This window comes from Artibeus jamaicensis, unplaced genomic scaffold (assembly GCF_021234435.1).
Source record: "Artibeus jamaicensis isolate MK-2021 breed Jamaican fruit bat unplaced genomic scaffold, CSHL_Jam_final scaffold_537, whole genome shotgun sequence".
NCBI lineage: Eukaryota > Metazoa > Chordata > Mammalia > Chiroptera > Phyllostomidae > Artibeus > Artibeus jamaicensis.
In genome coordinates, this window is record NW_026522047.1 from 42532084 (window position 1) to 42673653 (window position 141570).

The window sequence follows — 141570 nt, forward strand, 5'->3', positions numbered from 1 at the left end:
TGTGTGACCATGGGGTGGGGGATCTTTCACCCCATCCCACCTGTGGCTCCTTCAGGTAGAGACAGGAAATGGCTCGCCCTCCACCCGCCAGGGTCTGACTCTGGCTTTGAGCAGGGGTCCACCCCCCGGGTGGGAACAGTGCCCCTAACCCAATGCTTCATCCAGTAAACTCAGCACCCTCGCTGGCCCTTCCCAAGAGGGTGGCATGGCTGAGACTGACCAGGGTGTGAATCCCGGCTCCATTCCAAAGTGTGCGTGACTTTGGGTTAGTTCTGGCCCCTCTCTGAGCCTCAGTTTCCTCCTCTGTAAATCGGGTTGATGATGTCCACCTCAGAGAGCTGGCTCCTGGTAGATGCTCAATGGTGGTCTCAGTGTAATCAACAATAATAACTATTATCAATGAGGCAGCCCCTGTAAGACCAGAACTTACGTTCAAATCCCAGCAGGGCCCTTGGACACTGAGTGCCCTTGGACCAGCAGCACCACCTCTCTGGGCCCCCCATCACCACCAGACTGTTACAGGACAGATTGAGAGGAGGCGCGCCAGGTCCCTGCCAGCCCAGGACAAGATGGGGATGGGCAGGGGTACGACAGAGATGTCACCAACGACCGGGTTCAGACCATCTTCCTTTAATACAAAGTTGATATATCTACATACACAGAGGTGGGAAACCACCCAGCTGCTTCCGTTTGAATAAACAGTGTCTAGAGCAACGGCAGCTCTGCTCTGGTACAAAGAGAGAAACTCGCCCGCTCGGGGTGGGGGTGCCGTGCTTTCCGCGTTGGCCCCACGGTCCCAGGACGAAGAGCCCCCGACCGGGGCCAGCACCCAGCCGCTCTTCCCCGCAGAGGCGGGCTCTCCCGTGCGGTCCCTTCGCTCGAGCTGCCGGGGAGGCAGGCGCCGCAACCGCTGGTGCCCGCCCGCCACTGCCCCACCCTCGGACCCGCACTTGATATGTCTGAGAATTTAATCATTAAAAAAAGTCTGAGAATTTAATCATTAAAAAAAGAAGAAAAAAAGAGAAAAAAAGAAACCAGGAGCAAAAGGACGTCCTGTTCTTGAGTGAGGCACAGCTTCCGATGGCAGGAAAAGAAAAAGCCGGCCACGGGGACAGCTGTTGGCGCAGACACGGCCACCACGCAAGAACGCGCTGCGGTGAAAAAATAGACTGTGAAGAGAACAGGAATAAGCAACATTTTTCTTTTTAAGTTCGTCGACTGTTAAGTCACTTTTTTTTGTTTCTTCTTTTAAAAAAATTGGAAAAAAATACGCTATTTAAAAAAAAATGAAATGTCACTGGATACAGTTACACAGTTTGAAAAACAAAAAGCTGAATTCTGGCCCCCTCCAGCCTGATGCAGGGCTGGAAACTCCCTGGGGGGGCGGGCGAGGGGCCACGGCCCCACCCGCCTCTGGTTCTGGGGAAAACCCCCATTTGCTCTCCACCCCCACCCCCCACCCCGGACCTGCTCGTTTTGGACTTGGAAGGGAACGAGGAATGTGGCAAGTATTTCAAGGCGGCGGCTGGTGCCGGGGAGGTTGCCGGGGGCCACGTCATCCCAGACCGTGCAGAAACGCCGCCGCTGTCACCGCTGCTGCCGGGGGTCCAGGCATCCAGGGGCCCCCAGCCCGGGCAGAGAGAGGCACCTGGAGCTGGTGGAGTTGGGCCAGGCGACCATGGCTTTAGGTTGCATAGTGGTCGAAGCTCCCCAGGTATTCCAGAGCTGCCTGGTAGCAGAACTGGTACTCGTCCTGCGGGAAGGGCGGGGACGGGGCTGTCGGTGCCTCCACTCTGACACCTCCCAGGGCTCCTAGGTGTGTCCCCTGCCCTCCCTCTGCCTGTACACAAAGACATGGCTGCTCAGTCGTCCCCTTCACACACCCCTCCAGGCCAGGAGTCTGTGGCGCCAGCTCTGTCTCCCCAGAGACAGCAGAGGGAGGGCCCTGTTCGAAGGCCCGACGTGAACGGGACTGAGGGGAAGACCTGCCCCGCCCTGGGCAGCAGCGGGACTTCAGAATCTGGGGCCTGTGTCGGGGTCTTGGCTGAGCCACAGACTTCCTGTGACTTTGGGACTGGAATGGACCCCCTCTGTCTAGTCCAAGGGACACTTCTCAGCTCTGGACTTAATCTCCTCTTGTGTTGAGAGCAGACTGATCTTCCAGCCCAGAGCAGGGGGCCCTGACGACCACCCACTCACAACACAGAGCCCCCGTCACAGAGGGGAGACTGAGGCCCCAGCGCCGCCTCTCCCTGTCCCCTCCTCACCTCTGTCTGCACCATGGCCGGCCTCTGGGTCCGAAGCATCTTCACCGTCTGGAAGATGTCCACCACGCCTTCGTACCGCATCCTCTCCAGCACGATGCTGAGCGTGATGAAGACGCCGGTCCTGCCCACGCCAGCACTGCGGGAGGGAGGTGGCGGATTAGGCCCAGGGCATCCGGAGCCTCCACTCCCCAGGCATGAACAGGCCTGAGGCTGATGGCTATCCTCCTCGGGCCTCAGTTTCCCCAGCCAGGAAACGCCCTGGGGAGCAACTCACCTGCAGTGGACGGAGATGGGGCCGTCCTGGCCGAACTGTTCCTTGGTCTTGTGCACTTGGCCGATGAAGTCGATGAAGCCCTCCCCCGACTTTGGCACGCCCTGTTCCGGCCAGTCCGTGAACTGGAACTGCCGAACAGTCCGGGACTGGCCGTCCTGGAAAGAAGAGCCCAGCCTTGCTCACGAGGTCAGTGGTGGTCATGGCTGCACCCCGTTCCTGACAGCACGCAATCCCATCTTCCAGCCCGGCCAGCGCCACCCTCCTTCACCGCCCTCCGCTGTCACCGCCCAATGACACCGTCTCACACGGCCACTGTGCACCCCCACTGCCCAGCGGTGTTCTCTCCACAGGCCACACCCGACACCCCCATTCTCTGCTGCCCTCCACTGCCCCCCACTCCGCGTCCTTGGGCAGCCTGTGCCGTCTCAGAGCACAGCCCGAACCATCGTCCTGCACCCTTAGCCGCCCAGCGGAGCCACGTGCCGATCCACAGGACTGCCACCCCCCACACCGCTCCAACTCATCACCTGGCCCCACCCACACCGCATCCTCCTCCCTGCACTGCCCGCCCCGGCGACGTGTCGGTTCCTGCCGGTGCCGCCCCCTGCTGCCGACGGCTGTCCCCACCATCAAGTTTCGCTTTCTGTGGTGTCAATACCCGCAGTCAACCACGGTCCGAAATACGAACTGTTTATTTCTAGAATTCTCCATTTGCTAAATTTTAAATGGTGGCATGACGTTCTGAACAACGGGATGAAATCCACACCACCGTGCTCCATCCCGCCCAGTACACACGTCGGCCCTCTGTCCAGCATCTCCACGCCGCAGACGTCCCCCGTTGGTCACCAGCTGCCGCCCTGGTGGCCGCGTCCCAGTGACCCTGGTCTTCCTCCACACTGGCCCCCAAACTGCTCACGGAGCTTCTGCTGCAGCAACTGCTCTGACAGATGCACATGCCCAGGAAAAGGCGGAGGATGCGCAGGGCTACCGGCCACTCGGCCTCCGCTGGGCGGTGGGGACGCCTGCACCCCCCAGCCTCTCTCGCCCAAGGGCACCACCTGCTACCATCAGCTCCTATCTCACCACCACCCCTGCCTGCGCATAATCCTTGACCCTCTGATGACATCGCCGGCCACTGACCGTCTCCAGCCCCCACCTGGGCACCCTCCTCGCCCACCCTTGTCTTCCCACGGCCCAGCTGTGCCGCCGCATCAGACTCTCCACCACCTTCCATTCTTCACGACCCTTCACTAGTAACGCATCCCCCTTAACCCCCAGGACAGCATGGCCCGCTGCCGCCTCTACGGCACGGCGGCGCCACCCAGTGGTGCCCTCCACCACCTCCCTTCTCAGCCTCACCTTCCAGCCTTGTACCAGCTACAGCGCTGTCCACTCTCCTGGACGCTCCCCTTTCCCAAGTTGTTTTCCATCCACTTTCTCCCCCCGCCCCACTGGCTCCTCTCCAAGCTGTCCTTCCCCTGTCTGCCGCCGACAAACACCGCACTCACCAGCCGCAGGACCGGCCTGTCACCCACGCGGCCCCTTCTCCGACCCGGCCAACACCCAGTCTTCTGCTGATCCTCGGCCCCACATCCCAGCGATCCAATGGCGGCATCTCACACCCCGATGCTCGGGCCCTGATGACGTTCGTCCCCCAGCCACTGGCAACATGACAGCCTTCTCCCACCCTCTTCTTCCACCAGCTTAGATCCTCTGTCTCCCAACAGGGCCACCTTCCAGGGTCAGTCTGGTCAGTCCCCATCAATAGCTACCCCCGCCGCCGCCGCCACCCACGCTGTTCTCCTCTCTCCCCGCCCATGGCGCCCATTCCCACCACCCGACCCCACTGCATGGCACCCTCTCCACTCCCCGGCTCCAGCCTCCACCACCACCAACACTACCCCCCTGCAGCCCACTGCCCTCCAAAGGCTGCGGCTTCCAGGGGACACCCTGCTCACTCCCTTGTACAGGAGCCCTTGGGCCATGCGTCCTAGTGGGTGGGTCACAGATGCTCCAGTGGGAACACCGAGGGGTCAGCACAGGGACACGGGACTCTCTTCCACCCACTGGTAGTAACAGTGATAGGTCAGCCCACTCTCTTCCCTCCCAACCCCCCATGCTTATTCCTGCCCCAGGGCCTTTGCTTCTGCCCCCAGCTAGCAAAGCCTCCTTCTGGTCACCAGGGAAACACGGAGACCCGGCTGGGTCCCAGCCCTGCTGCCGCTCTGTCCCCACACTCACCCGGGCGTCTGTGACCTTGAATTCACGCAGGATATACTGAGGCATGTTATATTCTGCCATCGGGTCCACGACAAAGTACTGGTAGCGGGCAGATCGCTCAGCTGGCCAGTACTGGTGACATTTTTCCTGTCAAGGGCACAGGTCTGAGGTCAGTCCTGCCTGCCCCCCGCCCCCGGGCCTGGCCCAGTCCTGCTCCGTGTGGGTCCCGCGTACCCGGCCCAGCTCCCGCAGCTTGGTCAGCATCACCACGATGGTCGAGTTGTTCTCCCACAGCATGCGCCAGAAGTCCTCTGTGGTCTCCGCCAGCGGCCCCTGCGTGGCGATGTAGGCCTTCTGCTGCCTGCCGGGTTCGGTGAGTGAGTGCAGGGCTCGGGGGAGGCTGGGGCCTGGGCCCGGAGTGGGCTCCACACTGCCCGAAGGTCAGCCGCGCCTGCCGCACCTCCCCCCAGGCAGCGCCGGGGAAGCCGTCAGCCCCAGGACGTGTTCCAGCACCTGCCCTCGGACTCCCTCCAGTGCCAGTGAACCACTCTCAGTAGTTGGCTCAGGTGGCACCTTGGCCAGGACGCCCCCGGCCGTGGTTTCTCAACATCGGCATTGCTGGCACCGCACCCACCCTGCCCAGTAGGAGCCACTGCGCGACACGCTGAAATCACGGCAATCAAACACATCCCCAGACACTGCCAAACGCCCCCCAGGGCGGGACGGCTCCGACCGACAGCCGCAGACACGCAGGGAAGGCAGAGCCCGCTGCGCAGGGCGGCCTCGGAGAAGACCGCACGGGGCGGGCAGAGGCTGTGCAGCTTCGTCTCCCCAGTAAGAACGAAGCCGCCTGGAGACAAGCCGGGACCGTCCGGGGCCCCAGTCCCGCCAGGCGGAGGCGAGGTACCTGTAGCCGTCGATGGAGCTGGCGTTGATGTAGTCGGAGCCCTCCACGCCCCGGATGGGCTGCAGGCAGACCCGAGTGCTCTCGTACGGCATGATGTTCACCAGGCGGTTCTTGAACTTGTTACAAGGCAGATTGGCGCTGATGAAGCGGGACGTGTGGGCTTTGGAGTTGGCCAGCCGCTGTGGGGACGAGGAGCAGGGGCTGCCATCCAAACAGCCTCCAGCCAGAGTGCGCGCAGTGGGACAGCGGGCAGGGGACCGCTGCCCCCCACTCCTGGGGCCCAGCGTCGGAGGCACCCTCGGCCCCGCCCCCACAGCAGCCTCCACACCCTTTCCCACCTTGAACTCGAGCTCCATGCCCGTGACGTGCTCGCCGGGCTCCACCTGGGCCAGCTTCTGGATGTAGGCGTACAGGCTGCGGGCGGGCACCTCGGTGTTGCCGCAGCCCACGGCCTCCAGCAGCGCCTCGTGGATGAAGCTGTACTGGTCCTCCGTCTGCACCATGTAGTTGCGCTGGGACCGCATGAGCGTCACGTGGCCGTACACGTCCACCGTCTTCTCCGGTTTGATGCGCTCCAGCATGGCGTCGATGACGATGAAGCAGCCGGTGCGGCCCACGCCAGCACTGTGGGGACAGGCGAGGCGATCAGGCGCCCGCCCCTCGGGGGAGGGGCCTGGAGGGCGGGAGCCAGGGCCCGGGGCCGGCGTACCTGCAGTGGACCACGACGGGGCCGGCGTCGGGGGGGTTGCAGGTCTTGACTCTCCGCAGGAACGCGAGGAACGGGGTCGGGTACTCGGGCACCCCATGGTCCGGCCATGCCGTGAACTGGAACTGGCGGACCTCACGCTTCTCACTGGAGCCGTTCTGAGGGAGTCACAGGGAGACCGCCTGGCACCACAGCCCGTGCGGGGGACGCCCTGCGCCCACCCGGGACCGCCGCACCCCTGAGCGTCTGATGTGGGTGTCCTCCTGCCCCCTGGACGCGGAGGGGTCTGCACACGAAGGTGTCACATCTGTCTCACACCAAGTGGCCAGTGTCATGCCCCAGCTCCCTTCCCCGCTCCGCTCCCCCCACCTCACTGACGGTTGCTCTTGACCGTCACCCTGGACTCGACTCCTACACGTCCAACACACCAGCCGACACTACGATGGCCTTCAAAGTCTGTCCCAGCCCGGACCAGACAGCTCAGTTGGTTAGAGCGTCATCTCAATACACCGAGGTTGCAGAGTTCAATTCCCAGTCAGGGGGCATGTTACAATTATCAACCAGTAAACGTATAAATAAAATAAGAGACAACAAATTGATGTCTCTCTCACCCTTCCTCTCGTTCTTGAAACTCAATAAAAAAAAAAAAACCAACCAACCTCAAACAAATTAAAAACCCCAAAGTCAATCTCAAACCTGCCCACTTCTTGTTCTCACCCTCCTCACGGTGGTCACCATGATCCGAGCCATTGTCGCCCTGGGACATGAGCGTCACTGCTGCCGTGGTCCTTCCAGTCCACTGGTGCTCCCCCCAGCGCTATCCTCCCCTCCCACAGCGACCAGAGAGTGCCGGTGAGCAGGCATCAGGTCCCACACCTCCTGTGCCTACGTGGCTACAGCCCCCCAGGGCTCCCACCTCCCTCCACATAAAAGCTCAAGTCCCCCCAGCGGCCCACAAGCCCCGCACAATCAGCCCCACCCCCTCCCTGCCCTCAGCTGCTCCTTCTCCCCGCAGTGTTCACTCAGCCCTGGCCACGTGGGCCTTCCCTCTGCCCCAGGGCCTTTGCACGTGCTGTGCCCCCTGCCTGGAATGCTCTTTCCCGTGTCTCCTCACGGCCCCTTCCTCTCTCTCCTTCTTATCACTTTTGGACCCTGGTCTCAGAGAAGTTTTTGTGAACTCCACCTCCTTCCTCAAAGGCAAAAAATAAATAAATGGGACAGCATCAACCTAAAAAGCCTCCACACGGCAAAAAACCATCAACAAAACCAAAAAGGCAACCCACTGAATGAGAAGAGACCTGCAAGTGGCAACTCCAGTAAAGGGCTACTACCCAAAACACATGAAGAGCTCCCACGACTCGTCAGCAGCAAAACACCTGGTTACAAAGGAGCAGAGGACCCGAACCACTTTCCAAACACACAGACGGCCACAGCTACACCAAAGGGCGCTGGGTTTCACCAGCTACAAGGGAACCGCAAGTCACAACCACAACCAGGTGCCGCCCACACCTGTGGGAATGGCTGTTCCCGCCAGACAGAAGCCACAGGTGCTGGAGAGGCGGCGGAGGGAAGGGGCCCTCCCACACGGCCGCTGGGGACGCGGACGGCGGCAGCTGCTGTGGGAAAGCGTGTGGGTCCCGCAAACAGTTAAGAATGAGCTGCCACACGACCCAGCCAGCCCTCTCCGGGTGTCTGTCTCCCTGAAAACATTAACACTCGGGCACGCAAAGATACACGGGCCCACGTTCACTGCCACGTTGTTATTCACTGGGGCCGAGACACGGCCACCGTCCGTGTCCTCAGAAGGACGACTGGGTAGACAGGACGTGGTTTGTGGCACGCCACTCAGCCACGAGAAGAGGCGCAAAACTGCCACTTGTGGCCACACAAGTGGGTCTGGAGAACACTGTGCTGAGTGCACTAGGTCAGGCAGAGAAGAACACGAACTGTGTGAAGCAGCAGACAGACAACCCCCCAGCACAGACAACAGACAGAGGGGCGGTTACAAGCGGAGGGGTGGGGGGAGGAGTGAGGGGACTGGGCTGCAGGCGGTGCCCCTGATGGAACACGGCGAGATCAGGTCACAAACGTGTGCACCTGAAACTTACACAACGTTACCACGGACCGATGCAGCCCTAACGAGTTTATCGGCAGGGGACTGGCTGTTTTCACATCTTTGCCTGTGTCTTGCCCCCTGTGCCTGGGTCATGGCCGGACACACGCGTGTGCTGGGTCCGTGTGAATGACCCACGGACTGCACCCCCCCCCCCATGCAGTGACCGGGGTTCTGGCGCTGGGCCTGGTGCAAGCTGGATGCTGAGCCCGGGGAGAGTCCTGCCACTGGCAGCACTGTCCCTCCCCATCACGACAGTAAATACCCCCTGGGTCGCACACGGCTGCACCCACGGGCCACTGGGTGGAAGGTGGACGGAGCCCACAACAGGTAAGACGCCGCTGCCTGAGGCCAGCAGGGTCTCTCCAGCCCTGTGTCCCCACGGTGCATGAGGCTCCTGCAGGGCGGGGCTCAGATGGCCAGCACCCGGGCGGAGGACGAGAGGACAGGTGACACCTGGGAGGTGACTGGTGACAGAGGACAAGAGATGCATTGCTAGGTTGGGCTCTGCTGGTTTTGTCTTCCTGCTGTGGCTGGAGACAAGAGGTGCCCTGCCCCGAGCCTCGGTTTCCCCACCACAAAGTGGGCTTCACGTGAATGCAGTCGGCCTGGGCCAGTGCGCTGTTTTCTGTGTCTGATGGGGAGCTCCCAGGGCAGCAGGGGGCCCCGACGACCCCCACAGCCCCTGGCCCGGCCTGGGCCCCACCTTGTGCAGGGAGAGTGTCCGCACGCAGAACGTGGCCAGCTCGATGGTGTCCAGCAGTGTCACCTGGATGAAGCCGTAGGTCTCTGTGCCCCTGTTGGGCCAGTACTGGTCACACTTGACCTGTGAGAGCGAAAGGACGGAGGTGAGCGTGAACAGGGCGGAGCGGGGGCTCGAGGGCGGCGGGCTCCGGGCTCACCCGCGACTTCTCCTCCAGCCGCGTCATCATGACGATGGTGGCTGAGCGCTGTTCCCACACCATGCGCCAGAAGTCGCCGAAGGTCTCGGGCAGCGGCCCCTGCGTGGCGATGTACGCGTTCTGCCGCCGGTAGCCGTCCACGTAGTTGGCGTTGATGTAATCGCTGCCCACAATGCCTGCGTCAGGGAGAGAAACCAGAGGTCGGTGGGGGTGCCCGGGCTGGCTCCCCGCAGCCCACCCGGAAGCCCTCCTGGAGTGCACCCATCTGCCCCTGAGGAACTCATGGGGCGTGGACCTCGGGCACTTCCACCGCGGCAGCACCGCCACCGGGGCCACCGCTCTCCGCGCCGGGCCGTCCTGTGAGCTGCAGGTGTTGGGCGGCCTCCACCCTCTAGATGTCACCAGCGGCCCCTTCCTCCAACTTGTGGCCACACAAATGTCCCCAGACACTGGCAATCGCCCCTGGGTGGCAGAACTGCCCCAACTGAGGACCAGTGACGTACAAGACAAATGAAAATGTGTCATGCACAGTAGCCACCGGTTAAACACACGTCTAAAAATCCCCTGTGGCCTCTGCCTGGTGCTGGACATGGCCTGAGTCAGGCTTCAGTTTCCCACCTGTCCCCCGGCTTGTCCACACCGGCCCTGCCCTGTGGCCGGGAGGCGGCGTGGGGCCTGTGGGCCGTCTGGGGAGTGAGGAAGGGCAGAAGGGAGCCAGGGCCCCATGCACTACCTTCAATGGGCTGGAGTATGACGCGGGAGTGGTCGTAGGCGATGACGTTGGCGTAGCGGTTCTTGGGTTTGTTCACCTCCAGGTTGGAGTGCTCCCACGTGAACTGCTGGCCCGGGTCAATGGACTGCGGGGAGAGGGGGTGTCGGCAGGTGTCGGGGGTGTCAGAGGGCCCAGGAGGATGGAGGCGGGGCTGGCTCACCTCGTACTCCTGGGAGAGCTTGAGGCTGTCGTTGGCCTTGAGGCGCTCCGTGTGCTCCGCCATGTCCGAGATGGGGACGGGCGGGTGGCTGAGCATGCCTGGGGGGAGAGCAGACCCCGCCGGTGCGGGCCGGTCACTGGGGGCCAGCCCGGGGGCCGGGAGGTATGGGGTGCTCTACAGTGTGAGTCTGCAATGGGTGAGCTGCTGTTAGAGGGCGTGGTGAGGGCGGGGACCCCGGGCCTGCGGGTCTGGAAGTGGGGCACCAGAGGCTCAGCTCCTGGCCGAGCCGACGCCCTGCTCACGCCATCCTCCCGCCCCGTCCCCAACCCAGCTGGGGAGGGGGGCTGCCCTGGTGGACAGACTCCAAGCTCCTAGTGCCTCGTGGCAGAAAGCAGGCGGGTGACACAGAAATGAAGCAGCAGAAATGAAGGAACGTTATTCCCCAGGGTGGGGCGTGAACACACTCCTGTCTGCCCCTTTGGGATCACAGGGCCTGCAAAGTCCTGCCAGGGAGACTCGGCGTGTCCCCATCTGTCAGGGCGCCAGCTTGGGGCAGGCGCACTCAGCCCACTTCCCATCTGGCACAGGGAGCGGTGGCAGCCCTGACCTGCAGAACCCCGGGGTGGCTGGGTCTGGCGCTCTCTCCGACGCCCGGGTTTGCCCGACCCCCGTCCGCTGCCAGACCGGCGCCGCACGTGCCCGTGTCCACACACGGCAGCCCCGTGCCACCACGGAGCACAGCTTAGGCGGCGTCAGCACCGCCAGGCCAGCTGGTACACGGCTGCTGTTCTGAGTGGGGCCCCCAGGCGACCCCCAGGAGTCCGCCTCGACGGGGTCTGAGGCTGGTGTCCATCTGCCCGGTGGCTCTCCCTGTCCATCGCAGAGGTGGACGCCTGTGCTTACGTACGTATGCCTGTGTCTCACCTATGTCCCTGTCCCCACCCCCAACACAGTCACAACCAGCCCCCTAAGGGTACAGTGGACCTGACCCCCCCACCCCCCACAGAAGCCAGCGCAGGACAGGTGGGCAGAGAGGTGGCGGGATGGAGAAACCAAAGATGAAAACAAACGAGGGGTGGGGGGGAGGGAGCCGAGAACAGAAAGACACAGGAACTAACTTTCAAAGTGAAACCCCGGCTCCCTGAGGGGGCTGCTGAGGCCTGAATCTGCAGAAACAGCAAACAATAAAGAAATGAAAACACGCGGGTGGCCCGTCTCCCCCACCCCTGCTGGGTGCACACGCATCATCCGGGCGACAGACTCGAAGGGCAGAGCGACTTCCACAGTGGGGGGCGCACGGCTGCTCCTCCCGACCCAGGGCCTAGGGCAGCTGCTGTGTCTCCTCTGCCTGGTGTTCGGCCGTGACTTCTAGGCTCTTCTGTCCACATGTCACCCCACGCCAGCTTGGCCTTGGGTCCCCTGTCAGGGTCACTGGGGGGTGTGGAGGAGGGTGCAGGATGGTGGGGGAGAAACCTGAGGGCAGGGGAGGGGCGTAGGGACCAGCGCCCTGAACTCGAGGGAGGGAAGCAGCCGTCGTGAAAACATGTGCTTAATCCTCATTTGGGTGGAAGAGCGGACATGCGGGGGGACGAGAAGGGCGCACATCGAAGGTGCCATGGGAGCCCTTCGGGACCTGACAGAGGGCTGCGGCCGCCAGGTAAACCCAAACGCTCCAAACCCGCGTTTGGGTGAGAACAGAACTGACACGAGACAGCCCAGCAGCCGCACCGAGGAAGGCGTCCGCGGGGCGTGGCAGGAGAGCCTGCGGTTAATCACAAATGTCGAGAGCCCCCATGGGGTCGAAGAGGTAACACGGCCGGTTCAGACACAGGGTGGAGACCAGCGTGCAGGTGGAGGGGCAGCGCAACCAGGCTGAGCTCACCAGGGGAAGAGTGGCCACCGGCTACATAAAGCTCGTTTGGTTAGAAGCAGCCGGCACCAGCCCATTAAGAGGGAGGAGCGGGGAGGATGTGTTCACGCACAGGAAGACAATGGAGGACAAGGCCCTGCCTCAGTGTCCTACCGGTGACTTCGGCTGCAGCCCATCTATCGACGGGGCGCTGTTTAGAGGCAGGAGGAGTGTGGGCATCTGTGGCCGCGGAGGACGAGACAGGGCGTGTGGGAGGCACGATTTCCCTGCCTTGCTGGGAGCACACCCCAGGGGGCGGGGGAAGCCCAGTGGCTTGAAGACGGGCGGGCGGTGTGAGCAGAAGCACAGCTCTCCCTGCCAGCAGGAGCGGGTGGGGGCGGGGGCCACTTCCTCCCAGGAGACGGCAGCCACCAGTTAGACGCGGCTTTCCAAGTCTCTTTTGGTCGTGAGCAGACCAGCCCCAGAGAGGCCCCGGCCGGGACCCACACAGCAGCGTGGGAGTCAGCACTTGAACCGCACGGAGCACGGCCTGACGGACGGATGAGGGTCGCCAGGACGCAGCTCCCTGGTCCCTGCCAGTGTCGTCCCTGGCACCCGGGATAAGCACACACCTGGCGTCTGGAAGTTGATGCGTCTCATTTCCACGGGGTCCTTGGGGTGGTGGGGGGCGAGGTCCGCGTTGTTCAGTAGGCATTTGGTGCGGGGCTCCGAGTCCTTGCGTTTGCTTCGTTGGGAGAGGAGGAAGAATCCATGAGCAAACACACTCCAGGCACCAAGAATGTCTAACCCAGCCGGTGGGAAAGGGATCCTTTGTGTGCCCAACTGGGGTTCCCAGGACCACGCGTGCACACGTGTGCAGTCTCCAGGGGTAGCCAGGCCCCCCCCCTCCCAAAGGCTCAGCACCACCCCATTCTCCCTCCTGCCTCAGGCCTCTCCAGGGCAGGGCCGGCTCTCACCTGTCAGGTTTGCTGCTCCCAAGCACAGACACAGTGAGGAGGAAAGAGAAGACAGGTGAGGGGGCGCTGGCCACAAGGGGCCTGCTCTGTGATGGTGGGTGGCTCTCGGAACCTCTCTGAGCCTGGTCTCATCCAGAAAGTAGGGCCGATCCTTTCTGCCCGGGCCACCCCCTCCCTCTCCAAGCTGGGGCAGGCCCCACGTGGCCACTATGCCCACCTCCTGCAGTAAACTGGGCAGAGACACCCTCTACCCGGTCTTCTTGCTGAGGAGTGTGGGGCTCAGGAGGAGTCACACCGCTGGCCTGGTGTGAATCCCAGTCCTGCCACTTCCCAGGCCGGGGGACCGGGCTCACCCTCTGGGCCTCGGTTCCCCTCTCTCTACTGTGGAGGGCTTCCCCGTCAATCTTCGGAGATGACACCCCCCTAGGCCTTTCCGCAGCGCCCCCCTTTCCGGGAAACCCTCTCCTCTCAGGCAGGGGAGGGCCGGGGACTCACTTCTTGTAGAGCAAGATGGCAATAACGATGCAGATGATGAAGACCACAGCCAGCACGGGCCCGATCACCCAGATGAGGCCTTCCTCGCCGTCCACGATGGGCTGCGGGTCTGGGTTGTCCAGCTGGAAGGGGTCTGAGAAGGGGCTGGCAGCGAACGTCTGTGCAGGTGGGGTGGGGAGCCGCTCCGTCAGCGCCCGCCCTCCCCTGCGGGGCCACGCGGCCACGTCCCTCCCCTACTCGGGGCGCTCTGTGGCTCCCAAGAAAACGGACCCTGGGGGTGGCCTGCATGGAGCGGCCCCGGCCAGTGGGGCATTCTCCCTGTTCCCCCTCTGCTTCAGCCGCTCCGCCACCCCTCCTGTTCCTCTTGGGCCTCCAAGCCTTTGTATGTGCAAATCCTGGGGTGCTGTTTTCGGTTGAACTCCTGCGCATCCAGCCACAGCCCCAGTTCCCGAGCCCCTGCCTCTACAACGCCTTCCCTGTGCGATTCCCCCAGCTTCTGTCTGCCCAGGAAGCGAGATCTGTGTCTGGTTCTCAGGTCAGGGCCCTGGGGGCCGAGGCCATTCCAGGGCCGGCCTCACCCACAGGGTAGGGCTGGGTGTGGGCAGACGTCACACAGGACTTACGGGCTCGCTCTTCTGCAGCACCGCAAGCACAAAGAGAACATATCGGTGGCCTGGCTCCAGGCCTCTGTTGTCAAAGCCACCGTACTGCTTCTGGTCACCAGGCTGGAAGGTGGGCGGCAACACAGAGAAGCGGGCTGCGATGTAGGGCCGGGGCACCTCGAGCTGGCGCGAATGCCGCAGGCTGCGCCGCTGCAGCCGGGAGATGTCCTGGATGAGCTGTGGGGACAGAAGTGTGGGCCGCTCAGAGCCCAGCTGGGAGCAAATGGGCCCATGACGGCCGGGGCATGTCTGCCCCTCGCAGGTTGGGCCCTGGCCCTCACCTCCTCCAGGTCCATGTCCTCTGGGCTGCCCAGCGGGGTCAGGAACTGGCCCCCACGAGACTTGCGCAGCGGCACCATCACAATGAAGTAGCTCCTGTCACAAGACGAAGAGCCACAGGGGTTGTCTACAGGCGGGACCAGAGCCTGGGTGCTTGGGGGCCCCCCTTTCCAAACCTCCCCTTCCACCCATGCTGCGGGTCCCTTCCCCGTAGCCCCAGCCACGCTCCAACCTCCAGGCCTCTGATCGCACTGTGCCTTCTGCCCAGAAAGCCTGTCCCATGCAATTACACTTCTTGAATTCCTACAAACCCTCAGAGCCCCGGCTTCCACGCCCACACGTTTTCATAGCCCTTAATTCTTCTCTGCCTCTCGCTGCTACACCAAGGGGCTGACAGCCTGCTCGGCTGTCTCCCCACCAACCTGGGAGCCCAAACCAGTAGAAGGGCAGGCCCCCAGGGTGCCAGAAAACGTTGGGGAAGCGGACACACGGCCACATGTGGCAACTATTTTCACGGGAAGCACAGGAACCGCCCAAGACGGGTCTGACATAGCCCCCATTTTATGGCCAGGGGGAGGAAACTGAGGCACAGGAAGGTCAGGGGCTGGCCTTTCACACGTCAGCTGGCTACAGGGTGTGTGCGGGATCCTGGGGGTTGGGGGTGCCGAGCGTACTGGACGGGCACGGGGCTCTGGCCGTCAGGCAGGTGCACCACGATGAAGCCGTCGTTGTTGGGCCTGGTGGCCACGCTGGGCTTGCCGTTGAGCAGATTGAAGGCGGTCCAGGCAGTGACTGTCTGCTGGAGGCCGCCTAGGCTGCTGCCGCGGTTGGTCAGCACGAAGTTGTAGAAGGTGTTGGGCTTGAGGTGTGTGATGAGCCTTTTGGTGGTGCGGCCATCCACGTCCAGAGTGAGGCCATTGTACTGGATCTGCAGGCCGGGGCCGGCTCAGTGTGGCTCTGGGCCGACCACCGACCCGGACTGGATCCCAGACGCAGCCTCAATCCCAGCTGAGCTCTGACCCCAGGCTGAACCCCAACTCTGAGTCCCAACTCTGAGCCCTGACCCCAGAGTGAACCCCAACCCCAGACTGATTCTTAATCCCAATTGAGCCCCAACTCTGACTTAGCCCTAACCGTAAAACGCATCCCCAACCCTACACAGCGCTTCAATCCCTGCTCAGCCCCAATGTTGAGCCCTAATTCCAAGCTAGGCCCTGGCCCCAGGCTACCTGAGCCCCAGCTCTGAGTCGCGCAATCCTGCCTGAGCCCTAATCCCAACAAAGCCGCAGCCCAGACTGAGCCTCAGTCTCCGGGAAGCCCAGTTCTCCTCAGCCCCGAGCCCATCTGAACCCCGGCACCACCCCAACAAGCCTCGACTCCAGACCAAGCCCCCAATCCTGGCCCCGCCCACTGGCCTGCCAGGGGGTCACACCTTGTAGGGTGTCGGGGAGTTGTAGTTGTCGGGGAACTCCCAGCTGAGCAGGACCGACGTCTTCATGATCATCTTCACCTTAAAGTTCTTGGGCGAGACTGCCGGGCAGCAGCCGAGCGGGAGAGAGAGAAGAGAAGCCCGTGAGAGCCAGGGGTGGGCGGGGAGGCGGCGGGCGGGGCGGGGCGGCCCAGACGTTCCCTGTCCTCGCTGTGCCCATGCTTCCTGCCTGGCCCTGTCCCAAGACCCTGCTGGGGGAGACGGCGCGGCTGCAGAGAGAAGGCGGAGGAGGAAGGGGTGGGGGGATGGTGGTGCCACCGAGGCACGTCCCACCTTTGCCAACGCCAGAGCCTCAGGGTCCAGACTCGCCTCGAGCATCCACGAGGAAGCAGAAAAGTGACCACTTACCTGGGTGGGGGAGAGGGAGGGGCTGGGGCAGGGGCGGGCACAAGGCCCAGTCCGGCTCTGGTGCGGGGGTTGCCGCGCCTACCTTGGTCCCGCAGGAATGTCCGGTAGCGGACAGGGGGGCTGTAGGGGCCGGGGCCCCGGCGCGTGTGGGCCCGCACTTGGAGGTCATAGGCTGTGTCGGGCTTGAGGCCCTGCAGTGTGAGCATGTTCTCAGCGCCGGGCTCAGCCGCTGCTGGCAGCTCAGTCTCTCGGGCAGGGCCCAGGGCACCGGCCTCCCGGACTGCCACCGTGTACTTGACAATGGCCCCGTTGCGCTCGGCGGGCACCGGTGGCAGCCAGCGCAGCAGGACAGTGCCGGCCGAGGCGTTGCCAGCCGCCTCGAGGATCTGCGGGTGGCCGCGGGGTGTGTCCTCTGGGATGCTCAGAACCGCCACCGCCTCCTCGCCCAGGCCACCTCGGCTCCGGGCTGCCAGCCGGAACACATATGTGGCCCCCTTATGCACTCCTGATGCCGTGTAGTGGTCCTCAGTGGGCGGGAACTCGAGCGTGGCCAGGGGCGACGAGTCCTCGCGGCCGAACTGCAGGCGGTAGCCCAGGACCTGGTCCTCAGTGGTGCTGGCTGGGGGCTCCCAGCGTGCCAGCAGGCTGCCCTCGGGGGACTGCTGCACCGACAGGGTGGGGTGGCCCAGCACTGTGGGGACACAGGGCGGTGTCAGTGACTGCCTCCTGGTCTGGGGGCACGGGATAGCGTTGGTGTTTTTAAAAGTGGGCCTCTAGACCTCCCTGAGAAGCAGGGACCTGAAGGAGGTGAGGGAGGAGGCTGCAGGGAGGTCTAGGAAGGACAGATTTCCAGGCAGCGGGAATGGCCAGTGCAAAGGCCCTGAGGTAGGACTGTGCTGGGTGAGTTGAAAGAACAAGGAAGGGGGCGGCCATGGACTCAGGGACCCCAGTGAGGGAAAACATCCCCCGATTTCAGAGCAGGCCTTGCCGGTCTCTTCCTTTGGTCAGGAAGCCACGCCCTTCTTGCATTGTTCATTTGCCCATCGCTGGCACCTGATTAATATCCACGGACACAAGAGCGTTCCGATCCTGCCCATGCCCTAAGGTTCTCACAGTCTGAGTAGTAATCAATGTGCCAAAAGCAGTTTTGGGGTCTGGTAAAGAAGGGGGAAGGCAAGCTTCTCCACTGTAGGTCTCCCCAGGCCCTTGGATGGCGGCGCAGTGAGTGGTCACCGCACGCGCAGTGGGCTGCACTTGGCAAGCACAGCCCTACTGCCACGTCCCGCAGAGAGGGGAGGGGGTGGCAGGGGCACTGGGCACTGCAGGACACACGGCCTGGCCGGGCTCAGGAAACACACGGGCACGGCGGGCGGCTGCGTCGAGCCTGAGTGTCAGGCTGTGTGGTCAGAGGGGTGGCACCGAGGGTCCCAGAGGGAGCAGTAAGTGTGGGAAGTGGGACGGAGGCCTCTGCGTGGTTTCTTGGACACACTAAGCCTGTTCCCCTCTCTGAGCCTTTGCCTGGCTGTGCCCTCTGCTTGGAGCACCCTCCCCTTACGTCTGCACAGTTGTCCCTTCCCCCTTCCCCCTTCCCCCCTCTCCAAGACTTGGTGGCTGGGGAGAAAGCAGACCCTTGGCACTAACGGGAAGAGCCAGAAAGGGAAAGTGAGGAAGGGCTGCCGGGAGGTGGGGCTTGAGGTGTGGCTGGGAAGTCAGGCACGGCTCCCCGCGTGACGACCCACCCAGGCCGTGGTCAGGCCGAAAGACAACGACAGGCTGCTGGGGGCGCCCAGAAGGGGCGTCAGACCAAGACTGTGGCGTGGCCGGGGGCGGGGAAGCCTCCCCCGACGAGGGAGAAACAAAGTGAAGACCTAAATAGCACAGGGAGGAGACAGCAGGCCAGAGAGGCCAGGCAGCTGGGCAAAGCCAGGAGGACGAGGGGTTAGAGTCGGCCCTGAGCTATCTGCATCTGGCCAGAGCCAAGTGGCTACTCAGGACGAGAGTGAGGAGGATGAGATGGGGTTGGACCTGGCTGGGCCCCAGATGCCCCCCCTCAGCAGCACCCACCCCTTTGCGTCTCATACCTGCTCCCTTGGTCACTACCACCTTGGGTTTGCTGCGAGCGCCATCGCCTTTCATTGTGTAGGCGGCTACAGTGATGGAGTAGGTAGTCTCGGGCTTCAGGTTTGTGATGATCATCTCCTGAAGGCAGGGGTAGGGTCAGCAGCAATGCAATTGAAGCTGAGACCAGCCCCATCCACCCTCTTTCCAGGGCTGGGTGCAAACAGATGGGTGTGGGACCTGGTCCCCAGGCAGAGACGTGCACCAGACCGCATGCACAGACCCCGACAGGTGCAGGTCCATGCTGATACGGGCGCACACAGCCTGACTGCATAGAGTAGGGCAGTTGCCTTTGCCCCAGTAATCTTGCTCCCACCCCCTTCCCCAGAGTCCGTCCTTGCAGCAGCCACCAGAGGGTGCCTGTGCCGGTCCACTGCCCACAGACCTCCAGGGCTCCCACCTCCCTCAGGGTAAAAGGCCAAGTCTTCCTCATGGCTTACAAGGCCCTGCAACACGCACCAGGTCCCCTCCCTGCTCTCATCTCCTCCTCTTCCCCTCACTCATTCTGCTCCACCTACAAGGACCACCTCACTGTTCCTCCAACATGCCAGGCATGGTCCTGCCCCAGGACCTTTGCACAGCCTGTTCCCTCTGCCTCCATTATGTCCATTGGTGTGCTAGAATTTCCTATACCAGCTCACGACAGCCAACAGTTGAGTTTTTTGGAATTTTGCGAGCCAGTTATTAAAGCCATTATTAAAAAATAAATTATATAAACTTATAATTAAGTAAAAATAAAGTAACTCAAAGATACTATATATGCAACCTCCCTATTTATTCTACTACCTTTACCACCGTCTATGCTATCAAGGTTATCTTGTCTCTCGTACCTTGTGGTGCAAAATTACAGCCAGTAGCTGGAAACGGACATGGTGGGAGCACTCACACCACTGGCAAAGGCTACATGCAGACCAGGGCTGCCCCCCCCCCCCCCCCCCCCCCGCCGGAAAGCTGACATTTACACCACTGTCCAGACCCTGCCTCCCTAAGAGCTGTAACTAGACACAAATCTGTGTCTCTTTCCCATCAACGCCCCTCTCCCACACTGAACTGCGACCCCAGGAAGGGTCGGCGCAGGGCTCTGTCTTGGTCACTGTCACTTCCGCAGCCCCTTGCACAGGCTGTAGCCTGCAGTAGGTGCTCAGGAAATGAATGCTCGCTCACAGAACGCCACACACCCCCATGTGCACCACCACGCGCGTGCCCGTTCTCCACACATGCACATTGCAAACAAGGCCCAGCATGCCCGGGGCTGAGGGGTGTCCCCAGGTCAAGAGCATGAGGAGGGGAGAACGGGATGCATGAACAGAGGGTCTCCTGCCCCTGAGCCTCATGTTTCCTCCCTCTCAGGGGCTGGGTGGCTGGGAGGGGCTGAAACTTCCCTATGGGAGGGGTAGGGCCGGTGTCACTTTAACATCAGACCTGGGACTCTCAGAAGATCCTGTGGCCTCCATACTGAAGGCAGAGAGGCAGCCCAGTGGGGCAGTGACTTGCCCAAAGTTGCACAGCAACCCTGACTCTGGTTCAGAGCCTCTGGGGGAAGTTTGAAAGGATGTGGTACCACATCCTTCCTTTCCCACCTGGGGTCCACTGACCCCTCTCATTACGCAAGGGCCCAGATCAAGTGGACACTTTGGATAGAGAGAATTTCTAAGTCAGGGAGGGCTGAGGCAGGTGGTGAAACAGTCAGGCTGGGCTGGAGAGTGGCCCAGCTCTGGCCTGGGCACGGCAGGGGACATAGTGGGGTGGGGGAGAGGCTCACCCCTGCAGGGAAGGCATTCCAGGAACAGCCTGAGCAAAGGTATGGCGGTGAAGACCACAAGTGAGGCAGGGGCTTGTGTAGCTGGGAGCCTAGGGGCCATCCAGGTAAGAAGGACATGGATGGCCTCTGCCTTGTGTCCAGGGCTTCTTTCTAGGGTCCCCAGCAGGTGCCTCCTGGGGCTGCTATGCCCATTTGCCTGATGTGAAGACCAAGACTACAAGCTCCAAGAAGTAAGGGGATGTACATCTGGGACCCAGGGGAGGAGACCCTTTGACACAGGGCGTGCGGGAGTGGGGGTGTCACAGCACGTCAAGGCATGGCCGGAACACAGCACGCCAGCGGCCGGAGAGCACTACTTACATATTCAGCCGTGTCATCCATCTCCCACTGAGCGTGGGAGGAGGCGGCAGGGGAGAGAGGAGGAGATGAGCAGGGTGGCCAGAGAGAGAAGCAGCAAGAGGGCAGGAGCACAAGGTGGGGCGCATCCCTGCCCACCTGGAACCCCGCCCACCCAGGCCCCTCCCCAAGCCCCGCCCACCTGGGCATCAGCCAGCATGATGTCCTTTATGCGCGGCGGCCCCCGGGCCTCAGCACCCTCCATGCGCACGTAGTGGACCTGGTAGCCGCGAATCTGGCCGTGCTGTCGGCCTGGCGCCGGTGAGCGCCACAGCACACGGATGGCCGTGGCGTTGAGCGCCTCCGCCTCCACCTTCCGCGGAGGCGCGCTGGGCACTGGCGGGAGGAGGGGAGGGGAGCAGGGAGCGGAGGGGGAGGGTGGGAGGCACCGTTACTGGGGCGTCCAGTCCTGCCCCGGGCGGCTGCCCGATGCCAGAGTGCCAAGTGGCTGCTCATTAACAGGGCGCCTGCTCTAAATACGCACCACAGCCAGGAGGGCGTGCCTCCGCCACGCCTCCCCCAGCCCAGCGAGGGGCCCTGAGGGTGTGCCCTGCACACAGATAGGGCAACTGAGCGGACCTGAGCCTGTGGCCACCACCCAGGGCCACATAACTTTAGGCGTGCTGCCACCTCCCTCACAGCAGGCCTTCCAGATGGGGGCTCTTTGTCCCATTTACAGAGAGGAAAACTGAGGCCCAGGGTGTAATCACTGGGTTAGAAAGAGGCACAGCAGGGGACAGAACCTGGGCAGCATCTGCCTGTTCCTATGGCCCCTGGTATGCAGCTGGCCCACCGGAGTCCTTCTCAGCCAGCCCCCAGACCAGAGGCCTCTCCACCCGCCTGCCCGCCCCCCCAAAAAAGCTGCTTCATTTCCTCCCCAAGCTAAGGACACAACATGGGGCTGCCAATCGAACCTTCCAGCTCAGTGGCTCAAAAAGCAAACCAGGTTCAAAGGGGTTTGGTTTTACTGAGGAAGCTGTTCACTTCAATTCAACCCAGGCCCTCAGCTTTCCCAAGGTGAGTGCCCACATCACTTTGCATCTTAAACTTTCTATCTTGCAATTGGCTAGGGCAGGAATATTGACACCACAGAAACTGACTAGTGGTACAAATCCACCTCCGTCTCCCAGAGAGCTGGTGGTTTAATATTATTGGCCCACAGTCGACCTGCTTTTAGGTAGGATGGTTTATACCCAGAAAGCTGCGGATGCTGGTTCATCCTAGAATAAATCTAAAAGCTAGGTTTCTGGGGTTAGAGACCATAAATTTTTTGCAAATGCTACTTGCTGCTCCTTACACTTTGCTTCCATGGTTTCCACCACTGGACCAAACTATAGGGCTGCCCGCTCAACTTTCCAGGCACAAGGCTCAGGGAGCCAACAGCGCCCAGAAGTCTAGAGCAGAGAATTCCAAGTCAAGGAGCCCGGGATTTCTTGGGCAGAGTGCTTGCTTCTTGTCTCCCTCTCATGACAGTGGTTTCTACCTTTTGGCCACCAGCCAGCCCAGTTTTCCAGATAGGAGGCTCCAAGGCGGGATGGATGGGCTGGGGCCTGCGGGGGGTCCCCAGGCCAGGGTGGTGCTCACCGTCCTCGTCGGTGCGGATGACCACGGGCGAGCTCTCGGGCCCTGGTCCCACCTCTGTGTGAGCGACAGTCGTGATGCGGTACTCCGTCCACTTGTCCAGTGACTCCAGCAGGATCTGAGTGGTGGTCGGGGGGATGCCGTTCACCTCCTTGGGTTGCGGGTCCTCCGAGCCCAGCGGTCGGTAGCGGACGCTATAGCTCACCAGGGCCCCGTTGTGCGTTTCCGGCGGCGGCGGGCGCCAACTTACCAAAATGGCCGTGGAGCGTGTGCTGACACACTTAACATCTTGAGGGGGGGCAGACGGTTCTATTGGAGGGGGGAGAACGTGGGAGTGGGGAAGGGAGGCAGGATGGGCAGGAGGGGGTGGGGAAACAAAAGATGGGAAAGAGAAAATAAAAAAGAAGATGATAACAAACAAAACAGGACCAAAGCAAAGAGAAGTCGAACCCAAAAGAAGCGGGTGTCAACTGAAGGTGAGATGGGTGGGTGGGGGGCGTGGCTGGGAAGGCTGGCCAAGAACACGGCACTCACTCATGTGGCTGCACCCACCCGACACACAGTAGGTCGCAGGCAGTGGGCAGCCACAGCCACAGCCTTTGTGGAGCACACAGTGTGTGCCAGGCATTGTGGTGAGGAACAGCAATAAAAGACCCATTCACTGGGCAACCACTATGTGCCAGGCACCACACCGAGTAGAACAGCAATAAAAGCCCTGTTTACTAGGCACCTACTATGCACCAGGCATGGTGCCAAGGACTTCAGAGAATAACAGCAAAAGCGTCTATTTGGTATATAGATGGTAACTGGTAACTCCCACTACATGTTAAGCACTATGCCAAGTGCTTCATAGAATAGTACATGTACTTACTGAACATCCAACTATGTGCTAAACCTTCTGCCAGAAGATAGCAATAAAAGCCCCACTTATGGGGCACCTACTATGTGCCAGACACCATGCCAAAGTGGAAAAGCAATAAAGCCCCATTTATTAGGTAACTACTATGTGCCAGGCACTGTGCCAGAAAAAAGGTCCATTTACTGGGCACCTACTGTGTGCCAGGGATGGGTAACAGTAAACACATTAATTTACTGAACATCTAATGTATGCTAGAGGAATAGCAATAAAAGCTCCATTTATTAGGCACCAAGAGCTTCACAAAGTGACAGTAAAATATTTATTTATTGAACACCTACTGTGTGCCAGGGATTATGCTAGGTAACAGCAGTAAAAGCCACATTTATTGGGCATCCACTGTGTGCTAGGCATTGTGCGAGAGCTGACCAGGGTAGCAATAAATGCATTTACTTACTGATCACCTACTGTGTGCCAGGGGAATAAAACGTTAGGGAACAACAGTAAAAGTCCCTACTGTGTGCTTTGGCATGGTGCTAAAAACTTCCTAAGTTAACAGTAAAAGCACCTATTTCCTGAATGCCTCCTCTACAAGAGACCCCAGAGGCTACCCCATGGCTTACATCAACCAGGACCCAGTCTAGGCCTCACTGAAACCGATGCTGATGTCTTAAGCACCTACTATGTACCAGTTAGCATGCCAGAGGCTGTACAGAGTAATACCTCAAGTGCCTGCTTACTGCATACCTACTGTGTTGGTCCTAGGCTCAGAGCTTTATAGACAGCACACCCCATATTTAGTACCCCATATTTAGTACCTACTGTGTGCCAAGGTCTGGATAGATCAGAGTTGTTTTGAGCCCCTACTTTGTACCTGGCACCACACTAAGCATTAAAGATCAACAGCAAGTCTTATTTATTGAGCACCTACTATGCTGGGCATCATAATGGCCCTCTGAAGATAAAAACAACAGTTGCCTTTTATGCAGCCCCTGCATGTGCCACCAGGCACTGTGCCGAGGACCTTACCAGATAACAGTAATAGTCTCCACATTCGAAAAAGCATGCACTGTGTGCTAGGCACTGTACTAGGGAGTTAACTGAAAAACAGTAACAGTTCCCACATATAAAGCGCCTAGTATGTGTTAGGCACTGTACTAAGGGCCTTGTAGAACATTAATAGTTCTCACTTCTTAAGCATCTACTATATGCCAAGAACTGTATTACTGGATAACAGTGGTAGTCCCCATACATTACGTACCTACTGTATGGCAGGCATTATACTAAGGGCTTTATTGGATAACAGTAATAGTTCCCTGTATTAAGCACCTACTGTGTGCCAGACACTATGCTAAGGGCCTTATATACAAATGGTACTAGTTCTTATTGAGCACCAGTTACTTGCATGCATGGTGCCAGGGCTTTGCAGATAATAAGCTCCATATTCTGAGCAAAAACCGAGTCCTGGCACCATGTCAGGCCCTTTCAGGCTGACAGCAGCTACCGCCCGCACACCTACTTCGCACCCAGCACCAGGCTAACTTCTTTAAAGTAAGCACCACTTGTTGTATGCCAGGCATTTGTACCAAGGACTTTGCAGACCAATGGTAGTAACCCTCGTGTTTTAGGAACCTACTGTGTGACTGGAATGAGGTTAACTTCATGACAAACTGCTAACAGCTTCGATTCATTGAGTGTCAATGATACGCTCAAGTCACAATGATAAGCACTGTGACCATCTGTGTTTAGATTTAAAACAGCAGTTGCATATCTGGAGCACCTACTGTGTGCTAGGCAACATTCTAACAGTGATAGTTCCCACATATTGAGCATCTACCGTGTGTGTTGAAGGCTTTATGAAATAGTCTCCATGTGTTGAGCACCCACGAAGGACCAGGCCCTGTGTTAAGGGCATTAGAGATAATAAACCTCAAGTTCTATGCACCTCTTATACACCCAGCACCCTAAGCACTTTACAGACTCAAAATGCATCCCACTGATCATGCCTCATTTAATATTCACGGCCACCCTAGGGAGCCCTCCAGTCCTGTCCCATGTTACAGGTGGGGAATCAGGTTAAAAAACCCACCTGCCTGGGTTTCCTGTTATCACTGATTGAGTACCTACTGGGTGCTCTTCATATAGCACCACCCATTTTATACATGAGGAAACTGAGGCCAGGAAATGGCAAGCTGCCAGCCCAAGGGCATGTGGTGAGAGGCAGGATGGGAACTTGGCTCGGCTGCTCTCCGAGGGCAGCCTTGGCATGTGGCTGGGAATTCTGATCTCAGCCCGTACCATCTGTGAGCTCCGGGCAGTGAGGATGCCTGGGACCGCACTGCCCCTGCTGCCCAGGACGAGAGTCCGCCTTGCCTAGAGGACGGCCCAGAAAAGTCACTGGCCTTGCTGGATGTCAAAGCACAGAAAACTCTCCCCATCGTACCAGCCCCATTTGTTCTCTGAACACGTGTTTGCAGGGTGCTCACTACGTGCCCACCCTGAGCCAAACCCTGGGCTCCAGAGAGGATCAGAAGCCTCTGTCTCCAAACCCATCAGGCTACAAGAGACCCCAGAGGCTAGCCCGCCGACCCACTTCGACTGGAGCGACCCTGCAGCCTTGCTCGAGGTAAAATACCGGAGTGCCCCCTCCCGCATTTCTTGACCAGCCGCCCCAATCAAAAGTGCCCAGGGGAACCAGGCAGGAGCAAAAAAAAAAACCAACCAAGGAATGTGCCAGAAGAAATGAATTTGCTGAGAAAGGGGGAGGAAAAATAAAACCAAAACCATAATAAAATATGAAACAACAGTGATGGTGATGATGATGAGGAAAACCATAATAAAAGAAAGACGCCTTCCAGGAAACTCCCAGTCTGGTTACCTACCTTCTGCTCTTCAACTGCTAACTTATATGACTTTCTTACGAGGGAGGGAATGGCGAATGCTGAGCTACAAGGCCAGACCAAGCTCTGGGTGGGTCTCCAGACGCAAGCAGGCCTACAGCCCTGCTCCGGGCACGCTGGGGCAGTGTGGCCACGCTGTGGTTCCAGACTGGTGCCGATGAGGCGGGGAGGTGGGATGGTGTCAGGGGAGACCCATGGCTGAGTGGTCTGGCCTCCACCTACCCTTGGGTTCAGCCTAAGAAGCCCGCAGCCCTGGGGGAGACACGCCTGGCCCTGAGTCTTGGCTGCCAGTTTTCTCAGACCCCACCCGTCTCGGGGTGAGAAGTGAAGAGTCCCTTCTCGCCCGGTCCCTGTCCTGGGCCGCCCCGAGGTCCGCATGGCTGGGCCAAAGCCACTTTCTTGACGGCCCTGGAGGCCGCGTCCTTCACAATCCGGCCCAACCTGCATGGTATCTCAGGAGGGGGCAGTTCTGGACGGAAATCAGGCAGGTGTGTGCAGCATCGTGTGACTCCAGACTCCCCATGTCTGGGCAGGCCAGCCTCTTGGCGGTGGGGCAGAGAATTTGGGCTCTGGACTGTCCGTGCAGCCCAGAGCTGCGGGGGCTGGTAAGGGGCATGCAGGGTGGGCCGTCTTTGTGAACCTGCTTGAGACCAGCGCGTACTCACCTGGGTGGCACCTGTGCCAGTCTCTCACGTGGCTGCCCAAGCCACAGGACACCCTCACTGATCGCCTCACGCACAAGAACGCCCAGACGCCTGTGACCTGCAGAGCGCTGGGCTCGGCACAGAGAAGCGTGGAGGAAGGAAGGGGCTGGGAGTGGCAGGGTGCTGTGTCTCTGAGGCCCCTGACCCCAGCAGTGCAGACACCCTGACCTGAGTTGCTGTCATTCTCGACTGACCAGTAATGACCCATCAGGTGCACATACCCGGTGGGGCGTAGGGGAGGGGCGGCTCAAATGTTTGCACACTGAGGCTGCTTCCGGTACAAGGCCTGGGTGGCTATGCGTGACTGACTGAGAAGTGGGAGGGGAGAAGGGTCACAACGACGAAGGCCACAGCAGTGAAGACCACAGCGGTGGAGGCCACAGCAGTGGCCACGCTGGGCTAGGCTGAGCAGAGAGGAGAGAGCAGAGGGAGGAGAGGGAGGCACAGAGGGAGGAGGGGTCTTCACGCGCTCTCTGAGCTCGGAGCAGGCAGGGAGGGCGGTGGCGGGGGCCACAGTGTGGCCCAGAGCCAGCTCCCAGCTGCAGTGTCCTGGCCAAAAGGTAGCTTGTTTATGACAGGGAGGCCGGGCGGGCACAGCACAGAATTCTAGGAATCTGAGAGCCCTGTACTGGGCCCTGCAGTACCCCTAAAACCCAGTGTCAGCTCTGGCCCCACCACCCCTGCCCATGGCCATGGGGACCCTGTGGTGGGGGGAGGAAGGGCCGAGAGGGGAGCTGAGATGGTCTCCGCACCCCTTTCTCTCCCTGGGGTACAAGATGTGGTAGCCTTGTGTACCCTTCTAATCAGCCCCAAACCAGGGAGAGGAAGAGAGAGGTGCAGTTAGCAACTCCTCCCAAACTAAGGGCAAAACCGCAAAAGCAGAGCCCACAGAACCCCGCTGCCCTGGTGGATGGGCCCGAGGTCCGGGAGTGAGCAGGGGCGGCCAGAAGCGCCCCCACCCCCTACGGCAGGCTCAGCCTAGGTCCCTGCGCACAGAGGACATCTGCATGGCCAAGGGTCCCCCCCCAAAGATGAGGGCGGGGTCTGCGAGACACCTACTGGACTGCAGCGTGCGCTGCCGAACCACCGAGGTGAAGGCGCCCAGGCCTTGGGGAGAGTGTGCCGCCAGGCGGAAGGCGTACTCTGTGTTGGGCTTGAGGTCGTCCACCACGAACATCGAGGCCGGGTCGAAGGTCCTCCTCACCTGGGAGCGGGGACGGGGTGGCGAGAGGGACAGAGACAGAGGAACAGAAATTCAGAGACGACGACCAAGACAGAAACGGACACAGACAGAGGGAGATGCAAACGGGCACAAACGGAGAGGTCGCGGAAGAGACAGACACAAAAAGACCCAGAGAGAGAAAAGACATGGAAAGACAGAGAGACAGAGACGCCGATGAGTCGGACACAGGGAGAGAGGGCGAGACACAGGAGAACAGAGGGGGACAGACACGGAGAGATGGAGGAACAGTGAGGAGGGGCGGGAAAGTCAGCAACACGCGGGGCAGAGAGAGAAGGGGGGAGGTGTCGGGCGGGGCCGGCCGGGCGGCGGCAGCAGCCCCTCGGAGCGGGCAGGGGAGGCCTGCAAGCGCCTCCCCGCCCCGCCCCCGCCCCGCCCCGCCCCCGCCCGGCCCCCCAGGTACCTCTCTGCCATGCTCGCCTTCCCGGAACAGGAGCTCATACATGACGATGCTCTCTTGCCTTGGGGGGCTCCACGAGAGTCCGATGCTCGTCTCTGACTTGGCCTCGGCCCGGAAATTCATGGGCTGGCCAGGCACTGGGGTGGGGGACAGAGAACAAAATGGGGAGAGGACAGAGAGGGGTCCACTCCTGGCACGCTGAACCTGCCCGGTGTCTGCATTCGCCTCAAAAAAAGCCCCATGGAGCTCAGGCTGTTTGTCTCCAGATACTTCCAGAATGTTTTACTTCTTATTACGCTTTGCTTTCCAGGGGGACTCCCTGGTGTCAGCTGTCCACCTCAATCCCCCCATTCTCTCTGCTTCCAAATCCCCTCACCAAATCACCGGACCGCTTCCCCCCACCCCCACCCATCCAAGTTCAGTGACAGAGAAAGTGGTGGGGACCATGTTTGGAGATGAGGATCTCCATCCTCTCCGCTCTGTGGAGGCAGAGTCCCAACCCTCTAGTCCCTTTGCTTGGGCTGCCTGAGTCTTCCTGGATTTGAGGTTCAGGAAGCCTGCACCCACGAGGAAAGGACCAGAAACCTGCAGAGAGCTGGGGTTCCGCACACCAAGATGCCCCCCACACGATGACCCTGGTCCTTCAGCCTGAGTGCTGCCTCTGGTCACGCGTGTTCCATTTGTTACTTCAAAATGGGCAGTGTGAATCTCTCCCACCAAGAGCAGCCGACAGGGGCGCTCAACCCAGACGCCAGCGGGCCGGGCGGCTGATGGGAAAACGGCGGCAACGAGAAACGGCACGCCTTCATTCAGATGCAGCCAAGGGGACCTATCTGGATGCCTGGTTACAGCCCTGTGAGCTTGCCAAATCAGAGTCCCCAAGGGAAGCCAGAAATCTGGGTTTTCTGGGACAACTTCCTGCTTTGAAACACTACTGTGAAAATGTTTTAAAGTGGGACAAATAAACCACTTTGTAACTTCCGGGCAGGATCAGCCAGTCGCCTGAGCGGAGCAGGCACATCACGGTGCCTGCGCCTCCCCCTCCGCTGGGCCGCCCCAGTCGCCAAGCCCCCCGCGGGCACCTCACCTCCAGGCTGTGTCTTGACCTGGATGGGGTCCGAGAGGGGCCCGTCGCCCACGGAGGTGAAGGCCAGCACACGCACAGTGTAGGTCTCGTCCTCCAGCAGGCTGCCCACGGTGGTCAGCAGGCTGTCGTCTACGTTGTGCTTCTGCCAGTTGCCCACGGGGTGCTCGGGCTCCATGGTGTAGTAGACCCTGTAGCCCCGGATCAGGCCGTTGGGCTCCACAGGCTCCTCCCACTGGATGATCATGGTGGTGGCGCTCAGCATGCGGGCCTGCACGTTCCGCGGGGCACTGGCCGGGGCCTGCTCGCCCGTGCGGGTCACCACGGACTCGCTGGGGGGGCCCTGGCCGATAGAGTTGACTGCTGACACCCAGATTTCATACTCCGAGTTGGGGCTCAGGCCGCCGATGCTGTACCGTGTGGTGGTGATGTCCTCTTTGATCTGGTACGGCCCGTCCTGGCTCTTGGACTTATACTCGATGACGTAGTAGGACACAGGGTCTGGGTTACCTGAGTCCCAGGTGATGGTGATGCTCGTGGCTGTATTCTCTGTCACCACGGGCGTCCCGGGCGCTTTGGGAAGAGCTGTTGGGGGAGGGGTGTCGGCATGATCACATGGTGGCCTGTGCGCCCTGAAAGCTGTGTGACTTTCAGCTACACAACTGCCCTCTCTGAGCCTTGATTTCCCTGGCAGTGACCAATGACTCCCATCCCATCACCTATAGCAGGGGTCAGCAAACTACGGTCCAAAGTCTGGCACCTGTTTTTGTGAATCAAGTTTTATTGGAATACATCAGCACTTATTTATTTATTGCTGGTGGCTTACTGCCCCGGCACGGCAGAGAGGAGGTGGCCCGGAGAGCTGAAAACATTTACTTAAAAATTCTTACGCTTGAGGGAAACACTGGCCCGCAGCTCTCTCTGCGGCTTACCCTGCTTGGCCAGAGGACCCTTCTGTGTTCCCACTTCACGCTCGCTGTTCCGATGCCTCAGATGCTCCGACAGCTACGGGACCAGCTCCGGCCGAGACCGTTCCTCAGGGCCTCACTCACCGCTGAGGCCAGAGGTCCCTCGGCCCAGTTCTCATCGCTGCCTACAGTTCCCTCATTTTCACATTCTCCCCAGCAGCAAGGCCCAAGTTTTGTTTATAGCTGTGTCCCAGCACCTGGAAAATTGTGATTTTCTTTCCTGCCTGCCCCCAAAACCTCACCCAGGCCTCTGGAAGCACACGTCAGGAGTTCAACCCCTCAGCAAAATGGCCAGCGCAGCAGCTGACACTGACAGCTCCATAGCCCTAGGGCGGGGCTCCTTACACTTTTCCTGGCAAAGCCCAGACACTAAATACTTGCAGCTTTCCAGGCCTCTGGTGAGACTACTTAGCTCTGCCTTTGTAGCCAGAAAGCTTCCACTGATGAGCCATGAACAAATAAATGTGTGCCAATAAAACTTTATTTATAAAAACAAGTTGGAGGCCAGATTCAGCCTGAGGGCTGTAGTTTGCTGCCTGCTGTTTTAAAGCTGGAAATAACCTTTGTGGGCACCTCCCTCTGAATCTCACGACGAACTTGAGACATAGGGAGACTCTGCAGTCCCCACGCCTACCCTCCCAATCTCTCTGAGTCCTGGCACTGGCTATTCTTTTTTCTTAGAACTGTGTCCCATCTTCTTCAGCTTGAATTCCCTCTCGACTTTTAGTCTTTCCCTGACCTCACTTTCCCGGGGGAATGTGAATGGTGCTGCCTGGCCCCCTTCGAGGCCCTAATTGGCCTGTGTCACAGCCCCCGGGCTACACAAGTGCCTCTCACTTTGGACTGTGAGATCCACCGAGCAAGACTGTGTCTCATTCCGAGGGGCCCAGAATAATTTACAGCCAATAAACATAGATCCACAGAATGGTGCCCCTTCAAAGCCACAAATGTCCACAGCCAAAACTCAGAGGTTTTGCACCTGTACCTCCGCACCCGCACCTGGGGTCAGGGACCACCTGCCTCCCCTGCGCCCCCTGCTTACATTTCACGGTGATCTGGGCCACAGCCTCGATGACGCCCAGGCTGGACATGGCTACACACGTGTAGTTGGCAGAGTCTTTGACGTCCGTGAGTTCCAGCACGTTCCGACCCACGGGCATGTCGTCTTCAGGGGTCAGGTCCTCGGCACCCTGCATCCACTTGACGTATGGCATGGGCGAGCCCACGGCTACACAGGTGATGTTCACGTTGCCGCCTGGCATGATCTCATGGCTCATTGGCAAGATGGAGAATCGAGGAGCCACGCGGCGGACTGGGGGCACGAGGGAGAAGCACGAGGGTGGGAGTGGGAGTCGGGGGAGACAGGATGCAGACGCAGGAAGAAAGAAAGCAGGAAGGAAGAAAAGAAAGACAGAAAGAAAAAAGAAGGGGGAAAAAGTGGAAAATAATTTAAATATAAACAAGGCTGTTTCCTTCCCCCAGTTGAATTTTTTTTATTCCAAATGAAAAGAAAACAAAGAAACCAAATTAAAAAAAAAAAAAACAAATTCCAACACAAAGAAACCAAAACTTCAAAGGAAGATACTTCACAAACAATAGAGATATATCGATATATAATCAGAGACATGAAGCATTATTTCATAGCAACAGGGTTTCAGAGACCAGAGGGGCTGGTCACAGCACAGTTACGAACACAAAAATTTATCAGCTGTTTCTCATCTTTGATGACAGACGTGGCTTCAGGGAGCAGACCCTCCAGCCGCTCTCCCAAGTGGGGAGCTTTGGAAGATCCTGGCTGCGTGTGGGGGGCTCTGGGAGGGACAGAACGGAGCACGGAGCTCAGGGGAAGAGCTGGAACCAGGAGGCGGGGGGCCGGGAATCTCGGCCCTCCGCTCCAGCCCCCTCTGGTGACTCAGGGACCCCGCCCACTTCCCCAGGGGCCCTCCAGGAAAAGATGAGAAACTCTAATGAAATTTTTGTGGTTTTTGGGTATAGAAACCCTTCTAAAAGCTTCTGTCGGATCTCACAAGTTTCCATTGATAAATGCAGCTCTCAGAGTCACAAACAGCATGCAAGAGAGACTGGTGGAGAGAGAGAGAGAGAGAGAGAGAAAGAGAGAGAGAGAGAGAACACAGAGAGAGCGCCAATGCATTGAAGAGGCCTGGATCTCAGGGGCCTTGGTGCATACTCATGGGGGTAGGAGAGAGGAGAGGTAGGAGAGGCGAGAGAGAGAGAACACAGAGAGAGGGACAGAGACAGAGAGAGGAGGAGGAGGGAGGGGGCCCACTTCAATGCTGCATATTAACTCTAGCGGATGTGACCCAATGTGACACACCACATTGTCACATCCTAGCCCTGGCAGGATACAACAATAATAGTCAGTCATAGTCGTAGTAGTAGTAGTAATAATAATAATAGTAGTAGTAGTAATAAACGGGGCAAATGAACTTGAACGCTGGGAAAACAGGGACGTGTTCTGTGCATTTCTTAGCAGGGAAGCGGATGCAGCCTTCTGTCCCCCGCTTGCAGACCGTGAAGGCAGCAGGACACATTTCGGGGGCTCCATTTTCGGAAGTTGGACAGGTTTCTTGGGCTAGGGGTGAAAGGGGCTGATGCTCACGGGCACCTGAACTTCCACATGGCACCGTGGCCCCACTAAAAGCGGTTTAACCGCCGTGGGAAGGGCAGGGGACAGCCTAGTGACGCCTTCTGGCCAGAAAGAGCTCATCGCTGGCTAAGATCTCAGGGCTCCGGGAAGCCACGTGGGCAGGTCCCCAGCTTTAGGCGGGTCAAGGAGTCTTGTCTCTAATGTAGACAGGACAGAGTGGAGTCTCAGAAGGCAAACCAGGGACACAGTGTGACGTTCGGCATTCCAACCTGCCTCTCATTTCCGCATGGTATTGGGGGTGCAGCTGTACCCCTAAGAGGGTGTTTACAGGGGTGTGGCCTGCCCTACAGAGGAGGGGCTACAGAGGATAAAGGGAGGCAGCCTGGGCTCCCAGCTGGAAAGCCCGGTCTCTGCTCTCTGAATCCCCGAAGGGAAGCAAAGAGAAGGGGGAAGCCCCGTGGGGGTGGGAGGAGGGTCAAGAAGTCGGCACCCTTCAGAAAAGGGAGCCCCACGAAGTCCAGAGTCCCGTTGGAGACAGGATGGAGGAAGTGGAAGGTGTCCCCTGAGGGGTGGGGTGGGCAGCAGGGGGGAGGGGAGGAGCCATGCAGACAGTCGTGGGATGATGGGCGGGCGGGCGGGGGGCCTGAGATGGGGGGGCGGCTCTCTGGCAGGGCGGGGGGCGGGGGGCAGGGGGAGTCAGGAAGAGAATGGGATCTGCCCAGCCAGTGAACGTGGTCCAGGCCAGCCGCCGCCACCGGCATCCACAGCGAGGCACATGAGTGGGATGCCCAACGCTGCGTTGTCATGGAAACGGAACACAATGGGGGATGCGCGTGGGGAGCTAATTAATCAAGGACAGAAAACAGCATCAACGTCCAAAACAAAACCAGGAGAAACAAATGAAGAAACAAAGCGGAAAAAAGAAAAATCCAAAACACGAACCAAACAAGAAACCTTCCAAAAGCAGGAACAACAACAAAAAAGATGGAATGGCTGTGGGGCTGAAAATCGGGGTCTGAAAGGAGAAGGGCCGTGGCTTCCCCGGGCAGTACCCCCCACCCCTGGCAGAACACAGGGTCTGACCCCCTACCCGGCACCCCAAGAGCCTTGGCAGCTGCTGCGGTGACATCCTCACAGTGCACGAGCCTTCGGGGCAAACCAGCCCAGCCCTGCGGGAGCCCCTCTCTTAAAGCCCCTCTGAGGCTTGCTTCTCAGTGACACCCTGCCTGTTGCTTAGGGCAAGACAGGCAGAGGCCCGATGCTAACTGCACGGACAGGCCAACTCCTCAAGGCCTCAGACGCCTGCCTCTCTGGGACTGAACGAGCCCTGTGGCCTTGGGAAGAGCCCTCATCCGCCTGGAGCCTCAGTTTCCTCATCTGTAAAATGGAGGCAATTGGTGACATGCTGAGGCCATTAAGCTGCCTGGGGCAGGGCCCAGGACAGAGACGTTGCTCGGCCTGGCATGGGGCTGGCGAAGTTTCCTTCTGGACTTCCAGGGCGCTGGGAAGAAAGGTCAACTACATCCTCTACCTTAGGAGAGTCTGGGAAAGAATTAGAATTAAATTAAAAAAAAAAAAAGAAACAGTAAGAATTTCTACTGAATCCCCACGTGGCTTTACCCCTCCCAGCTTTGAGAGGCAAATGTTCTCATGCCAGCTTGGCAGGTGAGGGAGCGGAGGCTCGGAGAGGTGGCGGGGCTGCCGGGGGACACGAAGGCAGGTCGAGGGAGGACGTGTGGGGGCCAGAGGGCCAAGCCTGGTGCGCCTGGCCACGCCTCGGAGTGCACCAGCCTTCTCTTCTCTCACCACGGCAAACAGCCAGAATCACAGGTGGGTGTCCCTTTTTGGCATTTGGCTGCTTCACACTCATGAGTCCTTACCCACTGAGGACACCTATGAGGGCAGAAGCACCCATGTCCCGTGCACAGCTGCCAGCCCGGTAACACCTGGTCGCCACCAGTGGCGCACTAACCAGCAGCCATGACAATCAATGCCCAGAAGCCTCCAGTAAAAGGCTTACACCGAAGGGATTGTTGAAACATCAAAGGGAGTGAGAGCTGGCTTTAGAATCGAAAGATTACAAGTGAGCCTGGTTTATCCCTCTGTGAGGTTCAGCGTCGCACCCAAGAGACCCTGTTCGCATCTGATCCTAAAATATCTGCCCCTGGGAAGTGTCACAATTTGGAAGGCACCTTTCGTCAGAAGGAGAGACAAGGCTTCTTGAATATGGAAAAGACTTGCTGTGCAAGGTTGTTAACTGCAAGTCAGTTAAATGTGGGCGGGCAATTCATCAACAACAGCAATTTTAGTGCTTATAATCCCCAACGTGGCCGGCAGCCATCGGCTGAACGGATCTGCCAGGAGCTGCGCAAGCTGGCACCTGGGCCGCTTTGCCCACTTGCTTTCTCACCGCCCGACTCACTGCTGAGGCTGTGGGAAGAGGGCTGGTTTGCCGCGAGTTTGGAGGGGATGGTGCCCACTGGCAATGGTGGCTCAGAGCCCCCTTGGGGGACTCATAAGGCTTCCAGACACCCTCCTAGCTGGCAAGGACGGGCGGCTGACGCTGTGTTCTGCCCAGTTTGGTGCTGGCACCCACCCACATCATCTTTCCACCCCCGGCTGCAAGTTTGAGGTGCGGGTTAGAAAGTAAGGTGGGCGCAGAGCCCATGGGACAGAGTGGCCCCACGGGACCCCCGCCCCCAATTACCGACCTGAATGGAGGGTCCAGGCAGGTTATAAGGGGACCACACCAGCCTTGGTCCTCAGCACGCTCCGGCTGGCTCTCGTTTCCAGCTCTTCTCGTCACCGAGTAGCCGGGGGTCCCAGAGGGGGGACCCGCGTGGGTGAGGGGGTCAGGAAGGTGGGCGGTGGGAGGGTGACGGGTTTGGGATGGGGGTGGGTCGCTTCAAACCCCGATTCACATGGAAAAACAACTCAAAAGCCGTCAAAGCAACCGGGAGACGACCCCTCCCCCAAACAGGAAGAGGCATCAACTCAAAAACCAAAAGTGGGGTTCAGGGGAGAAGGGTGGGGAAGGGTGAGGGGGAACTGAAAAGTGAGGTGATCTGGTTGAAGCACTAGGCAGGGGACTGGACAGTGTCAGACATCTCGATGATTCAGCAAGCCGCAGCTCCGAGGGGTGGGGCGTGGGGCTCTGGGGGCATTTTGGGGTTCAAGAAGCTACTAATGCTCCTCTGGACTCCAAAATGAGGACAGGGTGGAGAGGGCAGGGGAGAGATGCCAAGAAGTTCTGCAGCCTCCACGGGTTTAAGCTTAGATTACACCTGTCGGGAAGGGAGGGGGTCCGAGGCCTAATTTCAAATCCAGTTTCTCAGCCCCTCCATGGAGCCCCAGCCTGTAGCCCAGGGAGGGCGGGCACCACCCCCACTGGCCTGCCTCGAGTATCTCCCTCCACCCAAACGCCTGGCCTCCCTCCTCCCACCACCAGCTCCCTCCGCCATCGGGGTGGCATGCAAGGCCTGGAGGGACCTGGCTGGACCTCTGGCCCACAGGCAGACCAGCGGCCTTGGCAAGTTGGCATTTTGAGCTGGACATTTTGCTTTATTTATGTATTTAAATATCCTCTCTCTCCCCACTTTTAAAAAATGTTTTGTTCTACCAGAAAGCGGGATGACATCTTGCCAATTAACGGACCCCCCCGCCCTTGCCCCCTCTGCTGCCGCTGGAGACGCGGGGCTTCTCAAATGACAAGGTGTAATCTAACGTCCCTTCACCCCCCACCAAACAGCGGAGACAGCAAGGCAAAGAGTGAGAGAAAGGCAGGCAGCAGGCGAGAGGTGTCTGGAGCTCAGTGTTCCTGCAGGGCGCCTCCCTCCCCGCCACCCACTGTGCCTGACAGAGGGGGCCTGCCTCCTCGCCAGGGAGCCCCCTCCCCCCTTGGGGTGAGGGTGGGAGGAGGAGAAAGGCTGGGTCCTGACTGGCCATTACCTGGCCCCAGGGGCAAGTCAGGGGCCTTCGGGGTGGCATGGCTGGGTATGATGAGCAGAAGTGGGGGGGGGGATCCGCCAGCACATCCCTGTGGAAGCCTTCCTAGAGATATAGGAGGTGAGAGGGGTTCTGGGCCCCAATGCCTTCATCTACTCCTGTTTTGGGGGACCAGGAGGTAATGGGAACACTTAGAAGTCATATCCACTAATTATATGGCTTTAGTGCTAAAAATTTAATTTTAAAGATGATTTGTCTCCTAAGATTGCAGGCTATGAACTGCTCTGAAAATACTGGAGAGACAGGCTGCAGATAAAGGGCTATGAAGAGCAACTGGAGACTGGGGCCCCCCATCCGCCTCGCCGGGCACCGAGTCCCGGTTCCTTAATTCGGCGTTTGAGACCAGGCATCAAATTATCCCAGCCCTGCATGGCCTCCTCCAAATCCCTGATGACATCTTAAGGGTAAAGGTGGGAAGTTCTTCTCCACGTCTCCAGCTTGCTCTGGTCCTCCCTGCTCACCATTTAACTGGGTCCTGTGCATCGAGGTTCGATGATGCTATGTTGTTGGACCAAGTGAGCAAGACACCATCTTTAACCACTAACTTGCACCTAAAAGGCTTATAATTTTAAAGAGACGAAAAAAGAACATTAACAGTCAGGGAGCATGTGATCTGATCATCTTCCCACCTCGTCAGAAGCCTGAGCTGCATCTTCCCCAGGGGAGTTCTGGGAGTGCGGCTGCCAGGCGCGCGAAAATGGGCTCGGTTTTGACTTTGCCCTTTTGGGTCTCATTGATAAAGTTCAGGAGCAGAAGGATAAGTCTGAATATTCTGCCCCCTGGAAACCCAGGATCAGCAAAACTGGAGACCATGAGCTGAAGAAGATCCGGGGTGGAAATTCCCTGCAATTAACTCCCAGGACTGGCTGCTGTGGCGACAGTGTAAACGCTTGTAGCTTTCAGGGCAGATGGTGCCAGGCGGGCGGTCGCTCCTGGAGGGCTGGCACTTATCTGCGAGGGTCACCTAGCGCCCCAGCTGGGCCCTTTCTGCTCCCCTCTGACACTGTGGCCACAGGCCTGCTGGGGGGAGTGGCTGGGAGTGAGATGGGAGGCCGGGCTCCAGGGAGGCCGCTGATCTCACAGGGACGGGGTTCGAGCCAGGAAAAAATGAGCCCGCAGCATGGCCTCAGAGAAGCACGGGTGGAAATAAGATCAGAGCAAGTGCGTTAGCCTCTGCCCTCCTCAAAGCCGTTTCCCACAGGCCACACTATTCCAACGGTGGGTCCGTTACATGCGTAACAGGGAAACCGAGGTCCCCAGAGAAGGGAAGTGACCGGTCCGGATCATCTGCCTGAAGTCTTCCCCGTTCTACGACAACCCCGCTAATGATTTTTTTTGGTGCCACGAGCTGGAGGAGCATTAATTAGCCTGATGGAATCCTCCCAACTCCCCGGTAAGCTGCGCATACTAACGATCCTCACTGTTTGTGTGAGGAAACGGTGAGCAGCCCAAAGCCACACAGCCAAGGAGAAGCAGAGGCAGGATTTGAACCCTGGTCTGCTAGAGCACAGTTTTGCTCTCATCACTAGGATACACTGCCCCCCAAGTCCAAGTGGTCTTCAGAGACCCTCAGCTGCCTCTCAGTTCCAATCTACTGGGACCCCGCTTTGGTGGACGGGCTGGGACTTCCCTGAGGGCCAGCCCGACAGCTTGCACACTGATTTAAAAAGGAGATAAGGGAAATTTATCCCCTCTTTTTGCATCTAAACTCCTCTTGCCAACTTGGTCCTAGACTTAATAACAACTGGGTGTTTAGTGAAGGCAGATAACGAAGAAGAGGGGAACAGGTGACCCCCAAAGAGGATGACCTCTGCCCTCAGTGATCATCTGTGTTGGGTAGTGGCTGGCGGCTGGCGATTAGAAATCCAAACAGACTTTACTGGAGGCTGGTTTGGGGGCTGGAATGGAACCCTCAAGGGCTTGCCTTTACTCAAGGAAGGGAGCAAAGGATGGGAGCCTGCATCTCTGAAGGTATGCAGGAGTGAGAGAGACAGAGAGAAAGAAAGCTGAAAGAGAGAGCGAGGCAGAGAGAACCGGGGAGGCAGAGGGAGGAGGAGGGCGAGAGGCTGTGTCCAAAGTTCCCCTGGGTTTTCTCCGGAAGTCCACAGTTCTGATGCTCAGGTACTCAGAAAGTGACCATGCAGTACTGCTGGACAAAAGACACCTATAACTAGACCCAGAGCCTGTGAGGGGGTGGGGGAAATCAGCCAACATCACCTGGGAGGTGAAGGCATAACACTAAAAGGCAGGACAGCCTTCTAAGCATTTCTTCCAAAGTCTGCCCTGCTACCTTTTCTGATGGGCGCTCTGTATTTGTGCCCAGCCAGGACCCACAAAGTCAGCACACCAGCTGCCATTCTGAGTGCTGCCTGTGTGCCAAGCATGCATGATTCTGGGAGGACGGTCCAGTTTAAGGCGGCCATTTCCCACATTTGGACTTGCCACTGTATTGAACGAGAACTCAAAGTGCTGACGGCCCATTCCCAGGGGGTAGGGGCTGTTTGGGAGGGTGGGAGGCGGTCTCATGCTGAGGCAGAAGAACGGGAACGTGCTTCTTAATTAAGTCCCCCTCCAGCACCGTTGCCTGACAGGGCCGGGCAGAAGGGGGCCGCCCTCCCCGCACACCCCACCCCGGCGAAGACCACTCCCCGCCGGCTGTCTACGCCCCCTCCCTCGCACCCTGGAGCCCAGTGGTCACTTTCTGCCCCAGCATCCCAGCTGTGGGACCCCTTCCGCCCTCCCAGATAGTAGTTGGGACAGGAACACTGGCTTTGAAATCACAATGCGTTTGGAGAACAACCACAGAACAGTTCAGCCCAAGAAACCGAAACCAAGTAGCACGGAAACACAAGACAGAACCGAAGACAAAACGCTCCGGAGGAGAAAGGGGCTGGGTGAAGGGAATGGGAGGGGGAAAAAATAACAAACAGATCGGTTTTCCCCCCCTAAAATGAAACGAAACAGAAAAAAAAAACCCCTCGTAATTAAACAAAAGGAATAACGAAAGGAAAATGAAGAAAACCAAAAGAGAAAAACGGAACAGAAGACGAAAAACACTCCAACAGAAGGCGTTGAGAATTCACCAAACCGAACTGACAAGAGTGGCATGCAGAGAAATTTTTACATTCTCCCAGCATGCATCAGGCCCAAGTTACCATGACGACGAGGAGTGCAAAAAACTTAGCAACAACATTACCAACGGATGCAAAGAGGCGACCACAATGCAAGCATCGCATGTGTGCGGCCTGCCCTAGGCCGGGCTGGGCGCGGCTGAGATTTTCGTGTCTTTCTGGGTTTTTGCTCTCGCGTGGCGGTTTTTTGTTTTGTTTTGTTTGCTTTGCGCTTATTGTTTATATTCCATTGTTTTTACTTTTTTTTTAGTTCATTTTTCTATCATTTTCCACGTGCGTGTCTGTGGCTGTCTGTGCGCGTGTCTGTGTGTATTTCGTGTGTGTGCATGTCACTTTCAGAATGTAAAAATGTGGGTAAAGAAAGTAAAAAAGAAAAAAACACACCAACCTTCTCGAAGCTCTGAGGGATGTAAAGGGGGTTTGATGCAGAACACAATGACATGGGGAGAAGAGAAAAAATAGGGGAGATACAGAGAGTAAAAAGAGGACTTCCCAAGGCTAAAAGCTGCAATAGATTGTTTTTTTCTTTAAACCAAAAAAAAAATTAAAATTAAAAAATAGAAAAGAACAGCAATGACCTTTTCCCTTTCCTCCACTCCTTCCTTGACCAACAAGGTCTACATTTGCCTTTCACGATTCTTTTTTTTTTAATTCAATTTTGGAGCATCTGAGACCCAGGCAAAGACTGGGAGGCTGGATCCCCCCCCCCCAGTGGACAGAGGCACATGCCAGGCACCCCCACTCCGGGGGGGCCGAGGACGCAGAGGGCCCCCTCCCTTGCTAGAGGCCCCGCCCCCGCCCCCCCCAACTCCTGCCATCCACACTGCCCTGAACTCTGCCAGACTTATCCAGGCTTATCCATCCCCATCCCAGGTGTGTGCAGGAAAGTCAGCAGGTTAGATGAGACCGGCCGGTCGGAGTCATGGACGCACTGTAACTCACCAGAGGGGCCATGGCTGCAGATCGAATGTGCCCCCTGCCCGCCTGCCCAACCGCATCCCCGTCCCCTCCCTCCATGCAGCTTCCTCCTCAGACACCAGATGCAAAACCCAAGGTGCAGAGCCAAGGAGCTGCGCCAGGGCTGGTGGGGCTGTGCTTGGTGGGGCCGTGGGTAAGGGAGGGGCTGCCCAGCTGGTTATGCCAAATGGGGGAAACTGAGGCCTGGAGAAGGAGCATGATGGAATCAAGTGTACAGAGCCGATGGGAAAGCCCTGGGGCTGGAACGGGGCCATTTCCGGGCAGGCAGAAGCTGTTTCTGCCACAAAGAGGACCAGAAGCACCCATGGGGAGGTAGGAGACAGAGGCACAAAAATAGTGGAGGATGGGGCAGATTAAAATTTCTGAAGGGGCCGAAGAGAACCAATGAGGGTAAGGAGGTCAACAGATGCATCTAGGGGCAGGGGAAGCCCCCAGGACCTTTGAGGGGACACCATGGGACCCAAAAAGAAATGTGTACAGAAGCTCCCTGGGGCTTCCCGGGGGGGACTACAACGCCCGCACCTCTGGGCGGGACAACCCTGGCCACCCGGAGAGAACACCAGGTGCAGGGCTCGCTCTGGCCTTGCGTCTTTTCTGAGGGAGACCAGGAGAGAGCACCGGGCTCTGGGAAAGATGAGGGTGCAGGGCCAGTGGTGGGGGGCACCCTCACGGACCTGTCCCCAGTTCTTAGATGCAGGGTGCTGGAGGGGGGGACAGTGAGGCGAGCTACGAGGCCACGGATTTTGGAGAAGCGAAGCGAGCACATGACAAGGGGAGGCACGCACGACACACCACAGAAGAAGCTGACTCGGGCGGGCGGGCGGGGCGGGGCAGAGGCCTGCAGACTCCCCCGGCCCTGTAGGCTCAAGACTGAAGCCCTCCCCTGGTCCTGCCCTCCTGCCACCACCCCCAAGACCTGTACCCCACTTGGGCGTCCATCACAAGGCACAGGGGTGGGGGCTTAAGCTGCCCCCATTTTGTTGGCAAGGACACTGAGAGTTGGAGAGGGATGCCACCTGGCCCACAGTCCCACCACGACTGGGCAGAGAGGCCCTCCTGCTCAGGTCTGCAGGGAACAGGGGAGCCCGGAGGCTGTGAGCCCGAGGAGGGAGGGGGAGGGGAGGGGGCGGGTCCCTGCCTCCGACCTGGATGCGGCGTTCCCTACCTCGCACGTAGAGGTTGGCAGGGGAGGAGTAGCGCACACCAGCAGCGTTGGTGGCCACACACTCGTATTTGCCCTGGTCGGTCTCCTCGCTGCTCTCGATCTGCAGAGCCCCTGTGGGGAGAAGGGACAAAACGCATCCTGTGAGGGGAGGCCTGGGGGCGGCCGGAGGGGCTCTCCCAGGGGCCCAGCTGGCCCGTCTCCCGTTCCCACTGGGCCAGAGAGGCAGGTGGGAGAGTGGGGTTAGCCCGGAAGCCCCAGCGGGGCCGGCGTCTCCCCGGCCCGTCTTGCCCCACCCAGAGTCTAGCCTTGGACTGTTCCGAACACACTGCGTTCCCCAGAAACCCTGCACTGTCGCTGTGAAAGCAGCTGGTCATGGGCTGCGGCTTCATAAACGGCTGCGGAGGGGAACTACGAGCTGGGAGGAGCGTGGGCCTCGAAGGTGTGTTTGCAAAAGCTCTGAGGGCTACTGCCCAGGCCAAGGGGAAGCACGGGGCTGGCGTTCACACCCGCAGCGGTCTTTCCCGAGACCCTGGGACCTAACAGCCCAGGGGATGCGCCAAGTCAGGGAGCTGGTCGGTGCGCTGATGGTTCCGCCCAGGGCCCACGTGGAAGTGAACACGGGTCTGGCTTCCTCAAGCGTGTTTGGAATCATAGGCCCCAAAGCCCGCAGCACCCGTAAGTCAACCCAGGCAGGGCTGCAGTTCGTCACGGGTGTTTGAACCAAGTTTCAAACAGGACTGGTTGCCCCTGGTGATGGCTACAGCCAAGGACATTGAGACTGACATACATCAAGTCTAAAATTACAAGCCTGGATCAAAGAATCTGTTGGCCATGTATGAATAAAAATTTAAAGAAGAGGCCAATTTTCTCCAGCATATTTAAACGCACCAGCCCAGATCACAGACCTCGGAGCCCGTGAGGTACATTAAAACAGGGCTGATTCCCCCACGGCACGTCCGAAATCACAGGCCCGAAGCAGGCTTCTCCGTGAACACAGAAGAAAGAAGGAAACTTCTCAAAAATCTGGAAGCACCGGCCTTGATCAAGCGCTACAGTGCCCAATGGGTAAATGAAATGAGCCCGAGATTTTCCCAAGAACACCTGAAACCAAACCCTAGGGCAACCCCTCATTTTCACAGTAAATAAAGATGAGTGAACATCTCTAAGTATGTCTGAATCGCAGGCCTGGACTCAAGTGCTGGCTGACCTGTGAATAGAAATGAGTGAGTATCTCCAAGTGTGTTAGAGTCAGGGGCTTAGGCCAGGGTCCCTGGCACTGAGTCTGAAAATCCAGTCGGAGCTCCCAAACAGACCCCTTCTCCTAGCTTTGTTCGCGGTTGCCCCGTGGGAGTTACATGGGACACTTCACTCGGGAGGTGGGTGAGGGTCTGCCTCCATATGACATTACTACTTTTCCCCTGAACTCAAGGCTCTGGGGAACAGGAAGGCAGGTGTTGCTATGGAGGCCCAGAGAGGGCAGACCGGCTGTTCTAAGTCACACAGCATTTCATGGTAATGCCAGGATGAGACACTGACTCTTTCTCGGGTCTCCTATCCAGGTCTACTCTAGTCTGTTCTCCGGGGAAGCGCCCAGAGGCTGAAGTCAGACCTGGCCTCTGAGACTGAGACTGCCTGATCCCCTGCTCCTGCATGCTGGACCCTACCCTGGACCACAGCTCCAGAGCTGGGAGACCCCTTCCACGCACCCATTCTACTGATGGGAAAATTGAGGCTGGAGACGGACGACGAGGGCTGAGTACAGAGCAATGCCCACACCCCAGCTTCTAGCCCTGTGGACGGGCACGGGAGACACTTCCTGAGCAGGAGACAGCCCCTTCCTGCAGCCAGGTGGCCTGAGGCGCCCCTATGGCCAGACTCAGCCCCCAAGCCACAGGCAGCCACACAGACACAGGGAACAGACGAACACTGGGCAGGGTGGCGAGGAGGGGACACATAAAGGGGGGGCCTGAGGCGGGCCCTCATGGAACCTGGGGGGCTGGGCGGGCAGTGAGAGCATGAGTGGGTGGGCAGATAGAGAGCCTCTTACCTTGGATTGGAGTGCTTTCTGTAAGGGAAGCAGAGAGAGTCAGGTGAATGACACAGGCCGTCCTGGGGGGCCGGGGGCCCCGAGGAAGCCAGGCCGGGCCCCGAGTCGGGCCTGTCCACTCTGTTCCCGGTGGAGCCAGGCCAGCCCAGGTCTACGGACCCTGCAGACCTTGCTGAGGAAGAGGAGGCAAGGCTCCCCAGAGCAGGGTGGGCTTGAGCACTTGTCAATCAGGAGGGCTTCCTGCAGGCGAGGCAGGAATCTCCTGGGGACAAAGGGGCATCGCTGTGCCCCAGGAAGTAGTCCATGGCCTGGCCCGGCCCTGTTGGCTGCCTTCCTTCTGGGCTGAGGGAGGAAGGCCTAGGACCTTTCTTCCTTCTTTCCTTCTCAGGAGGGACAGGGAGCCCCAGGGATCTTGGGAATCTTGTTAGAGACAGTGGGAGACCGGTTAGTGACCCAGGGTCGGGCATTAATAAAGCAAGGGGAAGGCGTTACAGATGTGCCAGGTGGGAAGGAAAGACAGGGGAGGGCAGTGAAAGGGGACGGAGGGCAGAGGGAGGGCCCTGCAGCCTCCTTCACTTCTAAAAGGAAAAGAGGAAAAAAGGGTTATCCGTGTGTCCGCCTGGGTAGTGGGGGCAGGGACAACTCAGACAGGAAGAGGAGGTCCCAGACTGGAGTATCACACCCTCGGCTCACCTTCTTAGGGGCCATCTCTCCCCTCCCCCACCCCTGATGACAGCTGATAGCCCTGCCCAGGACAAAGGGACCAAGGCCAGGGAAGAGAAGCCACCAAGGATGGAAACAATGGCTCCTTTCCATGGCCCAGGCCCGTCTTACAGATGGGCGAAGGGAACCGTCACGCTGTGAGTCCAAGGCAAGGGTGGGCCTTGGATCCAGCTCTGCAGCCTACCGGGCGGGGGACCCTCTAGCTTGAACTTTTGGGGTCTCCACATTATCTCTTACAAAATCTTCAACCCGGCAAGGCCACTCTCTCCTCTTTACACAGAGGAGATGGGAATTTGCTAAGGCTGCAACGCGGGGAACTAGAATCCCGGGCAGTTGGGACGCTGGGTCGGCCCCTGCTTGTGGATTATGATGATCGAAGCTAGAGGCTAGAGAACAGGACTCCCTCCCAAGATGGCCAAATAGCCCACAGACACTATACTGAGAGGAAAAGGAAGACAAGGAAAAATCAGGGGTCACTCTCAGTCATTCTCACCTTAGTAAGAATTAATCCAGCAGCTGGTTTCAGGGAATTCAGGTTAGACACTGGGAAAAAAGAATGAGTAGTGCCCAGTACCAGACCTGCTAGAAAATTCCCCTCTTGTTCCAGCCCTGACCCCCAAAGCTTCTGTAACTTCATTGTTTTCCAGCAGGGTCACGACCCAGAACGGGGCAGGTGGACTGTTACATGTGGAGCTCAGGATGCCCCTGATTTCCCTCAGCCTCCATTCTGAGGTCAGAATGACCCGGTGTGGCCTTGCTGTTTCCTCTTTTCCTTTTGGGGTCCTCTCTCTGTAGCTCCTTGGTGCCTGGCTGGGAGACTCAGTGGCCGGCGGGGGTGCTGGCGGAGAGGACTGGGTTAGTAAACATGCCACGTTAGAGTGGGTCACAGTTACTGTCACAGTGGCTGTTAGTCTGGGGGGATGGGGCAGGGGATCGAAGGGGGGACGTTAGTCACTGACATGGTGAAGAAATGACTTACCAAAGGTTTCTGAATGTTTACAAAGGAGGGACAAGAAAGAGAGAACAGGATCATTAATGCACGGTTACGCAGAGGCCTGTGTATACCCACGGGAGCAGGGTGGGGGCGAGTCAGAATAATCTGGTTTATTACGATCAATGAAGCAGCTTCTGTTCACTGAGCCCCCCTCACGTGCCAGGCATTCTGTCCCAGCCCCCACAGTAACGTCAGGGAGCAGGCACTTTTTACAAGGATGCCGAGACCCAGAGGGGACCTGCTCTAGGACACTGGTGACGTCTGGCCTGGGCCGTCCGGCCCTGAGGCCTATGCTCCCAGTGGTTTCACTGTCCTGGGGAGGTGATGGTGGGAGCCAGCAGAACAGCACCTGGGTTCCCAAGGTGCCATCATCCCCCCAGCTGAACCCCCAGAGCTACAAGTATCCCCAGACAGATCAGGAGGGGTCAGGCTCTCGCCCCAGTGCGGAAATTCTGGGCTTAACGTCTGCCCTTTTCCAGAGCTGAGGTCTTCCCCGGGGAGGGGAGCAGAAAGCACAGGATGGGCAGAGAGGCTGCTCCCAGACGCAACTGGGCTGAGAGTCGGACAGAAGGTGAGTGAGGGGCACGGGTGGTCCAAAGCAGAGTCCTCAGAGGAAGGGGAGAAAGCGAAATGCGCTCCAATGAGCGTACTCACGACAGGCCAAAACACACATGAGTGCACGTGGCCACAACCCTACTGTGTGTGTCTGCACAAGCCAAGGACTAGGGGTTGTGGCCTACGGCGTGTGCACGTGGAGAGCCTGCCCAGGGAGGAACGGTGACATGGGTAAACGTGTGGCTGAGATGTGCGGAGAGCAGCTCTGCCCTGGGGCGGGGCAGAGGGCGAACCCTCATGCCGACGGCATGGCCGGCACGTGCTCACAGATGGGACCAGCACAGGGGCCCAGACACACACACACGGACACAGGGTAAAGCAGGGGGAAAATGAACACAATACACACACACAGCACCCCCCGACGCATGGACTCACAGACAGGGCTCGTGGGTGCCATGCTGAGACACAGCTGTGGAACCACCCACCCCTGTGGTGACCAGGTCACCGTGCTCTGTCCCAAGGCCCCCTAGCCCAGCCGGGGCCTAGACAAGCAGGCTAGGCTGCCCGTCTTCGCCCCGTAACTTCCTCAGCGGCTTCAGTCTTAGAGACACTCTACCCCTGCGGCTCTCTGCAGCTCCCCACACCTTATGTGTCTACGGCACACTATCTCCTCCGGAGACATTCGCCACTTGAGCACAGGAGACACTCTCCCTATGCCACCTCCCATGGCTCTCCAATACCTTGACTGTCCCCCGTTATAAACCCAGTGGTGAGGCACTGACGATAGCTCCCCATCACCTCTGGCCGCCTGTCCCCCTTTGTGTCCCCACTGCTGGGACACTGCAGATAGTCACCATCCTCTGTGGCTTTCCATCACCTGGAACTACCCGTGCCTTGCTGGGAACCCACTGCTGGGTGCTAGAGACACTGTGCCCCTGGGGCCTCTACAGCCCCACCACGGTGCACCACTGGGCCCACTGTGTGCCCACCCAGGCATTAAAGAACTCTCCTCCTACCACCGACCACAGCTCCCCTCCACCCCCCCTGGCCAGTGTACACCCCATCACGTCCACATGCCCTCTGGTTCCACTCTGAGGACACTCTCCCCACCAGCAGCGCCTCCACGGCCGCCCATCCTCTCTACCTTTCCATCTCCTGTTAGTGCAGGGGGCTTGGGGCTTGGGGCTTGGAGCTGCCGCCCTCCCCCTGCTGCCCTCTGTGGCTCCCACGTCCTCCTGCCCACTGCGCTCACCTGATCTCAGCTGCTTGATGCGCCCATTGCTTGCACTGGGGTCCACAGGCAGGAAGTCCTTGAACCAGGTGATCTCGGGGTCAGGGTTGCCGCTGGCAGCACACAGCATCGTGGCCGTCCGTGTCCGCTCCACCACCTTCAGCTGGGGGCCCATGTCGATGTTGGGGAAACCGGGGGGCAGCTGGTCCTCTGTGGGCAGAGACAGAGAAATGGGGCAGAGGCCTGGTTATCACACGGCCACTCCCCCAGGGGACAGCTCGGAGACGGGCGCCACGGCAGGCGCCTCGTTTCCCCAGTGGAGAGAGCGGGCTGCGGCTGTGGCCCACGCAGGGCTCGCTGCACAGAGGGCAAGAGGCCCCAGGCCCACGTCCTGAATACTAACTGTACAACAGCCCGTCTTCCTCAGAGAGGGGGCTTACTTCAGAGGGAGAAACTGAGGCTCAGCCAGACACACACCTGCACCAGGTCATACAGCCAGAACACACAAGGCTGGGATTTGCACCCAGGCCGGGCTGCACCAGAAGGCTGGGGTGGGAGCTGCAGAACCCTCGAACTGGGCCTGGACCTCCCAGGGTCTGAGGGGGCAGCAGGACCCTACCTGAGGGGGTTCTCCTTGGTACTGAGGACATCACTAGGGGTTAAGGCCAAAATAACTGGGCCTCCACTCTTGGTGCTCAGGGCTGGCCTGTGCCTGCTGGAGGCCGAGTCTGCCTGCATTCCTCCACGCTCCTGCTTCCTGTGTGCATGCTCCTGCTCCCGTGCACGCACCCACACCCCACGCCTGTCCCCTGTGTATGCGCTTCCCGTGTATGTGCAACTCTGCTGGGGTCCCCATGAGCAAGTGTGGGTGGCACCCAGCCAGGGTGGGAGCAGGCGTGTGGGTGCTGGGGGAGGCCGCGGTTGCCTGATGTTACTGCGAGCTCCTAATTAAACAAAAATGTTCATCGCGTACCACATTGTGCCCTATTCCTCGGAGTTTAATTAAAACAACGGCGTGGGAGGCGTGAGCGGAGTCCACAATCAGATGGCAGGGGAGGGAGGGAGGGAGAGGCAGGGAAAAACTGGGCCCAGAAGCTCAGACCGTCCTCGTTCAGCCAGGGGTGGGGACTGGAGCGCAGGGCCGGAGCTGGGGAGGCTGGGCGTTCCTGGGTCAAACACTCTGGGCGGGGTGCCCGGCCCAAGCACCACGTCCTTCTAGCAGCTGGAGCCCAGACGGACGCCAAGGAGGCCTTGATGGGGGGCGGGAAGCAGACGCGTAGCTTTCTCAGACACCCAGGGCACTTAATAGATTTGCAGCTTGTTCTTTTAACTCTCGGAGCCTCACAGTGGAGGCCGGCGCTGGGCAAGGGAAGGCAGAGTGTTCTCTCTGTGCCTGGGAAAGGTTGGGCACAAGTATCCGCTGGGAAGAGCCAGGCTGCCGACTCCTCCCCGCTGCTCCCTCCACCCCCCGCGGGACGGGCTCCAGGACCCACGGAAAATGAGATGATGGGGCCGCCGGTGAAAACTTCGTTAAGAATTTCTATGGGGCCACAGCAGAGCTTTCTGAGTGAGGGACCCTGGGGAGGCCACACACCGGGGTCTGGGACAAAGTTCCTGGGACCAACGGGAAGGTTCTTCCCAGGGCTCCAAGCTGACCACAGCTTTGCTGCCCTGGAGGACACTGGAAGAACGCCACCACGGGGGGGACACGTGGGAGGGCCGCCTCCCACCCACGTAACTGCGCGGTGGCTCACACTCACAGAACAGGGAGCATGAGGGCGCCCTGCAGTGACAGGGTCAGCCCGCCCACCTGAGAGCTGCAGAATGGTTGGTGGCCATGCTGTCTTGCTCGTGCCAGAATGACAACAATGACGGTAATAATCACATCAGACAGACAGACAGACAGACGTGACCAAGTGCTCATTCCCCGTGGAACACTGCAGGAGTCCCACACTGGCACCGTGCGCGCATCTGGTTCGTGAAACCACCCGTGTGCTGAGCACCGTTATCATCCCGCTCCAGAGGAGAGGGAACTGCAGCTCCGAGTTTCGTTGATTTGTCCAGCGTCACACAGCTTCCGAGTGGCAGTGCTGAGAGTTGAACTTGAGTTGTAGGCACCCTCCGCCCCTGCCCAGGGGTCAAAACCACCTTGCAATACAGAAGGCAGCAGAGAGCAGCTGGGTGGGAATTTGTGGCAGGGCTGTCTGATGCTGCTGTTTTATAACGAAGAAGAAGTTTCCCAGTGCCCCAACCCGCCTTACAGAGGACCACACGGCCCGGCGAAGCCATGTTCCCACGGGACCCATGTGAGTGTACGGGGAAGTGGGGGCAGCTGTTCCGCCCGTCCAGCATCTACTCCCCTCGATTCCTTTGGGGAAACCACACCTTACTGACATTAAGGGCTGACACACCCTGGACTCCAGGGAGAGCTCTGCCAATCTGAATCCTCTGACTGTTCCTCCAGCCACAGTAACTGGCTCAGGCATGGTCAAGCTGGGCCAATGTGGCCCAGTCCTGCATCATGGGGTTCTCCCTTTTGGTTAGTGGCTTGGAAGTCTGGAGGTACTGGGAGTATCTCACTGAGAATGCAGTTAATGTAGAAGAAAACAAGCCTAGAGGCAGAGAGAGTGAGCTCTGAGAACATTGTCAGAGCTCCTGGATCCAGCTGGACCTGAAGCTGATGCTCTGCTTACATTTTAATTCCATGAACCAATGAATTCTCTTTCTTTTTTGAACCAGTTTGGGTTCGGTCAGCCTCTTGTAATCAGAAAAACATGATTCATGTAAAAAAAATGAGGATGACTCTAGTCTTTTAACACTCGTCCTTGCTGCAAAGGCCTGCTAAATCCTATCAGTAGGCTCTGGGCTCAGTGGTGTTAGGGGCTAGAGAAGGCAGACTGAGGTCTCCCAAAGAGAAAATCCAAAGTGAGACTTCCACAGATGCCTCTGGTGTTTGTCCCTAAGGCCAAGAGCCCCATCCTCCCACCCCGCACGGGGAACCTGGTACCTCGGAGGACAGTGAGTTTGGCGTGAACCACGATCTCCCCAACTGAGTTCTGGGCCACACACTCGTACACATTCTCGTCCCGCGGCGTCCGCAGTGGCTGGATCCTCAGCACGGCCCCCGCACTCCCGTCAAACTCGATTGTCTGCCATGGGCAAGGGAGGAAGGTCGAGGTCAAGGCCAGGCAGGGGCCCCAGGGGTCCAGGGAGAGGCAGTGGGGGGCAAGACATACCCTTCCCCGTGGGAATGCACTAGCGGCAGAAAGCTGGACCTGGGCGCGGACCAGTAGAGTAGCATGTGTATGTGGGTGTGTGACCACTGCGGGAGGTCTGTGTGACAGGCATGTGAAGGTGTGTGGGAGGCGGAAAGACGCACATCTGCTCATGCGCACGTGTGCCGGGGCCTTTCCGTGAGCGCTGGTGTTGGGTGTGAGTCTGTTCGAGCATAAGACAAAACTCAGAGGAGCCGGGGCCCTGCTCGGGACCGCGTGGCATGAGGCGGAGCAAGCCGGCCTGGCAGGGCCCTCGCTGAGCAGACTGGGGGTCGCGAGGCAGGCAGTGGGCGGGAGAGGGCCCTGGCTGCCCACGTTACTCCTGGGGGACATTCCTGCAGCATCTTCCGTGACTGAGCTGCTGTGGCCCCGTCTGGGGGCACTGGCCCCAAACTGCCCCCCTCACCCCAACTCACCTCGAAGCGCTGCGAGTTGACCTTCTTTCCCTTCTTGTTCCAGGTCACTCGTGGCTTGGGGTCGCCCGTGGCCTGACACACAAAGGAGGCCACGCCTCCTGACACACCAATCTGGTTTTTGGGTTCTTTGATGAACCTGGGGAGCTCTGGGAATAGAGCAGGAAAAAGAGGGGCTCCAGTGGGCCCAGGTAGGTGGCCAGGACCTCATACACAAATATACACCCCATCCCCTGCCCAGCCATGGAGTTACCATGTGGGCCCAACAGAAGGGCGAAGAGAGGAGAAAGTCGAAGAAATGCTGCCACTGAATGTCCCCCTCTCCCTGCCAAGGCACCTGTGGTTACCCCAGGGTCTACACAGCCCCGCCCCACACCACCACCACTTGGACATAGCAGCCATACACGCTCCTATGTGGACACAACCTCGTGGGCTCACCCACTCAGTGCCACAGGGGATAGTGGAAGGAGAGACCCCCAAGATTCTGAGGTCCCCAAATTCAGCACTTAGAGGCCCCCAGTGGCAACCAGCCAAACTCTGAAGGGTCCTTAGTCCTCAAAAGACTTAGAAGGAGATAACTTGGTCTAATCCCCTGGTGAGACACATGGGGAAACTGAGGCACCAAGCAAGTTGGTAACATTTAAGATCAGTAACAGCCAATCCTTCTGATAGCACTGAGGAGCACGGCCATCAAAACTCCCAGTGCACACACGAGGAAACTGAGGCAGTGGCCAGACAAGGCACCTGCTTCAGACACGCAGCCAGCCAGTGGCTGAGGAGGGACTTGACCCCAGCTGGCTCCTGGGCCCATGCCGATTCTTTGTCTCTCACAATGATCTCACGCAGTCTTTCCAAGAAAGTGTCAAGTGGGAATCACTATGTCTTGAAAGTTTCCAGACAGACAGCCTCAACTCTGCACCTGGCACAGGCTACATACATGTCCAGCCAGGGTTCAATAACATTGTTTCTTTTTTACTGACTTTTCACAGTAACCTTTGAATTGCCCGAAGGGATACTGGAATTCTCTTCACAGCCGTGCTACAATGTAGCCCATAAAATGAATGGTTACTTCTGAGATTTTTACCAGCAGACTTACTGGCTGAAACATACGTACAAAGTCTGGAGGGGAATGATCTACGTATCCAACCCAAAGGGAATGAGTCCTGGGCTGTTAATGAAGTGGAATACTATGCCGCCGTAAAAAGGAACAAGGATGCGTTTCAAATGAACCATTAGGGAAAAAAAGAACAAAACACATCATGAAATGAGTCCTGACTGGTGTCACTCAGTGGATTGAGTGCTGGCTTGAGAATCAAAAGGGTGCTGGTTTGATTACCAGTCAGGGCACCTGCCTGGGTTGTAGGCCAGGTTCCCCAGCTGGGGGTGTGCAAGAGGCAGCCAATTGATTTAACTCCCATATACTTATGTTTTTCTCCTTTCCCCCCCTCTCTAGAAACTTAATAAAACTTAAAAAAAAAAAACATATACCAAATTGAAAAAGCGAGGGGTAAAAAAACTGTAGTAGATGCTATTGTGTGATAACAAAAATGACGAGGAAAAAATGAACTAAACGTGCCGTGTGTGTGTTTAGGAACAGTGGCTGCTGGCCCTGGCCGGGTGGTTAGAACATCAACTCGATGGGCCAAGGTTGTGGGCGCGATCCCCAGTCAGGGCACATACAAAAATCAATTAGTGAATGCATCAATAAGTGGAACAACAAATCAGTGTCTCTCTGCCTCTCTCTCTCTCAAATTCAATCAATCAATCAATCAAAATAAAGAAGCAGTGGCTGACATGTGGCTGAACACAGGTGGAAGGATTCATATCTTGGTACTTTTTTTAGATCTGGAACTATTTAAAGATAAATTAAAAATAATTTTTTAAAGATTTTATTTATTTTTATAGACAGAGGGGAAGGGAAGGAGAAAGAAACATCAATATGTGGTTGTCTCTCATACACCCCCTACTGGGGACCTGGCCTGCAACCCAGGCATGTAGCCCTGACTGGGAATCAAACCAGCAACCCTTTGGTTCCCAGGCCCATGCTTCATCTACTGAGCTACGCCAGCCAGGGCTAAAATATTTTTTTAAAGGACTGAGTAAAAAAGTGAGCTGATTAAAGAAACTACTGAGTAAAAGTCTGGAATCTGAGGAGAGGCAGAAAAGAGGCTGAACAATTTGAAATGTAGCAACACTGGGTCTGAGCCCTGCAAATCAGCGGAGGGTCACGAGGGTTCAGCTGGAAACTTCTGGCTGCTTGGAAGCACCAAGAAGCTCAAGGGAACCTCATGTCCCAAGTCTGGGCGCCCACAGGCCCCAGTTTATCCCACCCATGGCTCAGGATGGGCTGTGAACAAAAGAGGGCGTCCATCTTGGTAATCTAACTGGCCTCACCTCCCTCACTCGAGGCCCTGCTCCCACTGATATGACCGTGTATCCCCACTGGCCGTCTCTCTTAAAAATCAGTAGACCCACTGCATGAGGCCTGTGTGACCTCAGTCAATTCCTGTGTATCCCTCTGAGGCACTGACTGCTGATCCCACTGTACAGACTGGACTGTACAGATTCAGGAAGGTTAACAACCTTGCCCAAGGTCACTGAGCTGGGAAATGACAGCACCCAGATGTGAACCTGGGTCTCTCTGTCCCCAAGACTGTATCGGTGCTCCTAATCACCTCCAGGCCTTCAGCCTGATTTAGATGTTTTGCTCCGCACTGAGCCAGGGCTGGGCCTGCCTCCCTGGCTCTGACTGTCCGCCACTCCTACTCGGAGCCTCAGGAATGGCGACTGGAGCCATATAGGTCCCCAGCCAAGGTCACGGGGAAAGTCACTGCGGCCAGGTCAAGAATCTTACTTCTGGGACAATACTCCCTGAGAGCACCTGGACGGAAGTGCAGAGCAACTGCAGGAGACACAGCTGTTATCAGAGCCGGGAATACGCCCTACACACGCCAGTCCGGGGAAGGAGGCTCACCAAGAGCCCTGCTGTTCCCACCTCCTGGAGTCCTTTCCTCCTCCCTTCATGTGGCAGCTCCAACCTCGGCTGGGCCAGCATCCACCCTGGGAGGCTCCTCAGGTTTCAGCAGGTCGGGTCAGGAGCCACCTCTGTCCCCACCACCGCCTGGATGTCCGCCATCGGGGCCCTGATCCCAACGGGCTGAAATACCTGACTACGTGCCACGCGGCGGAGAGCGTGCAGGCAGCCCCACTCCCTGGGACCCCATCACACCTCCTCTCTGTGTCCAGTGACCCTTGGAAAATGGGGCTCTTGACTTTGATGCCTATTAACACCAGGCCCAGTGAAGCTGCCCACTCACGCCTGGGCTCCCCTCTCTCGGCCTCTCTCTCTCCAGAGGGCTCCAGGATCCCAGCCAGGTCAAGAGAACTCTATCCACTGGCCCCCACTAGAAAATTCCTTGTGAACACTTGGATTCTCTCATTCTTTCCTCTTTTTTCCTGGCAAGGGAGCCCTGGACACCAGAAATATGCACTGGGTATGGCTGTAGTTTGTGCCAGCAAGTGCTGCCTTTGTGCTGGGCCCAGTGGGGCTCGGCGCTGCCCTCACGCCCGTGCCACAGGTGGGCAAAACCTAGGCTCAGAGGGGGTGAGTGACCTGCCTGGGGTCGTCCAGCCTGTGAATGGTGAAGAGCTAGGACTCCAACCGGGTGTTGCCTGGCTCTCAAGTCCTGCGAACAGCGCGCTGAGTCCTGTTCGCAGGGCTTGAGAGCCAGGCTGTGGCAAAAGGGGCCATGGGTCCCCAGATTGAGAGTGCTCGAGGGGTCCCCGCTTCTTAGGTGAAGAGACGGAGCAGCAATGTTAACGGCACAGAGGCTGGGGAAGGCCTGGCTGCAGTTTCTCCATGTCAGATTCTGCAGAGAACAGTCTGGTGCCAGACCCAAGACCCACCCACCTGCCATCCCCCCAGCTCTGCCTGGAGTGGCCCCCCGGGACCAGGACCCATCTCCAGAGCAGCAATCACTCCTCTTGGCACTGGCTGGCACTTCAGCGACTCCCCCAGGCCCTTTGCAGCCTCACAGCCCCACCTGCAATGGCTCCCCAAGGACCTGGACCACTCTCTGAAGCTGGCAGTGCTAATCATGGTGCCCATAGCTCCCTGCTGGGCCCCAGATGACAGAGATCCTGCTAAGCAGACCCACCCACTGGGACCGAGATGCCCCAGCCCTGAAGATGGAGACCTGGGTTTGACTCCAGACTGCTACCAAAACATACAGTAATATAGTCACAACAATTAAGGGACCACAAAGGGAACACGTACTGAGCCAGTTTCCGCTACATGCCAGGTGCTGACATCCTAGGTCACACCCCATCGTTACCCACCTGGTCTCTCAGCTCCTACCGTCCGTCACCCACAATGGTCTGTCCTCCCCAGAGGAGCCACCAGAGGGTGCCAGTGAGTACCTGAGTCAGGTACAGCCCCTCTCTACCCACAGCCCTCCAGGGCTGCCACCTCCCTAGAAGTAAAAACCCAAGTCTTCCCCAAGCTCGCACAGCTCTGTACAACCTGCTCCGTCCCCTGCCCTGCCCTCCCGTCCTCTCTCTGCTCCTGCAGCAAACCAGGCTGGGTCCCTCTGCTTGGGACCCTTCCCCCGGATACCACTGAGTGCACGCCTCGGCTCCCTCAGGTCTGCTCAGATGCCGCTGCTCCTTGTGGTCTCCCCATGGCGTCCCCTCCATCTGGCTGGTCTTGATCTCAGGCCCGTTCCCCACCCAATACTCTCAGTGTCTCTCCCTTAAGAGATCAGCAGCTCCATAAGGGGTGAGATGTTTGTTTTGCCCTTGGGTCTAAACCAGTGCCTGGCACACAGTAGGTGCTTGCATGAATGAGAACGCAGCCCCTCCCATGTTACACGATTGAGCCAGGACTAGAAATCTGTGATCTCTGTCCCTCATCACAACGGCCACTTTGGGGCCTCAGCTTCCCCACCTGAAAACAGGGACGACCTCAGCTCCGCCACAGCCAAGGCCGGAAGGTGAGAGTAGAGCAAGACGTCCGGCAGCAAATACACTATTCGTTCAACTGGGGGTGAGACATTTTTGTCTGGGGACATCCATGGTTATCACTTTGGGGCAGTTCTTGGCACTGAGTGGATGGGGCCAGGGATGCTGCTCAGCCCCCGCCCCCCAGTGCCTAGGACGGCCTCCCCCACAGAGAATGACCAGACCTCAAAGCTAGCAAGTGACCATGGGGAGAAACCTTGTGTCAAATACTAAAGATTCTGCCCTGGCTGGTGTGGTTCAGTGGATTGAGTGCGGACCTGCGAACCAAAAGGCTGCGGGTTCAATTCCCAGTCAGGGCACATGCCTGGGTTGCAGGCCAGGTCCCCTGTACAGGGCACGGGAGACGCAACCACACACTGATGTTTTTCTCCCTTTCTCCTTCCCTCCCCCTCTCCATCAAAATAAATAAAAATCTTAAAACAACAACAAAACCCCAGCTGCATATCACTTAAAAAAATAAACTAAAAATTCTTAGTATCTTTAGTACTAAGTCCGCCATTCCCACCTCGGGGACGGGCACGGAGGGCAGCACCTGCGCAGGTCGCAGCCCAGCCGCACCTGGCCTCGGGCCCGAGGCCATTTCATACCATGGTCAGGAACTCGGGCTCGGGGCCAGGCAGCCCTGGCTCGCATGTGACCATGGCCCCTTCCTGGCTGTGCTGTGACCTGGCCACGCCTCAGTTTCCCCATCAGTATAACAGGGATGACGATAGAAGCGCTCATCTCTTCAGACTGCGGCAGCTGACCCGAACGTGTCCAGGCAGGTGTGTGTGTCTCAGGGGTTCTCACTGAGCAGCAATAGCTGCTGTGCTTGTGGCAACGTGGGACTGTGCACACACCCTGTGCCAGGCAGCGAGCAGAGTCTCGCCACGTGTCCTTGGCACAAGAATGCAGAGAGGGGATCATGTCATGAGTCCCATTCAGTCAAGGCGATAATGGCAGCTGAGCTGCTCGCCCAAGGCCACACGGCAGGTATTCAGCCAAACCGGCCTGCTCGAAGAACCCAGTTTCTTTCCCTTCTGGCCTGACCTTGTGTCCCATGGGGCTCAGCGACGCCTCCTTTAGGCCCCTCACGGTGAGTTGGGTCTTGGTGTCCGGCCCACAACTGACGCTCATCCTCTCCACGTTACTGCCAGAAACGCAGCCCTGCCCATCCCCAAACTCCATGTGCTAACACCTTCGCCGGGAATGCCCTCATCAGCAAACTCCTACACACCCACAATGCCCCACCTCTAATGCCCTCTCTTTCCTAAAAAGCCTCCTCTGGCTCTGCCCAGAAGGTCTGATGCCTGCGTTTCTGCCATCTGGGTGCTGGTTTTCTACCGGCAGTGAAGGGAGTTGAACACCGGCTCACTCAGGAGTGAGGGGCTTCAAGGCAAGTGGCTGCCTATTCTGAGCCTCAGTTCCCCTCCCTGGAAAATGCGGAAGGGAAACAGAACTGGCATGCTGGGCTTTGGGGGCTGGAGGAAGACGAAGCAGGTGAAGTCTGTACTCGGCACTGGGTTTGGTGCAGAGTTGATGCTGGGGAAGCAGATGTCATCATCATCATCATCATCGTCATCGCTTTATTAATTCCATCGTTATTATTTACCCCAGAATCTCTCAGACTCAGTGCATAGTAGGCATTTTACTCAGTAACATTCATGGAGCACAGAGACTCTACTTGGCAAAAGCAGGAGCCCTGGAGAGGCCACGTGTTCTCTCTCTCTCTCTCTCTCTCTCACTCACACACACACACACACACACACACACACACACACACACGTATTCAGACATGCGAGCACCCCGTGCCCGGCTCTTACCTTCTGCTGCGCAGCCTCCAACCAGTAAGACCACAAGGAAGCCCATGGGGCCAATCACAGACGTCACGCCAGGGCCCCAGGCAGGCGCCATGTTTGGCAGTGACCTGCAACCTCCGACCTCCACCCTGGAGGGGGGGATGGCCCCAGTCCCTCACAGAGAGGCCTTGAGCCAAGCGTCAGACGAGGCAGCGTCTGCGGAGATAAGAGAGGGGCCATGAGAATCTGAGGGGCCTTCATGGGGGAGGCAGCAGGAGGATCACAGGGGAGTAGAGAACAATCAAGGGATTGGCAAGATGGGGCAATCGGACACCCAGGGAGGGTCACAGGGTGATGAGGGGGGAGGAAGGAGGGCTGAGCCTCTACTACAGACTGAATGTGTGTGTCACTCCCCCAAACGCATTTTGCAATCCTGACCCCCAGTGGACGGTATTAGGATGTGGGGCCTTTGGGAGGTGATTGGGTCATGAGGGTGGGTTAGTGCCCTGATGACAGAGGCCCCCGAGCGCCCCCTCACCCCTTCTGCAACATGAGGACAGAGCAAGAAGACTCCTATGAACCAGGAGGCACACTTTGACCAGACACTGGATTTGCCAGCACCTTGTTCTTGGACTTCTAACCCCCAGAACCATGTGAAGTGTCTGTTGTTTATGGCGATGTTACAGCAGCCCAAACTGAGACAGCCCAACACCCAGCTGAGCCCCCCAAACTGGACAAAGCCCTTGACCCCAGACGAGCCCCAAATCAGGATTGAACGCCAGCTCCAGAATTTGCTCTGAAAACCCAATTTCTCCCCCTCACAGCCTGGAACTCCAGAACCTGCTGCTCCCTGCCCTGCTCTAACACCTGCTGTGGCTCCCGTAGCCCCAGAGGAAGCCACTCCTGCTGAGAGCCACGCAGCCTGAGCTGTCTCCCCCTGCAAGCCTTTGCCCCTACCGTGTCCTCTGCCAGAAGTATTGTCCCCCTCCACCCCACTACCACATGACAAGTCTCAACTCAGTTGTCACTTTCTCCAGAACACACCTGCCACTCGAAGGTCAGCCCTCCCACCTTATTCCACATCCCACAGCCTAAGAAACAGCCGAGACAACACACGCCCCAGTGTGTAAAGCTGCTCCGTGTCTGTTTCTCCCACAAGAATCTACACCCTTCTAAAGGCAGAAGGGTCCCTTGTTGCATGGGCAGAACCCAGGGCTGGCCCCCTCCCCAGCCTCTGCTTCGGCCCGCGTTAGGGTGGAAGGCTAGGGAGGGGCAGGGAGCGACCCGCGGCTAAGGCCCTCTGGCCAGGTTGGCCCTGCGCCCACCCCAGGGCATGCCCTGGGTGGGTCTGAACCACAACCACAGGAGTGGGTGCTGCATAATGAGGGGGCAGCCCCTGTCATCTGGCTCCCAAAATACCCAGCTGCGGTCACCTCGCCCAGCCATGGAGCAGCCCTAGGGGAAAACTGGGTGGTGGCCAGGTCATGGCCCAGGGTGGAGGGTGGGGAGCTGGGCTGGGGGGCTGGGCTGGGGGGCTCAACCTGCATAGTAACTGACATGCAGCCAGACCAGATCCCGAGAAGGATGCCTGCACAGTCCAATGCCCAGACAGGCACAGACACACAGTCAGACCACAGACAGGTGGGGTGACCGGAAACAGCCAACAGATGTACATGCACAGTCAGACTATAAGCGCAGACAGGCACAAAACCAGACCTCAGACACACGCAGAGTCAGACAAGAGAGAGATACACACAGGGTCACGGTCAGGCAAACAGTCCAGCTGCACGACTGAGCGGCAGACAAATGTAAACATGGAGTCGAGTCAGAGCTCTGTGGTGCACAGCACGTGAACCTAACCCAGGCCCCAGGCCCCGCTGCACGCATGCAGGCCACAGAGACAGGTCTCGCAGGCAGCAAACTCGCAATAAATCCAGACACACAAAGCCAGACCCCTGCATCCACACAGAGGCAGACGGACAGGTGTGCACACAGACTACAGATGCGCACACAGATGCAGCCAGCTGGGGACTGGGCAGTTGGGGAAACTGGAACTTCGAGCACAGCCCCTTGCCTTGCACCCCAGCCATGGGCCCTTTAAGAGTGAAAGTGGTTAACGAGGAGGGTGGAGGCCCAGCTGTGGCCAGGGTGACCACAGCAGCTGGCCCCACCCACAGATGCACATTCACTTGGCCACGTCTGAGAAGGGGGGGCTCTGGCCCAGACTACTTGGGATAGCTGGGTGAGCCCTTGGAGAGCCTCTGGGGAAACCGAGGCAGCAGAGCAAGCCTGCAGCACAGAGCGGCTCCAACCCAGGGCCGCCCAGCCTCCCATGCACTCCCAGGGGAGTAACATCCCTATTCCAGCCTCAGTCTCCTCACCCAGAGCACAGCTGGCAGGGGCAGGGGCCACCTGCACAGAAGGCCTGGGCCACAGCCTCTCCCCCCCACTCTCCATGCCCCATGGGAGCCAGGGCAGTGCCTTCTAAATAAGGCAGCTCCAAATTACCCCTTGGCTCCCACAGCCCCGGCCTTGCTGGGCCCATGCCTTCTTGATGTCTGGGCAGAACCGGGCTGAACCAGGTGCAGGCACAGCCAGGGCATGAGCTCCTGACTCCCCTGAACCCAGCCTGCTGGGGTTGGGGGGGGGGGGGGAGAGGACACAGTGCTGGGGTCTTTTTCAAGGCCTGGATGGCAAAGCTGAAGTGGGGCTGGGAGGCATGGGACAGGCTCAGAGAGGAGAGGGCCAGTCACCACACAGAAGCTAAAAAGTACCAGTCTCTTAGGCCCCATGCACCCTGGAGGAACTTGCTATGACAGCAGTAAGTCCCCAAAAAGCCCAAGACCCTCCCACCAACAACTGCTTTCTAAAAGACCCCCAAGTGCGGGATCTTTTGTAAGGGACCAGAGGAGAATAGTAAAAAGCCCTGTCAGCTTTTGTCCCAATTTCAAAATCTGTCCCCAGTCTGCCCACTTGTTACTTTTTCCTCTTCTGCCTCTACCTGGCCCAGCCCGATCGTCACCTCCCACCCTCACTCCCCAGTCTGTCCTCACCCCGAAGCCAGAGGGCGCCTGTGAGCACCTGAGTCAGGTCTCACCCCTCCTCTACCCACAGCCCTCCTGGGTTCCCCAGGGCCCGTGGGGTAAAAGCCCAGGTGCTCCCCCAGCCCATGTCTTCTTGCACAACCTGCCCCATCCCCTCCCTGCCTTCGGCCCCCTCCAATCAGGCACGGTCCTGCTTCAGGACCTTTGCAATTGGCTGTTCCCTCCTCCTGGATCTCTCTGCCTCCAGATTCAATGTTAACATTACTTGGCTAAAAATTAAGCATGAATGGGAATGGGGAGGTGTCACTCACACAAGGAAACAGCAAGCAAGCAGCACCCAGAGGTCCTGGGAGGGAGAGGGGGAGAGCTTAGGGCAGGGACACAGGACGGCAAGGAGCCCTTGGCAGCTCTGGGCGGGGAGGGACGTGGTCAGGTCGGCACCTGGCCAAGCCTCCTCCCTGTTCCTCTTTCAGGAAAGCGGCCTGGGACGCCAGCCCTGTGCTGCCGAGAAAGAGAAACTGAGGCAGGTGCATTGGGGCTGCATGGTGCTGTGATCCCCGAGTTCCTGGGAGACCTTGTGGCTGTTAAGAAGAGAACAGCCACCCATGGGTGTTGCAGAAAATAACAGGCTACAAATGAGGCTGGGCCGGGGGTGGGAAGGAAGGAAAGGAGCAGCCGTGGGACCTGGAACCCAGGGGCCAGGGAGGGTCCTGCCCAGAGCAGAGAGTTTCCTCTGTGCCAGGTGCTGGGCTGTTCACCATCTGCTCCCAGCGGCCAGCTGGGGTGAGGCCCCTGAGGGTTACTGAGGAGCCCCCGGGGACTTGCCTGAGGCCCCCAGCTAGGTCCTGGCTCCTCTGAACCCTGGTCCAGAGCCCACATTTAATCACATGACCGTGTCGTTCCTTGGCCACTGTGGGGTCTCAGGAAAGTGGATGACCTTCTCAGGGCCTGATACAGCTTTGCTGGGCAACCACCGGGGGCTCCTGGACTGTGCTAATGGGGGACGTGTGGGCATCCATTCCAACCAGGCACTGGGGCGTGGGTCACGCGGTCCCAGAGCTGGCTTTGTGTACCCACGCAGAGCAGGGAATATAAAGGCATGATTATGACCCAGAACTGCACAGCAAACAGGCTGTGTCACCCGCATGAGGCGGGGTCTGTGGGGGCCCTCAGGCTGCTCCCTGCCTAAGGATCATCCTGTCCTGTGGGGTCTGGGGGCTAACTTGCACAAATCTGACCTTCAGGAGATTCCCCCTGACCTCAGGCCACAGGCAGGGAAGGTGGTGGTGCTGGCAGTGGGCCTTCAGGACAACTGGATGGACCACCTCTCTGCCTCACACCCACCCTCCATACTTACCCCTCCCCACCGCCTCGCCTCTGGGCCAGCAGCCTTTCCCTCCAAGCAGAGCCCCTTTTACAGGACTTCAGAGCCTCTCAAGGGCAGGGGCTGGGCTTCCAAGCCTCGCCGGATAACTGTGCTGGGTCCCCAAAGCACCCAGCAGGGTCCAAGCTCTAGCTCCGAGTCATTAGTGGGCTCAACAGGCTCCGGCCAGACCCTTTTCCCTCTTAGGGCCACAGCATACCCTCACAGGCAAACAGACTCAGTGCGGGGCCCGCCCCGCCACCTTCCTGGAACAGGTTGGGACTGGGGCGAGGGCTCTGCCTTTAATTGAGTACCGATTTGTATTAGGTGCTGTCCCCGAACCCAGGAGTGGACAGGCAGGGCAGATAGGGAGGCAGGAGCCAGGCCCAGCCCCAGAGGGAGAAATCAGTAACCTCGGCAGGGTGGCCCAGCATGCCATGTCCTCTTAAATGCTCCTTGAGCTTCTTTATGTTTGCCAGATGAGAAACAGGAAGCTCAGAGAGGGGATGCTGCTTGCCAAGGGCCACACAGCATGGAGAACACTGGGCTGGGACTGGAGGTCAAAGACTGGTTCTCCTTCAAGCCCAGAGTCCACACTCCCTGAGTGCCCAGGCTGCCTGACTCCCCCACGCTGGCTTCATGGGGGAGCCTGAGACACCAAGATCTCACACTCTGCAGGGTGCTCTGCTCAGCGTTCTAGGACCTTCAGGATCTGACTGTAGGCTCACCCTGTGGCCTCCTTCCAAAGGTTACTGTCTTTTCCAGAATGCACTGGTCTGCCTGGGGCCTCTGGACCTTTCTCAACATGGGTCCCCCTAACAGGCAGACCCTTCTCCAGCTGTCTCCATGGCCCACCTGTCTCCATGCATCCTTCGAGCTGAGGCCACATATCCCCCCACCCCAGGACTGTTCCTTAGCTCAGCTCTGACCCACACCCCTGGGCTGGGAGTGGCTGTGTCTGACTCTGTCCCTCCTCTGCACTAAAATCTCCATGGCTCTCATCTACATCCATTAAACTCCTGACTCCCAACAGCCTCCAGAATGCTGACCCCATCACGTCACACCCCCCAGCGCCCTGCTGGAAGCCTACTGCCCAACACTTATCACTAGGTTTCAGCTGAGCTGTCACCTCCTCCGGGTAGGCCCCCTGGATGTCCCAGGCTGGATCAGAAGCCCCTGTGAGCTGCTCTGGCAGCCTGCGTCTCCTATCACAGCTCCGCTCTCATTAAGGGCCTGTCAACCTCTAGGCTAGGGGCCTTCTTCCCACCATGGGAATGTGGCAAGGCCCCTGGCACAACTTGGTGCTTTAACCCACATCATTCCTATGATCACGTCCGCTGCAGAAGGGGGAACAGAAGCCAGAAGGAGACACTGCAGGCACGGAGGCCAACACCAACGCGCTGCCAGCTGCAACATATATCTGCTCTGGCAGTCAGCTTGAGCCTCAACGGGTAGAAGTGAAACTCCAGGAAGGGCAGGCAAGACTTGGGGGGCTGGGCCCCTTACTGGGGAGTCGCAGGAAGTTCTTCGGGAGTGGCCTAGACCTAAAAGGGAATCTTGGGAAGCACAACTCTCGGGCAACAGGGGTTGCCGAGGCATGGGTTTGGTGGGCGGTAATGGGATGTACGGTGGCACGGAGCCTGGGGACAGCAGCGGCCAGTGAGTAGGTGGGCGCTAATATGCCTGGCCTGACTCCCCAGTTTATTAATGCCTCAGTCAGACACAGAGTCAATCCGGGGTCCACAGGCTAGAAGAGCATGGAACGAATGGAGAGTGAGAAACTTCCCCCAAGTTTTAGGGGGTGACTAAGAGGAGAGATCCCAACTACCTATCCCCCACCCCACCCCACCCCACCTCCATGGCTCTGCCGCCTCCTCCACGGACCAGGTCCCGAAGGAAGGATCAGAAGCCCCCGTCTCCCAGCAAAGCGCTCTGGGGCTGGCAGCTAAGGCTGCCCCAGCCTAGCTCCGCCCCCAGGAGGTGGGGGAGGAGAAAAGGCTGGGGGCCAGGCGGGGGAGGGGACCCTACAGAGCATAACGGTCAAGAGTTTTCCAAAGTGAGAGCTACAGGCTTGAACAGGGAAGCGCCAGGCAGTGTTGGGACTAGAGCTGACCCTGGAGCTTGCTTGGCTGGGCCAGGCCCGTGCGGGGAGGGGGTGAGTGGGGGCCCGCGAGAGTACCCCCTCACCGGAGCCTAGAGCAGGGACAAGGAGGGAAACAAAGCCCAGAACAGACTGGCCCTAGATATGGAAGATCCCAGGTGCACTCACCCAGTGGCTCAGAAATTGGGGCCAGGCCCCGTTGCAGCTGGTCCCTCCGTCCCTCGTCCACCCCAAGCGCTACAGCGGCGCACAGGGAGGACTTGGGAGAGGCCCGGGCCCAAAGAGCTCAGCCTGGGGGCGAGGCCGGGGGCGGGGCGACCCGGGGGCGGGGCTCCGGACGGAAGTGGGGCGGGGGACCAGAGGGGGAGCCCCATCAGGGGCTCTGGAAGCCTCCATGGGGTTCCTGTGTGGGGAAAGAATTAAAGGGGGGTACTGTGCCCTCGCACAAGCACAAGCATGAGGGAGCGCCCTGAGGCCCGCCCCTTCAGAAACCTGATGACAGAGGGAACCCCTATCCTTCTCCCCCTCCCTTTCCAGGTGCTGATCGTGACCATGGCAACGGATGAAGGGGCTTGGATGCCAGACTCCGCCGCAGAGGGCTCCCCAAACACACCCAAATACTGGAGGTCGGATAGGGGGCAGGAGTCCCTCCCAGCCAGAGTAGGATGGCAGAAGCCGCGCCCCCTAGACACACAGAAAGACCCAGGAGGTGGGGGAGGGGCGCAGGCACAAAGAGGCTGCCCTCCTACTGGGATCAGGTTGGGGTCTGGGGAAATGAATGGGGGACACGGTGGCAGTGGCCCCCACCCTAGGCACAACCCTAAGGAGGGGGCGGAGAGCGCAGGCCCAGATTGGAAACAGATGGGGCCACCATGCCAGGCCGGAGACACTCGATCCATAGGGGTGGGTGGAAGGGGGGGGAGGGAGGGGGAGAGGGAGGGGCGGCCCCACCCAGGCAGCCAATCCGGGCAGCGCTTCTGCCCCGGTGAGAGTTTGAAAACTCCAGGGTTGAGGCAGGGAACTGGAGGCCCCTTGGGTTCTGGGAGCCTGGGAGGTGTTCAGGGAGGTGTTCAGGGAGGGGCAGAGACCCGGACAGAGAGCCAACGGCCACCGCAGGGAACCGACTCCCCCATCTGCTCCTCTCTCTGGTGAAAAACGCCATTTGAATGAATCCCATAGCTAACATGTATTGAGCTCCTAATGTATACCAAGTGCTGTGCCTGCTGAAGTCACACCTGAATCACCCCATTCTCCAAAGGGGTTATTAGCAGTGGAATAGACAGGTTGCTTTCCCAAGGTCAGGAGGAGCAGAGGCTGGAAGCAAGGTTGGGTCCAGAGGATGAGCCCTTACCCACAATGCTGCAGGAGGCCTGGAGCAGGAAAACGACAAATGGAGAAATTGCTACAAATTTAAAGTATCTAGGGGCAAAGGACAGGGGCTTTGATTCGGACACACAGGCAGCTGTGGGAGCCCAGAGGAGGCCCTGATAAGGGTTCAGGGACAGCTCACTTCCCATGGTGGCCCATCCACACTCTGCTATGGCTTCCGTGGAGGATCCATTCCCCACCTCTCCCTAGCACTATAGGCTTGGTGATCCGCCCCTTCCTGACCTGTGCCTCAGTTTCCCCCTCTGCAAAACAGTATATAATGCCTGGCTGGTGTACCTCAGTGGATTGAGCACAGGCCTGTGAACCAGAAGATGGTAGTTCGATTCCCAGTCAGGGCATATTCCTGGGTTGCAGACCGGTACCCTGCAGGCCAGTTCCCAGCAGGGGATGCACGAAAGGCGACCATACATTGATGTTTCTCTCCCTCTCTCCTTCCCCGCTAAAGATAAATAAATAAATAAAATCTTTAAAAAATAAAAAAAAAAAGAATCATCTATTAAAAAAACAACAACAGTATATAATGCCACCTCCCCTAGCACTGGGGAGAGCTGCACTGGAGTTCTCAAAGCAGCAGGGGTCCGGTAGGTTTTCTGTGAATGCCTGGATGTGGATTCTACAGAGCACACAGTGGATGCTGCTAAACACGAGATACTCCAATATCTCCACTCCCCCACAGCCCCAACTGTGGGAGGCACATAGTAGGTGCTTCAACAGGCACAACACCTGGAACCCCAGCACTATGTGGAACACACAGGTGGTTCTCTGGGTCAGTGAGATCTGGAATCAAGCAGTGTTACCTTCCCCAGCTTAGGAGGGCACACAGTGGGCCCTCAGGAAACGCCACCAGCACAGCGGGTGCTTTGCTTGCATTAATGGGTGGATGGCCAGGTACAGGGCTTACACACACCCAGGAATCAATCCAAGCACACCCCATATGACCTCAAGGAAGAACCTGCACCTCCAGGCCTCAGTTTTCCCATCTGTAATAAAAACCAGGTGCACGACAGTGCTCGAGGAACCCAAGATGTCAGGACATCCAGGGCTATGTGACCTGGGGAGGAAGTGCCTGTCTCTGGGTTGTCTAGGACCCAGGGGAGGCTGGCTGAGGACCTGCCAGGCCCTCCCCAGCTGGCCCTGCCTTCTCAGGGCCTGTTACCCATATCTGCCTGAAGGTGACCTCCTGCCTCCATGCAGTGGCAATGACCACTGTGGGCTGGGAACAAAGCCACCCCCACGGTAGGGGTGGGAGAGATCTGGGCCAGGAATGAGGCCTGCATCTAGTCTACGGCAGCTGGGCGCCCCACCTCCTCACAGCTCTAATCACCCCATACGTTAACTGCCTGGTCACAGGCCTGCCTCTGCCACCAGACTGCCACCTCCAAGGGCTGGGCAGGGTCTCCACCTTGATCAGAGCACACACGGCGTGCCAGGTCCCCAGTACCCAGCAGAAGGAGGTTCTCGGCAAACCTCCACATAAACGGCCAGGCCCCTCCTCACCCAGGACAGCCTTCTCCAACCTTATTCTCCCCTGGGGGCGACAGTGTGCAATGCCCTCATCACAAAGTGGGGGTCTTCATCCACTCTTTTTTAAACAAAAACTTCTGAGCACCTTACGTGCACCTGGACGGGCTGAAGCACACGGTGACTACCAGGCCTGGCAAGGGGACCCGCCCTCACAGAGCTGATGCTCCCTCCGGGAGGGAGGCAGGAGGAAAACAAACAAAATACACCAAGGGTCAGTGAGTAGTAAGTGCTATGAAGATGGACGAAGCAGGGGGTGGGTGGGACCAGTCTGGAAAGGGGAGGCCCGGGAATGAGGGGGTGACATTTGACCTAAGTAGAGAATGTAGGAAGTTAGGATGGGTGTTTGGAGGAAGGGCAATCCTGGCCCTGGGGCAGAATCTTGCTTGGCCTTCGGGAGGAACACGAAGGCACCCGTGTGGCTGGAGCAGGGTGAGCGGGGAGGAGAGAGCGGGAAGGGGATGAGGGCAGGTCATGCAGTGCTTTGTGCCCCCCCCCCCGCCCCCAGGGAAGGACTTGGGCTTTTGTCCCTTGGGAGCTAGGAGCCCCAGAGGGCAGTGGGCAGAAGAGGAGCAGGACCTGACACGGGTGCCCACAGGCACCTCTGGCCACTGCACTCTGGGGAGCAGGGGACAGGGGAAGCAGGAGGGGAGGTGACTGCACATACTCAGGCCAGTGGTGAGAGGGACATTCTGGACAGATTCGAAAGGCAGATCTGACGGAATTCCCCAAAGGACCAGTGGTGGGGCATAAATTAAAGCTCAAGAACGACCTCAGGGTTTTGGGCCTGAGCAACTGGAAGGTTAAGGGCTGCCACCTCTGGGAAGCCCTCCCTGACTGCTTTGCCCACCCAGTGCCCTTGAGGGCTGACCCCAGAAGCCCCCAAACATTCAGCTGGTATGTCCTCTATTTACAGCAGGAGGCAGCAGCCCTTGGGGAGAAGCATTGGGCTAGATCACATCAGCATCTACAGCTGGGACATTTGTGGGTAATTGTTTTTTTTTTTTTTTCCAAAATAACTTTTATTCTAATTATAAAATAGGCACATGCAGCAGAAAATGAGAGAAAATCGGCCGAAAGAAGAAAATAAAAGCTGCCCATAATCTACCCCTTTCCTGGAGAGAAAATGTGAACATGTGGTCATTTTCATTCATTTTTTTCTACAAACATTTTTTGAGTACCTACTATGTGCCACAGTAATGGGGACACAGCAGTGGGCATGACAGAGCCAGCTCTCCCGCTCTCAAGACAAGTGAGGGAGGCAGACACTCACAGGAAAACCGTTACTGTCCAACATGTAATGCTGGACAGTGCTAAAAGATTCCAAAAAGAAAAGAAAATGCACAGTGAGGCTCTGGAAGCCTGGAGGGAGGGTGGCCTGGGGTACTTCTCGGAGGACCTGGAGAAGTCAGCAGATCAGACATACAAACACCTATGAGAACAGTGTTTCAAGCAGGAGAAACAGCAAGTGCAAAGGTCCTGAGGTCAACCGCATCCCGTCTTTCTCCTATGTGTGCAATTTGGTACATTCTGAAATGGAGAGCACCATTATGAGACCATTTGCCTGTGTCCCACCCAGAGTTCAATCAGTTCCCACTTGTTCGACGTTACAAACTGACACACTGAGAGGAGCGTCCACATATGAACCTGTGGCCTGTCACTTTCTGCACTAAAGTTCCAACCAATAGGTGTCTGTCGGGACGTTCTGCAGCCTCTGATACCTGCCCTGATGTGGCAGCCTTGGGTAAAACCACACACACCTGGGTAGGACACCCCCACTCCCATCCCCCTCCCAACCTGTCCCACTGTCCTCACATTTGGGGCCAAAATCTCTCAAAGTTTCACTTACAGACAACCACCAAACTCTACACCCTTGGGATCCAGAGTGAGGGGGACACTGGCTGGGCAGCTCCATGGATCCCCTCCCTCCCACCCAGCACAGTATCCACGACCTGGGGAAGTGAGCGTGTGCCGACCAGCCAGAGCCCAACTCGCCCACACTTCCAGCATGGTCCTAGCACCACGTGTGCCAGCTGGCTACCCCAGAGTGGGCACACTGCCCACTGCAGACATGCCTCAGCTCCTCACCTGCCTTTTTCACCTTCCAGCTCTCCGAAGGCCAGCTACCTTCCTCTCTTTCCAGAGAAACCCAGGATGCCTTCAGGCACAGCTGGGTCCAGATGCACATGCTCTTCCCAGGTTCTCCCCTTCTCGGATAATGGCAGCTCCGTCCTTCCAGAGGCTCAGGCAAGAACCTCGGGCCAGCCCTGACTCTTCTTCCCTCTCCTGAACATATTGCTGGTCTGCAAATACCCTCAAGCGTTGCTCTTAAATTTCACATGCATTTGTCCATCCTTCTCCATGTGCCTTCTTACCCTGTCTAGCTCCCAGTACTGCCCCCCTGGACCAATCGTCTCTGCCCTGGTCCTCCAGTTCTTGCCTTCACTCCGTACAGTCTGTCCTCCCCACAGTAGCCAGAGGGCGCCTGTGAGCACCTGAGTCCCGGGTCCTGTACCTCCTCTGCCCACAGCCCTCCAGGTCTCCCAACTCCCTAGGGCTAAAAGCCCAAGCCCTAGCTGAACCCCACAAGGCCCTAAACAATCTGCCCCCATCCCCCTCCCCCATGCTCACCTCCTCCCTCCTTCCTCCTTGTGCACTCCACTCCAGCCGCATGGCCTCCTCCCTGCTCCTTCAGCCACCAGCCACTGTCCTGCCTCCGGGCCTTTGCACAGGCTATTCTGTCTGCCTAGAATACCCTTCCTCCACATTTTCATGGCTCTTTCCTTCTCACCATTCAGGTCGCCCTCAAACACAACTCAGACACCCGACTGCTCACTCCAGTTCACAGGGCACCCTGTCGTCCTCTACCACACATTCCTCAACTGTTTTTTCTTTTTTGGCACTTTTATCTGAAATTACAGGGTGGAGCCAAAGGTAGGTTCACAGGGCCCTGACCGGTGTGACGCGGGTGGTTGGGTGTCGAACCACAAAGTGAAAGGTCGCCAGTTCCCTTTCAGGTCAGGGTACGTGCTGGGGTTGCAGGTTCCGGGTTGTGTACGAGAGGCAACCTATCGATGTTTCTCTCTCTCCCTTCTCTTCTCCTTAGAAGTAAATAAAGTCTTTTTTAAAAATAGGTTTACACATGTGACTACGTGAAACACAGAGTTTGTTGTTATATTCTTGTATTATTTTTCACACAAACAACTGCACACCTACTTTCGCCGCGCCCTGCGCCCACCTCGTCTTCACTGTCTAAATCAGTCTTGTCCAACAGGAGACCAACAGCCACGTATGACTAGTTGAATAAAATGAAACAAAATCCGAAATCAGTTCCTCAGTCACGATGGCCGAGCGCCTGCACACGAGGCTCACAGCCACAGTAGTGGCACGGCCATGGGAGTGGCGCGGACACAGCGTGTTTCTCCCACCACAGAAAGTCCTGTGGACGGCTCTGCTGGAGGCGGAGCGGGGAGGGTGGGACTGCGTCGGCTTGGTCACTGCTGGGTCGCAGGGCCTGGCACACAGAAGGTGCTCGATAAGTGCTCTCCAAACAAATGAATGAACAAATGAATGAACAAATGAATGATTTGCAAAGCCTGGAGGGGCTGATTTGCAGGACAGGGCAGAGGCCATCAGCCACAAGTCCACGAGCTGGGATTTGCAGCTGGGTCTCCCTAACTTGCCATCCAGGTGCTCTCTGGGGGCAACTCCAGCCCCAAGGACAGAAATTTGTAGAAAGCTCCCCTGGGCCCTGGTTGGTGTTGAGCGTGGGCCTGAGAACCAAAGGATCGTGGTTCGATTCCCAGTCAGGGCACAGGCCTGGGTTGCAGGCCAGTTCCCAGGGTGTAACACACAAGAGGCAACCACACATTGATGTTTCTCTCGCTCTCTCCTTCCCTTCCCCTCTAAAGATAAATAAATAAAATCTTTAAAAAAAAGCTCCCCTGGCCACCGCCAGACTCCGTGCTGCGGCCCGGTGCCAACATGGGAACAGAGCCAGAAGCGGGGGGGGGAGGGGCCCGGTCCCCTGCCAGGCCCGGTCCTCCAGGGTGGGCCCCCCACTGTCCCCCACCCCTGCCTTGTGCCATCGGTGGCTGCTTCCCTGGCTCTGGCCACATCACCTCTGCAAGGTGCCTCTGTGATCACTAGGCCCCCAGTGCGTGCGCAGTGCTGCCCACGCCCTCCCCTCCTCGGCCGACTTCTGCCACATACCACCTGCCAATCGGCTCACTAATCTCTCATTCAACTGGCTCGTGCCGTTCCCTTAAACCAGAGCTTTTCAGCCAGTGGGCCCCAAGGATGTTTAAAGCATGCAATAGCTGACTATTTAGTCAGGGGCACTGACCTTTTTTCCCTCAGATTGTCAAATAAAAAAATGACAAGCGCCAACACAACAATAACCATTTGGTGTGAATGCCCTGTCCTGAACCATAAATATATATTATAAGTCATATAATACAGTTGCATCTTATCGGTCATGTTGCATCGTAAGATTGTGTCTGGTTAATACTTGGTAGTGAAAATCCTCATATTCAAGTACAGACATTTGATTTTTGAAAAAGACACTTTGGAGCAAAAAGGGTAGATAATTACTATTATTATTTTTTGGTAAATCAATCAAAATTATACCTAGTTTTTGTCAGACTGGCAAAAACATATAACATTTTTTGGTGTGCCACAGGATTTTAGCGATTAGTTTATGTGTGCCACGAGATTAAAAAGGTTGAAAATCGCTGCCTTGAACTAATTTCCTTCAGAAACTAACTCAGTAATGCACCGCTCTAACTGCCTAGCCTTGAAAGTCACCCGAAAAACTGTTACAATGAAAATGTGAACAGCGTCCTTCTGTTACTGAAGGCAGCAGGCCGAATGGGACCTGGTTGGGAAGAGGCGGGCAGGTGTTGGCTTTCCAGGTCCCTGCACCCGAGTCTTCCTCCTTGACCTGCTCCATGTGAACGGAGAAGGGAGTTGTTGCAGGCCTGTGCAGCTATGTGTCACGGGACACCCCCTCCACAGGTCACCCCAAAATAGCTTCGTTCTGGGGGCAGCCCCCCAACTTTAGAAATCATGGCCCACAGAAGGCAGGCAGACAAGGTTCTCAACCCAGCTCTGTCCCCAGAGAGCTACGTAGCCCTGAGCAAGTCCTTGACGCTCTCTGGGCCTCAGTTTCCCTACCTGTACAGAGGAAGATTGGGTTTTTTAGTGCCTGAAGTTGACTTCTGTGGCTTCAAGGCCTTTGAAATCCTGGAAACTGAGACACAGGCCAGTGAGGTCCCCAAGGCAGGGCTTGGAGCAGCCCCTGACTGACTTCCTGAGTGAGTCTTGGTCTTGGTCACCACGCAAACCTCAGCAGCCACCTTGCACCAGGCGCTATCCTGAGTTCTAGGGACACAGCAGGGACCAAGGCAGACAACCTCCTAGGGCTTCTCTTCTAGGGAAGGAGAGTGGCAGACGAAAGCAGCCATGCAAAGACAGGGGTGAGGAGGGAGGGCTGGGCAGAGGACACAGCACAGGCAAAGGCCAAGTTCTAGGGAAAGAGAGGTACCTGGTAGCTGAGAAATGGGATTACAGGGGTAAGGGCTGGGGGGCAAGTCGTTTGAGGAACGAATATATTTGAGGCCTGAACAATCATCACACTCCTGTAAATATTCTCCTTGCACGCCTCACCTGCTTTTACAGAACCCCTACTGTATACCAGGCCCCAGGCTGAGCACTAGGGGCACGGGAGGACCCAGGCGGTCCCAGCCGGTCTTAAGGAGTTCACCGGCCTGTGAGGGAGGGACACGGGGGCTCAGGCAGGTAGAGATCGGAGCTGTGACGGGGGGATGCCTCTGGCCTGCAAATGCAGCAGGCTTCCAGGAAGAGAAAGTATCTAAAATGCGAAGTAGAAAGTGGAAGAGGAGACCTAAGCAGTGCTGGACAAAACGGAAGGGGTGAGAACAGACCTTGGGCTGAGTCCCAGGCGCATCCCACAGGGGAGAAGACAGGGACTAGGGAGCTAGCTTCTGGGGCCGGGGGTGAGGGGGACAGACCTGCTGTGCAAATGCAGGTGCAGGTGACAACCTCTCCACTCCCCAAGCTCTCAAGACCAGGGAGAAGGTGACAAGTTTAGACAGGGGTTTGGCAATTAGAGACCCACTGCCATCTCCCCGGAGACTTTACTAAAAACACTCTTTAACTTAGCACTCGGCATGGGAAAAGCATTCAGAACTGAGCCGGGCACATAGTAGATGCTCAAGGAACACACTGGCTATTATTCCTGACTCTTCCTGAAGGCCAGGTATACATAAGCAGCTTGTTGAATACCCTCAATAAATGATATTAGTAAATGATAGTATCTCCCCCCCTTTTCAGTTAGGGAAACTGAGGCACAGAGGTTGGGCCCCACCTCTCACTCACCACTAATGAATGGCAGAACGGGAACCCGAACTCGAGCCGGTTCTCAAACCCTCCCCAAACCACTCCTCTGAGCCTCAGTTTCCCCTCCCCAGGCCTCACCCTCCTGCTTCACTTGGAGATGACGAGGTCCCAGAATTCATGGCATCTCACACTGATCCCATCTGTGACTCGCAGTCAGCACATGGTCAGGGGCTGGCAGCGGCTGGAGGCACAAGGACAGACCACGGTCTCCCAGACACAGTGTTTTATCATCATTATTAATTATTCTCTAGCAGCTGCCCCTGGCATTGGGAGCCATAAGGAGGCATAGGCATGGGCAAGGATGGTGGCTTGGGTTCAGCACCTGTCCTGAAGGACTCAGCCCCAGGCCTCCTCACTGTCCACCCCTCCGCCAGGGCCACTGCCCCCAGAAACCCACCTGCTGCACCCCTCACCGTCTCCCTTCACAGGTTACCCTTGTCAGGAGGCCTCCCGCACCCCCTACTCAAAATTCCGCCTTCCACTCTGGCTCTCCCCCTTCCCCTTCGCTGAGGTTTTTTTTCTTAGAGTGATGTCCCGCCCTTGGACATGGTTTTTCTTCTGTGCTTTGTTTATCCTCCACCTCCCCAACTAAACTTCGAGCTGCAAGAGGACAGGGGACTTGTCCTTTTAAATTACTCGGGCCTGGAACAGCGAGCAGCTGGCACCCGGAGACGTGAACACTGCGGAAGGGAGAGTCCTCTGGCCCTCGAAGCGCCCGCTGTCGGCCTGTGCCAAGCTCTGCAGAGCTTTCCCACGCACTCACAGACCAAAGGTAATACTCAAATGCGGAGTGGGCTTTCAAGCGGAAATTGTATCATCCTGTTTGTGTCGCTTCCCAACTTGCATTTTTTCCACATGACACTGTAACACATTCCTGTGTGTGCGATCCCTGTTTTCACCTGCCCCCCAGCCTCCCGAGACGAGGCTGGACCATTCACTACAACCCCCAAGGTGCTCGCCCGCCCGCGGTGGACCTCCGCACCCAGGCCTCCCAGGCCCTCGGGGAAGCATCCGTCTTGCTCTCGGCGCTGAGAGGCGGAAGGATGTCTTCACATTCCCTTTGTAGCTTCACACGAGCTACAAACGGCGCCTCTAGAAACTTATCTGATAGACACATTCCCCTGAAATGACACATGTAGAAAGTTGTCAGAGCAAGGCTTGAAATAACACAAGTGCCTATCAATAGTGGATCGGTTCAGAATATAACGGCACAACAGACCAGATAATACCACAAAAATTAGTCTCTCTTGGTATCATGAGATTAGTACCACAGGTATGAAAAGGAAGGTAGATGTACAATTACGAAATTACTTTTGAGATCCTGTATTTTTAAACAGGGAACAAATACACTCACCAAGGGACAGAAAAGAGCGTGCAGGATGCTACCAGTTGCTTAAACAAAGGAGTGGAACTCTGCCCACCTCTGCATGTTCACAGAACAGCCCTAAGTAACTGTACTGGCCAAAACGGCACCCATTGGCCACACATGGCTGTTTACATTTAAATGGAATGAAGTAGCCCTGGCTGGTATAGCACAGTGGATTGAGTGCGGGCCTGCAAACCAAAGGGTCGTCGGTTCGATTCCCAATTGGGGCACATGCCTGGGTTGCCAGCCAGGTCCCCAGTTCGAGACGTGTGGGAGGCAACCAACTGATGTTTCTCTCCCCCTCTTTCTCCTTCCATTCCCCCCTCTCTAAAAATAAATAAGTTAAATATTAAAAAAAATAAAATAAATGGAATGAAGTAGAATACAATTTAAAATTCAAGTCCTCAGTTGCATTGGCCACATGTTGAATGACTAAGTGGACATTTGGTTAGTGCCTAATTATTAGAAAGGGCATTTCTATCAATGCATGAAAATTCTACCGGATTGATGCAGAACAGGGGCGGTGAGCTACAACCCACAGGCCAAATCTGGCCCACCCACTGTTTGTGTAAATAAAGCTTTATTGGCACATGGGCACACCTATTCATCCTCTACTGTCTCTGGCTGCCTTCTTGCTACAAGAGCAGAGTTCAGTAAGTAGTACCAGCAGGACCCTCCAGCCCTCAAAGCCCAAAAGATTTACTATCTGGCCCTTTGCAGAAAAAACTCCTGATCTCTGCTTCTGGGAAGGAGGGGGGAGGGCTGAGCATCTCGGGGGCAGCGGAGGCTCTCCGCCGTGCGTGCTTCTGCGCATCCTCAGTGGTGCCCCACAGGTGTGCACGATCTGGCCAGAAACACATTACAAATAAGAGATGATGCAAAGTGGCAACGCGTCTTTATTCTCTCGCCAGTGGCACCCGGAGAGCCGGACCCCGGTCGCTGCCCTGCTGGAAGTTACCAGCTCCAGACCACCCTGCCAAGGGGATGGGCAAAAATGGTTATCTTGTTGTTTTAATCTGCATCTCCTGGGAATCTGTAAATATAGATAAAAGCCTGTCCACTCATCCATCAACCTCAGTCTCTTAAAGAACAGAGGGCAGGGACCCCGTCCACCTTAATCGTCACAGAGTCCCCCAAATCCATGCTGGGCCTGGTACACACTTGCAGCCTAATAAATGCACATGAGAACCGAGGGCGCTGGGCCTGGGGATGGGGCTGCATGACAAGGCTGGCGGTGGGCATGGAATGTCAAGCCAAGCTTCCCCGAGGCCATGTCACCACGGGACACTCGGCCAGCCTGGCCCCCGGGGCAGGTCCTCCCTGGGGGCAGCGCTCAGCAGTAGGGAGATGGGCAGGGTGGGCGGGGGTCCTGCCGCTGCGGGGGTGGTGGGACCCTCAGGCTCCAGACCTGGAGAGAAATTATATATTCATCAGAATCTTAAACAAAAGCCCCACAGCAGCCTGTCAGCCAGGCTCTGGCTTTTATGGTAATCAGCGATGAATTACCCACAATGCCCGGCCAAGCGCAAGTGGTTCTTGGCCCAGATCCTAAACTAATTTTTATATGTTCGTGTGTATATAATTTTGCTCCCTCCCATTCCTCTTCCATCAATAGTGGGACTGGGGGTTGGGCAGGGGCAGAGGGAACCCAGGGTGTAAGGCAGAGGGTGCGCTCATCAAGTCCCTTGAGCCCACCTGGCAGCAGCCCCGGGACCTGAAGCGGGAGGAGAGGGGAGGTGAGTGTGAAGCTGGAGCCAAGGGAAGCCTGGAAACCACCAAGAACCGAAGCTGGCGAGCCCGGGGGTGGAAGACACGCAGAAAAGAAGAAAGAGGAGCCAGGAGGGGAGGAGAGGGAGCACAGGCCCATGAGTGGGGTCTAACCCCTGCCACATGCTGTGTGGCCTGGGGCAAGGGCCTTGGCCTCTCTGGGTTTCAGCCTCCTTGTCTGCACACCAGGCCCCCTTTGCATCCCAAACTGGTGGCCTCCATGAATCTCTGAATTTCTGCCCCAGTAGAGCTTAAAGCTGGTAAAGCCCCAACCCAAGCCCCAACCCACCCCAAAGGTGTAGCTGGGTGCTATTCTGTGCTTTCAACCTAAGGCTGAGAAAAGAATGTGCCTTGCCAAGGGCACTAGCTTGTTTGCGGCACAGGGACGCGGGCCCCAGATCACATCCGCCACTTCCAGGAAGCCCACACCAAGCCTCCAGGGAGAACCAGCCCCTCTGCCTTCTGGAAACTGGTGGCTGTTCTGTAACAGACAGGTCCCCACGCCTGCCCCTCTCATCCTTGTAGGGGCTCAGGTCAAAGATGCAGGACTCATCCTTGGCCCCTTTCACTCCCACCCTCACCCAACCGCTTGACCAATCCCACTGGCTTTCGTGAAACATCCTTCCAGAACCCACCTACTTATTCCCCCTCCTCTGCCTCCATCTGGTTCAGCCCCCACCATCTCCCATCTGGACTAGTGCAGTCGGCTCCACCTTGGCACCCCTGCTCCTGCCCGTGGCTCCACAGTCTGTCCTCCTTGCAGTGGCAAAAATACACCTGAGTGCACCAGGCCGCATCCCATCCCTTCTCTGCCCACAGCCATCCAGGGCACCCACCCCGCTCAAGCTAAAAGCCCAAGTTCTCCCTGAAGCCCACAAGGCCGTGGGCCACCTGCTCCACCCTCTCCTCCCTCATTCACTTTCCTCCGGCCGCACGGACTTCCTCGCTGTTCTTCCAATGACCCAGGCACGGTCTAGCCTCAGAGCCCTCGCATGGACTGTTCCCCCTGCCAGGAACACCTTTCCTCCAGAACTCCACATTGTTCACTTCCTCACCTCCTGCTAGTCTTTACTGAAATGCCACCTCCTCAGAGAGGCCTGCCCTGACTCAGTAGGCAAAATAGCCCCTCCTTTATCACCCACCCCTTTCCTTGCCTTCATTTTCCTTAAAGGCATGGCATCCAGTAGGCCCTTGGTAAATGTTTGGTTTATTTATTTGTGTGTTGTCCTTCTCCCCGCTGTACTCCGTGAGGACGGGGCTTTTCCCCGTCTTCTGCAATGCTGTTCCAGAGCCCGGCACACGTGAGGTGCTCGGTCAATACCCACTGGGGAATCTAGACCCCCGGCAGGGTCCCGGGCCCAGGAAAGGCACTGTAACTGTTTTCTCAACTCTCAGGAGCTTATCTCAGGGTTCAACAGAAAACTTTGGAGCTGAACCACCCCCTGGGGGAAGGGGTGGGCAGCGGCGCTGGCTGCCACAACTGGCTCAGTGGGAGCAGCCAAGAGCAGACAAGGAAGAAGAAAAACACGCCTGTCCCACAAAGCCGTCGCAGGCAGGCCTGCACTGGCTCACTGGTGACCGGAGTGGAGATGGTAAACATTCTTGGTAGGTGACCAGGAGGAGTCCAGCGAATGCTAATGTGGGCGCAGGACATGTGGAAAAGGAAAGAGGAGAATGACACAGCTGTACTTACTGATGCTAAAGTAATAGTAGCGATAATGAGAATAATAGCTAATATTTGAAGACCATGTATTATGGGCTAGGCACTGTTCCAATTGCTTTACACATAACATCTCACCTAATTCCCTTTTACAAATGAGGAAATCGGTGGCTCAGAGAGGGCGGGACACTTGCTCAAGACCACACAGCTCAGATGTGGCAGAGCGGGATACGTGGTGGCAAAGCCTGCCAGCAGCCAAGCCCCATGCCTGGAACACAGTAGGTGCCCAATAAATGTCATGGAGATGTCCAAGGGCACAGAGAGCTGAGGCAGGACACACAGCTGCATGTGGAGATGGAGGGAGTTGGTGGGCAGTCAGTTGGGTGCTTGCTGGGGGGAGGTGGAGGGCTTGAGCAACACGCACGCAGGGAACGGGGCCTCGGGGAGCAAGGCGGCTGGCTCGGAGGATAACAATTGGCTGCCAGTCTCACTTCCTTCTGTGACAGAGATGGGCAGGCCTGGCCAGGGGCCCACGGCTGGCTGAGAGCCAGGGTCAGCAGGAACCTCCCCAACCTGTCACCCGCGATGTGTTCATCAAGAGCAAGGGGAATGTCATAACCATCTGGAGTGGGTGGCAGACAGGAGGAGGCATGAAGGGGTGCTTCTTAGGTGGGGGAGGGAGAAGGTCAATGTAGACCCCAGCAAACCTGTTTTCCTTCTCTGCCTCAGTCGGACCAACCCACATTTAACCTGTGCTATAGAGAACTGTGCGGTGAGAAGTCTAAAAACACAGGTTCGATGTGAGTTCAGTTCTAGGCTCTCTTCCTTGCTTACCGGGTGACCTTCAACAAATTATTTCTCATCTATGAACCTCAGTTTCCCCATCTCTGAAATGGAATTGTTACTCCCTGGCCTGGAACAACCTTCCCAAGCCACAGACTTTACATTCACAGCCACCCTGAGTCTGAATTTTGGCTTAACCCCCTCCTAGTTCTGTGGACTCAGGCGAGTGTTTTAAACAATCTGGTGCTTTTCTTCACCTGTTAAAGGCTCCTTGTTTGCACCGCTGGATCGAGCAATGCCTGAAGCCAGTAGTACGTGCCAGCACCGGCCTTCTCTGTTACAGAACCAATCAACTCATCTGCTTTTATACTAAAGTTTGATTTGGGTTTCTTTTCCTTTCGGGCTGCTGGCCCACTGTGTGTCTGAGGCTGAAGCCTCATTACTAGTCGGGCAGGGGACTGACTGAGAGTGTGAACCTGCTCAACGGTCAACTTGTTGAAGGGCTTCAGACAGACCCCAACCTCCAGTCTCAGGTCTTCCAAAACAGTCAGCAGAGAGCAGCACCCACGTGGGCGGCATCACCCAGACCTGGGACCGAGAGCAGCACGAGATGCAAGATTCAACAGCCGCTCCACCTGGAGGGCTCACTGTGACTTTGTACTCAGAGGGGAGCCTGCCAACACTGTTCCCTCTGCCTAGAACACCCTTCTCTCCCTACCACTCAGTTAATTCCCACTCAACCTCTACATCTTCGATCAGCTGCCGCCACCTCCAGGAAGCCTTTCCTGACCTCCCCTCCCATGTTCCCTTCCTCCATCCCAGTTCCTGGTCTGGCAATTTCTATACTCCATTAAGTTTAAGGTGTATTATTATTTTACGTACCAACAAGAGAAAAAAAAAGTTTCCAATTAAACTGGACACGACTTCTTTATCACAGAGAAAATTATCACTTGATAGTTACTGAGTTTTATAAACCTCCTTGAAGAGAGATTCTGATCACATTTCTCTCCTGAACTGGGTACAAAATGGAAAATGTAAGTAAAATATAAGGTTCGAGTTTTCCCGAAACTCCTGCGTCCCAAGCCCAACTCTACTGAGCTGCTTTCCAGCCCAGACTTGCCAGTGTGGGGTCTGCGCACAGCACTGACCCTGAGCTGCCAGGCCCAGAGCGTGGCATCTCCCCAAGGCGGCTGCCCCGGGCTTTCCCTCTGAGCGGCCGACACTGCCCTGAAGGTCTCCACAGCAGGCACCAACGACACCTGGGGTTCCGGCTGACGCTCAGGTGGCCCGAGCACCATGGTTTGTCCCCTGACGCTGGAGGCTGAACTGACCAAGGCAGGAATAACCACTCTGACTAAAACTGCCTGGTGCATAGCAAGCATTCAAAAAAAATGTTAGTGGATGAACAAACAAATGTCACAGAAAATGAGAGTTCAGAGAGGTCAGGCACTGGTCACAAGTCACACAGCTCAGCAAGAGGTGAGGGCAGACTTTGAACTGAGGTCTAACAGAACCACCAGCTTTGCACTGGTCTGCGCAGCTGACAGCCTTACAGCGTGGCTCCTGACCGACCTCTGAACTAAGAAAACTAACTCCACAGAGCCTGTAAATGCACGTGGTTGATCTATAAATTAGGAAGAAGCGATGGCTACTCGGTGCTTGGGGAGCAAGCTGTCCCCTAGCCAGACCCACCAGCAGGTCAGCTTGGCTGGCTACCCCACCACCAAGCCACATTGAGCTGTGCAGCACTTGTCAGGTGACTCAGCCTCTCTGGGCCTCAGTGTTCTCATCTGTTAAATGGATGTAAGAGTCTCTCCCTCACAGCTAATGTGAAGGTGAAACCCACAAAAAGTACACAAGAATTCTGCCTGCATAATTCTATCCCAAATATGACTACTTCTCCCCTCTCCTGTCTCTACCTGGTCCAGTTTCATCATCACCTACAGGGACCAGCGCTGTCCCCTCTGCCACCTCCCTGCCAGGTCCCCCCCACCCTCCCACCCCATCTTTACCACCCCCACCAGCGGCTGTGCTCCCCCAGCAGCCACCAGAGGGCACCTGTGAGCATCTGAAACTGGACCCATGCCTCCTCTGACCATAGCTCTCCAGGGCTCCCACCTCCCAAGACGAGAAAGCCCAAGTCCTGCCCCACAGCCCGCAAGGCCCTGCACAACCTGTCCCTTCTCCTGCTCACTCGCTCTCCTGCAGCCACATGGGCCTCCTCACTGCTCGTCCAACATGCCAGCCATGGTCCTGCCCCAGGGCCCTTTCAGAGGCGATACCCTCTGCCCAGCACATTCTTCCCCCACACATCCACTTGCTTCCCTCCTTCACCTCCATCTGGCCTTTACTCAAACTGTCACCTCCTCAACAAAGCCGTCTCTACATCCCATTTAAAATGACAGCCCTCATCCCTCCACTCCCAAATCCCTTTCTTCCTTTCTCTTATCACCATCTAACGTGACACATTGTATTTTGCTTACTGTCTCTCTGTGATCAGAACATGAGCCCCACAAAGGCAAGCACTTCCTCCCCGGCAGGTCCCAGCGGAGAGCCCAGCTCACAGTAGGTGTCCAAGAAACTCCCTGGATAACCGAAGGCACAGGTGTGGGGGAGGCAGTGGCTGTAGCTGAACCCGCCACTAGGCCTGCTAGCATCGGAAGTGTCCACGCCTCCTCCAGTTGGGGCCCTTCCTGTCCCCGTTTCTGAGCCACCCTGCAGCCCAGCACCTGCTGAGCGAACACAGGAAGCAGGGGCCCCTGCATGGTGACTGGGCTGGGCATGACCCTCCGGCCAGTTTAATCCCTGCCCTGCTGAGGGGCAGAGAGCCCTATGGTTGATCCAGGACCTCGAAGTGGAATGAGCAGGTCGACTGGAGAAGCGTCCATCTCGCCGACTCCGTCCCTGTCCCCAGAAGAGCCAGCCCACAGAAGCACCCGATTAATCCTCATCAGATCAACGCGCCATTCCCAGGCACCATGGTGCCCTCACTCGGAGCCCAGTGCTGCTCTCCGGGGTCCACCCTTGGTGACCCACTGGATCCTCCCGAGGACCCTGCCCCCATTTTACAGACAGGGACCTGAGGCCAGGAGGTGAAATCACAGCAAGGAAGGAACAGCCGGAACTTGAACCCAGGCCACCTGGCCCCACGGTCCAGTTCTTCTTCTTCTTTTGAAAGATACTTATTTTTAGAGAGTGAAAAGGACAGAGAAAGAGGGAAACATCAATGTGCGGCTGCCTCTCATGCACCCCCTACTAGGGACCTGACCTGCAACCCAGGCATGTGCCCGGACTAGGAATCGAACCAGAGACCCTTTGATTCACAGGATGATACTCAATCCACTAAGCCACACCAGCCAGGGCAGGGGTCCAGGTGTTAACCACTAATTTACACGGTCTCAACAAGTGACAAGAATAAAACATAAGAAAGTGCCTATAACTTCTACAGAGTGTACTGGAGCTGTGTACTGAGGCTCAGAGAACTTCAGCCATTTGCCCAAGTCCTGAGATGTCCCCAGTTCACAGATAGGTACACTGAGGCTCAGAGGCGGTCCGCATGTGACTGAGGACTAACAGCCCGCCGGAGGCAGTGCTGGGACTCACACTCAGGGCTTCCCGGTCAGTCTTGGGAACGCGGGCCTGAGCTGGCGTGAGCCTGCCTACAGCAGGAGCTCTCCGCTCTGCACACCAGGCACCGGTCCACGGCTGTGCCTCCACGGAGTAGCCACAGGGACACACAGAGCAAAACCTAAATGACAAGTGTCAGGGATGGGAAAGCAGCTCTGTGGGTGACTGGGCTTCTTCAGGCATAAAAGAGGGGTGAAAAAACCCACCTAACACCAACTATATTTTCAAAAACCCCACAGCAGTAAGGAGACTGGCCCGTCAGCAAGGCGTCATGTCCGTGGGCGGGCAGAGGCCCCGGAAGGCTCACAGGGACACGGCTATTTTAAAGGGGCTATTTCTGGAGGCCAAGGTGAGAACGTGGGGGCGAGAGAAAGGATCGGGAGCGGCCGCTGGGGCTGACTCTGCCCGCCTGGGCTGGCCAACTGGCTGGGGGGCAGGGTGAAAAGGGAGAACTTGGGGGCCACCTGCTTGGCGCAAGTGTAGGCACTGCCTCCAGCCAGGTAGAGGGCCTCAAGCCTCGTTTCTTCCCCTGTGAACGAGCCCTGCCCTGCGCAGCTGCGGACATAGCAGAGAAGACGGGCAAAAACGGCCCCCCAGGAACTCCCAGCCAGAGCAGGAGGCAGATTATGAGTAAGATACGTACAACATGGCGAAGGTGACAAGGGCTTTGAGTAAAAGCAGAGCAGGAAAGGGCAGATGAGTAGCTGGGGAGAGAGGCAAATTCTGCAAATCTTAAGAAGGTCGGAGGAAGCTTCACTTAAAAATGAGCAGTGCCCTGGCTGGTGCGGCTCACTGGATTGAGTGCCAGCCTGAGAACCAAAAGGAAGCCGGCTCGATTCCCAGTCAGGGCACATGCCTGGGTTGGGGGCCAGGTCCCCAGCTGAGGACACACGGGAGGCAACTGATTGATGTATCTCATGCACATCGATGTTTCCCTCCTTCTCTTTCTCCCTCCCTTCCCCTCTCTCTAAGTATAAATAAACAAAATATTTTTTAAAAAATGAGCAGAGATCTGAAGGAGACAAGAAAAGCACTATTTCCTAAGGCCCGTACAATGCTATTGTTAGGATCAACCGGGGCTGCAGGTGCAAAACACTCACACAAGATGCATAATTTCAGCCCTGGCTGGTGTAGCTCAGTGGACTGAGTGCAGGCCTGCGAACCAGAGTATCGGGGTTCGATTCCTAGTCAGGGCACATGCCTGGATTGCAGACCAGTTCCTGGCAGGGGATGCACGAGAGGCAACCGTACATTGATGTTTCTCTTCCTCTCTCCTTCCCTTCCCCTCTACAGATAAATGAATAAAATCTTTAAAAAAAAAAAAAGGGCATAATTTCTCTCTTCATATCAAGTCAGCACCTAGGTTGGCCTTTCAGGGTTATTGTGTCCACCTCACAATGATTGGGGCCCAGGCTCCTTCCATCTCTTTGATTTCCCTATTCTTATCCATGATTCTTGCCTCATGGTCTAAAATGGCTGCCTGAGTGCCTACCATCCCTTCCATATTCCAGCTGGCAGTTGTAGGAAGGAGCATGTGCCACCTCCCTTTGAAGGCATTTTCAGAAAGTCTTGCTTATTTATCCCACCGGTCAGAATTGAATCATAGAGCACAGACATGCAAAGTACACTGGAAAATGTTTTTTTTTCCTTTTTCTGCCAGGTGGCCTTGTCCCCAGATAAGTCATAGGATTCAACTGCTGTGGAGAAGAGAAGGATCACTGGGACACCCCACCACAAACACACGGCCCAGTGGGGTCAGGTCTTAGGTTGCAAACCGGTGCATCTGCGACACTCTGGCCTGGGAAGTGGAGGTGGAAGTCACTGGAGCCAGCTCCCCGCCTCCAGGCCAGGACGGTTTTCGTGCATCCCGGGGCCCACCTCCCCCAAACTACAAGGTCAGAAACAGCGCCTGCTGCCCAAGCTCAGGCTCTGCGTCTGGGGGGCCTCCAGACAGCAGGACTGCACCCCTCGTCTACGCTCCCCTGGCACCAGGGCCCCCGGCACCAAGCATCCCCCACCCTCCCTCCTGCCAGCCTGGTGAGGACGCCTGACCAATTCATCTCCTTCTCCTCAGTAAACAACTGTCAGGGAAAATAAATAGTTTTTAATAGGCTCATTAATTGAATTCAGGGAGAAATAACCTTCTCCCCAGGCTGTTAAGAAGGAATACTCAGACGCAAACAAGAAAGTCCAAGCCACGCAGCGGGAAGGCAGGAGGGGCCCTGGCCTCCCCAAAGGCTGGGAACCCCCGACCGGTTCCAGCCACATGAAGTCACAATGACTCGACCGAAAGGGGCCGTTCCTGCCTGGGGCGCTTCCTCGCCTTCTGGGGTCGAAGTCACCAGCGGGTCTAACTTGGCTTTAATGTCCCAGTGGCCCTCGGCCTCTGCTCTAAGCCTGTGGCAAAAGCCAAATGATTAAATGGTTTTTCCCCTTCTGCCATCCCTTTTTTGTAAGGTTCCCCTGCTTATGTCAAAGATATACCAGGTTCTCATTCACAAGAGTAAGACAAAGTTTTCTCTTTTAAGTTTTAAAAGAGAATGAATGGATTTAAAGAAAACTACTCAGTCATTAGGAGGACCAAGCAGCCAGGGCAAAAGCACACATCACGGCGAATGCCTCAAATTTGGGTGGTGTCTGGCAGAGCACTGCACAGGGAGTCCAGAGGCCGGGACTGAGCTGGCAGGGTGATGTCAGAACGGACCCTCCCCGGTACCTGCCAAGGCCACGCTGGCATGACTCGGTTTCTCCACCACAGTCCAGGTGGTTCTGGGGATGAGCTCCCACCAGCATCAATCATGGCGTCAGCCTGGCCTGCAGTGTCATCTGCCCAGGGCTTGGCATTGGCTCCTGCCAACCCACTCTTGGCACTGCAGCAGGAGGCTCAGGCATGACTGCACATCCACGAGAGAAGCCAGACTTGGCCCATCTGCTCCTCGGCACCCCAAAACCCTACCCCCAAAGCCCTGTACTCAGGTCCCCCAGTTCGCTCCCACAAGGATTAGTCATCACGCTGCACCACACGATGTTTATGCCCACACTTCCAGGCGTGCTGAGTGTGGGTCTTTGGAGCCACCCAGGAGACAGTCCCATACCCCTTTGACAGACGGGCAGACTGAGGCCCTAGCAGGTGGATCCACTTGTCCGGGGTCACATTGTGCATGAGGCCAAGCCAAGATTCCAATGTGGGTTCTTCAAATGTCAAATTTGATCCCCAAAAGAAAGCCTAGCCTGTTCCAGGGGGCCTCTTCAGTGTCTTCTCCAACGATCTGGCCAGACACAAAGCGTACCAAATGAACGTCAGAGTAACTGACTCTTAAAATCACCTGGCCCAGTGACTATGCACTTTGGGGGTCCCAACTCCTTTGGGCTTCTCCCAAGAGACAGGAAATGTCACCAACTGTTTCAGGGTTCCCTGATCCCCACCCTCAAAACCCCTGGCTTTCAATGGTCATTCATCGCTGCTTCTGTGCCAGACATCTCAGACACGCAGAGGTTCAGAGGTGGCAAGTGAGTAGCCCCAGTCGCAGCAGCACCTGCAGTTGGGCCTGGGTCTCCTAGCCTCCCTGCCAGGACGGAGTGGGCTGGGCAGGGGTGTCTGAGCTGCTGAGGCAGGGCTTTCCCAGCAAGTTAGTCAGGGCCTACCTAACCGGGGCAATTAGTGTGGGGCACTGGTGGCTGCAGAAGGAGCAAGAGGAAGAGAGGCAGGGGAAGAGGACAGGGAGGCTGGCAGGGACTTTGCTGCCAAGCGAGGAGTCTGAGTGTGCTATTCAGAGAAGCAAAGCGACTTCCCCAATGCCACACAGCTTGTGAGAGGCAAAAACAGATCTCGAAGCAGACCTGGCCAACAACTGCATCCCCCGCTCTCCTCCGCTCACAACCGCCGTGGGAAGCAGCCTCCTAGCTCCATAACCGCTGCGTAATGGTGGGGCCCAGCGCAAACTCAAACTGCAGGGTCACCGGAAATTAAGAACTTCAAGAAAATAACAGCAGAGCATTAAACCCAAGTGCAGATCCCTCTGAACCTCCATGAGCACAGAAATGACGCCTCGGTTTGGCCGGGCCTGGGGCAGCCCTAACAAAAGGCTCCAGCCATTCCAGTTCCTCGTCCCCACCAGTGCCTGCCTCAGCTTCCCCATCTGCAAGTGGGGCAACTGCTGCCACCTCTCAGGGCTGTTCTCAGAAGAAAGAGAAAATGCAAACAAAGCCGGAGCCCAGGGCCAGGCAGGCAATGCGGCTCCATGACAGGGCGGTCACCTCCCCTTCATTGTAGTTGCTGGGAAATGGTAGGTGTGGGGCTCCATCCTCATCCCCCTTATTTTTCATGGGGGGGGGGGTGGTGAGAGGACACAGTCATTCAGCCCCTGTGTGTGCACCCCATGTGCCTGGCACCATGTCATCGTGACACCATTTAATCCTCAATGACACAGCAGGCAAACTCCGTCCCCATTTCATGGATGGGAAAACCAAGGCTGGGGGAAGGGAATAATGGGCTACCTCGCACAGCCTGGAAAGATCAGGGTTAGAATTCGAAATCTGAGAGCTCAGGCTTCCAAAAGCCCTTCCCCAGTGGGGACAGAGTCTAGGCTCCCAGAGCCAGGTGGGACAAAAGAAGGAAAAACAAACCTGGATGTAACAGCCCCTCCCTTTCCCGATCCAGCACCTTCACCAGAGACTTGAGCCATCCCTGACTTCCAGAATCCATGTGTCAGGGGCGATTGATTACCCACTTCTGATAATTGACTGGGCAACGGGCCGGGACAGGTGCACAGGGAAAACCCACCAGTAACCTCAGCATTCAAGTCCAACAGGACCCCGCGGGCTGTGGGGGGTGAACATCCACACACAAGTGCAAATCCGGCCGCCACGGGTCCTGAGCACAAATCGGGGGTCTGTTCATCGGCGCTGCTGACACTGGGGCTGGGCACCCCAGATGTTCCCAGACAGTGCCATGTGTCCCCCAGGGAGCAAAGTCACCCCTGGTCGGAAACCACTGCAACAAATTCTACAAAAGACTCTGCCGACCCCCACACCCGAGCCTCACCAGCAAACAGGTATGTTCCGGAAAAGACGAGAGTGCGAGGAACAGGTCCTGCAGCCAGAAGATAATTCACAGCCCTGCCCCGCGGGACCAGCGGCTTTTTCTGCACAGCATTTAATTTAAGTCAAGTTTATCATTATGACCAATATTAATATAATCAGAGCCAACGTTTATTGAGCGCAGATATTGGCCCAGGCCCTGTTCTCAGTCCTCCCATGAGTTATTGGGCTGGTGCCGTTAAAGAACCCGTTAAGGTGACTTCAAACCCTAAATCCATTCTCCAGCCCAGGAAACAGAGGCTCAGCAATGGCAAGTGAGGTGATTCAAGGTAACACAACCGGCAAATGGAGGTGTTTTAAGAAAAATAAAGATCCAAGGATGTAAAATAGGGCAATTTCATAGGAAATGTAGATTTCTGGTTTTTCTCAGAATAACTGGCAGATCTGGCTGTGGAGCTGATGGGGGTGCCCAGGAAGCTGGGGGGACCCAGTCCACTGCAGTGGGGCCTTCCACCTCTCGTCTCCGCTTCCCCCACCCGCAGCCACAAGGCTGCAGGAGCCTCCTGGCTTTGTGCTTGCTGTCCCCAGCACCTGTTCATCTGTCTCCCTTCAGGTCTCAGCTCAGAGGTCGTCTCAGAAAGGTCCTCCCTGTCCCCTGACCACAGACAAAGTGGTGGTCAGGGGATGCACTCGGGGCCACGGGGTTTTCAGTCTCAGAACCCTACTGCAGTCAATTTTTTTCTTTCTTATGTATATACTCACTATCTCCACCAACACAATGCAGGGTCCGAGGACCCAGCTTCCCTTGTTCACGGCTATATCCCCAGAAGTTCATTTTTATTTGGTATTATTTCTTAAAGAGAAAGTACTTACAAAGTGCTTTCCCTTGGCCAGGCTTAGGCAATAATCCTATCTTGGCCTGATGCAATGCCAAAACACCCATTTTACAGACGAGGAAACTGAGGCACGGGAACCCAGAGTCTGGCTCTCAAGTTCTCTGGCAGCTGCTACTCAACAAACACCGACCGCCTGAAGGAATGAATCGGCGAGTGAATGGACGGATGGGTGCTGGCACATCGAGCTTGTACACTGATCCTCTCCTGAGCACCCTCAGCCCGAGCACAGACCTCGCAGCCACGAGGCCTCCCTGACCTCCCCCGGGCACTCACTCAAAGCTACCACGGATCCTGGCAGTGGGGGCCCTCCCTGGGTCCCAGGATCACCCAGAGCCTTCCGAGGCAGCCTCGCCTGGCCTCCCATGGCTCAGATCCTGCCAGGCGCCTGGCTCAGCCCTGCTGCAGAAGTGGGGCGGCCTTGATTAGGCAGCCAGTGACGAGGAACGCCCCAGTTTGCGGTGGCTGAGTCACCACGACATGACTTCCACGCTGGACCCCATGAAGGGATGGGGGCTGCTGGGGAGCCCCCATCAGGCAGGTCCCACCAAGGAACAATGCACAGCTTTCCACATATTAACTCACTTAAACCCCGCAACAACCGTGGGAGCTGGCTACCATTGCTCTCCATCCGACAGATGTGACAATGGAAGAAGCACAGAGAAGTTAAGCAACTTGCCTCAGGTCACAGAGACAACGAGTGGCCAAGCTGAGATTTGAACCCAGGCAGCTGCAGTGCCGCATCCATGCTCTTCCGTCACCCTCTGCAGAAGGCTGCCTGGAGCTCCAGAGCCTCCGCAGTGACTCCGAGGCGCCCCCCGCAGGTGAAATGCCATCAAAACAACTGTGTCTATGGAGCAGAGCACCCGACTTCGCATCAATTAGATTGAAGGGAACAAGGGAAAGGAACATTATTTAAAAAAAAAAAAGATTTTGGGTTCTGGCACCCGTGCTCCCTGAGCCAATGAAGACCCTGCCCCGTGCCTCAGTTTCCCTCTCTGAGAAAGGGGGCTCTGAACACCACAACTGAGCTCACAGGGCATATGAAGGTTAAAGGCAGGAGGCCATGCCTCATGTGCTTACTCAGCAGAGGGCCTGGCACGGGGCGCCGACTCCAAATAAGTCGGAGCAGCTATTATTATCCCCCCGACATCCCCTCATTTGCTGATCACAAGGTTAATTATAAACGGCATTAAATTATACACACACAGACGTGTCAACCTTACTTTCCCAGAACCCCTAAATTTCCACCAACACTCAATTACCCACACGACAGCAGGACAATACAGCATCTTCCCAGCCCCTCTCCGCCCCGCTGCCCCCACCCCCGGTCCCACGCCTCCGGGCCGCCCTGCGATGCCTGACCCGGTGCCAGATGCGCAGCTGCTTGTGCCCCAGCTCGACAGGCAGCAGGCTGCTACCGCCCCGACCTGGGAGGTGAAGCAACACGGCGGTCAACTCACCAGCCCAAGGGTGCACAGTTCAGGTCGGGCAGGTGCTGGAAGTCAGGCCTCCGACCACGAATCAGAGGCAGAACTTCATTTTGCAAGTGAAACAGGGCAGAGGTGAGGCCACTTGGAGAGGGAGAGAGGAAGGCGAGAACCAGGAGAAAGACAGGGATTTTCAGTTCCCCCAGTAGGAAGGCAGGGGACTCCTGGCCTTCCTATAAGGAGCTAACAGCAAAGACTAAAAAACAAACAAATGAAAAAAAAAAAAAAAAACCTCTCAAAAGTCACAGGAACCACCCAGGGAGTTCTGAACAAAATCTGCCCCTCGGAAAGAAAAAGGACATTTTCAATTCAGGTCCAGGGAGGCATTTTGGGGGGAGGGGTCACCAGAACTCGGAAACCCAGGCTCCACGCCCCCCACCACAGTGGAACTCATGGGACCAAGAAAGGAACCAACAGGGATGCGGAACAAAAAACTGGGAGGCTTTTCATGTCCGGGATCTCTCTGGCATCGGCAGGACTTTGGGGGTGCTCTGATTTCAGGACAGAAAAGAAGGGATTCCAAAACCATGTGGAACCGTACCAACCCCCAGGTGCAGCCTGGCCAGGCCGGGCGGGGGGTGGGGGGGAGGCGGAGGGGGTCCAGGACCAGCAGCTCCTCAGAGGAGGGGGGAAAAGGAGACAAAAATAAAGCAGGGAGCAGTCCAGGCCCTGCCCGTGAGTCACTCCCACCCGCTCACTAATTTTCGCCTTTGCAGGAGTGTAAGCCAATTGATTTTTTCATATTCCCTGTGCACCCTGCCCCCCACTGCCACTTCGGAAATATCAGCCAGAGACGAGACAGAAATGGTACGCCGGGATTTTTTTCCCTTTTTTTTAGTGTCTTTTTTTTCCCCCTTAAAGAAAAGGAAAAAGGAAAAAAATAAACCCACACATTATACTCAGTACCCTTGAGCTTCTAAAAGGCAGAGGAGGTGACAATTTGAACTGCGGGGCTCAGAGATCCAGGTGTCACTACTTCCTGTGCCTCTCACAGCCAGACCTGCCTGTCTCTAGGCTGTCTGTCTGCCTTGTAACAGGGGAACACTTGAACTTCGACTCCTGCTCAGCACTCATCTTCCCCAGCCTACAAGCCAAGCAGCTTTCTGGTTCCAGACCAGGTGGGAATAAGACAAATCTGAAAAGCCCTTGAACCCTAGTTCTCCCTAATACAGGCAGTGACGTGACTTCCACGCACCCATGGCGGGTTTTTGTCAACCTGGCACGTGGATCCCACACGGGCATGGCAGTTATGTCTGCATCCTGTCCCCACCACTGGAGGCTGAGCCGCCCTGCCTGGTGGGCAGGGGTCTCTCCAAACACCCCACCCCGGATATCTTTTGTTGTACAGAAGGACAGAGCAAGGACGGCTTCCACCTGCTTCGTGGGAGACGGGCATCTTCCTGCCTGCAAATTCTGGAAAAGGGGATGCCCACCACGGCAGGTGTGCCAGGAGGCTGCCCTGGATGAAGGGTAGCAGGACACTCTGGTGTCTCTGCGCCCCTGCCTAGCCCCCGCCCCACCGTCTCCCTCCAGAAGCACTCGACCCTCACAAAAACAGCCCTGGCTTGCAAGGCGCCCGCCAAGACCCACACTCTTCAAGAACCTTCAGCTGGCTCCGAATAACTCCACAAATGGAGCCTAATGCAGTCAGGGAGGGAAATTGCTCTCAGCTGAAAACATTAAGCTTCGTCAATTATTCCCCAAACCTGCTGGGTTTATAAATATCCGTTTTTATTTTTAGGGTTTTCCTCCCCACCCCGAACTCTCTCCATGCTATCCCTATATTCCCCCCACACACAGTCGCTGTAGGTACTAAAGTCATAGCTCGCAGGTGACTGCAGGGTAGAGGGCGCCCGGCCACTCTGTGCCTCAGAGCCACATCATCCCTGCCTGTCCCTCCCCAGCCACCTCACTCGCTGATGCCATGTGGCCGCCAGAATAACCAGCAGAGCCACAGGTCTCCTGGCGCCTGGATGCTGGAAGCAGCAGCTGGAAGTCTGCACTGCATTCTAACACCTGTGAAATGCTGTGCAATGCAGACCCACAAGACAGGAGGGGAAACTGAGTCATCCCTGGAAATCCATTTGCCCAGCAGAGGTGGATCTGTCTCCTTGACTGGGCCCAAGTCCGGGAAATGCCAGGCAGAGTCCCACGCTCTGTTATACCCAAATATAGGAAAAAATGGGTGGAGAGTGATGGCTCCAGAACCATCCGCCCAGATGCCACCACGACTCCGACATCCAAGGAGCTTCTCCCCTTCCACCTGCTCCTGACACCTGGGCCCTACAGACAAGTGGAGGTGCACGGAGCCCCTGGGAAGCAGGGATAAAAGAACGGCTCTGAGGGAAGGCTGATTTCCGTGCCATGCGCCGCAGGCAGGCACTGGCTTTCGGTGACCCTCACTCTGCGCCCACCACATGCCTAGCGCTGGGGCCTGTAAGGAATCTTAGAGGAAGAGGGTTCCAGGTGGAGCCCAGCCCAACCCGCCCCCAGGAATGCCCTCCAATGTCACACCTCAAGGCCATACCAGAACAACGCATCCCCCATCTCCTGAAGGGAGTGGACCAGACTACCAAAGTCCACTGACACAACAGTACCGGCCCCTCATCACCCCTGGGGTGCCGATGTCACAGGCCCAGGTAGCCCAGCTGGCAAGAATAGAAAATGCATGAGCTCACCGGGCGGGCCAGGTCTCCCGCGACGTTTTACTTGCCTGAGCCCAATTATACCAACTCTCAGTGTGACAGAGTATGGCGGGTGGCAGCCCCCAAGGGGCTGGGGGGAGCTGGGCCCCAGGAAGAAGTGCACTGTCATTGTGAAGGCCCCCCCTCCCAGGGCCCTGGGGATGGGGCAGAACAAAGCTTTCTGAAGAGGAAGAATGGAGAGCTGGACAGACAGCGGGCAGCACGAGCAGTAAAAGATGCCCAGTGAAGGGCAACGTGAGGGGTAGGGGTGTGCAGCCAGAGACACAGGCCCAAGGTGGTGGGCTCTGGAATTTGGGGGTGCGGGAAGCAGCCGTCCCTAGCCCCAGCTGCCTGCCTTCCTCAGCCAAAGTATCAGTTGGCAGAGGAAGAAGAAAGCTGAAGGACAGAAGGCAGACAAGATTGGCAGGGGAAGGGGTGTACAAAAGAAAGAGACCCTGGGAGGGGGAGGGAAGCTATGCAAATGGCAGAATCAACTGGGTTCTTCAGACATTAATAAAGGCTTCGGCGGCAGCTGGTATCACAGGAGTAGCAGGGAGGGCTGATTTCCTCTTATCGAAGGCAGCTGGCGGCTCCAAGAGGAAAGCAGGGCACCCCAAACAAAGAGGAGCCCTCGCTCCCTGCACCCCAGGGACATTGATGACAGGGGATATCAAGAGAATGCCAGAACCCCATCAACCAAAGTCTGGATGGAGGCCACTGGGGGGCCAACAGCAGGTGGGTCCCTATGGTGGGGACCCTCCAGAACCCTCATGATTTGTTCCTTTTCTTAAGAGTCCCAACGCCCAGTCTGGACACCTCAGCCACCTGCTTTACCAGCAGCGTTTCCCGGGCTGGTTTTTCCGGGGTTTGACCAGCGGCAGAAGGGCCCCGTGCTTAGAGTAGGGACTCCCCCTAATGGAGATGGGGGGAGGCAGGGGAATCCCAGCTGAGCCCACGAGAGGGAGGGGAGGAGCCCCCCAGATAGAGGCGCTGGGGAGGTTTGTTAATGGGGAGATGAGCTCCTTAAGGGGTGACTAAATTTGAAGAAAGGTTGCAGAGAAAGGGGTCTCAAAAGCTGCATATTCACGGAGCTACTAGAGGATGTGAAATCGGAAAAGGGTCGCTTAGGAGGAGGTTCCGGATTGGGGGGGTGTGGCTGAAAAAAAAATCCAGTTTGCGGGGTGTTCCCTGATTTGAGAATTTTGGAGAGAAAACGGCTAAAGAGGAGTTCCCCGGTTTAGAGGGATTTCGTGGGGGTAAGTGTCCTGAATTTGCAGGGGGAGTGCTAAGGAAGGTTCCTAAATTTGAAATATTTCCATAAGAAGCAGTGAACTTGGACGCAGCCTAGCCTAAACCCTTGCACCAGGGCTCGGGCACTCTGAGGAAGCCTCCCCTCCGGGTAACCCCCACCCCCGCACGCCCCCTTCAACCTCGTTCAAGGACTCCGCCCCCGAGATGACGTCACCGACCCTCCCCTCCCAGCCCCCCAGGGGGCTCCGGGGGCTTGCAGTACCCGCGGGGCTGGCGAATCTAGGGGCGGCTTCCCTTCTCCTGGGACCCCCTGCGCCCAGTGGAGGTCGGATGCCGGACGCGCGTTCGTCCGCTCGCCACAGTCCCTGGGGCTGGGGGCTAAGTCTCGCCTCACCCGGGGGGCTGGAAGGGGACGCCAGGGCCGCAGAAGGGTGGGGCAAGGCCAGAGTGATGGAGGGGCGCTCCCCTTTCAAGCCAGAGAGGAGGACAAGAAAACGCTCGAGGGAAACAGCGTTGAGTCAGGGGTCCCAGGGGATGGAGACTGGAGACGGAAGGCGGCGGGCAAAGCAGCCAACCTGGGCGCACCTGCCGGTCTTCTCTAGCTCCCACCTGGAGCTACCGGTCCCGGGCTGGTCTCCACTCCAGAGCGCCCGCGTACCCCCAACCCCAGAACAGCGCCCCCTGCCTCCAGAACCCGCCTGGGGTCCCTGGCCGGCACCGCCAGGGCCAGGACCCCCTCCGCACACACGCACGTCCCCCCCCTCGCGCCTTCGCCCCGCCCGCAGCCCCGGGTGGTGCAGCCGGCGGCGCTGGGCAGCTTCCAACGCCACGCTCCGGGCGAGTCCAGCCCAGCCCCCTCCACAGCCGCGGCGAAGCCCCGGGCCCTGTAGCCCCCGCCTAGTCCAGCCCCCGGGAGCATTGTTCGGACGCAGCTGGCCAGGAGCAGAGACTGGGCGTGCAGCCGGCTGCAGCCTAGCGTCCTCAGAGCACAATGGCCGTGCAGGCTTCCCCGGCACAAAGCCGGCGCGCTGCCCACTCCGCTGCCTCCAAGACCCTGATTGGAGTGCCTGCAATTTTATGATAATTCAGAATTTTTGTTCCCCCTTTACCTGGAGGCTGGCTGGGCTGGGCTCCCCCGGCACTGCTCCGCTTCACATCCTGGCTGTTACAAGGGATCCGAGCGGAGCCCGAGCGCCAGCGGCTCGCGGCGTGCGCGCGCCGGCCGGGCTGCCGGGCGGGCGGCGCGAGGACACTCACTGCGGCTCGCGCTCCCCTCGCGTCGACTTGCGCGCCCCCCTCCAGCCGGTGACGTCATCCCTTCCGCCAGCGCCGCCGCGGCCGCCGCCGGCCGCGGGGCGGGGCAGGCCTGCGCGTGTCGCTGCGCAGCCGCGCTGCCGCCACGCCCCCCGGCCAATGAGGCGGTACGGCTGAGCCACGTGGTCGAAAGCGTTTAAAGAGCCGCGGGAGCACGTGGGGAACGGAGCTTCGTGTGACACGTGGGCAGAGACATTAGCACTAGGGACTTCTCCAGCCGTCGGTTCGCTTATAAGCCCCAGGACACTCTGCACGAAGGCTGAGGTGTTTGCGGTGTCCAGCTCTAAACTCTTTTGAGGTTCTGCAGTGCCTCCTTCGTATAAAATTAAGACATGTCTCGGCATTCGTACCCACCACTCTGTCCCCAGAGTTCCATGCTCCAGACAAGCCAGCTCCTTAAATTTCCGACAGACTGCTCACTTCTGACCCAGGGAGTTGATTCTACTGTTCTTTTGCCTGGAACAGTCTTCCTCCAAGATCTTTAAATTTCTCCACAAACAGTAACTCCTCGGAGAAGCCCTCCCTGACCCCGGTCACTAGCAACTTCATGCTCCATTCTCTATCCATCATCCTGGTTTTGTTCTAGTCGCACTAGGGTGTGACTTCGCGGGCTCTGAAATCCCTGTGTATGGGTTAAATGAATGAGGGACTGGATAAAAGCGCATTTCTGCAGAGTAAGCACTGTACAAACATGCCACCTAATTATTGTCGTCACCGGCCCTGGAGTCAGGACAAGCCACCGTAGGAACCCCAGCTCAGAAACTGACTAGCTGTGTGAGGCTCTGAGCCTCGGTTTTTCCACCTGCAAACTGGGTTTTCCTCTTTGGTTCTCAATTTTCCATCTGTGAACTAGGGCAAGGTAGCCCGGGCTCATATGTGGAGGGTAAGGATGGATTGTGATAATGTGCCTTCCTATCCTGTAGTTGGTGCTTCAGAACTGGATAATGAGAAGAGACAGGAAAAATAAAATAAAAGCACAGAGTTACCACGGGAGGTATCAGTGGAGTCACTGTGTCCTGAACATGTTGAAAGAGTTTTATTTCTTCAAGATACGTATTTGGAGAGGGCCTTATACCCACAAAGGAACTCAGGTTTAGAATTTGAGAGATTTTTTCCTCCAAAATCATTGCTTCATTCATTCTGGGCCAAAGATACAGATGTAAACAAAAGGCATTAACCGGGGAACAAAATGAGAAGGCGGAAGTCATAAATAGGAGAAGAGAGAGGAGAGAATGAATAATTAATCAAGGAACCTAAATTAAGCTTGGAGTTTCCCAGCGGCCAGTGCAGTGGCCAGGTTTGCAGAGCCTATCTTGTCCTTCCTGTCTGCATGACCCTGACCTAGCCATCAGCAGCCTGGCTTTGTTTTTTTCATCCAAGCCATGGGGAACAGCCCTGCCTGGAAGGATCAGTGGGATAGTCCCACAAACACTGAGCATGGTTTCTCATATACAGTAGGTGCTCGTGGCTTGCATACTCAATGAAGGCAGAATTGAGCATGCTTTCACTTACTCTGAAGTGAGTGAAGATGAACTATGAGATTGCAGGCTTATGGATGTGGCATGAGCCCAAACTCTGACACTTATTCAGGGGAGGAACCTTGAACAAGTCACTCTGAGCCTCAGCATTCCCATTTGTAAAAAGGGGACAACCATGTCTAACCTCTGAGGATTCTTTCGAGGAACATAGGAAAACAGGTGTAAAATATGGTATAGTGTGTGCCTAGGAAACCCATCCATTCTGATCATTAATCTGTGTCCCAGGCTGTTTTAAGGTCTGGGACACAGAAATAAACAAAACAGGCTAAAAAATGTTCTGCCCTCCAGGAGTTAATAGTCCAGGGGAAGAGACTGAAGATATCACTCCAGGTAAAGACCCAAGTCTTCAATGAAGCCCACAAGGCCCTACACTACCTGTGTCCATCCCTTTCTTCCTCCACCCATCTCCCTTGCCTGCTCCACCCACACTAGCCTCTTCCATGTTCCTTGCACACATCAATCAGTCTAGCCTCAGAGGCTTTGTACTGGCTGTTCCCTCTGCCTACAATGCTGTTCCTTCTGTCTTTCCCAAGGCTGAATCCTCCTCACCCTTCATCTCGGTACCAGATTCTTTATTATAATTTGGAATTACTTTGTATTTTGGCCAGTTGGCTTATTTTCTGTCTCCCCACTTCACCTGTGCCTCTGTTTGACCATTGGTAAGTGGGGGATAATAATAGTCTCTATCTCCTAGAGTTGCTGGAGGAGCGAAGTGAGCTGCATAACGTCAAGCACCTGGAACCACGTGCAGTCTCAAGAAGGGGTTGCTTTGATCAATGTGGCTGCTGTCAATGGGAAAGTCAGGATGGCTAGCCAGGTGGCCATAAAAATCAATTCAAGGAGAACATAACATTCTAGTCTGATATTGTCATAGCCTCCGGGCAGCCCCAGGAGGTTGACAAGTGTCACAAAGGCACTAAGGATTTAGTAACACCAAACTGAGACTTCCTGTAAGCCAGAGCTTGAAGAGAACCAAGGAGAGAATGTTCTCCCTGGAGAGAAGGGGGCACATGGCTGAAGCTTCCCAGTGTCACACTGTAGAAAACACTAGAATTGGGAGGTGGGGCTTGGTGGGCTCTGGGTCTCTGCCAATCTCTGCACCTGGCAAGCAGTCAGTGTGGCTCATGGTCAGGTGAAAAGTTTAGTTAATGAACATTTTCATCCTCTGCTGGAAGTTGGGGGGCTCTCCCATCCTCCCAGCCTTCTCCCCGTCCCTTCCAGCCCAGAGTGCCCACCCCCCCCCAGTGTCTCCCAGAACCTGGTGATTAGCTCCGGTGTGCTTCTGTTGGGACAACTCCAGGAGAGCCATCAGCCACCCAGTACTGTATGCAAACAAGACTCCTCATGCCAAGTTCAGGATTGTCTGCATAGACCCAGCCTTAAATCCCTGTGAGACAGGTCCAAGACACCCCCCTATAACTTTGTCCTATGCCAGAGAGTCCACCATCATTATACATTCCTTCAAGTTAAACATGGTGTTCTCTCTCCCCCTTTCCCTAAGTTCACTTCCAAAGCTGAAGAGGAAAGGGGCACATGGGAACACCCCATTTGCTGAACACCAGCTCCTTACTGATTGCCATGGGCAGGGGGTGCTCCTTTGGGATTCCCCTGACTCAGTATATCAAGTAATTGCTGGGGCCTGGAGTCAGAGAGACATAGGCTCAAACTGCGACTATGGCACTGACCAAATTCAGCATCCCTTCCTGAATAAGACCCTCAACTAGACAGGCACACAAGGGCACTTCTTCAACCTGATAAAGGGCACTGCAGCTCACATAATGAATACTTAATGATGAAAGACTGGATGTTGTCCCCCAAGATCAAGAGCAAGATAAGGATGTCTGCTTTCACCATTTCTATTCAAAACTACTGGAAGGAATAACCTGGCAATTAGACAAAAAAAAAGAAAAAGAAAAAGAAAAAAGAAAAGGCATCCAGCTTAGGAAAGAAGTAAAACCATCTCTATTTGCACACACATAATTTGGTGTAGAGACAATCCTGAGGAATCTATAGCAAAAGTCGATTAAAACTAGTAAACCAGTTCAGCGAGGAAGCAGGATACAAGATTAATACACAAAAATCTATTTTATTTCTATGCAGTGGCAATAAACAAAATGAAATGAAGAAACCAGCTCTATTTACAATTGAATCAAATGTTTAGAAATACAGTTACCAAAAGAAATGCAAAATGTATACTATAAAAATAACAAAACAGTGTTGGAAGAAAAGAAAAAGACCTAAATAAGTGGAAAGGCAACCCATGTTCATGGATCAGGAGATGTAACATTGTTAAGGCGGCAATCCTCCCTAAACTGATCTACAAATTCAACTCAATCCCTGCCAAAATCCCAATTAGCTTCTTTTGCAGAAATTGACAAGCCGATCCAAAAATTCATATGGGAATCCAAGGGACCCAGAATAGCTGAAACGATCTTGAAGAAGAACAAAGTTGAGGGGCTCACATTCTCCAGTTTCAACATTGTTGCAAAGATGTGGCCATCAAGACACTGTGGTCCTGGCATGAGAATGGACGTGTAGGTCCAGACTGGGCCTCACACCCGCAATCAGCTGACTTTCCACATGGCTGGGAAGCCAGCGGGGCAGGAAGGGTCTTTCCAACAAGTGGTGCTGGGAAAACTGCATGTCCACATGCAACAGAATGAAGTCGGACCTTTACCTCACACCATATGTAAAAATGAACTCCGAATGGATCACAGGCCTAAGTGGAGGAGCTGAAACTGTAAAATTCCTGGATAAGAGCGTAGACATAAACCTTCAGGATCTCGACTTAGGTAACAGGTCCTTTTGGGATTTCTTCTGGGATAAAGAAAATATTCTAAAATTACATTGTGGATGGTTGATGATAACAGTGACCATTTGGGAATGTATTAAAAACTAATGAATTACACACTTCAAATGGACAAATTGTGTGATGTGTAAATTATATCTCAGTAAAACCGAGAGGCTCTTCGAGGTGACATCACTGGCCCAGGGATTCTGCAGAAGCTACGCCCCTCCCTCCTCTGATGGTCCTACCTCTGGTTGATTTCCCTGATTGTGCCTGCTTCGGACTTGGTCTTTCTGCCACTCCACATTTTTCCTAACTCCTACAGGACACCTGCTGACTCTTCCAGTTCACAGCCCTGGTCTTATTTAAATCACTATGACAGCTCGTTTGTTAACCAGTCCCACAGAGCCAAGCACACCCTAGGGCTTGCTAAATACCTGCTGGGTGTGTAGGACCTTTCAGAGCATGAAAAGAGTTAACTCACTGTATTTGCATACTATGCCCAGATGCATCTTGGGAATAGACTGCAGCAAAGCTTCAGGGCATGGAGGGGAGTCCTGGAGCACCCAAAGAGGGGAAAGGGCTAATTCTGGGCAGGACTCAAAGGCTCTGAGCTGGAGGGTGCAGGCAGAGATGAGGCACAGATCACCCTAACTGTTGTAGGGTCAGAGTTACATTTCCTTTCCCTATGAAGAGCTGTTGGAAAATTTACAAACATCCATGCACATGTAGAAGTATACATATATGTTTTTATTTTAAGGGGTTGTAAAGCTGTCTTCAGGTTTTCTATCCCTGGCTTGTGTACTCAGTATCATCTTCCAAAAACTGCATGAATAGTGTTCATTGCCAGGCACTTTATCCTGACCTGTGTTAGTTATTGTGCGTCAGTTATTGTGCTTGTCAGTAAGTCAGCTGATAAGACACCCAAGAGCATCCTTTGGTTGTGGGCAGTGATCAGGGAAGCACCTGGCATGTAGTAGGCACTTAATAGAGGCCATAGTGGTATTTCACACCTCCAGAGGGAACCCAGCCTTGGGGAGGGGGAAGCTTGGCAAGGAGTGGGCATGGATGTCCCAGCAGTGCCAGAGCTTCGCCCTCCACCTGCCACCTTCCATGGCTCCCACCCAACCATGCGGCTGCGAGTGGGATGTCCTGGCAGCAGAGATGTCTGCAGGATAAAACTGGAAGTGCTAAATAAATCAGCTCGCCTTGTGTCCCAATTACCCATCAAGCTCCTCTCCAGGTGCCTGGTACTCTGGGGCCCTTGAGGCTGTTCTTCCTGTGCCCCAGAGATGCACAGTGTTTCCGGAAGCAGCACATGGAGCCCCCAACCTAGAGTCACTGTCCTTGTCGCCTAAGGGGACATGACTTCTCTTGAACCAGGAAGAAACCAAAATATTGGGACATTTCTAAGCTAGGAGCAGGCTGCTGAGGGAAGCGGGAAGGTCATGGACATAGGACAACAGAAACTCCCATCTGATGAGCACCTACTGTGTGCTGGGTTGTGGGCTGAGAGCTTCCCAAGCAGCTGAGCAGCACCAGTCTTCCCCAGGGAGTAAGATGGCTGATTTCTGTCCATTTTACAGCCAAGCAAACTGAGGCTCAGCATTTTTAAGGCTGTACTGCATTCGTATAGCTTGGGAGAGACAGGGCTTGGCTTCTGGTCCCAGGTCTGATGCAGCTCATTTGAAATGTATACATGTATCTGACAGACAGTTACTGGGCACCTGCTGTGTGCCAGGCACTGGGGACACAGCAGGGTACAATATAGGAAACAAGCCCAGGCTGACTTCTTAAGAGACGACTTGGACATAAACCCAGAGAAATAAATCCATGCCAACAAGTGCTGAGGGGAATGAAGCAGGAGAGGGGAAGGACTGGGAGGGCAATTTTAAATAGGGTGGTCAGGGAAGACCTCACTGTGATATTTGAATATCACAGGTTTGAAAGCAGTAGAGGGTAAAGAACATCCCAGGCAGCAGAGACAGTCATTGCAAAGGTCCTGGGTCAGGACTGTGCCTGGCATGTCGGAGGAACAGCGAGGAGACCCATGCGGCTAGAGCAGAGTAAGAGAAAGGGAGAGGGACAGATGTGAGGGTAGGTTGTGCAAGGCTTTGTGGGCTGCTGGGAGGACTTGGGCTTTTACCCCAAGGGAGGTGGGTGCCCTTGAGGATGGGCAAAGGAAGAAAGGAACCTGACTCAAGTGCTCACAGGCACCCTCTGGTGGTTGCTGCAGGGAAGACAGGCCACAGGTAGGCGAGGGCAGGAGCTACGGTACCTGAGTGGAAGTGACAGCATTGGCCCAGGCAGGTGACAATAGGGTGGACCAGGGTGCAGGTAGCTTAGGAGGAGAGGTAGCTGGACTGGGGACAGAATTGAGAGACACAGTGACCCTCAGCAACACTTTCTTTGCAGTCTTTCTGGGGCCTAAGTGACCTTCAGGGACTAAGGGAGGCCACATTTGTATCATTAACCCAGGTGACAGCGTCCTAGGTCTCAGATCATTGGTATGCACTAATCCTTGTTGGTACACGCAGCCCCTGGATCCAGGCTGAGGCACATGAGCTCCCACCCCCAGGCAGAGCGGCCTGTGCCCCCAAACCTCAGTAAATGGATGCCCACTCCACCCTGAGCACTTGAGCAGGAGTCTGCAGAGAGCTGGCTTGGAAATGATCACTCCCAGAGTCCTGCTGGCTGTTGCCGGCCCCTCCAAGTGCGTGCCGGACCTCACCCAGGCCTTAGCAGCACCCACAGCCTCCCTGACAACCAGAGCTCCAGGTGTCACCAAAAGCAGCATCTCCAGAGTGCACTCTCTGTTCCAGACACTGTTCCCAGTGTTTTTCCTGGGAGCTCTGTGCTGCTACGGCACCATCTTACTGGTGAGGTGCAGAGAAGCTGAAGGCCAGCCTAGGCCCGCACAGTGGAAGCTGAACCGGAACCCGGGTCTCTGTGATTGAGTCGTGCCCAGCCAAGGCTGTTCTGGAGTCTTAGGTTGGGGCCCCCTCTGCACTCCTATCACAGGCCGTGGGAGAGGGGAGGGGCCTGGGAGGTCGGGAGAGGTCTCAGAGAGAAACCCCTCCCTGGTACAGCTGGCCTGCATACCTCCAGCAATGGGATCCTCATTTACTGTGTGGGGGAGCCTCCTTAGTTTTGGGTGATACTAAAGGGTAGTTTTTTCGTTAATCTACTTGTCGCTGTCTCCATTTCACTTCTTTCCTCTGGCCCTGGTCCTACTTTATGGAGGTTTCTAAGAAACAGTCTCCCTTCTTTCTTCACTCTTCACTCTTCCTTCCCTCCGTCTTCCCCTCATCCCCTTTCTCTTGTCCTCCTCCAGGCAGCCCTTCACCTTTCACTCTCAGGACCAGAATTGGGGAACAGATGACTCCCAGGGTTTAGAGTCAGACATATCTGCTACTTGGCATCTCTGTGGTCCTGGGAAATCCATGTTGTCTGCTTGCTCTTCGGTTTCCTCATCTGTAAACACAAGGGCACCTTCCCCTGTCTTGGTTGCTCCTGCGGCCCCAGCACCTAGCTGAGCCTGGCACACCACAGATGCTCAAGAAAAGTTTGTTCCATGAATGTTTTCCCTCTCAGTTATTGGTCTGTTGAATACTCCTCATATGCTCCAAATCCGACCCTTCTCCAGAAGCTCCCAGGATTCCCAAAGTGACACTCACCCCCTCATCTGGACCAGAAAGGCCCAACCAGCCTCTCTCGCTCCCCACAACACCCAGCTCCTTCCTGACTTACCGCCTTTGTATGTGCTGTTCCCTCTGCCAGAAATGTTTGTCCTGCTCGCCTGCTTTGCTTTTCATCCTTAATTCAGCAGCTGAGAATTCAGATGAGGTTGGGCTTCTGGGATCCTTCTCCTCCTGTGTCCAAGGGTTTACATATAAACTGTAATGGTTCATTACGTAATTAACTGCTTAACTTGTCTTTCACACGTTGTCTGTGTCAGGAGGGCAGGGCTTGTTCTCTGCCCTTTCACACTTGTACAGTATGCAAGCCCCTTCACCTTAGGCTGTGCCTGACACACAGTAAGGGCTCGATAAATGTTTTGAATGAAAAGAAATGAATGACACAGTACGTACTATCCCACCACACTCCTCCCTATGCTCCAGTTCATCAGTTTTCTGAATCAAACACACTCCTCTTAGCAAGGTTCCAAGAAGAGAAATTGGCACAATCACCTCCCTATTTTTGTTCTCCATACTCCTGTTAATACAATCAAAATGTTTTTCACCTTTTTTTCTTCCCCTTTTACGCTTTTCTCATTCAGGAGAGGAAAATGTGAAAATGTGTTGATGTAGTCAGAAGTGTTTTCAGCCTTCAGACAATTAGAACTTGAGAATCAAGTGATGGCGGAAGAGCTAAAAAAAATGCATTCTCATTTATTGGAGGAAAAATAAAACGCCATATCCACATGACAGAGGCTCGTTAATGCCGGAATATAAAGATAGACACTTCCTGTCCTCGACATGCCAACTTCAGCCACAGCTGTTGGTGCCAGGCCCTGCAGAGATGGTTGGGGCAGACTCGCCACAAAAAGAACGTAATTGCTCCGGAGTTGAAGCCCCGAGTGTTCCTGGAGCCATGCCCAGAAGGAACGAAGGTCACAGAGGACTACGATGCTGCAGGGCGGGAACTGCCCTTGGGCCCGAACTGCCCTTGGGCCCTTTCAGGAGATGGGAAGGCCAGGCTGAGCCCTGCCCCCCAAATTCATTTTCTGTTGTGAATTACATGGGTTTGGGGGGCCGTTCTCCTACCAGTCAGGTCTTGAAGGGACGTCTCTCCTCCTGGGGAGGGAGGTCCCTAGCGAACATTTGAGTGCTCTCTGTGTGATCTTGGGCACACTGCATTCCCTCTCTGCCTCAATTTCCCCACCTGCCAAATACAAACAATATTTAATATTATGACTGTAATATTAACTATGGTTATTTGCTATGCTCACTCGCTTTCCTTATTGTTTTTGTTACTGCTTTTGTAACCCATCTGGGATGCCTGCCCAGCCCTTGGGCTTTTCCTGAGAATTGCTCTGACTCTCCACCCCACTAACACAGAGCCCCCTGACTCATTTGCAGTGTGACCCCCACCTTGCTGCCTTAATGGATTGGGCCCGGGCGTAGGCTGAGCCAATCAGACTCTTTGCTCTTAGAGCTGGGAGTGAGGACCCCAACACAAGACACTGCAGACCACACCCCTACCCTGTGGGAGGGACAAGCACACTGAGGAACAAAGGTGATGGTTGAAGATCCCAGCAATTGCTACAAAGAAACAAAAGCCTGGTGACATAATGGAAGGGTAGATGTCGGGGAGACTTTAGCCAGAGTGGCTGATTGAAGGGGGGCTCTCTCAAGAGCTAAGAGATGGCATGGAGGGCAGAGAGAACAGCAAGATGAAAGGCAGGGCGTGGAGTTTGAATTTCATCCTTGGGGCAATAAAAAGAAACGAAAGGGACTTTTAACAGGGAAGGGATTAAATCTGTGGCTTAAAGTTGTCCATCTGGAAGATAAAGGAAAGTTTGTCAGCCTGTGTGCCCCTCCCTATTCCTACTGCACACCTGCTCATTATGGGCAGTTGCTACTGATTGGCTGGATTCTAACTTGTGTCCCAGTTCTGTAGGGAAAGGGTGCTGCAATGGATTAATGATGTCTGGGTCCTGTCTCCTTGGGAGAGTTCTGTTATTGATTGGGGATGCCTGTCATGGACTGCTGAACAGAAACAATACTGTGGTCTGTATGTCACACATTTGCCACCTGAAGGTTAAGGGGCTGCTTCTGCTCAGAGAAAACCCTCTACACCCTCCTGCAAAGGACAGTGGGATGGATCCTAGACTCAGACAGATTGGGGTTCAAATTTTGGCTGGACTGCATCTTCCCTGTGTAATTTTAGGCAAGTCGCTACCTGTCACCGAGCTTCATTCCCTCCTCTGCAAAGAGTGGACAGACATCTCTCCCTCGTGGAGTTGCTCTGGGGATTGTGTGGAGAGGTATGTGTGACATTCCAGCAGACAGTCGTGCTCGGCACGTTGGTGCCAGGCCTCCCTCCCTGCAGCTGACTCGGTTTTATCTCCAGACCCAGCTCCAGGGTTGGCTCCAGCTCTGCCCTCCAGACCTGCCAGATACCCTCAGCTGCGTCTCGCACCTGGGCTGTCTCAGAGCTGTCAAAGCCTTGGCATTCACCATCCACATTTATTCCCCCATGTGGTGGCGGTGCACATAAAACAAAATGGGCACCAGGACAGATGGGCTCAGGACTCTCAGGGAGGGGTCCCCACACTTGGCCCCCACTCACTTCCCTCCACCAAGGCCTGCCAGGGATGGTGCTCCTTGCCAACCACAGCGGGGACTGTCCCCATGCTTGGCTGCCTCCCAACGCTTGCCCTGGTGGCCCACACTCAACACCGATGTCTGCAGGTGACTGGGATCACTTTGCCTCCTTTGTTACCTGGCATGGACTAGAGGGACTTTAGGGAGCTATGATGAGGAGAGGACACCTCAAAAGCATCTTGCCAGTACCTGACCCAGGGTGACTTTGGGAAGCAATAAATGTGCAGGGTGAAACCTGGGGCCCGGGGGGCAGAAGCGGCCTCTCTCGGCGACTCAGTTCTCGCCTGACCACGAAACCCCCACTCGCACCTCTCACTCCAACACTCCGTCCTCCGCTCAGCTGCCAAGGGGAGCATTTCCAAACACGAACCCTAGCCTGTCCCTATTTGGCTTAGATGTTTCTCTCGGTGGCTGCTTTTGCCCCTGAGGAAATGAATGAATGGGTGGATGAATTAATTAATTAATTGCACTTGTTAACCTGTTTCATGTGTGGAACCAGAGAAGCCTCTTTAAAAGCTGAATCAGAGTATCAGGTCACTGGGTCCTGCCTCTCTTCCACAGGTCTCCAGTGCTCTCTTAATAAAGTCTGCATTCCTCCCCCCGGCCCCCAAGGCCCTGCACAGCCTGTCCCCGTCCCTTCCCTGCCCTCACCACCTCCCCCTCTCTCCCTGCCACAGCCCCATGGGCTTCACTCTTCCTCCAACATGCCAGTGTGGTCCTGCCCCAGGGCCTTTGCACAGGCTGTGCCAATTGTCTAACACACTGTTTCCCAAACTCTTTTTTAAAAATATTTTTTATTTTTTAATTACAGCTAATACACAATATTATATTAGTTTCAGGTGTACGACCCAGTGATTAGACATTTATACAATTTACAAAGTGATCACCCTGATAAATCTAGTAACTATCTGACACCATACATAGTTATTACAGTATTTTTACTCTATTTCCTATGCTGTACTTTACATTCCCATGACTGTTATATAACTACCAATTTATACTTTTCTAAAAAAAGATTTTACTTATTTACTTTTAGAGAGAGGGGAAGGGAGAGAGGAAGAGAGAGAAACATCAGTGTGCGAAAGAAACACTGATTGGTTGCCCCTTGCACGTCCCCACCTGGGACCTGGCCCACAACCCAGGCATGTGCCCTGTCTGGGAATCGAACCAGCGACCTTTTGGTTTGCAGGCTGGTGCTCAGTCCACTGAGCCACACCAGCCAGGGCCCAATTTCTGCATTTTAATCCCTTCACCTTTTTTAACCCATTCTCCCAACCTCCCTTCCAACTGGCAATTGTCAAAACATTCTCTGTATCTGAGTCTGTTTCAGTTTTTCCCTGGACATTTGTTCATTTTGGTTTTCAGAGTCCACGTATGAGTGAAATCATCTGCCATTTGTCTTTCTCAGTGCCCTCCAGGTCCACCCGTGCTATTGCAGGTGGCGAGATGTCATTCTTTTTGACGGCTGAGTCATATTCCAATGTATATTTATACGCGCCCCTTCTTCTTCATCCACTCGCCTACTGAAGAGCACCGAGGCTGCTTCCACACCTCGGCTTCTGTAAATAACGCTGCAGTGATCAGAGGGGTGAGCGTATCCCTTCAATTTGGTGTTTGGGGTTTCTTTGCATAAACACCCAGAAGAGGAACTGCTGGGTCCTTCCTTGTCTCTTGATATAGCCTTGGTTTTAAAGTCTGTTTTGTCTGGTATAAATATTGCTCCCCCAGCTTTTTTTTAAATTTCTATTTTCCACCCCTTTACTTTCAGCCTCTGTGCGTCTTTTGATCTGAAGTGAGTGTCTCGTAGGCAGGCCTATGTGAGGGTCTTGTTTTGTTATCCTTTCAGCCACCGCGAGTCTTTTGATTGAAGCATTGAATCCACTTGCACATAAAGTAATTGTTGAGAGATAAATGTGTGTATTGCCATTTTATTAGTCATGTTTTTATCTTTTGTTTTCTTCTTCTTAAAGCAGTCCCTTTAACATTTCCTGTAACACTGGTGTGGCAGTGACGATCTCCTTCAGCTTTTTCTTGTTTGGGAAGCTCTTTGATTCTGGTAGATTGCTTGTCTTCATTTCATTTCGCTCTTTTTCTGGAGTTTCACTCTGTTCTTTCATGTAGGCCGTGTTTCTTTGTCTCCTCGTCCTGTCTCAGTTCGGTACAGCTGCCACGTCTCCTGGGCCTTACGCAGTAGTCTCCTGTAGCACCCGGTGGCACAGCCTCAACAGTCACCTGAGCCGCGTGCTCCGGGTGCACCCCCTGTGTGAGCTGGGTTCACCCTTCCACTGCAGTTGAGCCCTGACTGCTGTTGGTATATCAGTGGGAGGGATTTACCCCCAGACCAATGGGCTGTGAGGATTGGTCACAACCACTGTGGAGGACCTCACAGAGCAGGTCTAGCTTGATCAGGGGGGCTCTGGTGCCTGTCGAGTCTGCCGCTTGAGTGTGTTGCTCGTGGAGGCGGTTGGGTGGTACTTCAGAGCATCTGAAGCTGTCCACTGAGTTCAGCGGCTCTGGGGCCTCCTGGGAGGTGCAGGCCAAGGTCAGCCACTGTCTGTGCTCTGCCTGGGGACACCGGGCCTGAGCACAAAGTGATCTGCAGATGGCTGCTACTTGTCCTGGGCTTGGAGGTGCCCAGGAGAGAGAGCCAAAGTTGCCAACCAGGGCTGGCTGCTGCCAGTGCCAGGAGTGGGGCCACTTAGTGAGAGGTGCGTGGTACACGGAAGCCAGATGCTGCTTGTTTGGGAGATTTTAGGGAAATCCACAGCATGAGCCAAAACAGGCTGTTTGTATGGAAAGCCACTGGAAAGGGACTGGGTGGGCCTGCAAGTCTCAGGGAATCACCAGGGGGACGAACAGTGTCACCCAGATTGGCAGAGACTCAGGTGTGGCGCCTGTCTGCTGGCTCTTTGGGGGCAGCGCTCAGCAAAGGAACAATGAGCTCTGCCAGGACCTCTGTCTGGGGGACCACTGCCCTTCCAGCCTTCGCTAGACAGTTTCGTTCCTCCCTGTACATCCCTGGTGCCTTTCAAGCTGCTGTGAGTCAGAATAGGTCCCTGCACAGGCCCTTTAAAAGGAACCGCCTGGGACTCCAGAAGCCCTCTGTGTCACTTGGCCACAGTCCCCACAGCTTTCACAGGCAAAAGTTATGGGGACTCCTCTTCCTGGTACTGAAACAGGGCTGCGGGGGCGGTGTGGGGCTGGGACCCCTCCCTCCTCAGGGGGGACCTCCACAGCCTACCTATCTCTCCTGATTTTTACCCGCCCCATGTGGAGGTGGGACCAGCCTCTTGCATGTCACTGCTCCTCCCACCAGTCTTGATATGGCTTCTCATCTAATTCCCTAGTTGTAGGACTTCCATTCAGCCAGATTTCAAGTGGTTCTGAATGATGGTTGTTCTGCAGTTTAGTTGTAATTTTGATGTGGTTGTAGAAGGAAGTGAACACAGCCTTTACCTGTGCTGCCATCTTGACTGGAATCCCCACCTTCTCCTCCCCACTGAGCCCTGATCACCCTGTCAGGTCCTTCTCAGTTCGAATCCCTGTTTGTTAAAAATTAATGCATTTTTTCAGGGATTATTTACCTGTTCAATGCCTGTCTCTCCTGCCAGAATTGTTGCCTTGGGCAAGTCCCTGCCTATCCTTGAGCCTCAGTTTGCTCATGTGTCAAATGGGAGTATGAGCCACTAGACACTGAGAAGACATTGGGCTGACTCATTGCCTGCTGGGTCCTGGCACCTAGGACAGCATCTGGCCCACAGTCAGTGCCCAGCATTATACATGCATGAATGCATGAGCAGACCAAGCAGCAGAGTTGTTCGCTCTCTGGGGCCCAGCACTGGCTGCCTCTCAGAGTTGCCTTTCTGGCTCTGATGAGTTGAGTCCAACTGAGGAGGCACAGGGGACAGATGTCACTGTGGCATTTGTGTCCCCATATGTGTCCATGCTCCTGCCTGTAAGGGATGGCGTGTGGGCTCACAACATTCAGTGTATCTCAGCCGCTACTTCCCTGTCTCAGCAGGTGCCCAGGCCGCTCGTCCGAGGGCACATGTGGCCCTGTGTGAGGCTGTTCCCTCTTGTGTGCCAGGCCCTGCACGGCCGCCCGGGCCCTCGTCGCCCCTGTGAAATACCAACGGGCACCCCCTGCCACATCTTCTCCTCCCTGCCACCCCACGTGCCATCAACCAGCTGCCTCCTGGGTCTTGAGTTTCAAAAGCTGACACTCTAAAGGGAGCAGAAGCACAAAGAGTTTCTGAATTGTGCTCCAAGGACAAACGTTAATTGAGCACTTACTGCGTCCAGGCCCTATTCCAAGCCCTTTATTACAATTTTCACGTTTAACTCTCCCACAATCCTATGAGGCAGGAAGTATTACCAGCTCCATACTACAGGTGGGGAAGCAGATGCACAGAGAGGTGAAGTGACTTGCCCAAGGCACAGAGCTGGTGAGAATGCTGACTGCACTTGGTCTGCGGTGGCAAAACGAGAAGGGAAACCGCCTCAATGTCCATCCGCAGGGACTGGTGGTGACAGTCTAGTTTAATCCCCCAAAGAAGGGCAAACAGGTGTTCCAACGAAAACTCGCACGTGCGTGTTCATGGCGGGGGTTTTCACAACGGCCAAAAGGTAGAAACAACCCAGGTGTCCACAGACGAATGAACAGATAAGCAGAACGTGGCCCATCCAGACACTGGAACTCAGCCTTAACAGGGAAGGAAGTTCTGACCCCGCTGCAACGTGGATGAACCTTGAGGACATTATGCTCAGTGAGAGCAGCCAGACACAGAAGGACAGACACCGTGGGATCCCACTCACAGGAGGTCCCTGGAGGACTCAGAGCCACAGAGACAGGAAGTAGGTGGGGGGGGCCCGGGGCTGAGGAGGGGGTGGGAGTCAGTGTGTGATAGGGACCGAATGTCAGTGTGGGAAGGTGAGAAAGTTCTGGGGACGCATGGCGATGATGGTTGTGTACCAGTGTGAATGTTTGTAATGCCACATAACTGGACACTTAAAAAGGATTAAGATGCAACCTGGCTGGGTAGCTCAATTGGTTAGAGCGTTGTCCTGATATGCCAAGGTTGTGGGTTCAATCCTTGGTCAGGGCACATAGAAGACTCAAGCAATAAATGTATAAGTAAGTGGAACAACTAATCAGTCTCTCTCTAATATATCTATCTATCTACATTAGATTGAGTAATAGCATATTTTGTTATGAATATTATACCACAATAAAACTTGTGTCTTTTGGGCCCTGGCTGGCATAGCTCAGTGGATTGAGTGCGGGCCTGCAAACCAGAGTATCAGGGTTTGATTCCCAGTCAGGGCACATGCCTGGGTTGCAGGCCAGTTCCCAGCAGGGAATGCACAAGAGGCAACCATACATTGATGTTTCTCTCCTTCTCTCCTTCCCTTCCCCTGTAAAAGATGAATAAATAAAATCTTAAAAAAAAAAAACTTGTGTGTTTTGGGAGATGGAAAATTTCCGGAACTTGAGCGTGGGGAAGGTTGGTACCGTACTCCGAATGTGTACTTCATGCCGCCGAGCTGCTTGTTTTGAATGTTTAGAAGGGCAACTTGTGTACTGTGTCTTTTAGCATGTGAAACGGGTCTGGTTTACTCTCTCGGAGGAGGAGCTGGCAGCAGCAGACGAAAGGCAGACTCCGGGTCTGACTAGGAATGACCTCTGAGGTGTATCGCTGACTGACAGCACGGAGAGTGCAGGGCGGCGTGTGAGCGCACACGCACACACACACACACACACACACACGTGAGGCGAGCAGGTAGGTAGGGAAACACACGGGTGCATCTGTGTGCCCACGCTGTCCCCGGAAGGAATGGGCACCTGGCACGGTGGCTGCCTCTAGGGATGGGCATGCGGTGGCCAGGCCCAGGGCGGGGAGGGGAGTTTTTTTTCCTCTTGAACTCCTGCACCTCGAAAGGCAGTGGCGAAAAGCCCACCTTTGCCTTTGACCAGCTGGGTGACCTTGGGCAAGTGACTCAACTTCTCTGTGCTCAGTGTCATCGCCTACAAAACAAAAATGGTGATGGGCCCCTCGGAGAGCTGTTTGGATGAGGACTACAATCAGGTGCTGAGAATCCGGTTTGGCATAACGGGTGGGGACGAAGCACTGCTCTTGACTCCTATGCCCTGTTCCACCCGTCCCCACCCAGACAAAGAGATATGTAAGACTGAAATGTTTGAACATTGAGTGAAAAGTGAACGGCGAGTGCTTGGCGCCTGGCACGTGGCCATGGTTGGCATCCGCCGTCTCCGAACTGGTGAGCTCACCCCTCCCCCTCCCCGTTCCCGGCTTCAGCCTTGGGGACCCAGCCTCAGAGCAGGTGACGCAACCTGGGGAAACCGAGTCCCTCAGGCCCGGGTGCTCTCAGCCTGCGCGGGGACTGGAGGAGGGAGTGCCCTTTTAGTTCTCTGGGAGGGTTGAGGTTGGGAATCCTCCCCTATTTGCCTTAATTAGCATCTCGAGGGGGAAGGTTGCCAGGACTTCGGGGCGGAAGTCTCCGGCTGGGGTGGAGCCCGGCCCCGGCTGCCCCGAGGGGTGCCACGCCCGCACCTGCGAGGCCGGCCTGGCTCACCCTCGGGGCCTCTGAATCCGGCTGATCTGGGGTCGAGTCCAGACTTGCTGTTCACCGCACGCCACTTTTCCTCTTCTGTGAATGAGGACTAATAAAAACACCCGCTTTCTAAGCTGTAGGAAGAATATAATGAAATCTAAAATGCCCAGCTCTGGGTTAAGAGACCTAACTATGGTTGCAGTTATCATTTCCTTGGGAGAAAGTAGTTTTAAGTAAATCCCACTTGTGATCCCCAAACTGTTTCTACGCACGGAAAAGTATCTGACGACCACGCGGCGCCCTGGCAGTAGTGCTCCTGTCTAGGACTGCAGCATAAATAATAACAGCTGGTACTCAGTCGGCACCTATATGACCCAAGCGCATTAGATATGGAACTCGTTTAGTCATAGGTGTGGGGGGAGACGACTCCACTGCACAGGTAAGAAGCTGAGGCCCGGGGGGGGAGCATAGCTCGCCCACAGAAAGCCATGGAAGAGCTGGGCTTCGAACGCGGGTGGCTGACCCCAGGGGGGCTCTGGCCCACGGTGGGCTGTGGGTAACTCCTGTTCAACGTCATTTTCACTGGGGTCCTGTCTATAAACACCTCCCCGCGGGTGGGTGAGAAGACTGCTTACCAAGCACCAGCTGGGGGCAGGCCCACAGGATGGGCCCGTCCCTATAATCTGAGCTCCTTGTGAAAACGGAGTCGTTGCTTCATTCCACTGTTGGGGACACTGAGGCCGAGACTGGGGGTGATGTGTCCCAAGGTCATGCAATAAGGCAGGGCCAGGCTGGGACAAGACTCCTCTGGGCGGGCTCCACTCCCTCAGTTACCCAATTCTGCCCTCCCCCCAGCAGCTGGTGAGAGAAACAGAGACAAGACACAGTGATTCGGACTCAGGAAAGCTGGATGCTGGTCTTTCTGATCAAGGAGGACGGCAGTGAGCAGAGTTTGGGGCACATGGGGAGGCCGGCTCCCTAACCTGGGTCCAGGGCCAGAAAAGCTCCCAAAGGGAAAATTTTCCAGCTGGTATAAATGTTGTGAATCCTGAGACATGGACCCCGGAATGGTCCTTCGGAGGAAGGCTCCATGGGAGGAGGAGGGGCAGCCGGCAGGCTCCGGCCCAGTCAACAAACTCAGGTTGATGATGGTGAGCGATGCCCAGGATTTAGGAGAGGAAGACAAAAAGCCAAACCTGGTGCTGCTTTGAAAATATCAAGAGAATGACCAGAGTGGGTAGGGGAGTTAGCAGGACAGGCTAAGAGGGAACGGAACAGAGAGCCCAGCATGTGCAGACACAGAAAGGGTGAGTGGGAGAATGGATGCATGGATGGCTTGGTGGGTAGGAGGATGATGGGCCAGTGGGAGGATAGACGATGAATGAATGGGTGAATAGATGCGTGGATGGATGCACGGGTGGCTGGCTGGCTCGATACATGGATGTGTGGGTGGCTGGGGGTGGACGGATGGACAGAGAGCACCCCCACCTGTGACGGCAGCTCAGTGACGCCAGCTCTGCCTGACCAAGTGGAGCATGTGCTGAGCACATGACCTCACCGAGTCCTCAGACTGACTCTGGTCGGGCGTGGGGGGTGTCTCACTGGCACTTTCACTCTAGCTGCGGGGTGTCTGAGTCTGGGAGAGCCAAAGTCCCTCTTTAAAGTCTCAGGGGTGAGCCCTTGCCAGCATTTTTCTAACCCTGTCGAAGTGACCTCCAAGTCCAAACACAGTGGTCCCTTCTCAGTCCCCATCCTGCTGTCACTCCCAGCAGCGTCTCACCTGGCCGGTCCTTCCTCCCCGGGGAACCACGTCCTGGCTTGGTCCCCCGGAGCCTGCTCCCACCTGGCTCCCACCGTGCTCTCTGTCGGACCCTCAGTCTCTGCCAGCTTCTTTCCCGCTCTCCTCAGTTCCTAACACAGGACATCCCAAGGGCGTCTTCTCTCCCCCCCACCCTCCCATCCGTCCCCATGGATTCAGATACATTCCTCCATCATTCACCAATGGACCCATGTTCTCATAAGGTGTCTCCCCCAAACTCCACACCCCAGTACCCAGCTGGCCCCTTGACATCTCCAAGTGGGCGCCCAGCAACACGACAGAGCCAAATCTCCACTCTCCCCCCTCCCCCTCCCCCATACTTCTGGAGCTCCCACGCAGCTCCAGCCTTCCAGGCACGCAGCGCAAACACCAGCATCATCCCCAGCTCTCCTCTCTTCCCACACCCTGCAACCAGTCCTTTAGAAAATTCCATTGGCTCTGTCTCCACGGTCTATCCAGAAGTTGCCCACTTCATCCCCTTTTCTACAATACATCCTCTGATGCAGCTTCATCACCACCAACCTGCACCCTGGTCCCCAGCTTCCACCATCTTCCCCCACAGTCCGTCATCCCCACAGCAGCAGGGAGGAGAGAGTGCCAGTGAGAACCCAAGTCAGGTCCTGCCCTGTATTTTCCCTGTCTGTCTTCCCAACAACAGCCAGAGGGCGCCAGTGAGCACCTGAGTCAGGTGCGGTTTATCTGCTCAGAGCCCTCCGAGACTCCCACCTTCCTCAGGATGAAAGCCCAAGACCTCCCTGTAGCTACAAGACCCTGCATGACCTGCCCCCAGAACATCCCCACCTTCACCTCTCCTCCTCGCTCATTCCAGCCACATGAGCCTCCTTGCTATTCCTCCAATGTGTCAGGTCTGGTCCTGCCCCAGGACCTTTGCACAGGCTGTGCCTGAAGCCTCACCCTCCCCTTCTTCCTTCAGTCTCTAGTATTCAAATGCTATCATCTCACTGAGGCCTCCCCCAAACACCCTGTATAATATTTGCCTCCTCACACCTCTCGTCTTCTTTTGCTGCTTGAGTTCTTTCCTTCGCTCTCACCACCCACTGCATTTTTTAATTAAACTTATTGGGGTGACACTGGTTAAACACTGTATGTGTTACTTGTTTACTTTGTAACATACAACATCGGCTGTTGGAAATGGGGACTTTCACTCTGTTCTGCTCACCACTTCCTCCCAGCAACAGGACAGCATCTGACATACCATTAATATTTGTTGAAGAATTAAATACTTAAGGATCCAAATCCATTGAATGAGTTTCTACTAAGAGTAGACCCTGAAAAATTTGTCCAGGAAAACAGAGAAACAATGAGAGGCAGGCAGAGAACCCCTGAGGAGACCACACTCAAAACTAGTGCAGTGCAGATTCTCCTGACCTTGGCCCCAAGGCGAGGTGACCAGGGGATTCCTGCACCCCAGGCCCTCCCTGGGGGCCAAGACAGGCCTCCCAGCCCCTGGCCTCGGACCCTCACGCTCGGCCTCTGCTCTTCCTCTTACCTCTAGAGTTTCTGTCTTTGAAGACGGTTCCCTTCTGAGAACGTTCACAGAAGCCTTTCACACCCTGGGCTGGCAGCACGTGAGCCTGGGAAAAACATAAAGGTCAATGTCTATAATTGAATTTTCCCTGAGATAAAAATAGCATCTTTGTAATCGTTTAAATGGTTCTGAGGGAAGAAGGGGGGGAGGGAGAGAGAAAGGGCTGCCTGCAGTTAAAAAATTGCAGACTTTGGTCGTCAGCCGAACTCAGTGCCGTGTACCCCTAGCTGAGTGACCTTGGGTAGGTCGTCTGCCCGAGCTTCTTGTGCCACAGCATCTTTCCATATGGACTGGGTGTGTGTCTGTGTGTGAACATACAGCGTGAGAGCTCCAAGGAGGTGCTGACCGTGTGATAAACCGGAAATGGGGCTCAACCCAGGGCGTGGCCTGAACGAGTGGACAGTACGTGGAGGCCGCGGCGGGCAACACAGGGAGGGGTGAGGTGGGTCCGTGTGCCCTCCCCTGGGCTTCAGTTTCCCCTCCCTGTACCTGGCATGGGACTCTGTCCTCTCTCTGCCCTTCGAGAGAGTTCGCCCCTTGCTCTGTTGAATCTGGACTCCCCGTTTTGTCTCCACTCCTGAGGTCTTTGCACCCCACCTCGTGTGCGGCCGAGGGGAGGGAGAGAGGCAGGAGAGGCGCATCCATGTGCCACTGAAATAAATGTCCCCCCTCTTCATTTTCGACACGGGGAGATTCATCACCACCTCCCCTCGGCTCTCCGCAGAATTGGCCGTCAGTCAAAGCTCCTCCTTTCTAGTCAGCGTGGGTCACAGGCTGCTCGCCCGGAGCCCCAAACTCCTGCTCCCCTCGCTGGGCCTTTGTTTCTCTGCTTAAGTAAATCGCTTCCGGAGATCAAGCCTGTTTCCTTACCTGTCAAACCAACCCCTGGGGCTGGTTTGGATTATCAGGACAGGTGTGGGGCCTCCAGCCCTGCTCTGGCACAGGGTCCACTCTCACCGAGGGGGTTCTGAGCACGTTCGTGCACCATCTGCTGGGCCCGCCTCCAGGTCTTTTAGTGAGCCATGTCTCCTGCCTGGCTGCCCTCTCTTTCTTCTCATCCTTTGAATGATTCCCTTCCCCCACCTAGCCTCATTTTTCCTGCTCTGTAAAATGGGTTTGTTAATAACCCTGCCAACTTTCCTAGAATGTTGTGATGGTCAGAAGGGATAATGTGAGCCCTGGCTGGTGTAGCTCAGTGGACTGAGTGCGGGCCTGTGAAGCAAAGGGTTGATGGTTCGATTCCCAGTCAGGGCACATGCCTGGGTTGCAGGCCAGGTCCCCAGTAGGGGACACATGAGAGGCAACCACACATTGATGTTTCTCTCCCACTCTTTCTCCTTCCCTTCCCCTCTCTCTAAAAATAAATAAATAAAATATATTTTTTTAGAAAGGGATAATGTATGTGCAGCACATGATAGGTGCCCAATAGATGGTCCTCAGAACAATACCCATTGTTCTTCTCGATCTGGTAGGGCTGCAGGACCCGGGTTTTCAGGAACAGAGTGGGCCTCAGATAGGGAAGGCGGCCGGTAATCAGAAGGGTGATCAACAAGCCACTGAAACCACATGACTGCAGTCTGCGATGTCCCAGTCAAGCGTCCCCTGTCCCACACACCGTCCTTTAAAAACTAAAGGGACCTTCTCGTTATTATTTTGTTGTGGCTCTTTAGGCAGATGTCTCCCCCTTTCCAGGCCTCGGTTTCCTCAGCTGGAATGGAAAGCAGATTGGATGTTCCCAGAGGACTCTTTGGTGACGTTTGGGAGGGGCACCCTGCAGGCTCCCTTCGAATCACAGGGGCACCTGTTCCCTAGTCCGTGCTGATCACGCCACGCCCACACTCACGTGCTCAGGGAAGGGCCCCATAATGTCAGCACACTGGGCTGCAATGTAAAATGAGTCTCGAGATACTTCCCACGAAGTCATCCACCACAGACTTACCGAGTCCCTGTGTGCCAGGCCGTTCTAGGCACCAGCGACTCTGCGGAGTCCAAGGCAGGGCCCGGACCAAACCCTGCCCTCGCTTTAGCGGTCAATCAAATTAGATTTGTGATGAGGGGAAAAACTGAAGCAGGCGCAGAGAGCCCAGGCGCTCACATCCTACAGGCTGGAAAAAAGGCCGGAAGAAAACACATCGAGTCGTAACTGGGGTACCCGGGAGCAGAGGGATGTCGGAGCACCGGGGAATCTGCATCGAAAGGGTACACCCCAAACCCGTGCTCATGAGGTGAATTTCCCCTCGATAAAAATAAAAGTGACGAAGGCAGAGAGAGAGCCGCCCTGGAGACAAATGCCGATGGTGAAACTGATAGTTCAGATACAAATCTCGGACAATGAGTTTTCATAGGAGGACATCCTGGATGCATCTAAAAGTCAAGAATCAATAAAGGAACGATATATTTCTAAGGACAGAGAGGAAACCAGGGTCACTCCCGGCAAAGCCTTTGTCACACAATGTCGTGCTTCAAGAACCCTGGCCCAGCCCGCTTTGCTGAAAGAGCACGTGTCACTATTCTGTGGCTTTGTATGTGTTGGTGCGTGAACATTTACTTGATGCAAAGAGGTTTACGTAAGCATTCTAACAAGCTGTTTTAAACTAGTAAAAGAGGAAAGATGGCAGGAAGAAAAGAAGAGGTGGTGGGAGGGGGAGGGAGGGAGACCTTACAACCAACCTGCCCTCCCATTAGTCGTCATTCTAGGACATTTTCCCGAGAGAGTAAGTGTGAGCGTGAACATACATACACACAGCGACCAGGATGTTGTTTCCTGGCCTATAATAACAACCCATCGGACGCAACCCGAACACTTAACAATAGAGTCAATTAAAAACACAGGGTGTTGCCATTAGACAAATTATAATGTGCATCATCGCATAGAAAAGACTAAAAGGGCCTACGCGTGGGCTCTCTGGGGCGGATGGCAGCCGAGGTTTCTCACTACATTTTACTTTGTCCCATGACGTTTTTGTGGTCAGGGCAGAAATGAAGGACATCAATACATTCTTGTTCTTAAAGAAAGAGGGGAAAAGGAAACCCAGGTAACACTAGGGGTGAGGCGAGAGTAAGAAACGACCCTGGTAGTCTCACCTGCGGAATGGAAATGACGTAAGATGCCCATGACTGCGGAGTTCAAGGTGAGGATTTGGGAGACTTCCGCCAAGATGGAGGCATAGGTGGATAAGCTGTGCCTCCTCACACAACCAAGTTTAGAGACAACTAAATATTAGCAACAGAAAACATAGTCAGAACATGGAAAATTGAACTTTTCGGAAGTCTGTTAACAACAAATTCTTCAGCCTGACCGGTAAGGGGCGAAACCAGCAGCTGGTGGAGCGGGGTTGCACAGGAAAACTCGGTCAGACGGACTCAGGCGCGCGGAATCCAGACTCGCGGAATCCAGGCGCAGGGTTGGACCTAGTAAGCGACCGAGCGAGCAACCAAGCGAGCAACCGCCTGGGAAACAGCAAGGGAGCAGGGCTGCGGGTTGACTGTGGTCGCGCATTGGTGCGTGGATAGACAAGCGAGGGAGTGGGCAATTGGACCGGGACCCAGCGGGGGTCCCTTGGCGAGCGGCAAGCAGCAAGCAGTAAGCGGTAGCGGAGGGCGCCGCCATTTCCCTGCTCTGATCCCACCTCCACATAAGCGTCATAACCCAGCGACTCTGAGTGGCCCCGCCCAGGTGAACCACCTAAGCCTCAGCTCCTCACCCAGCACCACGCCACGCAGAGGGGGTCGCCATTTCCCCGCTCCTCACACTTAAAGGGCCAGAACAGACCAAAAATGGCTCAAGAAGATCTCAAAGCCCCAGAGCCTATAAATCTAAGCGATGAAGAAATACCAAAACTCTCAGACGCACAGTTTAAAACACTGATGATCAGGATCCTCACAGAACTGGTTGATTATAGCCACAAATTAGAGAAACATATGAAGGCAAAACTAATTGAAATGAATGGAATTGCACAGGACACCAATAGCAAAGAAAAGGAAACTGGGACTCAAATCAATGGAGTGGACCAGAAGAAAGCAAATAATGGCCAAATAGAAAAGAGTCAAGAAACAAGAATTCAAGGAAATGAGGAGAGTCTTAGGAACCTCCAGGACATCTTTAAACGCTCCAATATCCGAATTATAGGGGTACCAGAAGGGGGAAAGGCACAGCCACCAGTGGAAAACTTATTTGAACAAATAATAAAGGAGAATTTCCCCAATCTGGCAAAGGAAATAGACTTCCAGGAAATCCAGGAAGCTCAGAGAGTACCAAAGAAGTTGGACCCAAGAAGGAACACACCAAGGCACATCAGCATTACATTAGCCAAGATTAAAATGAAGGAGAGAATCCTAGAAGCAGCAAGAGATAAGGGGACAGTCACCTACAAAGGAGTCCCCATCAGACTGTCAGCGGATTTCTCAAAAGAGACCTTACAGGCAAGAAGGGGCTGGAAAGAAGTATTCCAAGTCATGAAATCCAAAGACCTACAACCAAGATTGCTCTACCCAGCAAAACTTTCATTTAGAATGGAAGGACAGGTAAAGTTCTTCTCAGATAAGATCAAATTCAAGGAGTTCATCATTACCAAGCCCTTATTATATGAAATGTTAAAGGGACTTATCGAAGAAAAAGAAGTTAAAGAAACATGAACAGTGAAAGGACAGCAAACTCACAGTTATTAACAACCACACCTAAAACAAAAGCAAACTAAAAGGACAGCTAGATCAGGAGTGGAAACATAGAAATGAAGATCTCAAGGAGGGTTAGCAACAGGGGAGTGGGAGGAGGAGAAGGGGGGAGAAGGTACAGAAAATAAGTAGCATAGACAGTAGATAGAAAATAGATGGGGGGGGGCAAGAATAGCATGGGAAATATAGAATCTAAAGAACTTGAGACACATGGACATAAAGTAAAGGGGGGTAATGGTGGGGACGGGGGGGTAGGGTGGAGGGGAATGAAGGGGGGAATAGAACAATTGTAATGGCATAATCAATTAAAAAAAAAAAAAGGTGAGGATTTGACAGGACCAGCCACGTGGGACATGACAGACCATCCCAGGAAGCTGCCGCTGAGTCTTGTCCAGAGAGCATTGCAACCTCCTCTGGCCTCCTGGCTCCCATCCTGCAGCCCAAGGGAGTTTTTTGAAAGAAGTCACAGATTAAATTTCCTTCTTCATCACCTCCATTTCAGAAATAAGGAAACTGAGGCATGGGGATGCTAAGCACTTGTATGGGCTTCTCTGGACCCCAAATCGTCCAGCCACTGAGGAGCAGTTTCAGGATTTGAACTCCAGATGGTGTGTCTCCCAAACCATCTGTACCACACAGCTTGCCCCGCCCCCTCTCTGTTCTCACTGCCTCCCTCTCCCAGCCTCGCTCACTCTGCTCCAGCCACACGGGGCTCCTCCCTGTTCCTCTAACATGCCCTGCATGTCCCGTTTGCCTCAGGGCCTTTGCACGAGCTGTTTCCTCTGCCTGGAGTGCTTCCCCACCCTCAGCCAGATACCAACCTGGGGCTCTACCTCCCTCTTCAAATTTTTGCTCAAATATCACCTCCTCGGAGAAGCTTCCCTGACCACTCCACCTAAAGGAGTCATGTCCCCATCACTTTCTAATCTCTCTCCCTGTTTTATTCTTCACACCCCTTTCAAAACCATTTGCCATTTTCTACATTGGCTATTGCCCATGACCTCGTCAGACTGTTAGCATCTCAACAGTGATTTTGTCTGTCTTAGACACTGCTACAAATTTCAAGGCCTAGAACAGGACTTGGTATGAAGCAGGTGCTTAGTAGACTCTTTGAATGAATGAATGAATGAATGAATGAATGAATGAGTGAGTGAGTGAATGAGTTCTGGGAGGTAGGAAGCTGTTAATGCTCCACTCACAGGTTACGGACATAGTTCGGGGTGGGATGAAGACACTGCCTATTCCAGGTCCAGTGGCAGTTAGTAGAAACATCGGGAATGAAGCCTGGCTGGGCAGCCTCAGTTCTCCCTCCCTGACACTCCTGGGGGCCCTGGGGGGGGGGTGCTGCCAAGCTGCTGCTGGCAGTCTAACCTAACCCTCCCGACAATCAATGAGCACACAGGCTGCTCCAGGGGCATGTCTCCCACTTTAAGCGGAACCTCCCCCCTCCTCCGTGATCACAGTGACGGAAGGGTTGAGGGGGATGGATGGCCCTGGCAGCAGCTTACAGCACATACTGCAGGCCCCTCTCCGGCCTCCTCCCCCTCATTCCGGGCCGAATTGCCATGCTGGCAGGATGTGCGTGACACCCGTGTTATGTCTGTGGGTGGCAATGGCCACATCTTTTGGGCACGTTCATTCTACCAAGAGGAAAAGGAAGGAAAGTCATTGCAGTCAAGGAAATGGAAAATCGAACCAGAACCAGATCTCGCTTTGCTCTGATCAGGTTGGGAGACAATGAATAGAATCAAGTATTGATGAGGTGAAAGGGACCGGACTCACGCACGGCTAGTGCGCAGCCAGACAGCGTCCAACTGTAGTGCAGCCACTCTGCATCTCCATCATTAACTCAGAGATGCATCTGCACATGTGTGCAAAGAGGTGTGTTCAAGGGTGTGCCCTGCAGAGTTGCTGGTGATAGGTGTCCATTGGGGGGACATGGTAGATGAACCACAGAACATGCATGTATGGAAATGTATACTATTAAAAAAGAAAGAGGCTGGTCCATGAGTCCTGGCCTGGTGGGCTCTCTGAGCTGAAGGTTATTGGGTCCTACAAGTAGGACACCAGCTCTCCTATAATAGTTGCTCATTTAGTGAGGCCCAACTAGCTGTCGGGCGCAGTGCGAGGCACGTTTTGTGGATTATTTCATTAGACTCTCCTGTTTCAGAGATGGGGCCATGGAGACGCAGAGAGGTGTGCGACTGACACGAGGTCATATGACCAGTGTGCAGCAACACTGGGAATTAAGGAGTTCCGTGATGCCCACATCTGTGTTCTTACCCTCTCTGCCCGTCTGTCCATTTATCCACTCAAAACACATGGGTGAGCCCTGTGTACCCACAGAAGTGACAATATTTCCCACCCTCCTTGAGCTGCTAGAAGCCAAACAGAATGCACAAGTGAGCCAACAAAACAGTCTTTTCAAACAGTGGTACACGACAGGCAGAATTAAAGGTGGGCAGTGTAGAAGAATTGGTAGGTGGGAGGGTGCGACTTCAGCTGCACTGGTTAGGAGGGGATCTCTAAGGTGGCATTTGAGCTGAGACCCGAAGGATGAGAAGAAAACAGCCACAGGGGCCTGTGGAGGAAGGGTGTCCCATGCACAGGAAGCAGCTTGTGCAAAGGCCCTGAACAAGACGGTGCCTGGCATGTTGGAGGAACAGCAAGGAGGCCCGTGTGGCTGGAGCAGAGTGAGCCAGCGGGAGAGAGGGAACTGAGGGCAAGGAGGCAACAGGAGCAGGTGGTGCAGAACCTTGTGGACTGCAGGGAGGACTTGGGCTCTTACCGCAGAGGAGATGGGAGTCCTGGAGGATTGTGGGTATAGGAGGGGCAGGACCTGACTCTGGTGGTTGCAGGCGCCCTCTGGTGGCTACCACAGGAAGGACAGACCATGGGGGCATAGCTGGGGGCTGTGGAGCAGGTTGGAGACAGTGGCACTGGTCCAAGTGGGTGATGATGGGGCAGAACACAGGTAGATGCACAGGATGGGAAAGAAGTTATAAACATTCCAGCCTCATCTCCCACCACCCTGAACGGCTCATCCCCGAGGAGGTGGCACATCTCCTCCCCAGCACCTCCTGATGGAGAACTCACATAATCATATCACTTCAGCTGCAACACCCTCCCAGCCAGCAGTGCCCTTTGCGACCCAGAGATGCCCAGCACACTCCCCAGGTTACCCAGCAACCCAGATGCAGGGCCGGACCTCCATGCTGGCTCAGCTGTGGTCTGTCACCTCTCCAAGGACAAAGACTAGGAGTTGGTTTGCTATTATTTTTATTAATTCATTAACAAGTGCTCAGCAAAAAGAAAACACACTTGGTTCAGGTGCTTCCATGATATCTAAATGAATCCCTTCAGTGACCCCAGGCACGTGGGCCAATTGCTGTGAAAAGCTTGCTGTTTGATCTTTTTAGATTTTTTTTTAAGCTGTCAAAGGGTGTACAACTCTTCCTGGATTCCCCAGAACTTCCCCGGATTTGGTATGGAAAGTCCTGCACCCCCACATCACAGGGAGCGCCTGGCAAACCAGGATGGGTGGCCATCTTACTGTCACGGGAAAACTGTGAGACATGTACTTATACACACTGGGGCAGAGGGGGGTGGGGACCAGGGGTCTGCAGTCGGAGTAGGTGGCAGTTCCTATCTCATACGGTTATGTGAGGAGTGACTTGTAATACTGTTCTATGATTGTTCGGGGCTGTGTTAAGGTACTTATAATTGGACCCTGCATTTGGATCTGAGCTTTCTAGGGGTAAAAGAGAAAAGGGAAACATAAGTTCTTGTTTTACCTGAGAAAATAAATGTTCTGATATATAGTTAGCACTCAATAAAGTCTGGCTCTTACAGGGTGGCAGCTGGAGCAAGGGCTTCTCAGAAGGGCACCTATTTGAGGCAAAAGTGTGCTTCAAGCTCCTTCTAAACTGTATTAAAGCAAAAGCGACCTGAGACATTCCTGCCCAGAACGGAAGGCAGCTCATGCCACGCCCCAGTGGATCTTGGGAATGTCATGTGCAGCTCCTCTGTCATCTACCACCTTGATGGCTCCCAGTGCCCTCTGGAGCCAACCCAACACTCCCCTTCCTCTCAGGAGCCCCTCCCTCCACTTCACAGCTGTTCCTAGAGGCTCCTGCTGACCTGGCTGTCCCGCTCCACCAGGACCCTGACCACACAGCCACCCAGAGAAACCCTATTCCAGTCTGGATGGGACGACTCCTATGTCTGCAAGAACCTCCACATACTCTGGGACCCCTGCTCTGTCTCTGCCTCTGAGCCTGGATGCAGTTATGCGGGAACCACGAGGAACATGTCAAAGTGGATGACAGTGGTGAAAACACTGATGTTCCTGACAACACTAAAACAGCCATGGAGTAGCCCATTTCTTCCTTGTGCTGGATCCGTTGCCAGGTGCTTGCGGGTGACATCTTATTGAATCGGGAGATGTGGGGATGATAAGCACACCCGCTTCACTGAGGCTCAGCCCGGGGAAAGCCCCTCCCACACTGGCAGTGCCTGGGCTCAGACCCAGGCCTGTCTGCTCCACAGCTCCCAGCCGAATGCCCCCAGGGAACACAACTAAGGGCAAGTCCGCATGGGGAGGGCGCTCATAAGGACTGGGACGGGGTGCGGGTAACCCACTGCCTTCCTCAACATTGCACCTTGTTGGATTCTCCCGGCCTCTGTGTCCAGCACTCAGTTTTCATTACATATGCGATTCTATTCTCAAATTGTGTGATCTGGGCGACTGTCTTGGGCCCCCCAGGACTTAGCCATGAGCACCTCCTAGCGGCCACCCTGATGCTATTTATATGATAATGCTCATGCACACCAGGTGCTGTGAACACCCCCACTTTACAGACGAGAAGAATGAGGCTCAGTGAGGGGAGTCTCTTTTTTGAGGTCCTGCAGGAAGACTAGAGCCCAGGCAGCCAGATTCGTCCCCAAGGCTGTTCCACCTGGCTCTGTGCCTGGCTGCACAATGGCATTTTGCTTTGTCATTTCCTGGGTGCCCCGTTAACTGTCCAAACCAAGCGATTAGCCCATCCTTTATATATGGCCCGATGTCTAATTGTCCAGACTGCAGAATCAGTGACTCAAAACCTCCCTTCCTAATTGTCTTCTTTGCACAATTAGTACCTCGTTATACATGGCTCTGTGGTTGCCTGCACTTCCATAGCCTACCAGCCTCGCCTCTAATCGTGCAGACTCTGTAATTAATGCCTGGTGCTAGGGCGTCCTCTCCTCTTGTGCAGTTCGAGCCACACACATTCCCGGGGTGGGGGCTGGCAGTGCCCCCGGGAGGAAAAATGCAGCTCCGGCCAAGGGGAAGACGAGCAAAGGCAGGGTTCGTGAGGCGCTTGTGGGAGCCACAAATCCTGGAAGTAGAGGGGGGCACGGAACAAGGCTGCCGTGTGCCGGAGGAGGTGCAATGGGGGTGGGGTTGTACAAGATGCATAGGAGGAGTTTGTGAAGTGGAAGGGGATTCTAAGCAGAAGGAACAGCATGTGCAAAGGTTTCGATGTTGGGAAGAGCTGGGCCCTGCGGTGGGGAGGTAAGAATCAGTGAAACGGTCTGACTGGAGTGTGGAATTTTGACAAGAAAATCTAGGGGGGAAAGAAAAGACTTAATGGGGGTCCTACACGAGGACATTGAAGACCAGGTTGAGGGGCTGAGATTTTATCTTCTGGGGATACACAAGAGGATTTTAGCAGGAAAGAGACTTGAAAGGCTGAATTTAAAAAAAGAAAAGAAAAGAAAGATTCTCTCTAGGTGCTTCGGGGAGAGTGAGGAGGAGGAGGAGGTGGTGGAGGCCACGGGACCAGAAAGGAGGTGGTTTCTGTTGCCCAGAGATAAGATTAAGGTGCACCGAGTGGTTCAGAGGCTGTAAGGATGGAAAGAAGGGAGTGGATGAGAGAGATACTTAGGAGATAGAATGGGCAGGGTGTGGAGACTGACAAATGATGGGTGAGGGTGTGGGGCAGGAACAGCAGACCCCCAGGTCTTTGATCGAGGGGAAATGAGGTGGGTGATGGGACCATTCCCAAGAAGAGAGCATGAAGATTTGTGATAAAGATGGAAAGTTCTGTCTGACTCCTGCCTGAAGGGGGAAGTGCTGGCTCTCCTGGTCTAGAGCACAGACAGCGGTTCAGGGTGGGGTTCTGACTTGGCGGGAATCTCCGAAGCTGATGAATTCACCAAGAGGGAGGAACAAATATTTATTGTTATAAGCCACTGAGATTCAGGGGTGGTTTGTTATGTGGCAGCATCCCAGCATTAGCTGACCGCTACAAGTATCTCTTAACAGACTCCGAGCTCCCTGAGGCAAGGCTCCTTCTGATAAACATGGAAACAGAAGCCCAAGACACGCTCGCCACTGCCCATCCCAGCTGCTGCTGCTCCATCTACACATCTCAGAAATCCCTAACCAGACAGGAATCTGGCCTCCTGCAGTTGCTCCCTGAATTAAGAAACCCAGGGGGTTCCAATAGGTTCTGTGGTAAATTACCCATGAAAGTACCAGGGAAAACCTTGCTCAGGGGAGAAGAAGATGTGCAATGATATATCTACAGGAGAAAAAGATTTGGGAGCCCAGCGGCGGAAGGTTCTATAAGAACCTTTTAAAAGCAAACACAGGAGACATGAGCAGTTTTTAAAATGACAGACAATACAATGGAAGATAATATATTTAAAACCCATATCAGTTGTTAACAGACCGTAAAACTACAGCTACATTAATCTGAGCTGTCTGTCACGGGCCCTCAGAGCAGCTGTGTGATTTTATAGTTTCTCTCCTGGAGGTTTCCTTGACACTTGCACAAACACATCTCAATTTATTTAGATAAGGACAATAGAAATATTGAGCTTTCCCCCCCCCCTTCCCTCTTTTCCCTCTTCTTCGTGTTGGCTTGGAGAAAAGTTTCTGTTGAGTTCTGGTACCCCTGAATCTCAGAGCTACAGGGAAAGGCCAGGTTGGTGCCTACCGTTGCTGTGCATCTGCAGATGAGCGCCTTGCCTTCTCTGAGGTCTGCTGGAAAACGTCCTGCACACACCTGCAGGTTCTGTGTGTCTTGGGCTCTGTGCAATGAGCCTTCCCCATGCACGGTTAGCCCCACACCCTTATAGGGTCTCCCACATCCCACTGTCACTGCCACCACCACAGCCACTGCTCCCCTCCCAGCCCTCACTCCTCCCTCTCCCACCTCTGTGGTTCTCACTCAGTCCAAACCCCAAGGGCTTCCTTGCAGTACTGCCAACATGCCGGGCAGTTTTGTCCTGCCTCAGGGCCTTTGCACTTGCTGTTCCCTCTGAAATGTTCTCCTCCTATTGGGGGCTGGCTCTTCTTCCTGTTTCAGCTCTCAGTTCAAATGCCACCTCCTCTGAGAGGCCCTCCCTGACTACCCCAGCTGAAGAAGCTCTCTTAGTCCTGTCTTTCATATCACATCATATTGTTTCCTTCCCAGCACCTACACTCTTTTAAAATATTTTGTGCATTTGTTCATTTATCACCTGCCTTACACTAGACTGAGACCCATGAGATCAGGGGATTTTCTGGGGGGCGTGGGGGGTCTATTTTGGCCACTGCTATCTTTCTGGTGCCCAGAACAGTGCTTGGTATACAGTAGGTGCTGACTGCATGCTTGTTGAGAGAATGAATAAAAGGAGCAAGCAGGGGGAATGTCTGGGCAAAGGTTTAGAGGTAGGAATTAGCGACTGGGACTGTGAGCCCAAGTGCCTGGTAGGGGATCCCTGTCTTTCTCTTTCTGGAGAGGGTTTATGTCTAACAATTTGAACAGCGCAGCCCCATCTCCAGCAGCAGTTCAGCCACACTGCATTCTGCTGCCTGTGTGTCCCCTCCCCGCGAGAGGTAGTGACAGCCTCCTGGCCCAGAACAAAGGACCCCCTCTCAGCCCCAACCCCGCCCCGCTGCCTCCCCATCCGAGGCATCACAGATGCCATGCTGTAGACGAAGCCTGCTGGATGCCGGGGAAGGCCTGGCACAGATGTCCCCGGAATGGAACATCTGGACCACATGTTGCTGGCAGCTGGTGGGATTTGGGAAGCCACGAAGCGTGGCAACATCTCCCAGAGGCTGGGTGGCCCTGAGTGGCCTCCTGGTCCCGCCCTCAGTCTGCAGCCAAAACTTGCCTGATGATTTCTTTTGGACCGGGAGGAGAGAGCCCCAAACCTGACTGTCATTTCTAATTCCTCCATTTCCTTTCCTCCCTTTCTTCCATCAGCAAAACCAGGGGCTTTAACTCCAAATTATGCCTGGAATCCAAGCACTTGTCTCCATCCAACTCCCACTGCCACCGCCAGGCCCAGGCAACCATAGCCGCCCGCCTGAACTAGTGCAATAGCACCTCTCGGGTCTGGTTCCTGCTGCTTTCCTGTCCTTGTTACCTCTCACCCTGTTCCAGCCCATGGGTCTCCCTACTCCGAGCACAGTCCAGCTCCAGGGCCTTTGCCTGTGCTGTTCCCTCTGCCGGGAACACTTTTCTCGCCAGATCTGCTCAAAGGTCACCCCCTCCAAGAAGCCCTCTTAACTTTTTTTGCATAGTCAGTCTCTGCCTTAGTCCATTGGGGGTACTCTACAGACACAATAGGCCAAGGGGCTTAAAAGCAACAGACATTTATTTCTCATGGTTCTGGAGGCTGGAAGTCCAAGATCAAGGCCCTGGTGGATTCAGTGTCTGCTGAGAGGTTCTGGTTCGTAGAGATAAGGGATCTCCCTGGCGTCTCTTTCATAAGGGCACTAATGTCATTCAGGAGGGCTCCACCTTCTTGACCTAATCACCTCCCAAAGGTCCCATAACCCAACACCATCACACTGGGGGTCAGGTTTCAATAGACACATTGGTGGGGGGGGAGACATTCGGTCTACAGCAATCTGCATGTGCTCCCTGACCCCATTGCCCCTCACTCTGCCCCCAGCTCATTCTGATCTGGCCACATGAGCCACCTGCAACTCGCCGTCCTGCCCCAGGCCCTTTGCCCTGGCTGTTTCCTCTGCCCAGACCCTCTTTTCTTTTGGCTGGCAAATTCCTACTCACCATCTAAGCCCAATTCCAATGTCCCTTGTCCAATGTTACCCCTTTGTCCAGCTCCAAAGTTCCCCTGTCTGGAGCCCCCTGACTCTAAGCTGCTGGGTGTGTCTCTGTCCAGCTCTGTCTACTCACTGTCCCAGGTCCCTTGGTTACCACTCAGCACAGGACTGAACACCCCGCCGCCCTCCTAAAATATTTGTTGCCCTGAATTCAACTTTTCTTCTTGACCCCTCTTGGCCTGGGTTTCCTTCCACAACTTCCATAGATCAGGGGCCGGCTGCAGTGTCTCTCCGGGAAAGAAGTGGTGGCTGGGGTCTGAGAGGGCTATCTGGAGACTGGGTTTGCACAGGGGCTCATTCTTAAGCTCCAGTTGTCAGTTTCCTTGGGGCGGCTCCACAGTCCCTGCTGGGGACTTTGGGAGGGTCTGGGAGCCCCCCAACCACACCCCTCGGCAGTGCCCATCTCTCCCTCTGGCTGGCTGGGGTCCCAGCTCCCTCCTGGCAACCCCCGCTCAGTTCCAGACCCCTACCCCGTCTCTGAGAGCAGATGTCACCTGCGGTCACGATTATTGGAGGCACTCAGAGCCTGGTGGTAGAACCGCTGGTTTTGGAGCCACGTGGCCTGGGTTCAAATCCATGCTGCCACTTGCTATTCATTCTGCGTGAACTTCAGCAAAGCATTTGACCTCTCTGGGCCTCAGTTTCCACATCGCTGAAATGGGCATAATAGTACCTACCTTGTTTAAGGATTAAATGAGTTACTATGCATTTGTATCTAGAACAGGATCTGGCACACGGGAATGGCCTTCACAAGCATGTTACCTGCTGTTACATCCTTCCAGTCCAGCGTCTGGACCTATGAGTCCAGTGTCCTGGCCCCCAGCCCACTGCTCTGTGGCAGTCACCACTGTGTGGGGGAGATTCTAGAAGAAGAGAGAGGGGCTGCCTGGTGGCTCCTCTCAGCACCACATGAGTAGAGCAAGCCCAGTTATTGTCTCACATCAGGTTTTTTCGGGGGGATTTTTTTGGGAGTTTGGGGGATGTTTCTAAATGTCTAGGCCCCACCCAGGTGACTTTGAGACTCAGCCCCAGGAGCAAATGGGTTAAAAAATTGAGATTACCCACTGGACATCCCACTTGCTGGGGACCTTGAAAAAAACAAGATCTGGCCCCTAGAATTGACCCCAAGGGTGACCTTTGCCTGAATGCTCAGCCAGCCAATGAAGAAGCCTGCTGTGGGTGCCTGGAAACTGTTTCCATGACACCCAGGAGCCATGGTCCCTGGAAAGGCCTGGTCTGAGGATGAAGGGCTGGCTGGTGGGGGGCGGGGAAGGCTTGTGCAGTAACCATGGCAACACCAGCAGCTGCGGGAGGCAGGCCCAGCTGGCACAGAGGCACCTGCCACTCCCTACCCCCATTTCCAGCATTGTGGCCACCCCCTGGGCACCCCCCAGCACCGGGCACAGACAGGGAGACTGAGGCCCAGAGACACCTCCCATATGCTCTAGATTGCCCGTCTACAGTGGGAACTGCACTCCGCATGTGTTAGTGTGAGGGGTCTCTCATCAGAAACGATGAGGCTTTGGAAGGTAAAGCAGAAGCCCTATAGATTTGGCCAGGGCAATCCGTGACAGCTTCCTGAAAGAGAAGAGAGTTTCCCAAGAATCATAAGTAATGGTTGTTACCACATAGGCACCCCACCTGTCCCAGGGTTTATTTAAAAACAGTCTCTCTGTTTCTTTCCTGGAAATGAGAGCCGGTTGCACCTGCCACACATAGAAGGTAGGCGGCAAAACGCATGCGAGGGAAACAAAATATGATTATTCTCTCTAGTGAGGTGCTGCTGCCCACCAAGGCTCCAGCCTGCAGCCTGCTCTCACTTTGCTTGAAAGAGCACCAGTGAGAGGCAGAAAAGCATTAAAACCCGAGGCCCCACTGGCATCTCTCGCCTTTACCTCATCAGAGGGCATGAAAGAGGACTGGAAAGGGACTCAGTTCTCACCCTGCAAGTTCATGCTATGGATTTCATAACCCGCAATCACTCTGGGCCCAGCACTGGGGGAGCCCTGACCTGCAGGGTGTGGATTTGGTTAGGTGAAGAGCAAAGGCAGTCCAGGCGGGGAGCATAGCATGGGCAAAGGCTCACAGGGAGGACCGTGGGCAAGCAGATGCTACAGTTGTGAGATTTTTCCCCCAGCCAGAAGGAAAGAGACCATCTGTTTTTTTCCTCAGGTTTCCCAACAGGGGAGAGAAAAAAAAGCAAATGAACAATGAGGTCCATGTGGGCGGGTGACTGGGGCTCCAGGTTCAGGAAGGGTACGCTGTGGGGGCTTTCTGGAAGAACAACGTAGTACTGGAGAGGTGAGTCCAGGAAGCAGCAGAAAGGGAGAGGGACAGACACTGGCAGGGGGAGGGGCCAACATGGGGGCACCGATGGGCAGTGGCTGTTGTGGCCATCGGGCTCAGCCCTGCTGGGGACCCCTGGGGGACTGCACGAAGCAAGCCCCAGAGTTGTCTCGTTCATGTGTTGAAGGCTCTGACAAGTCCTGCAGAGGAGACATCTGTTGAACAGTTTCCTAGATGAGCTCAGAAATAAATTTTCTTCCACAGCAGTTTTCTGGGCACATCTTTAGAGGCATCGCATCATACGACTGCCATCTCTTGGTCATCCCTTGTATCTAGACTGGGATGCGAAAGAGACAGAGAGGGGTTAACAAAACGGACAAGGAAATAAAAATTAATAATAAGTGTTATTCTTTCCCCCAAAGGACATTGACTGGCTTATATATCTGAAAATTCCAAAGGTGCTACTTTCAGGTATGGCTGGCTCCAGGAGCTGAAATGATGCTATAGATATTATTTTTAAAACCTATGCCTTTATTAAGGCATAACTGACATATAAATTGCAAAAGTATACACTTTGATAGGTTTGGACATATGTACATTTCCATGAAACCATTATCACAATCAAGATAGTAAATATATCACTCTTGTGCCTCTTCATAATGCCTGCCCAGCACACAAACAAAGCCTGGCACCATGACAGAACACAGACTTCGAGGGTAGGAATCCTGGTGCCTCAGTGAGCAGTGGCACTTAAACAGATTTGAGAAACAAAACAAAACAAAAGGAAATGACAAAAAGAAAAACCCACATATAAACAGATTCTAGCAAATTTAAAGTCCTGCTATCAGCTTCAGACATAGCTGAATCCAGGGGTTGAGATGATGTTACTAGATCTAAGAGTTGAAATGATGTTATTAAAAGTCTGTCCCTTTCTGTGTCTCAGCATGGCTTTCCTCTAAGCGGGCGTCATTCACGGTCAGGACACCTCCATCCATGGGGTCAAAAGAAACCCCAAGAGCCAGCCTCATTTTATTCTTCCCAGTCAGCAACCCAAACAGAAATGGAAACCCTTTCCTACTATTAGTTTCTGCAAAGTCTATGGCTAATTCTAATTGGCTTGACTCGGGTCATATGGCCACCTCTGGATTAATCACTGTGACCAAGGAATATGGCATTCCCACTAACCAGCTCAGGATCACCCGAAGTATGAGGGGTGGGGTTAGTCAGAGAATCGGGAATAGGGGTTCCCCCAAAGGCAGAGCAAATATTTGTCACCCCAGGCATCAGAGGAGGCCTGCAGAGCAGGGTTTAAACCTCAGGCTTACCTGGACAGGCTGTGCAACCCAGGGAAAATGGCTTGCCCTCTCTCTGGAAGTCTGTTTCTTTATCCACAAAAAGAGAGCCTGCAATCAGGTCCATGAGACCTGGGGTCATCGTGTCTGGAACCCCCAGGAGCCTGGAGAGAACCCTGCCTCCCTTCTGCCTCTGTCCTGTGAACCACAGGCCCGGGTTGCCAAGAGCTTCCTCTGCGCCAGGCCTCGGATCCACACCGATCCACACCGGGGCCACCCCTACGTGGCGAGTCTCAGCCCATCCTAGAGTCAAATTCACAGACAACATAACCAACCTACACGTGCAATTTCAAAGAACATAACTTGTTACTTATAATACAAAGGAGAAATAAAAAGAATATTCTTGAAACTTCCGGCCACGATGGAGGCGTAGGTGGAAAAATTGTGCCTCCTTGCACAACCACCTTTGAAGATAACAAAGTTTTAGTTACAAAAACGCAACCAAAACAGACAGAAAATTGGACCGTACAGAAGTCTGACAACAATGAACCATTTAGCCAGACCGTTAAGAGGGGTGGGGTCAGCTGCTGGCAGAGCAGGGTTGTGCAGGAAAAAACGGCCTGACTGACCCAGGCGCGCAGGAGATGGTTGGCAGATCCCAGGCGTGGGGTGGAAATGGGCGGACCCGGTGAGGGCGCAAGGGGGCTGGCTGACCGCAGTCACACATTCGCGCACAGATAAACCAGGCAAAAAAACAGGCAGTGAGACAGATTGCACAAACCAGGGCCCCAGCACCGGGAACTAAAGCCTAAAAGCACCAATTGAAAAAACTTAAGGGGGTCAAGGTGCTGGGAGAGGCTCCCAAGCTTACAGAGAGTTCATTGGAGAGACCCACAGGGTCCTGGAGGGTGCACGAGCCCACACACCCGGGAACCAGCACCAGAAAGGCCCAATTTGCTTGTGGGAAGCAGCAGAGGGGACCAAAATCTGAGAGAGAGCGTGGAACAAGCTCCATTGCCCCTCTCTGACCCCGCCCCCACATACAGCATCACAACCCAGTGACTGGGTCGCCCCACCCTGGTGAACACCTAAGGCTCCGTTCCTCATACCTAACAGATGCGAACAGACCAAAACATTATGGCTCAAGAAGAACAGCTCAAAGCCCCAGAGCCAATAATTCTAAGTGACCAAGAGATAGCCAACCTATCAGATGCACAGTTCAAAACACTGGTGATCAGGATGCTCACAGAACTGGTTAATTTTAGTCACAAATTAGAGGAACATATGAAGGCTAAACTAAGTAAAATGAAGAGAAATGCACAGGAAACCAATAGTGACGGGAAGGAAACTGGGACTCAAATCAATGGAGTGGACCAGAAGGAAGAAAAAAAATGACCAAACAGAAAAGAATGAAGAAACAAGAATTTAAAAAATGAGGAGAGACTTAGAAACCTCCAGGACATCTTTAAACACTTCAACATCTGAATTATAGGGGTGCCAGAAGGGGAAGAGGAACAGCCACCAGTGGAAAACTTATTTGAACAAATAATAAAGGAGAATTTCTCCAATCTGGCAAAGGAAATAGACTTTCAGGAAATCCAGGAAGCTCAGAGTCCCAAAGAATTTGGACCCAAGAGGGAACACACCAAGGCACATCATAATTACATTAGCCAAGATTAAAATTAAGAAGACAATCCGGACTTCCGCCAAGATGGAGGTATAGGTGGATAGTAACCTACAAAGGAGTCCCCATCAGACTGTCAGCGGATTTCTCAAAAGAGACCTTACAGGCAAGAAGGGGCTGGAAAGAAATATTCCAAGTCATGAAATCCAAAGACCTACAACCAAGATTGCTCTATCCAGCAAAACTTTCATTTAGAATGGAAGGGCAGATAAAGTGCTTCTCAGATAAGGTCAGATTCAAGGAGTTCATCATCACCAAGTCCTTATTATATGAAATGTTAAAGGGACTTATCTAAGAAAAAGAAGATAAAAATATGAACAGTGAAAGGACAGCAAACTCACAGTTATTAACAACCACACCTAAAACAAAAGCAAACTAAGAGGACAGCTAGATCAGGAGTGGAACCATAGAAATGAAGATTACATAGAGGGTTAGCAACAGGGGAGTGGGAGGAGGAGAAGGAGGAAGAAGGTGCAGAAAACAAGTAGCATAGACAGTAGGTAGAAAATAGATGGGGGGAGGGCAAAAATAGTGTGGTAAATATAGAATCTAAAGAACTTGTGACACATGGACATAAACTAAAGGGGGGGATGGTGGGGGAGGGGGTGTGCAGCGTGGAGGGGGAATGAAGGGGGGAAATCTTCCAGGGCTCCCACCTGAGTGGGGTAAGCATTCAAGTCCTCCCCACAGCCCACAGTGCCTGGCACCATTTGCCCCTCCCCTCCCTGTCCTCACTGCCCACCTCCTTGCTCACTCTGCTTCAGCCACACAGGCCTCCTCACTCTTCCTGTAATGACCCAGGCATGGCCCTGCCCCAGGACCTTTGCATGAGCTATTCCCTCAACCAGAACCCTTCTCCCATCTTTGGAGAAGATCTTTGAAGTCTCAGCTTAAATGTCACCTTCTTTCACAGCTCCTTCCTGACCCCCAGCTAAATGTCCCCCTGCCCTTCTCCCTCCACTCCTTATCACATCCCTCCACTCTCTTACCATCCCTGCATAGCACACCCTGGTTTTTCTTTAATTCACGTGTTCCTTTGTGTCTGACCCTTCCCCACTGGTCTGGACAACCCGAGGGAGTCAGAACAACACCAGGCATGTGACAGACATCCAGTGTGTGCTCATTCCCTGAATACAAATGAGTGCCCCTTCTCAGCTGAGGAACGGGGGGCCAGGCTGCCTGGAGTGAGAGCAGGGCTCAAGACCCTCTGTGACCAGCACTGTCAACTCTGCCACTGAAACCCTGGCTCCTCCAGGGTGTGAGGAGAGAGGAGGGCAGAGTGGCAGTGAAGGAGTTAACCCCACCACCGCCACCACTTGAGTCACCAGGCCTGGGTCACTTTGTGCCTCAGTTCACACATCCACAAGCAGTTTCTGGCTCCCTTGGCTCATGGCCCCCCAGGGGGAAGCATATTCATTTCCATGGCAACCATATTGTCTCCTGTCTGACTAGGGCTGAGTGACAGCCATTGGGGCCAGATGAAGTCACTTGCCACCCACACTGGAGAGGAGGGAGGTGGCCCAGAAGTGCCAACAGCGGGGGCAGACTCAGGGGTTTACTTTACCCACAGGCGGGAGCTGGAGGGGAAAATCTGCCCACTGCCTGCCATCCCACCATCACAGCTCCGTGCTTTGGTGTCTTAAAGACTTGGCTGGCTCTGGGGCTTCCAGGAGAGCTTAGACCTCAGATGTGCTGGACTGAGCGTCCCAAAGGAGAGACCATCTCTGATCTGTTTTTACAACTCCCACTCCTGGCACTTGGCCTGACATGCAGCGGGTACTCGATAGATGCTTGAGAAAGAAAGGAGGAGGGGAGGTGGGAGGAGGGATCGTTGGCTGGAGCACTTCAGTCCTTACCTAACACCGAGGCAGCTATCGGCCAGCACTTCCCTTATCAGTTAACCTCGCAGTTATCAGCTCACACCTGAGTTATCAGCTCACACGTCAGCTCCCCCCTCTGTCAGCCACGTCCAGAGAAGGCAGGAGGATGGGGCAGAGAGCCTCAGAAAGCAGGGTTCTTGCTCTCAAATCTCTTCCTCCCAACCGATGGGTCCCCGGAGACGGGGAGTGACCCGGTTGTGCAGGAAGCACAGGAGGGACGGTTCTGAGAGCAACGGGGATGGCAAGGTGAGAAATATGGACTCAGTTCTTAAGGAAAGATTGTCATACCCGTGGAACTATCCAAAACCTGAATGGGCTGCCTGAGGTGGTAGTAAGGTCCCCATCACAGGAGGGAACCTAGGCAAGCTGGAGAACCATTCCCCGGAGTCCGTGGAGGGAATCGGAGTGGGAGGAGTCCAGGGCTCCATTCTGTCTGACTGTAAGATTTAGTGTCAGTCCTAAGATTCTATGTCTGGGGTTCAGTGGCAAACCCCAAGCTTCCACAAAGCCAGAGGTCTGAGTAGTCATGCTAAGATCTTCTGATTAGTCATGATTCATTAAGTCCACAAACATTTATTGTCCGTGTGCTGTGAGCCAGGCGCTGGTCTAAGAGTTAGAGACACAGCAGGAGCCAAAACAGACAACTATATCTGTTCCTGCGGGGCTGACAGTCTGGGCTGGAGAGGACAAAAATCCGTTAACACAATTGGTTATCACTATCTGGCGGCGGCGGAGAGAGGCAATGGGGAAAACTGAAGGGGGAGGGAGAGAGGCTCTGGGAGGACTGGGAGGGGGAGACTCTGTGGCTATCACGCAGACACTTGAGCTGAGACCTGAACAAAGTGAAGGAAGGAGCCGTGTGAGCAAAGGGTGCTCAGGCAGGGGGACATCCAGGGCAAAGGCCTGCTTGGTATGTTTGGAAAACAGCAAGGAGGTGATAGAGAAGGGCTGGAAGCGAGGTGGATCGGAGAGCCCTGCACTGAGGAGAGGCCATCTGAGCCGAGAAGCAGGCAGACCTGCAAGGGCCGGGAGCTTTCTAAGCAGAGGTCACAGCACATGCCAGGGTCCTGGGGTGGGAATGAGCTTGGACAAGAGGCCATGAGAAAGATGTGCATGCACACAGGCACAGAATCAAAGACAGGGAGACTGTGGGACAGAGACAGACAGACAGATGCACACAGAGATCGTGTCTCTCCCTGGTGGTGCCGAGGGTTGGATTGTGTCCCCTCCAAATTCTGTGTTGAAGTTCTGACTCCTGAGACCTCAGGATATGATCTTATTTGGAGACAGGCTCATTAGGGATGGAAGTAGTTCAGTGAAGTGAGGTCACATTGGAGCACGGTGGATCCATCCCTAGGCCAAAATGACTGGTGTCCTTATAAAAAGGGGAACATGGGGAAAACGCCGGGCCAGCGTGAGGGTCAACAGCCATCTGCAAGCCAGGGAGAGGGGCCTGGAACAGATCCTTCCCTCACAGCGCTCACAAGGGGCCGACCCTGCTGACATCCTGAACTTACGGATCACAGAACTGAGATGATAAATTCCGGATGGTCAAGCCCCCCGGTTTGTGTCTGTTGTTGCAACAACCACAGCAAACTTGTACTGCGGGTTAAGGACTGACTGCATTAGGAAGTCAGGGTTATTTTTGCGAAGTTCAGTGTCTGCCCAGGTCATCAACCTCACCTCTGACTAAAGGAACAGAATACAGAGAACCCCTAATGTGAGGGTCTGAACCCCACACTTGTGTCTCCAGAAGGAGCTAGGGCTGAAGGGGACTCACTGCGCCCAGAACTTTCTGCGTCCCACTACACATCCTCCCTACGACCCCTCAAAAGTAGAGACTCACAGTCCTTTTTCCAGATGAGGATACTGAGACTCAGGGAGGGCACTGTGGCAGGCAGGTTATAAAGGACCCTGACTTCCTAAGCCCCGCCCAGTTCCGGCCTTGGCTCTGCCTATCCAAGTGAGAACTCAGGGGATCGTGAGTTGACAGCAGGAGCGTTTAATCTGGTCTCTCAGTCTCTCTGTCTCCAAATCCGTCTCTGTCTTTCGCTCTGTCTCTTTCTGCCTCTGTCTCTCTGTGCATCTGAGTCTCCATGGACCCCTGCCTCCTAGTCATCTGGCCCTTATATAAGCCCCTCCCCTTGATTCTAATGAATAGAATGCAGCAAAGATGAGGGACATCACTTCCCCAGTTGGGGTATAAAAAGACTTCAACTTCCATCTTGAGGGACTCTCTCTACTGACTCGCTCTCTTATTACAGCCTGAAGTACAGGAGCCCGTTCAGCCATGCCCAGATTCCTGATCCATGGGAATTGAGATTGTAGTGCTGTTTTAAGCCACTCCATTTTGGTGAAATTTGTTACACAGCCATTGCTAACCAATACAGATGATCGCTTACCTTGATAGAAAGTAGCAGTTGGAATTTGAACCCAAGACTCCATAGATACTTGTCCAACCCCTTGCTCTCGGTAATAGCCAACTGACCCCTTGCCCAGACTTGTGTGAGGAATGCTTGGCCCACCCTCCAAAAATGATTATAGAATCCACTTGTTTGAAAATTAACTTGAACTCTGTTTCTTTCAATGCCTTGGATGCACCAAGCTTTCTCTGACATCAGGGCCTTTGTACTTGTTGTGCCCTCTGCCTGGAACACCTTCCCCATGGCTGGCTCCCCCTTTTCTTCAGGTCTCAGCTCAAATAATGTCACCTTCTCAGAAAGGCTTTCCCTGATCCCCTCACCCCCAACTAAAGTCACCCCCCCCAGCACATCATCCATTTTATTTTCTTTATCAGAAAAGATTCCTTTCAGAAAAATATTCTTTTCTTTTATATCAGTTATCTGCTTCCCAAGGTCAGGGACTTTTGCCTGTCTTGGTCACCGCAGTGTCCCCAATATCCAGCACAGGGGCACACACAGAGTAAATACTCAAGTAAACCCACGTGGGGCTGGCTGGGGACCTTGTATATGCACCTTCACAACACTGAGACTCAGTTTACCCACCAATAAAAGGGGACAACCATCTTCTTTTGCAGGGACAACTACTGGCCCTGCAGCAGGCAGGTAGAAAGCCCACTGCTGGGGCCACCAACCTCCTGGGGTGTCCTGTTTTGATCCCAGGAGTGTGTCGCTGTCCATAGTGCTGAACGGCACGGTGTGGGTGTCTCCATCACCTGCTTGCTGCAGCTTTTCCAGAGAGAGTTACACTGTGCCCAGGACGGCAGTGGAATCCCAGGTTTCAGGAGCCCACGTGGTTCTTTCACGGAACTCACGCCCGAGCTCCTGTCTTGGTGGGGTCTGGTAGGAGGAGGCTCCCCCTCTGGGGACCCTGACTTCCTAAGCCCCACTGGACCCCAGCTTTGGTTTTCTCTCCCCAAGTGAGAATTCAGGGGCTTATAACTTGATAGCAGGAACCTCTAAGCTGGTCTCTCAGTCTCTCTGTCTCTATCGCTGTGTCTCTGTGTCACCTCTGTCCCTGTGTCTCCACGTCTCTCTGTGCCCCTTTCTGACCACTTTTTTACATCCTTTCCTCTCTGCCTCTGCCCGAGTGTCTTTGCCTGTGTCTCTCTGTGTCTCTGTTTGAACTTCTTCATGGGTCTCTGTCTCTTGTCCTGTGTGTCTCCTTCCATCTCTTTCTCTCTGTTCCTCTCTCTGTCTCTTTCTGTATCTCCCTGTGCATTTCTGTCTCTGCAGCTCTGTCTCCTCACAGTTCTCAGTGTCTCTCTGTGTCCCTCTGTCCTTGCCGATCTCTTCATGTCTCTGCCCCTATCTCACCCCCAACACCACCCTGACAGCTCCAAGCCCTTCTGGCTCCTTGAATGGGCCCAACTTTTCCCAGCCACATGTGCAGGGGGAGAAGACCCTCACCTCTCACCCTGCCAGCATATCAGCTACTGTAGGTGACTGCACTGGGGCATAAATGGTCATTGTGTCCTGCTCCAGTTCTGCCTCTACCTCCCACTACCCCCATGCCTCAGTGTCCCCAT

The 141570-nt window shown here is 55.5% G+C and overlaps 1 protein-coding gene across 10 annotated transcripts; it reads right to left on the reverse strand.

The window, feature by feature from the left end:
• Positions 1 to 620: 620 nt before the first annotated feature.
• PTPRS (protein tyrosine phosphatase receptor type S) lies at positions 621 to 95995 on the reverse strand. Of its 10 annotated transcripts, XM_053658339.1 has the most exons (36): positions 65028 to 65143; positions 58376 to 58567; positions 51558 to 51703; positions 50874 to 51015; positions 47888 to 48076; positions 42317 to 42427; positions 31472 to 31741; positions 29465 to 30046; positions 28381 to 28514; positions 27797 to 27941; positions 22528 to 22586; positions 22281 to 22395; positions 20839 to 21032; positions 20661 to 20687; positions 18502 to 18619; positions 16503 to 17111; positions 16016 to 16113; positions 15258 to 15511; positions 14586 to 14679; positions 14266 to 14481; positions 13643 to 13800; positions 13148 to 13159; positions 12803 to 12915; positions 11440 to 11487; positions 10322 to 10419; positions 10123 to 10246; positions 9390 to 9565; positions 9194 to 9313; positions 6378 to 6532; positions 6007 to 6292; positions 5669 to 5847; positions 4996 to 5122; positions 4783 to 4908; positions 2542 to 2696; positions 2268 to 2403; positions 621 to 1753 (listed from the first exon to the last, which is right to left on the reverse strand). In XM_053658339.1, the coding sequence occupies exons 2-36, from the start codon at positions 58464 to 58466 to the stop codon at positions 1685 to 1687; spliced, it is 5676 nt and encodes a 1891-aa protein (XP_053514314.1). In that variant the 5' UTR covers positions 58467 to 58567; positions 65028 to 65143; the 3' UTR covers positions 621 to 1684. The 10 variants fall into 10 exon arrangements, with proteins under 10 accessions (XP_053514314.1, XP_053514310.1, XP_053514309.1 ...); XM_053658335.1 differs by lacking the exon at positions 65028 to 65143 and adding an exon at positions 95860 to 95995 and having other exon boundaries at positions 22281 to 22586; XM_053658334.1 differs by having other exon boundaries at positions 22281 to 22586.
• Between the last annotated feature and the right edge of the window lie 45575 nt (positions 95996 to 141570).

Excerpts from the sequence above, each read along its gene's own strand:
- PTPRS (XM_053658335.1), bottom strand. The coding sequence starts at position 58,466 with ATGGCGCCTGCCTGGGGCCCTGGCGTGACGTCTGTGATTGGCCCCATG. Across the intron at positions 5,123-5,668 it reads AGCTCCATCGACGGCTACAG|GCAGCAGAAGGCCTACATCG; the intron begins GTACCTCGCCTC and ends CGAACCCGGCAG. Across the intron at positions 2,404-2,541 it reads CCCATCTCCGTCCACTGCAG|TGCTGGCGTGGGCAGGACCG; the intron begins GTGAGTTGCTCC and ends TCCCTCCCGCAG.